At 46.3% G+C, this 144,179-nt stretch overlaps 1 protein-coding gene across 1 annotated transcript; it reads right to left on the bottom strand.

The window, feature by feature from the left end:
- Nucleotides 1–71,522: 71,522 nt before the first annotated feature.
- LOC138287132 (olfactory receptor 5AR1-like) lies at nt 71,523–72,467 on the bottom strand. The gene has a single exon (XM_069227493.1). It carries the CDS (start codon nt 72,465–72,467, stop codon nt 71,523–71,525), a length of 945 nt encoding a protein of 314 aa, XP_069083594.1.
- Nucleotides 72,468–144,179: the final 71,712 nt, after the last annotated feature.

Here is a 144,179-nt window from a genome sequence, read left to right as displayed (position 1 = left end):
CATTTCTTTGAAACTTTAAAAGTTTAAGGTACATACTGAAAGGTGATCTCACTCTTTTGAATTTTTATTTTCAATTTGTGCGCACGCTCACAGATTCACTGAAACCCACTTGCACCCTCTCACAGACCCACACAGAACCTGACGCACCGACTAAGACACTGATGCACCCACTCTTACACCCAGACAAAACAATCTCACACCCAGATACACCCTCTCAGACCTATTCTCACACCCAGAGAGATAAGCAGCGGTCAACTCCTGGGCTGTGTGTGGGGGTGGTTGGATTAACGTATAGTAATGAAAATTACTTTATGTTAAATAAACCATAGCAATTCACTGAAAAAAACCCAAAGTTTACAGGAACATTATAGTCAGGAAATAGAATTAAAAAAACACATAGAAATTCACTTAGAAAACCAAAGGTAACTATAACTCAATCATGATATCTTTTATAACTTAATTGAGAATAGGTGAATTTCTACGGTTTGGTATGTTTAAAATGTGAGCCTAACTATAATGCCACAGTAACGTACATATATACCCCTTCTTTAAGCACTACAATTGCAACCCTTAATATTTAGTCACTGATAGTCTGTTGGTAGCCTTTACATATCCTAACAAAAACTGCGACACAGAGTTGCCATTTAGGGATGTAAACACAACTAAAGATGTGTACAGCATTATAAGTATATATTACAATTGCACTTTTGTACATTCAAATTGTTTACATCCTTCAACTACAACGTTTGTTGCTGCTGGAGATGATGTTGTTTTTCACTTTGTATACATCACATCTGCTACAATGATCAGCTCCCTGAGATGTGTTAAGTGTCACAAGATTTGCTAGGTTTCATTTACAAAACCAATGGTTCCAAATAGGAGGTTTCTCCCACCTCTCTTATAGCTTTGTATACGCAGGATACTTGTGGCATTTAAGAGATCAAACAATTTTCTTTCATAAACTGTATAACCTTTATTATTGAAATAGTCTTTCATCAAAAGCTCTAATGTGATTTTCAAGCTTACCATTGGAGGTAATTCTAACCACAATATTTGGTACTTGTACACGTTCTAATATTAATTAATTATAAGTAACCATGCGTCGACACACAAGTTGGCCATGCACATCCAACTATTACATTGTTGAGTCTCTGGTGGAACAGAACTCTCCAAACAGCTCAGAGTTGCAGGCTATTTCAGCTATTCTTTCTTTAAGCAATACACATATCAATTTTGGAGTATAGTTGTATTCAGAGTTGAACTCAGATTGCACAACAGCGTTTTACGACTTGTCCTAGTAGGTAGGTGTTATGTATAGTTAAAAAACACAATAATATTGTCACGTCATTTTTAGAACAGTTTTTGCAGGTGTGAACAGCCTCCATGTTGTCTTAAATTAAAATAAACATCACAAACTTTCCTATGACTCTTTCACCATACTGCTAACAAATGTCAAATATTGCCTTTGCATGCGCTCAATTTGATTACGTGGGTTACAGGCACATTGGATTTTTCTGAACTTAATTCATAAGAGCAGAATCATAATGGATAGACATTTCCCCCCTATCAAATTATATAGCAGTCTTAACAATTTATGAACTTTGTGTATGTCCAATAAAAATATATGCAACAGTTCTTCAAATGCATGTGGTTTGTAGACCCTTTTATAGACACTTATGCACGTCTTTCTGAGGCTTATCGAATTATTGATTGTAAAGAAACGCATATTGTTCACATTTAAGACAGACATTCACAACTACAGCTGTAAAACCTTTAACACACTATGGGGGTCATTCTAACTCTGGCGGGTGGCGCAGGCCGCCCGCCAGAGTTCCCCCGACAGAACACCGCTCCGCGGTCTGAAGACCGCCGCGGTGATTCTGTGTTTCCTGCTGGGCTGGCGGGCGACCGCCAGAAGGCCGCCCGCCAGCCCAGCGGGAAACCCCTTCCCACGAGGAAGCCGGCTCCGAATGGAGCCGGTGGAGTGGGAAGGTGCGACGGGTGCAGTTGCACCCGTCGCGAATTTCAGTGTCTGCTAAGCAGACACTGAAATTCTTTGTGGGGCCCTCTTACGGGGGCCCCTGCAGTGCCCATGCCATTGGCCCCACGACACCCCATACCGCCATCCTGTTCCTGGCGGGCGAACCGCCAGGAACAGGATGGCGGTATGGGGTGTCGGAATCCCCATAGCGGTGCAGCAAGCTGCGCCGCCATGGAGGATTCCTGAGGGCAGCGGAAAACCGGCAGGAGACCGCCGGTTTTCCTGTTCTGACCGCGGCCAAACCGCCGGGGTCAGAATGCCCTGCAGGGCACCGCCAGCCTGTTGGCGGTGCTCCCGCTGACCCCGGACCGCCGGGGTCGGAATGACCCCCTATATGTGCTTGAAGGGCACACCTGGGGTTCCTTCTCAATATCATCAGTATTATTGATAGAAGCACAGTTCTTACACGTCACTATGTGTTGTGGAACTTTCAGTCTGCTTTGAACAGGATAAGCAGGGAAAAGTAATGGCAGTAACTTCGGCTACATGTCCTCTACCCTGGCTAGTTTCACTGATGCTTTCTGTGGTTCAAACAGGAAAGAAAGACAATCTATTAGGTAAAATTAAATATACAGATATATACCGTATAAATATAATTAAGATAATTACTCACCCCAGCACGCTCAGGGTTTTCGGAGCGGGTTCTAACATCTTGAGAGTTGATCCATTGATGTGTAAATGCCACCAAAGTTTGGGTGTGGCTTTTGTAGGACACCCACACCAGAAGCCTATTAAACAATCCATATTAAATTCTTCTGTATTCTCCATTTCAGCAAAAAAAACGCATTCAGCTTTTGCTTCATAACTGGAGGCTTCGCTGTTGATGGAGCCTTTAAGAGGGAGATTATCACCAGTTGTATATCGCTGAGGCTAATATTTGATAACCTCTGTCAAAGTTCCTCATCAGAACTAGTGACATTGTGGCCTGCATCTTTAGAACTTCCCTTTAGTGAAGCCTCCTCCACCGTCGTAGGTGTCACTCTGTGGTAATGTTTATTGACAATGTTAAAACAGTTTGTAATTGGCCTCTTTTTGGTGATGTAGTTATTTGCATTCATAATGATGGCTGAATCTCACCTCGGAGCTATGGCATCAACTGTGCAGGGGGTGCCTTATGTCTATCCACTGCACGGGGTGGGGTGGGGGTATACATCTCTGCATCACATTCTAGTCTTCCAGAGTCCAAGTTTGTGGGTGGCACCATAACCTACAGTCACATGGCAATCCTAGAATCAGGATTCGTGGGTGACATCATAAGTAGGCCACATGATCATCCTGGTGGGCCAAGGGATGCTGGTTACATCACAATCTCAGGTCACAATTGGCTGGGTTGATCACATGACCAAACATGGTTATGTGAGCATGGAAACATCCCAGCTCCCAGTGACTGTCCTGGGATCAGGGTTCATTGGTAACATTACAACCAGTTCACATGGCCCCCACCCCCAATATGGTCATGCCAACTCTTCTGTGGGTAAATGCAATTTTTTAGACTTATTGATGACTGCAAGTGCATTTCTCAAACAAACAAAAAATACAAATTATGTAATTATTTCTCATTTTAAGACTTCACAGCTACTATGAGACGACATGAAAATATATATTTCTATTACAAAAATCAGCTGACAATCAAGATGAAGTTGCACAAAGGTCTCCTTTCTTTTAGTGATTGTCATCAAAATGTCCCGGAATACCTGCACAGGGTATCATATATTTTCTTTCACGTATGATGATAGGAAGAGCAACCAATTGGTTCTCTCTACTATTTGCATATACCTGAGGATGACCTATTTCAGTGCTGGTAGCCATGCATTGTACTTCACAAAAGTATTTTCAAGTGTGGGCACTAAAGTTTTAGAACATCACCTTTAGCTCCCATTTTTTCATTTAGCAGTTATAAATGCCTTCTTGCATATATTCAGTTGAAAGTAAGATCCTCAAAAAGCGGTGAATACATCACTACCTGATTACGTATCTCCTTCTCGTCGAGCTAAGAGAACTGTGATGCTGGCCACTGGTGGTACTGGCTGAGGTGGGCTCACTGTTTTTCATCGTATTGCACTTGATAGTCTTCAGCATACTTTTCACTCTGTCCTGTTGGGTCATCTAAGGGGACAGCTTGGGTCATAGGTGGGTTGCCAAACTTTCCAATCAGAATCTAAGCTGCTGTCAATGATGATTAATTTCCAATTCTGTTCAAAGGGCCTGCTCCACCAGCTTTTATTTTATATCTTGAAAATAATAAATGACGAGTCATTTTCTAATTTGTTGACAGATTGTTGAGTTGTTGAAGGTATTTCATGCCATGGATGGGGACCTACATTTCGGGGCAAGGTAACTGAGCTATTGCTCAAAACAAAATACTTCCCTCATCCAGAAAAATTATGTTGTTCAACATTTTTTCCTGGGTGGGAGTCACTATTGGAAATTGTTTGACATGGCTCTCTATAGAGAAAAATCCTGCAATGCTTCACTTTTTCCTCCCAGCCTATGCGGTCTCCCCATGCTGGACCTTAGGACTCTGGACACTTCCCCGTTATCTGGCAGCGGGGAAGCGAGCCACCCGTTTACCGAAGATAGGGTAAGGAGGGGAAGGACGTGGCTGGAAGGCCACTCCCAGGTGGTTCCGTGCAATAGGTGCACTAGATACCGGGGGGCAATTATTAGTTGTCAAGGGAAATTCTGGTGCATGTACTACTCCAATTGGCAACACTGTGGGCCACATCCGAGGCCTGATTGAGTAGGCCTGCGTGCACCCACGCTCAGTATAAGAATCCCATGAGGGGGATTAGACCTCCTGAGTCAGCTCTACATCATCTCTGGAGGGCCCAGTAGAGGGGTCAGTGTGGAGCCAGACTGGCACCTCCCGAAGGATGTGTCCAGGTAGGGGTGGAGCCCCCGGGGAGGAACCATTACCATAAGGGAGCCAGCTGAATCCCATGGGCCACGAGCATCAGCCCCCTGTGTGGGCATGGTGGAGATGCAGTCATGAGTACTCTCCAAATGGGGAGACCGTGATGGCTAGCTAATGTGGGGCCAGGCGTAGTTGGACCCAGAATGTGCCTCAGGCCTGGAGGGTTGGGTAAAGTATGGGCCCATTAGAGCTAGCCTTTGCCAGCATTCCCACATGCTGGAGATCCCCCTTGTAATGGGCTGGTGAAGTAGACCAGAAAGTGCCTAACTGCAGATGGGCACCATATGACTTAAAAGCCTAAGGTCTCAGAGCACTTTCCCTCTGCCATTGCAGGGTAAAAGTGCCCACACCATCCATATGGATTAGAAACTGTCACTGTCACCCATGTGCAGGTTTCAGTGGGCATGGATTGGGGTTGGCCTCTCTAACTCGGGAAGCAATGTCTGTGACTGTGTGGGGTGGTTCCTATGTGGATGCGCACATGGCAGAAGTGACAAGTATTTATGCACTAGCATACATGATAGGATCAGAGACTGAGTTCTTAGGGTGACCGTGGTGCACAAGCACCGTGGTGGTGGCTGTAACCAAAGGGTCACCTGCCTTGGCAAGTTGGTGTGTGCGTTAGAGCACAAGTGCCCGGAAAGTGCCAAACACCCATGTGTGTTTGCACTGCCACTGACAGCTGCTACCATTCAGGTATACGGGACACAGAGGCTTATTAAGTCCATTTGCAATAAGGGATTGCAGGGTAGGAGCCTCATTATGTTTGGTATCATTGGACTCCGGATGACAAGCCTTAGCCGTCGGTAACAGTAGCTTTGTCACCCCTGGCCAGGAAATGCCACTTCTGGTAAGTGGGCATTTCCAGGCTTTGGGAGTGGTTCTTGTGCCCTGTAAATTAGGCTTCATTCCAGGGGTCACAGGGTAAGAGCAAATCTGCACATTCCCCAGATGTCCGCTATAAAACTTGGGCATCAGAAATGACAGATCCCCACCATTTGAGGCCTTGTGAGATAAGTGGGTAGAGAGGTTGTGACATTTGTCCTACCGGAGCCGGAGCCTGGCACCCATAAAGATAAAGATCTGCATTCCAGGACCCCAGGGCAGACATGGAGGAAATTTACGGGAAGCAGTTTTCGTTCAAAGGAATACCCTTCAAACCACCCCTCCACTTCAAAGGTTTTACTTCATATGAGTAGGGGTACTTAAAGTCTGCAACTTGGAGTACCGCAACTGATATGTGGGACCATTATGGCTGGACTGTGTCAGCGCACTGTCAGAGGAATCTGGGTGCCCAGGAGGATTATTGTGCAAGGAAGGGGATCCGTGAACCCTTACCAATTAGAGACTGGCCTGAGGCTGATTACCAGCTGCTGTGTGGCGTCCTGAAGTGTCTCTCCAAGGGTGGGTTGGCTGCTCCCTGTTCTCTGCAGAGGTCTCAGGGCTATTAAAGACCTCCTGAGAGGGACCTACATCGTGATCGGTAATATCTAGAGAGATTTGCCCTCTGTTTGCATGTACATCGTTCCGGATTCCACCTCGCAGGAGCAGTGTGCATGTGGACCAGTAACTAAGCCAGGTGTACCAGGTGCAGGGTAACAATGTACTGCTCGCACTACTGGTGCATGGCCCTTCATCATGGGAACCACTGTACCCTGAGACGGATTGTGAGGTGAAGAAATCACTGTTGCAGGACACTGCTTGGGCCTCGTTGAGGATGAGTGGGAGCATTTCCCTTGTGTGACCCTTGGCTGCATGCTCATTGTGTGCTGTGCCCTTTCATAGGTTAGAACCTGCAGAGGTGTGGGTACAACCCTAGGAGTGCTTTATGTGGCCTAATATTGCACGATGGAACTTACATCTAGTGTGTTCGTTTGGAGAGTCCAGTACTGCTAAGGTCATAGCATACTAGGCCACAATGCAGAGGAGTATGGAAACCAAGTCCTGAGTGTAACTGGAAGGTCTGGTGCTGTTGAAGTCATCATATACCAGAGTAGTGCCTCCTGCTGAGGGGGGTACGATGCTTGGAGTTGGTTGAAGAAACCTGGTGCCGTCCGGGAATCACAAGTCATCAGAGGCACATCACTGAGCAATTTCTATGTGGGATCAAACCTGTCTGGGGCCACTGGATGTTCACAGGTACCAGGTAGGTTGTCTCCAATCCAGAGACATGGACCTGGTAGTTTGATGTGTGCAACCTAAAATATCAAGTGGGGGGGCAAGTCAACACGCCCGACCGTGCATCTCCATTCTAGAGGTGCTGAACTTGGTTACTTTTTGGTAACATTGGATTGTCTGGTGGGGCTAGGCACCTCCAAGTCTAATGGTTGGCCCCATTGACCATCTCCATGTGTTTTTGCAGACCTCTGAGTGAACCTCCTATTGAGAGCCTGAACATCTACTCCTTAATTGTTTACTGGTTGTTGTCTTTCTGGTCCCTCACCTTGACCCCGACACATGGAGAGTTTGACTTAGCAGTGAGCGGCTGGAAACCGAGGGGAAGTTACTGTAATCTTTGGGGTTGCAGTGGGGCGAGGTTAACTGGAGGCTGATTGACTGTTGGAAGATGGGTTCGGACCCACAGGGTGTGCAAGCATATGGGCATCCACTTGCCAGTTATAAGGGCATCTCATTCGGGTGTCAGAAGTGAGTGCGTACAAGCAGTGTGCGAGCAAATCAGCAACAACTGATACCCGGGCCCCATGCCTAGACGCGTGGTGGATGTGAGGGAGGAGAACGAGTGAGTGCTGGGGCAGCACTGTCGTGTTGCTGGGTATTCAGGCTCTGCCAGAGAGTTCATAAGGTTGACATTATGTTTTACTAGCATGGGTAAGGCGGTGGGTCTAGGTAGTGGGTGGGCACCTTATTGGGGTGCAGGGAGGGAATGAGTGATTTCCTCAAATCTTTGTACAGTAATCAATGGATAACGTGGTGTGTTGTGTCGTGAGTGATGCAAGGGGACACATATGGCAAAGGTACAGTGTGTGTGTGAGATGTACCTCTATTCCACAGCCACTGCAATTGTACGATGTCCATTGAGTCCCGCAATGTCCTCCCTCCATCAGTGAACTGCCACCAGTACACTGTGTGCAGAGCTGTAACATCTAAATAAGGCAGGCGGAAGGTGGTCGACTTGACGGTCTTCTCTGGTTCACTTTCGAAGCAGCCCTAAGTCTTGCATGCCGTAGAAAAAATCAGGGTCATTCATTTTGAGTGCATAGGTGTTTAGAAGGGTTATGTAGCTCTCATCCAATTGACCCTGTATCAACACATATCGGCCCTCAGCATATGCCTCTAAGTGCATCAGGGTTAATGGCGTACCAAGTGCAATCCAAATCAGAACTCCCCTAGGATATGTAGAGTAAGAGGCATGATAAACCTGCCCCTTCCCTATTTTACCTACTTTCTCACCTTCAGCATCACTCAAATAGGGTCTCCTGGAGACAAGCTACATTAATTCTATGTTGTTTCAAGAAAGAGAGCACCCTATAGCTTTTGATGGAGGAGTCCAACCCCTAGATATTCCATGTCAAGAATGTGTACTGACCTCTCATGTACAAGTATCAGTCCCATGACTCACATTCCAATAACACCAGGAGCAGCTGCAACAACAAGCACCAAAACAACACAACCCCAACCATTAACTACCCCCACTCCCAGACTCCAAAGCCGCACCCAGGGTCCCCCAGGATGTGCCAGCTTTTATATTGAGGCAAGCATCAGCCTAGAGAATCTATGATCGCTCTGTGGCACTCAACAGTGTTTCAGGCACGGGTTTTGCTGCTGTGCCAGGGTCTACAGTTGCAGGGCCAGTCAACAAGAACACAGCTTGCCCCACAATCAAGAGCCAGCATGTTCACTGATTCCATCATCTGCATGGTCCCATCCTCCAGAATAGTAACTTGGTGGGTGGCTGTTTTTTCCAACATCATCAGCCCTGGGTGTGGACGGCTCCTCCCAAGAACCATAACCAGGCCCAGCATAGGACCACCCAAGGCAATGTTCCCTTAGCTGGCCAAGAGAGGATCTGTCCCACCATTCCAGCCAGTCCCAAACCTCATCTGGATGTTCAAAAAAGTGCGCCTTTTCCTGTGATATAACTTTCAGTTTGGAAGGATACAACAGCATATGCTTCAATTGCAAAGCCAGCAGCTTCTGCTTTACAACTATATACCAATTGTGATGCTTCTGTACCTTCTTAGTGTAGTCAGGATGAATTGTAATCTTACTGTTGCCAAACAGTGGAACCTCTTGCTCTCTGGCAGCCCGTGAAATACAATCACTGTCAGAATTTTGACTATGATGGCCCTTAGTGGGCACCAGTCGGGGATGGAGGCTCCAACATTCTGTGCGACTGCTCAACCACAAAGAACTCCAAGAGGCCCAGTGGCCATAGCTGCTGTCTTACCCGGGCTTCCAGGAACCCCACCACAGATGCCCCCTCACCTCACCCTTGGAATTCCAGTATCCACGTTTTACTGCGGTAAGCACAGCCCTCCACATCTTCCACCTCAATTCCAACTCCCAGGTAACAGTAGACATCTTAGCCATTTGTTGCTTAAGCAGACAGACATCCCCATGCAAACTCATCATTGTTTCTCTGTGCCACAGTCTCCTTGTCAGCCACTTTTTGCAGGTAAGATCTAAGCAAGTTGACGTCAATAGAAGCATGCTAAATCTTGTGTTCCAATGCCATGCTGGATCCCTGTATTGCTGCCAGTAGATCTGCAGGTGAGGGGTCCTGCTCCTTTTCAGAGGAGGCACCCCTGAGGTTGCGCTCACTTGCTAGGTAACACTTTGTGATGGCTGTCTGAGAGAGGTGTATTGTGCAATAGGGTTTTTAGAGTGCAAGGTTGCAGGTCTTACCTTCCCCATGGTTCACAAGATCCAAGAGCTGGGGCCCGCTAGCACCAGTAAAAACAGTGTCATTCCAAGGCTGCTCAAAGGCTCTCTCTCAAGCCGCATAACACTGCTGGAGCCCCTGGGGTACAAAACATGCAACAGAACCAGGCTTCTCTGATTACCTAGAGCCTACCATTCCGTCAGCCAGGCCCCATCCAGACAGCATCTCACAATTGCAGACTTCTGCACAACCTCTGGCCCTGGTGGCTCCATTATGGCATAAATGGGGACAGCCCCCAGGCTGTGACACCAGGGAACCCCCTCCGCTCTGCACCTTAAAGCCTTACCTGCTTGGAGCTAGTGTCTCACTGGGACCCTCCACTCTCCTCCTCACGTGCAGGAAGGCCCCTCTGCTCCCGAGCCACCAGCAGCTCCTTGGTGAGTTTCTCCAACTGACCTCAGGGACACACCAGAGCACACTCCTCTATCATGGCCCTTCAATTACTCAGGGGCCCCAGACTGTGCCACTAGCTGGGGCCTATCTCCACCTGTAGGGGCACCAGTTCAGACACCCCAGATATGCCAGGCTCCTACTTCTCTTTAAGGGGGCCTACAACATCACAGGTAGCCACGTCCCTGACCCCCAGGGGCTACTGCCAATGTTGTTTGTGCAAGGTTATGTTCGGGGCCCCCATCTTTCAATAGTGTGGGGCTGAGCCGCCAGGCAGCACACCTACAGGGCCACATGAACGCGCTCGATCACTCGCCCCCTGAATAGTCACTGGGGATTCCGATGCGCCACTTCATATCTGAGGCCTGGCTACAGGGGCCTGACTACTCCAGGTGGTCTCCACTCATCCAGCCGCACTCCGCAGAATGAGCCTGTACAGTGTTTTTGCCACCAAAGAGCCATGCTACACACTCAGCAGGTCCTCATATCACCGCACATCTCCAAGAAGGAGGACTCTTCACAAATCTGCCCGCTGCATTCTCTGGCACGCCTCAGCTTTTGCTAGGCCAAGCTGTAACAGGGCTGGAGGCATCAAGGGCTCTGCCGCACCAGCAGCATCCAGCGATGGGCCCAACCAACTCCCACTCCAATCCCAAATAGCTGCTGCACTCTGTCAAGGGTCGCCGTTCCTTCCCAAGTAGCTTTGCCGGGCCCAGCAAGGGGCCTGCTCCAGTCCCGTATAGCTGCTGCACGCCATCAGGGGTCACCCCTCTGCCTTTCCAAGTTGCTTCGACTGCAGCTCTGCTCACAACGTTAGTTGCTCAAGGTGCTTGCCTGACTCACTTGGGCCGGGAGGGCTGACTCAGTGCTACACGAGGCCTCCGACATCAGAGCGACAAAAAGCCCTCCAACAGATTTAATCTCCCCCTCCGTCGGCTGTCAGTATATTAGGGCACAGGATAACGTTCGCCTATGCTAGATAATAGCAGAGAGACTTTCAGAGGCTGTAGGACAGGGAGCTGAGCTCTGCTTATCTATCATCTTGCCAAGCCATGCCCCAAAAAATTAAATCTCAACATGTGTTGCTTTTTGCTATTGAACCCACAAATGTTTTTCTTTAAATATTTTAAAATGTACTTGTTTTGTGTAGTAATTCTTTGTATTTACAGCAAATAAAATGCAATCTGTTGTGTGCTGCAAAACAAGGACTAAAAAAATGAAACTTAGAAACATATTTCAGGTAATGTATTCGTTTTTAGTCTTAAATTAAAATGTGGTATTTTAACTTTAAAAAGCACAGAGATTTACTATGTAAATTAATCCTCATTAGTGTTGCAATTATCAATTAGTACATCCCTGGAAATAAGTTTAATTTATAACCAGAAATATTTTATTAATGTCATTATTTAAAGTCTTGATTAACCATGCTTGATAGGTAAACATAAAAAATAAAATATTAGGATATGAGTTATTATGTATTAGGTTTCTTATGTGTAAAATGTTTTATAATTTATTAAATATAGGTGTCATATGTTATTTATTGCAAATGGTTGAGAAATACAGAATAACTATTTTAATGTTTTGTGGTTACATTTTTGTTATGTATGGGAGTGACAAAAGTATTGAATGTGTCATAGGGCTGAACAGGAACAACAGAAAGGGGATCAGGTTAAGCCATAGAGATTGTGCTTAAAAAATATAATAAGCAGTAATATAAACAAGATGCTTATAATATACAAATTGTTGCAATCTTTCACAAGGCTGAGTGTTTTGGTAAAAATGGTATGTTGAAGTACAATTCCTTAATGATCCAATGACAATTTACAAATGAAAGAAAATTATTCTTTTCTAATTATGTATATAAATATGTGTGTGTGTATATTATATATTTATGATATATTATATATATGTTTGTATGCATGTATATATAAGGGATAAAGTACCCCCTGCTGTCATTATAAGAATATTGCCCGAGGAGTTCCATATACAGGCACCAGCCTGAAAGCTGAGCTCCTTTACAGGTTAAGGAACCCCTGAGGTGACTTGCAATGTACTTATTATGTATGTCAGGTGGTACTTTATCCCATATAATACATGGTCACACCACAACCTTTCTTACAAACCACTGAAAACCTTGGTATGTAGCTTTTTCATGTGAAAGAGTGAGCATGTTTGCAAACATGAAGGAAAAAAAAAATCCTAGTGCAAAATGAAATGTATCAAAAACCTGTCAAATATTTGTTGCAAACAGACATTAGAAAGAGTTCAACAGAAGTCAGTTTTTTGAAAGGAAAACGCTGCACTAGCTTGGAATGTGTAGAAGCATGTAGAAAGATTATAGCTTTTCTCTATCTAAGAGGTGCAAAAATAACATTCTCTCCCTCCTTATCATTTTAAGCTAAAAAGCAAAGAAGAAGCAAGAAAAGCAATTATCTGTTTTTCTTGCTTTAAACAGATGCTTTTACTATGCTCTGTGACCTGACCTGTCTTTCACCTCGGCTGCTAGGTCTGCCAGCTGGCACTGTGATGTCCTAATTCGACTATAATAACATAACAACTTATAATAACGAGCTCCTGTGTCTTTTTTTTATAATCGATTGGGTATGTCCCAAGTCTCCAATTATAAAGAAATTAGAGACTGACATGTATACAGGGATTACAGAATCCCATGTATTAATTTGTTCTGATTTGACTGATCATGACTCAGAACAACTGGTTAAAAACACAAAGTAACAGTGACTGTTAACTCATTCTCTAAAAATAATACATTCTCTTTGTTGAACCCGGCCCTCTTAGCAGGGTCATCCCCAAACTTTTTGACTTTACTCTCTACTGTTTGCTAATCTCATTTCTGCTGGCCTTAGGACTCTGGTCACTTTATCACTGTTTACCAGTGCTAAAGAGCATGTGCTCACTCCTGCAAACATGGTAAGATTTGCTTATCCCCAGCTGGCATATTTAATTTACCTATGAATCCCTAGTAAAGTGGTACTACATTTACCCAGGACCTGTAAATTAGATGCTACAAGTGGGCCTGCAGCACTTATTGTGCCACCCACTCAAGTAACATTTTAATCCTTTCTCAGGCCTGCCATTGTTGCATGTTTGTGTAGTTTTAACTGCCATTTCAGTCCGGCAAAGTAAACCTTTTGCTAGGCCCAAACCTTCCTTTTTAAAATATATATTACCCTTAGGGTAGGCCCTAAACAGCCTGTAGGGCACAATGCAATGTATTTAAAGAGTACACCCATGTCATTTTAAGCCTTCCATGTCCTGATGGTGAAAAACTCTTACATTCGTTTTTGCTACTGCAAGGCATACCTCTCCCGTAGACTAACATTGGAGTCACCTTATTCCATTTAATGAGCTGTAATTTCCAAACGAAAACAGGTAAACAGTTCATGTATGGTGAAGACAGATTTTAAATTACTGTTTTCCTGCCTTAGCCATTTAGTGCCTGTAGCGTGTACCTGGGTCACATGACTGGGTGTAGCTGACAGCTGAGCTTTGTGTATTCCTCCTAGATAGCCACACACAAGAGGAAGCTTAGTTGTGCCTGAATGGGCCGTCACTGACAGAATGGGAGGGAGGAGCTAGTTACGGCCCCATTTACACTTAAATAGGATGCATACTCCCAGTAGTTAGTCTGGAGCCAGGACAGGGAAGGCAGAATGCCTAGGGACTTTTAAGGAAAACCTCTATAAGTGTTTTCCCTCTTTCAAAAGCACAACTGGACATCTGAAACCACCTCTTCAGTACACTACTGGGCCAGTGAACACTCTATCAGGAAGATAGACTGCTGTGCTGCTGAAAAACTGTCACTCTGCTGGACTGCTGCCCACTTAAACTGCTGCCTTGCTGTGTGACCTGTGGCCTGCTGCACTCTTGCCTGAGTGAAAAGGACTGGGCCTGCCACTCATGAACCCAAAACCTCAGAGTAACTCCAAGGGCTAGTTGTGCGGCCTCCTGTCTTGAGCTCAGAGACAGAAGGCTCTGATAACCTTGCTCCTGCACCTGGACTCTGCCATCTGTGATTCTACCCTACCAAGTGGTGCCATCCTAGTCCTGGACCCTTGGCAATGGGCCTAAGGTGCTCCACCAGCCTGTGTAAATCAAGCAAAACTAAAGTGCCCCCTTGGCTGTGTGGTGCAACCTTGATCAGAACTGACACATCGCCGCTGCTGTGTGGATCCGAACTGCTGCAAGGACCTACATCGTATTGCTGCCTGCCACCACATCAGACTCGCAGCTGTATGATGTATTTTCAGCCCTGTGCAGTGCATGCTTGACTCTGGACTTAAAACCACAAGCCCTTTGACAAGATCATTGACTTCAACACATTAGGACCTTGCATCACAACTTCACCACATCTCAGAACTGATGCATTGTTTTGGCTGCGCAACAAATCTTGTGGATCCTTGTAATGCTCCAAAAAACCAGGATCTAAGGTACTCTGTTCAGAGGACCTAACTGGGTCCCTGTAGCAGGCCTGCACTATATCGTGGTCAGCCTGAATTTGTGACTTTGTCCTGGTCTGGCATAACCAGATATGCACCGCTGGTACTTCATGCCTGTTGGCACTATTTTCACTAAAATGAAATATCTCTGGTTCTACTAATAAGACATTTGTTGTTTTGGTCTTGTTTTATTTCTTAAAAATGACTTTATTGTGCCTAAGTTGGAGTCAAATCCTTTTGTGATGTGTTTTCAATGTGTTTAAAGCCAAATACATAACACATTGGCCCTCATTACAACCCTGGCAATAAATGCCGCCTACCGCCGTGCTGACGGCGCCAACATACCGTGACGCCACAGGTATTATGACCCACACACAGAAATCCGCCACTATACAGACACCCACACAAGTCCGCCAGCCCAAAGGTCATTGATAAACTGGCAATAGCAAAACCCACACCGTTACGCCAACAGGAATACGCCCACAGTATGACAAACCACTGCGGCGGTCTTTCAATCACGGTAAACCATTGGCGGTACATACCGCCGCGCTCAAAATACACACACACTTGCAAAACTACACCACATTGGACAATTCAAACTACACACACCTGACACACATAGACACACCACATCCACACACCCAATCCAATAGAAAACACACACCCACATCACCCACAACCCTTTACAGCAAAAAAAAAAGATGGCAAGCAGAGAGAGACAAGAAAGGAGCACCCACTCAATCAGAGGCACAGGACACCATCACATGTACACCATTCACGCTCATCACAGCATACACCACAACACATCACCCCACACATCACTTGCACCACATCCATGGCACCCCAAAGACACCCCAGGTTTTCTGAGGAGGAGCTAAGGCTAATGGTGGAGGAAATCATCCAGGTATAGCCACAGCTATTTGGATCACAGGTGCAGCAGAAGTCCATTAGAAGGAAGATGGAGCTATGGCGAAGAATCGTGGACAGGGTCAACGCCGTGGGACAGCACCCAAGAACCTGGGATGACATCAGGAAGAGGTGGAACGACCTACGGGGGAAGGTGTGTTCCGTGGTAGCAAGACACCAGATTGCTGTATAGAGGACTGGCGGTGGACCCTCACCTACTCCCCCATAACTAACAACATGGGAGGAGCAAGTCTTGCCGATCATGCATCCTAAGAGCCTCGCAGGAGTAGCAGGAGGACTGGACTCTGGTAAGTCCAATCTGAACTACTTCACCCCCCCCACCCTACCTGCATGCCATCACAAACTCCTAACCCTGTCCTCACCCCCATCACTCCAACACCTCACATATACCCCACAAACACAACCCACCCATCCCAATACCAAGCCCTGCATGCCACACCAATGCATGGACCCCCATCACAGACCTGCATGGACACCCATCACCCCAGCATGTGCAGTAGAGAGACTCACCCAGCCCACAAAAACACCACTCACACAAGGGCAAGCCAACAGGGAAATCACAATCATAGATGGAAACACACCCATGCACAATATGGCCCATGCAGATACATTAAGAATGCATTTGCATCCCAACAGGACCCCTACTCAACGTCACCGGAGAGGAGGTGCCAGCTACATTCAGTTCCCCCGCTCCCCCAAAGAGGCCCACAGTGACGACAGCAGCTCTGCACGCCTGGATCAGGATGACCAACCTGGCCCATCATGGGCCTCTGGACAGTCGGTTCCCCTGCCACAGTCGCAACCCACCACAGAGCCTCCCCCCTCAGGAAACACCTGCACAGCACCCACCCAACGGGCCCATGCCACTGTCCCCAGGACACATCAATCAGCAGTGTGCCCACCACTACAGGGACCCCAGGCAATCCCACAAACCCAGGACGATCAAGGACCTGGGGTCAGTGGCAGTGGGCACACGGTTCAGGGGTCAGAGGCACAGGACAACAGGGAAGCTGGGAGGACTGCTGTGCGACAGGGGAGGACAGGCCCAGGGAACTCACTCTCCACGAGGCACTCTCCAACATCCTGGGAGCATACCACCATTCCCAGGGGACCATGGGCCAGATACTGGCCAAGTTGCAGGAGAGCCAGCGGCTTCAGGAGGGACAGTACCTGGGGATCAGGGATGACCTAACAAAAATATACACCATCCTGGACACCATTGCAGGGGTGCTGGCTGACATGGGCAAGACCATGAGGGAGGCAGTGGCACAACAAAGGGTGCCTGACACTAGCCAAACCGAGGAACAGCCTTCCACCTCCTCCGGCGCGAGTGGACAGGAGGCCCCACCACAGGACCAACAGGCCACCAGCATCCCAGCCCCTGCAGAAGGAGAACCACCCCGCAAACAGTCCCTGCGATCTAGGAAGAAGACAGAGACCATTGCCAAGACCCCTGCCAGGAAATAGGACTCTCCTGATGGTCACCCTTCTGTCCCACTCTGTTACCCTGTCCACCTTGAACTGCCATTGCTTCCCTTCCTATGCCCCCTTGCACAGTTCACCTGTGATACCAAGAGACTGGACTCTACCCTGGACTTTCCTCCACCAACACCCCAGCCCCCTGCACATACCCCTATACTTATTAGTACCTAAATAAACACCCTTGAAACAAATACCAATCTGGAGTCAGTTTAATGATTCACAAATGTCTTAGTACAACATTATCAAAGCATTGCAACTTATATGTACAGTGAAATATACTACAGGATGACCTTTGGTGGGCAGCAGTACATATAGCAGGAGCCAGAATGGGGCACAGAGATCTGAAAATAGAGAATCCTAAGGGATCAGTCAGTGGCCATAGACATAGGATAAGAGGCTGCCTTGTACAATGTCCAACAGATTACTGAAATGTTCAGTGGGGTTACAGTCACTTACCTGTGTGTCACTGGAATTACTGCTGTAGTATATTTGTTCTGTTGTCAACATCTTCTTCCTCTGCCTCCTCTTCCTCACTGTCCACAGGCTCCACCGCTGCCACAAGACCATCTCCAGGCACATCCTCCTGCAGAAAAGGCACCTGGTGTCTCAAGGCCAGGTTTTGCAACATGCAGCGTGCAACGATGATCTGGCATACCTTCTTGGGTGAGTAGTACAGGGTGCCATCTGTCCAATGGAGGCACCGGAACCTGGCCTTCAGGAGGCCAAAGGTTCTTTCTATAATCCTCCTTGTACGCCCATGTGCCTCATTGTAACATTTCTCTGCCCTTGTCCTGGCATTCCTCACTGGGGTCAGTAGCCATGAGAGGTTGGGGTAACCAGAGTCACCTGTAAATATTGGGTGACAACGGTTAGACACACACTAACCCTTAGGGGGAATCCCATACCCAGACATCAACATATACTGGGTGGGGACCTTTGGCTCACCTATTAGCCACGTCCGGTCCCTCTGGAGTTGGCCAATCACATATGGGATACTGCTATTCCTCAATCTAAAGGCGTCATGCACAGAGCCAGGATATTTGGCATTCACATGGGAGATGTACTGGTCCGCCAAACACACCATCTGCACATTCATCGAGTAATAGCTTTTTATATTCAGGTAAACCTGTTTATTTCTCGGGGGGGTGGGAGGACAAATGCTACATGTGTACCATCAATGGCACCAATAATGTTGGTGATATGTCCCAGGGCATAAAAGTCAGCCTTCACAGTGGCCAGATCCTCCACCTGGGGGAATACAATGTAGCTGTGCATGTGTTTCAGCAGGGCAGACAACACTCTGGTCAACACGTTGGAGAACATTGGCTGAGACATCCCTGATGCCATGGCCACTGTTGTTTGGAAGGAACCACTTGCCAGGAAATGGAGCACTGACAGGACCTGCACTAGAGGGGGGATTCCTGTGGGCTGGCGGATAGCTGACATCAGGTCTGGCTCCAATTGGGCACACAGTTCTTGGATTGTGGTACGATCAAGTCTGTATGTGATGATAATGTGTCTGTCCTCCATTGTCGCAAGGTCCACCGGGGGTCTGTACACCGGAGGATGCCGCCATCTCATATTCTGCCTCAGCAGTTGAAGCCTATAGAAGAGAATGGTGAGCAGAGGGTCATATTTCCACATCTATTGCACTAATGTTGATTAATTTACTTTACAGAAGCAGCATGTGAACTGGAGAGTCAGTTGATGTGCCAATGTCTGCTGTGACGCAGTTAGGTGCCACGCCCTGTGCCCTTCTGAAATGGCGGCTGCCTGACTTGTGAGGAGGGACAAGTGGAAATGAGGAAATTGCGCTGGCGTTGTGCGCCGTCGTGGTAGGTGGTCGATGACCGCTGCGCAACTTTGCATTGGTTATTATTGGACCCTATGGGTTCCAGGAGCCAATGGCAATGTACGTCGGCGGTGACCGTACGCACTGCTGCGGATGTGACTGCCATTTTCTATCTGTTCACTCACTTGCTACCTGACCTTCAAGAGGAGAGGACCTACACTGCAAGTGCTGCTGTGACCTGTGTCTGGAAGCGACAATGGCTCATGTGTCTGGGGAAAGGGCCCCTGCCTTTACTGCTGAGGAGTTGGAGAAACTTGTGGATGGGGTCCTAACCCAGTACACATTACTCTACGGTCCTCCAGACAAACAGGTGAGTACACTGTGAGCATGATGCGTGGGCCATTAATGTATTGAGTGCTGTGGATGTAAGACACATGTTGGGGGGGTGCCTAGGCGTCCTGGCCAGAGTGCAACATGTAAGGTGGTCAGTGTATGTGTGTCAGGGCATGGGTGGGTACTGCTGGGCACTGAGTATGACAGTCCGGACGGGTGAGTAATTTCCTTTTCTGCTGTCTTTTCCCACCAGGTCAGTGCCCACCAGAAAAAGGGTATTTGGTGTGCCATTGCCAAGGAGGTGTGGACCCTGGGGGTCTTTCACAGGCAGAGCACTAACTGCCGCAAGAGATGGGAGGATCTGTGCCGCTGGTCAAAGAAGACAGTGGAGGCCCAGCTGGGGCTGGCCTCCCAATGTGCAAGGGGTGACTGTCGCACCATGACCCCCCTGATGTTCCGCATCCTGGCAGGGGTCTATCTGGAGTTGGATGGGTGCTTAAGGGCATCACAGCAGCCACAAGGGGGTGAGTACAGATTCTGAAAGCTGATTTTGCGCACGTTAGGAGGTACCAGTGTGGGGGATGTGGGCTGTGGGTGCCCCTAGGCCTGGGCGATCATTGCAGGGTAGGTCCCTTGTTGGGCAGGCTCTGGAGCACTCCTACCCCAATGGTGTAAGTGGCCATCTACTACTAGGCAGGGTCCTGTGGGTTTCTGGTGTGCAGATTAGGCGTTAGGCACTGTACCCCATGGGCTGGTGACTGTCTCAGTAAATGGTTGGGCATGGCCTAGTGCATAGAGCTGATCCCTGTGTGTAGTGTACACCAACGGTGGTGTTGTTGCTCGATTGACCAAGTGTATCACCTGTCTCCCCCCCTGTAGGAGGCTGGCCTGGCTTGTAGTGGGTACCAAAGGTACTTACACCTTGTGCCAGGTCCAGTTATCCCTTATTAGTAGAATAGAGGTGTTTCTAGCAGCTTAGGCTGATAGAAGGTAGCTATGGCAAAGCAGCTTAGGCTGAACTAGGAGACATGCAAAGCTCCTACTATACCACTTATATCATATGCACAATATCATAAGAAAACACAATACACAGAGTTACTAAAAATAAAGGTACTTTATTTTTATGACAATATGCCACAAGTATCTCAGTGAGTACCCTCAGTAAGAAGGTAAGTAACATACACAAGTTATATGTACACAAACCAAAATCAGGTAAGTAAGAGTCAGAAAAGTAATGCAAACAGTGTAGAATTACAATAGTTTGCAATAAGCATAGGTGCAACACAAACCATATACTCCAAAAGTGGAATGCGAATCACGATTGGACCCCAGACCTATGGGAGCTTGTAGAGGGTCGCTGGGACTGTAAGAAAACAGTCAGGGTGTCCAATATACCCCACCCCAAAACCCTGAAAAGTAGGAGTAAAGTGCACCTACTACCCCCAGAGAGCACAATAGTTGTGATAGGGGGATTCTGCAAGAACAACAAACACCAGCAGTGCACTGACAACGGATTTCCGGACCTGAGGACCTGCAAGGCAAGGGGACCAAGCCCAATAGTCGCGACAGTGTCCGGGGGGGGGCAGGAGCCCAGGAAACCCCGGATGAAGGTGCAAGGAAGCTGCCTCCGTTGGAAGAAGCTTGGAGTTCTGCAAGAAAGAAGAGGACTAGGAACTTCTCCTTTGGAAGACAGATGTCACACGTCGTGATGAAGCTTGCAGAGTTGTTCCCATGCAGAAATACTGCAAAGGTTTTTGGGTGCTGCTGAGGACCAGGAAGGACCAGGATGTCGCCTTTTGGAGGAGGAGACAGAGGGGGCACTCAGCAACTCAGAGAGCCCTCACAGAAGCAGGCGCACCCGCAGAAGTACCCCAACAGGCACTTAGAAGAATAGTGAACCAGAGTCCACGTGAAGTTACAAAAGGGGGTCCCACGACATCAGAGGCCAACTCAGAGGGTTGTGCACTGCAGGATGAAGTGCTGGGGACCCAGGCTAGGCTGTGCACGAAGGAAATCCTGGAAGAATGCACAGGAACTGGAGCAGCTGCAAATCACGCAGTACACAGCTTTGCAGTCTAGCGTGGGGAGGCAAGGACTTACCTCCACCAAACTTGGACTGAAGAGTCACTGGACTGTGGGAGTCACTTGGGCAGAGTTGCTGTGTTCCAGGGACCACGCTCGTCAGGTTGAGAGGGGACCCAGACGACCAGTGATGCAGTCTTTTGGTGCCTGTGTTAGCAGGGGGAAGATTCCGTCGACCCACAGGAGATTTCTTCGGAGCTTCTGGTGCAGGGTGAAGGCAGACTACCCCCAGAGCATGCACCACCTGGAAACAGTCAAGAAAGCCGGCAGGATTAGGCGCTACAATGTTGCTGGTAGTCGTCTTGCTACTTTGTTGCGGTTTTGCAGGCATCCTGGAGCAGTCAGCGGTCGATCCTTGGTAGAAGGTGAAGAAGAAGGAGATGCAGAGGAACTCTGGTGAGCTCATGCATTCGTTATCTGAAGAATTCCCCAAAGCAGTGACCATAAATAGCCAGAAAAGGAGGTTTGGCTACAAAGGAAGGAGGATTGGCTACCAAGAGAGATAAGAGCCTATCAGAAGGAGCCTCTGACGTCACCTGCTGGCACTGGCCACTCAGAGCAGTCCAGTGTGCCCCCAACACCTCTGTTTCCAAGATGGCAGAGGTCTGGGACACACTGGAGCAGCTCTGAGCACCTTTTCCTGGGAGGTACTGGTCAGGGGAGTCACCTTTCCTTTGTCCAGTTTCGCGCCAGAGCAGGGCTGGGGGATCCCTGAACCGGTGTAGACTGTTTTTTGCAGAGATGGGCACCATCTGTGCCCATCAAAGCATTTCCAGAGGCTGGGGAGGCTACTCCTCCCCAGCCCTTCACACCTATTTCCAAAAGGAGAGGGTGTAACACCCTCTCTCAGAGGAAATCCTTTGTTCTACCTTCCTGGGCGAGGTCTGCCTGGACTCCAAGAGGGCAGAAACCTGTCTGAGGGGTTGGCATGAGCAGCAGCTGCAGTGGAAACCACCGGAAAAGCAGTTTGGCAGCACCCAGAATGGTATTGGGGTGACAATTCCATGATCTTAGACATGTTACATGGCCATGTTCGGAGTCACCATTGTGATGCTATACATAGGTAGTGACCTATGTATAGTGCACGCGTGTAATGGTGTCCCCGCTCTCAAAAAGTCCGGGGAATTTGCCCTGAACGATGTGGGGGCACCTTGGTTAGTGCCAGGGTGCCCACACACTAAGTAACTTGCAACCCAACCTTCACCAGGTGAAGGTTAGACATATAGGTGACTTATAAGTTACTTATGTGCAGTGGTAAATGGCTGTGAAATAACGTGGACATTATTTCACGCAGGCTGCAGTGGCAGGCCTGTGTAAGAATTGTCAGAGCTCCCTATTGGTGGCAAACGAAATGCTGCAGCCCACAAGGATCTCCTGGAACCCCAATACCCTGGGTACCTCAGTACCATATACAAGGGAATTATATGGGTGTACCAGTATGCCAATGTGAATTGGTCAATTTAGTCACTAGCCTGTAGTGACAAATTTGGAAAGCAGAGAGAGCATAAACACTGAGGTTCTGGTTAGCAGAGCCTCAGTGATACAGTTAGGCACCACACAAGGAACACATACAGGCCACAAACGTATGAGCACTGGGGTCTTGGCTAGCAGGATCCCAGTGACACATAACAAACACACTGACAACATAGGGTTTTCACTATGAGCACTCGGCCCTGGCTAGCAGGATCCCAGTGAGACAGTGAAAACACCCTGACATATACTCACAAACCGGCCAAAAGTGGGGGTAACAAGGCTAGAAAGAGGCTACCTTCCTACACACCCTTTTTGTTTTGTCACTCTGTCCTTGTGTGCATCAGCATCATCTGGCGGAGGAGCAGAGGCACTGGCGACAGAGAGAGCTGCATCCCACATGGGCCTGGAGGCCGAATCCACCAAGGGTGAAGGCACCAGTGGGACGGAGGGTGTGGGGAGCACCACGACAGGGACAGGAGGGGAGACCACAGACTCCTCCTCCGATGGCAGCTCCCTGGCAGTGGCGGACACCTCTGTGCCCACCGCAAACAACAGGTACAGCCACCACACCCCTGCCAGCACCACCCTCCCAGCAGCCCCTCAGCGTGGGTGGGCATCTCCTTCACCCCAGGCACCTCAGGCCCTGCCCCAGTCATCCCTGCTGGCCTCTATGACTGTTGGGCAGTCAACCATTCTGAATGCCATCCAGGGTGTCGAGAGGCATTTGCAACAAACAAATGCATACCTGGAGGGAATTCGCTCTGGCATGGCAGCCCAAACAGAGAGAATTTCAGGTTCTGGCCTCAGCACTGATGGCCGCCATTGTCCCTGTGTCTAACCTCGCCCCTCCAACTTCCTCTACCCAGTCCCAATCCCCTCAACCTCAGCCTATCCCAAGCACACCTTCAGACCAGCATTCACTCAAATCACCACACAAAAGTGGCTCAGGCAAACATAAGCACCACACTTCATCTCACAGGCACTCACACAAGCACCATGCCCATGCAAACACACCAACATCCACTGCCTCCACTGTGTCACCCTCCTCCTCATCGTCCACCTCCCTCCCAGTAGTGTCTCCACTCACACCTGCATGCACTACATCTTCATCCACTACATCCATCACCAGTCCGCCCATCACAACACAGCCCTCATGAGCAGTCACCACCCCCACAACCATGCACACATCCCCTGTGTCCTCTCCCAGTGTGTCTGTGACCCCTCCTCCCAAAGTACACAAACGCAAGCACCCACCCACCCAACAGGCATCCACCTCACAACAGCATTCAGCCCATGCACCTTCACCCAAACTCAGTAGACAGACACCTCCTACAATCACTCCCTCTTCCTCTTCCTCCACTCCCAAACCCTCTCCATCTTCCTGTCCCAGTGTGTCAAAAAAACTGTTCCTGGCAAACATTGACCTTTTCCCTACACTCCCCCCCCCCCCACCCCCCCATCCATCCCCTCGGGCCAGGGTGTCCAGATCCCAGGCCAGCACCTCAGCCACCAAGTCGGCGTACGCTATGGTACCTGCAACTCCCAGAGGATCAAAGGGGGCACCCGTCAGGGCAGGCAGTGTGCCACAGACCCCTGCAAAGGACCAACCCCTTCCGCCACCTGCCAAGGTGAAGAGGGGGCCAGCATGCAGCACGGTCAAGGAGCATGACCCACCCAGCAAGGCCTCCTCCAAAACCCCAGCTGCCAGTGCAAAGGTCCCAGCGGCATCTGCCAAGGTGAGGAAGTTGCAGAAAGCCAAGGCAAGGCACTTCAGGCCTCGGAGGCTCCAGGTGAGGGCCTGGTGCCCACCATCAGAACCAACAGCCCTGCCACCTGCACCACCACAAGAAACGCCGCAAGCACCGCCACCTGTACCGCCACTGCCACAACAACTTTCAGCAGCAGCATCCCCAGTGGGCAGCCGTCCGAGGCTGCAGGAGATGGGCTGGTGCCTCCCTCCACCACTACCAGAACCTGCACCACGGCCAGCACCGCCAGCATCCCTGCCGCAGGCACCGCCGCAAGTACCGCCACCTGCCCAGCCGCTGCCTCAACAACTGTCACCAGCAGCATCCCCAGTGGGCAGCCGTCCGAGGCTGCTGGAGCCTCCCACCACCACTGGAAGCACCCCCAACAGCGCTGGCACTAACACCAGTTTACAGCCTTAGTCACCGCAGGATGGAGTGTGGCCCTGCCTCCATGGTGTATCATGCTACCTGTTCCCTGAAAATCTCGTGCCTCAGACTCCCAGGTGAAGGAATTTGAACTGCCACACCCCAAGTGCTGCATCACCAGGCACAAATCCCTCTCCAGAACCAGTGGAGAAATGCATCCACTCCCCCTATCTTTGGTAGGACGAAGCAGACTGGGCACAAAGACCCCTCCAGAACCAGTGGAGAAATGCATCCACTCCCCCTATCCTTGGCAGGATGAAGCAGACTGGGCACAAGGCCCCCTCCAGAACCAGTGGAGATGCCACCCCCTTGAGAGGCTGTGGCCTTGCACTCCCCAGGAGCAAGCAGTGGGCGACCCACCCACTTGAGAGACTGTGGCTTTGCACTCCCCAGGACCAAGCAGTGGGCAAACCACCCACTTGAGAAACTGTGGCTTTGCACTCCCCAGGACCAAGCAGTGGGCAACCCACCTACTAGAGAGACTGTGGCTTTGCACTCCCCGGGACCAGGCAGTGGGCAAACCACCCACTAGAGAGACTGTGGCTTTGCACTCCCCAGGACCAAGCAGTGGGCAAACCACCCACTTGAGAAGACTGTGGCTTTGCACTCCCCAGGACATCGCTGTGGGCATGGAGCCCCCTCCAAGAGCAGTGGCGTAGTACCATCTTCCGGCTGAGGTGCCCCCCCCTCCCTATCCCCCTGAGGTGCCTGTGTTTTTTCGACCTGATGCCCCTGCAGTGTTCTCTCCGTATTGAGGCAGGAGTCAAGTGTGGGCTTGGCCCATGATTTTTGGCCCAGTTGGGCCATGGACATTTGCAAAGGACAGTGTACGGCCTTCTGTACATATTGTAAACATTTGTATACACTGTTTTTCTATTCGTTAAGTATATCTGCCTATTTCTATAATATCACTGATTTAACTCAATTCCTTTTGTCCTTGCTTTCTTCCATGGGTAACAGGGTGGAAATGTACTGTTGAGGAATGTGTTTGTGTGTATGGTGTTATGGGTGGGGGTGTTGCGTGTTGTTTGTGTGTGTCACTCTCTTTTTCCTCGCCCCCTCCCCTGTGTGCTAGGCTCAGTACTCATCGTGGTCATCGCCGCCACCTCCTTTGATATTCCTTGTGTATGAGAAGGTAGACGAGCATCGGCAGGACCTGCAGCTCGGGCTCCATGCTGTCCTGGTTCTTCGTTGATTGTCGTAAGGTGAGTGGTTTCCCTTTGAAAGACTGTTTCCTCCGTGCTTTTGATGGCGTTGGTACCACCCTGGAAAAGCTGGCGGATTGGCGGGTTGAAAACAGGGTGGGCGGTACATTGTCTTCCTCCTGTCTGTTGACGGTGACCGCCGCAGTGTTTGTTGCTACCGCTGTGGCGGTCGGAGTGTTAAAGTGGCTGTCTGTGTTGGCAGTTTCCGCCGTGGTCGTGATCCCATTTTTTTTTTATTACCGCCACTTTAACACCGACCACCAGGGTTGTAATGAGGGCCATTGTCTTGGAGCTAAGCCTGACTGCTCTGTGCCAAGCTACCTGAGGGTTGGACATAGTTTTATTTAGGGTTTCCTTGAGACTTCACCCTAAGAAGAATTGTGGTTGCTACTTGAGAAGGGTTTCACATCCCTCAACCAATAACCCAGTTTCTTGCAAGCATAGTGACTTAATACATTTATTTTACTGCTGTTAAATATGGGCAGAGTGTTTCTATAATGCGTAGTTGCTTTAATCAACACTGTACGTGTCTGCCTTTTTTCTTTTTGTATAATTGTTTATGTATTTTGAAAAACTAACAATTTTGTTTGAAAATATTCAAATATTTGTTAAATTAAAACAAAAATATATAATTATAAAACTAATTTGATTTTTAATTATTCCACAGTAAAGATCGTTGTTCAATCAAAATTATTGTTATTCAATTAAACCAGGAGCAGTAAAAGAAAAGAAAAGTAGTACATATTCACAAAATTCTAAAATATAATTCTCAAAGATTGAACCTTTCCAGAAATACACAGTAATGAAGCATATAAAATTATATTTATCCTTTGCAAAATGAAAAAAGTAAAAAAACATAATGGTAGGTTTATTCAATATTGCTTCAAAATATGTTTGTACACACAAACATAATTATATTTTTTCAACTGAAGACAGAGGGCATCATTACTGACCGCCAGACTTGCAGTGGCGGTCAGACCGCCACCAATACGGCTGTCAGAGCACCCCATTATGGCCGTGGGGCACCACCAGCACTGCCAGGATAAGTCATCCCAGCAGTCTGGCAGTCTTGAGGGTCCTAATCTGCCAGGGCAGCACTTGAAGCATCACTGCCCTGGGAATTACAACTTCCTTCCCTGCCAGCAATTTCATGGTGGTAACACTGCCATGAAAAGACTGGGAGAGACTGGGTGCAGGTGGCCCCATGGTCAGTGCACAGGCCCCCCTGGCCAGCACAGTTGCAATGTTCACTGTTTCCTTTGCAGACAGTGAACATTGCGACGGGTGCTGATGCACCCTACGCACTGCACTACAGTATTGCTGCCGGCTCGATTACAAGCCAGACACAATGTTGTAGGCCGTTTCCCACTGGGCCAGCTGGAGGAAACTGAGGTTCTGCCTGCTGACCCAGCAGGAAACTCGTAATGGGCCCGGCTGGGAGGCTGCCACACTGGCGGCAACCTACCAATCAGGATTTGATGGATGGGCTTTTCCATCCCCCAAAGTCATAATCATGCCCAGAGTGTTATTGCCTAATAAATTCAGGTATTTACATTAACTATTTGTTATAAAAATGTATTGAAAGAAAAACATAATAAGTAAACCTAACTTATTAACAACAAATAAAAACATAAACCTATGTAGAAGGTGAAAAATGTGCAAATCTTTACTACAAATTCAAATTGTATTAGTCATCCTCATTTGCTATTAACATATGCATTATTACATCTGGTACTCAGCTGTATACACATCTGACAGGAACACTAACACAAATTAGATACACTAACCTTTAATGAAAAATCACATTTGATTTTGTTGCCCTCTTCTTCCTCACAATCATCATGATGAATTCCTGCTTCAAAGTTATCTTTATCCATTGATTGTATTTGTAAGAGAGTGGTTTATAAGTTGAACTGAGTCCAATTATGTTTCCTTCTAGTAATTTAAACCTGAGCTCAACAATTTGTAATGGTAGGACAGATCAGACAGGTTTAACTTAAGAGAAACAAAGCATTTATCAGTACCAAAACAGTCAATAAGCGGAAAGCACAACACAAAAACCCACTCCAACTCATTCAAAAATAGCAAATTGTCACCAAAACAACAAAAATCAGATGGAGGGAACTGGAGATATAAGTAATTTTTTTGTGCATAATTAATTAACATCGTTGCTCACAATGGCGAGCCGCTGTGAAAAGATCTAAAAATGTAAAATCATTGCATACTGTTCCAGATCAGCATGCTAAAAAGGTTGAAAATGATAAAACATCTGGCATAAATTATGGATAGTATGTTAAAGCTGTTCATGAGAACAGACCTCACAATCTCTTTAATTTTAGCTGAGCCCTTAATAAAAATTTAGGAAATGGGCAGTTCAAGATCATGAATGTAGGGTTAAAACAGGCAAGACAGCTTGTCTGCATGAGCAAATTCTCAGTTGACTTAGGGACACTCTCAGAGTGCTCGCCTATCCTTTAGGAGTTCAGGGCAGATGCAAAGTTAGGGGAAAAGGCCCTTTATAGCAGTTCAACATAAACAGCAGGTGGTTGAGTCTGCATTCTGAATCCATGGCATCTTGTACAAAAGTGAAGGAAGATGACCAATGCCATGCATCAACTGATCTCTAGGTAGCACTGTGGTCTGAGGTTTTCGTAGTTATTTAATAACATCCAGATATGAGACCTGTTTGCTAGAGCCGCCTTGTCCTCAGCTGCTGATTCATTTTTTCAATATGCTACTAACTGCTTTTTTGAAGCCACTCTAAGTGGTTGGTAGCTCCCATAGTGATAGTACACCTAGAGCTTAATTGGTGGAATCTAAGTAAATTATTGCTGGGGTGCTTTGGCTGTTTGCTATTTCTGTCCATAAGGCTGTATTTAAAGGGTTGTCAGATTAGGCTTCAGTCGGTACTAACATTTGATATAGGACCCCTTCCCAGCAATTGTTTTTTTTTACTCCACATTCCAGCTGTATCTGAGCTGTAGATGTGTTGACAGGGAGTTTGAAAAGGTATCTGTAGTTTTTTTTTTAACAATTACATCTAGTACAACTGTATACTGGCCACAAAGAGCTACACTGTCATATGTCAAAATTAGAAGAAATTTGGCTGAAATGACTTTTTATAAAGCTGCTAAGCTGGGTTCTCTCATTGTTCTAAGTAAGTTATGAAATGGCAGGGTTAATGCATTGCCATTCCGTGGTCAATCAGTCAATCAATCACTTTTTATAAAGCGCAACTACTCACCCATGAGGGTCTCAAGGTGCTGGTGGAGGGTCTGGGCATCATTTGAAGAGACATGTCTTGAGGTTCTTCCTGAAGATGGTGAGTGATGGGCTTTGTCTGAGGTGTGTGGGTAGGTTGTTCCAGCTCTTGGCTGCGAGGTAGGTGATTGATCTTCCTCAAGTGTTGGTTTCCGGATGCGTGGGATGGTGACTAGTGCCTGCTGGGCAGATCGGAGGAGTCTGGCGGGTTATGGAAAGAAATGCGATGATTCAGGTAGGCCTGTCCGATGCTGTGAAGGGCCTTGTAGGTGTGGGTCAATAGTTTGAAGTTGATTTGCTTCTCCACCCGAAGCCAATGGAGGCGTCTCAGGTGTTGGGAGATGTGTTCCTGGTGGGTGAGGTTCAGGACGAGTATTGCAGTGGCGTTTTAGATGAGTTGTACTTTCCTGATGTTCTTTGTTGTGGTGCTGGCATAGAGTGCATTGTCGTAGTCAGTGACTATGGCGTCGGTAACTAGGGCGTTGGTGACTATCCTCCGTCAGTCCATTTGAAGATTTTGTGGAGTTGGCGGAGGAAGAGGTGACTGCATTACCTGTTGGGTCATTGTTAGGGAGGAGTCAAAGATGATTCCCAGGTTGGGGACGTGGTCAGTTGGAGTACGTGGGAAGCTGAGCAATGTGGGCACCTAGGAATCATCCCAGGCTGAAGTGGAGTTTCTGAAGATGATGATCTCAGTCTTGTCTGAATTGAGCTTGAGGCAGCTCTCCCTCATCCCGGCGGCGATGGCTTTCATTCCGGTGTGAAAGTTCCTCTTGGCTTTGTCTGGGTCTTCAGGGATGGATATGATGAGTTGTGTGTCATCTGTGTATGACACGATGTTCATTCAGTGACCTCTGACGATGGCTTCAAGCGGGCCATGTAGATGTTGAAGAGTGTTGGGCTCAGGGAGGATCCCTGAGGGACTCCGCAGATGACTTCTGTTGGTTTGGATATGAAGGGTGGGAGCCTGACTCTCTGTCTTGTTCCGGTGAGGAAGGAGTGAATCCATTGCAAGGCTTTCCCGCGGATTCCTATGTCATGGAGTCTGGTGCATAAGGTGCTTTGGGAGAGTGTGTCGAAGGCTGCTGAGAGGTCGAGGAGTATGAGTGCTGCAGTGTGGCCTCGGTCGAGGAATCTGTGGATGTCATTGGTGGCTGCAAGAAGAGTAGTCTGTGTGTTGTGGTTGTTGCAGAAGCCAAACTAGGAGGTATCCAGAGAGTTGTTGTCTTCGATAAACTGTTGCAGCTGTGAGTTTATGGCTTTTTCCAGGACTTTGGTAAATCCTCCTTTTCAGGATGGAAGAATCCTTTTGCGCCAAATAATTTACCAAAGTAGCTATCCTCATGTACACATTCTGGCAATGTATGAATCATCTTTACTTTTTCTTTAATCTATTATTAACTACCATGACCTTGTTATATTCTGGTTGATTGTCATGCAATTTGTCAGTGAGTTGCAGTGGAGTTTTTTTGATAGGACAAAGGAGTCCAACTTCTGTTTGACTGAAAAGTATGACATCATCTGCAACTAGAGTTATGATTTTTCAAAGTTATAGAGGTTTCTAGTTTTAAAAAGTATGAAGTACTAAGTGCAGGTATCTGGTTAGTCAAGTCAAAAGTTAAGGCAGACTGGGATGGATCACAGGTCAGACACAGGGACCTGTCATGTGGAAAGTTCTTCATATGAGAATCTTGTACTTGTGGAGAAATCCTTGTTGATGAGATCACCTGCAGGTTGGGCTGCAGGCTTGATCCAGAACATCATGGTGGGGAACGGGGTGGGGGAGGCATTGTTGATGTGAGGAGCTCTGTTTGGGCAAAGTCCAGAGAATGTATTCGGAAGATCTTGTCGGACATCAGATTTAGGTTCAGTGTTGGCCTCAGTGAAGTCTGATTGCATTTGCAAGGAGACTGAAGTCGGTTGTTCATTCATTCATTCATATTTTATTTTGGCTAAAAGCCATAAAAGCAATACATCATAAAAACACAATAAGATCACTAAAAGTCATACAGTTTTGAATTACTGTAATACATTTTGACAATTTAACATAATTTAATTATCTAATAATGCCCTGTGTTTCAAAACCCTCTATGCATTACAAAGCCTAAGCATTCTCATTATGCCGTAATTTCAGACTGGTCTAAGCTCAATTAACTAAGAGCCTTTAGGATATCCATTCTTGATATAATTTTCCAAGCAGACCGCAAGAACCTAGAAACAGCAAATATAATAACTTCTTGTGTTTCAGTTTTCATAATCTGCAAGACCTCCCAATAGTGCCTCCCACTCATGGATTTACATATGATAAAACCCGTTTCTTCTGAGTTTGCTCGTAAAGGGAACAGAAGAAAAAAAGTGTGCGTCGGTCTGATTATGAAAAAGTGATGGGGACAATGGGCAGGCAAGTAGGACGCTTTATCCCATTTGGCCGTAAGGGATCTTGGAGGCAATACTCCACACCTGAACAAAACATATTGCCACTTTGCCTGGAAGGGAAATATTCTATCAATGTAAGTCTCAAAATGCAGAATGCATTTATGCATTAAAAACTGGGCTGAAATGCTCGCTTCCTTCTGATCATGCCAGCACCTTAATCATACATACTCCCAATATTCTCTCTTCAATTTCGGACTAACGCCTTTTCTAATTGACCCTGGATCATTCCATAATTCGCCCATATTGACTAATTCACTTAGGTGTTTAACATGTTTTAGCTAAGGTGTTCGTGCTTGGGGGCCTAGAGATATTAGTTCTGCAAGAGATTGCCTGTTAGGGGATAGTTCCCCAGATGACCAAACTCTAACCCAGTACAGAACAGGTTTCAAAAAATGACTTGGTGGATACTATTAAGAGCTAGATCGTACCTCAACAGAAGAAGGGGAACACTTTGGGGAAGGTTAAAAAGAGCCCTAATAAACTTATTCTCCATCTGCTGCAATACATGTACAATATTACATACATTTGCATAACCTCAGATTTCAGCCCCATGAATGGAAGGTGTCACAGCTGCAGTGCTATACACTTTTAAAGCAGGTGACACGGGTCCCCCATCTGATACCTTATGCCTCCTTCCTATAGCCATTGATCTGCACTAGAGTATGGCCTTACTTTTTTTCCAACTGGGGCCCCCATTGCATTTTTTCAGACAGCCTTACACCTAGGTAGTCAAAGGTTTTTATGCAACCCCACCAATTTCCAAATTACATCTAAAAGATCAATCTATTTTTATAGCCGTGAACTTGAATGTTATTGGGTTAAGCTCGAGTCCTTTTCAGTACAGAAATCAGAAAAGGAGCCCAGCTCTCGTTGGAGACCTGTTGACGTTCTTGACATAAGGAGCGAGTCGTCGGCAAACATAATGAGTGGAACAGGTAATCCTGTGAGTTTGGGTGCATTGTGCCGACATTGTGATAACCATCTCACTGCTCTGCTTATATAAAGGCTAAACAATATGGGTGCGAGAACGCACACTTATCTAATTCCTTTTTTGATGGGGATCTTGGTCATAAGTCCCCCTCCCCTGTTGCATCTTACCCTAGCATGATTGTCCATATGTAGTATTCTCTATAGGCATAAAAGATCGATACGAATCCCATAAGCTTCTAAGCCCCCCCATAATTTGTCCCTGTGGACCAAATCAAAAACCGCTCAAAGATCTATAGGAGCTATGTATAAATGGTCCCGCTTCAGGGTAATATATTTCCAACATAAAATCATAAAACGAAAAACCCGAACTATGGTACTAACATTAGCCCCCTGAGCATTTGGAAGTATTGAATTATCAATAAGCCACGATTGAAGCCTCTCCAGAACCTGTCTGTAAAATATTTTCTGGCTTGAGTCTATTAGGCTTATAGGCGTATAGTTTGCTGGTTCGTCCCTATTCCGCTTTTTGTCTATGGGGATTATAACTGCTCCTTGCCAGGATGGGGGGGAATACACTCCCCCTTCAGAATAGCAGGGTGTTAATATACGGGGCCCAAACATCAGGCTGGGAGAGATAATGATAGCCAGAAATACCATCTAGCCTGGGTGCCTTTTCTCTTTTGGCTTGCTTAATGGCATTAGGTGTTTCAGGCAAAGTAAACCTTACTACCCTTTTGCCTGTGATCTCCAGTGCACAATCACATTGGGCTAAGTCGCCACTCTTCTTGCCTAGACCTTTATCATTCATTTTGAGGATTGTCCTACTTCCCTTCTCCTTCTCTGTTTAAAGACCCTCAAAATGGGCTACCCATTTCTCAGGGGGTACAGTTAGCGCCAAATGATAATCAATGGTACGAGTGCCTAGTGATATAAGCTTCCAAATGTTTTCACATCCCCTCGCAGATGAACCTCTGCTAATTCTGCTCACTGTTCAGATGCCCAGCATTTTTTCCCCTTTAACAAAACAGCTTTGTAGTGCTTTCTATCATTACTTATTTGTACCTGACGTCCCTCCTTAATGGCATTTAAAAGACTGCTTTTAGCAGACCTACAGTCCTTAATACACCAGCTAGGTGGATGCTATTCCTTCTAATCTACTCTTTTCACTTCTTTCACAAGCAATTTACTTAGCTGTTCCATCAGGTGGGGGTGGAAATTGGGGCAGTTTCTCTTCTGCTCCCTCTCATTGATTGCTTGAGATAGCACTTTCTCAAAAAGACTAGAAATTTGCGTCAAAGCTATTCTATCATTCATTATTACTGACCAGTTAACATTCCTTCTATTGTTAGAGGTCTGAATCATATTGACATTCATTACTGGATTCAAACTCAGGGAGGCTTGATCTTGCCACTGGGGCAAGCAATTGAATCTCCCTTCCTTCCCTTTCCATCTCCATAGTTATTTGTGTATTGCAATCCCCTGCTATTATTTTTAGCAAGTTCCCATGGAACTTATCTATCTTATTCGATAATTGGTCCACCGTAGGGGAAAAGCTAGTTGGTGGTACGGATCTTATACAAATATTCGCAATAGCAATCATTCTAGTTCTAGTTCCAAAATGTGTAGAACTTATTATCTCTAGACCTAGTAGGTCTCTACTCTCAGGGGGAATTACTTCAGGGAATAGATCCAACTGCAACCATACCAGTACCATACCAGTAATCCACCCGAAGCCCTCCCTGCGGGTGAAGGGGTAGCTTTTATTGAAGTCCAGATCTGCAGGAGTATTATGCTGTGCTGATCTATGAAACACCACCATCCTGCGTCTGAGAACTTTGTTCTTATCCTGGCTATGCAATATGCCCTACATCGTTGATGCTCTGGTCTCCCATGATTATTTTACACCCCCCCCGACGCAGTTGGGATTTCAGAGTATAACCCTCAGATTTGTCAGCTGGCCCTTTCGGGATAATCCCTTTTATACTTTTATACAATCCCACTCTTCATCAATACTCACATTATGGGGCCCTGTGTTCTTCCAACTTCCCTTTTTGTCAATCAATCTCATTCAAATCAACTGCTTGGTCCCTGCTGGTGCGACTTAAACCAGAAAGAGTTAGGAGCTCACAGTTCTTCACATTATTTGGAGGTCAGTTCTCATTTGAGTCATGCAATTTAAAACTTATTTAGGAAGATGTTGCAGGCCGAAATCTTAGTTCAAGAGATATTAGGCCTTCCACTAAACGCTTTGACCTTAATTCCAGCCTTATTGTACCACAATGGTTATGATTATTACTAAGACAGTTTGCAGATACAATATCTTCTCTAATGACCGACCTACAGCCTCTCATGTGCCTTATCCAGTGTATCACTTTGTTAATGAGCATATCTTGCAAATCCCTCCTACTGCATAGCAATGTAGGCATATTAACCATAAAAATATCATGCTGCTTCCTATGTATGGTGTTCGGCTCCTTCTTCTAATTATTGTGTCCACACTTGTTGCAGGTTCTGCTCTCTGAGCATACTGATTGTTTCGATAGATCACAGTCCCTAATATAATGCCCTGATCGTGATACAATTTGTCCCTATTAGGCATACTATGAGACGGAAACAGTCCTACTCTTACTTAATTATCAATTGCATGGGTGGCTGCATTCTCATAATGGTGCACTCTTGGGGCAACAGATTGCTTTACACCTCCTGGGCTAGGCCTTTTTTTTAGATTTTCTAGAGCATTATTTACTTCCCCTACCAATGCTGATAACTTGTCCAATTTGATATTCAAATCTTTAGCCAACCGCCCCATACATTCTCGGAGGGTTACAGTTTTGCCCTTACGGGAGTGCAGCTGTTCGTTGAGGGTGTCACTTACACTAGATAGGCAATTAGCTACATCAGGAGTATCCAAAGCAATAGCATCAGACACAGAGGTGCCCTATATTGTATTCTACATTAGGTATTAATGGAGTTGCAGTTATATCTTGCTCGTGGGTAAGACTATTTCAAGGAGATTCAGAGGGTTCAGAGGATGCCAAATTAGATATAGGAGAGGCTGGGTGCTGGTTAGGCCACTTTTGCTAATAAGGGCTGTGACTCGCTCCCTATTGGATTGCTGGAGGAACAGCCTACTACCTTTTTGGGCATGACCATTTGCCTTTCCCGTCCGCGCCAGCCCTTTATCCGACCTATCCAGATGTTTATCGGTATGGTTAAGCAGGCCCTCCACTTCTTCAATTAGCTCATCCTTTTCAGCTAAGGTGTAATTCTCTGCAGAGTGCCTCAGAATCCCAAGGATGATTCCCAAGGATCCATCTATCGTCTTTCGTTTCACCATAATAAGAGCCATTGATAAACAGAGCACTTTTCCTCAATCCAAAGACCATTAATCAGTTGCTGCAAATCTTAATAGGGGCTAACCAATTTCCTCTAGCAGGTGTCACCTAAATATGGTCTATATATTACAGCAATCCTCATTACCTTTTTTTCTGCCAGGGCTTGAGTCAACAGAACATCCATTTCTACGCCCAATAGTACCAAGAAAAAAATGAGTTAAAAATCTTTTTAAAATTAACAGATAGTATTTCATAAAGTTTACCTCTCAGTAGGTGATCATCAGCTCAAACTTACTTATAAAAGTTCAAATACCACTGCAACATATCTCCTGGGGGAATCTTAACAAATTCAATGGGCAGACAACCATGGGGGGTGGCCCAGCCCTACTCTTCCTGGCGCTGATGGGCACAGGGCGGGCCTGCCCTTAGCCCGGGTGTGGCCCGCGCAGCAGGTTGTGAGTGTCAGCCTAAGTGTTAGATGGTGCGAAGCAGAGTGACTGAGGCTCCTGCTTTTAGGCTGCCAGGACCTTGTGGTCCTCCCGACCCCCTTTGAGTCCTGTGCAGCAGGTTGTGAGGGTCAGCCTTAAACTCAGGCTAGAATGAAGCAGAGTGACGACGGCTCCTGCTGCTAAACTGCCTGGGCCTTGTGATCCTCCCGGCCCCCTTTGAAGAAGGTTGTTGTTGATGCAAGGACCTCTGCCTGGGACCTCCAGTCAGGTGAATCTGACCGGCGATGCATAGGCAGCTGGCAGCTTCAGCTGCTTTCCGGTCTGAGCTTCCAGTTCTTCTAGAAAACCTTTGGAAACAAGTTTTTAAAGTCAAGTTGCTGCAATCTTTAAGCTGCAGCAGTACCGTCTGACCATCAACCAACGGTCTAGGACCTTTTAGGCACTGCTTGGGGTTAGGACTCACTCTCCCACAAGCTGACAAGGAGGGAAAAGGGCAAATCCTGTTGGATCTACAGCTGGCCTCAGCAGAATCTTAGACTTCTTTCAGCTTTTGTGTTATTAACACTTAACAGGAGGCTAGCCAAGTAACTTTTGGTGTCCACTCTTCTGTCCTGGGTACAAATTGGAGCAGGTGGGCCCTTGCTTAGGTTACAGTGGGTGCATTCCTCTTTCTGGAGTCTTGGCTGAGCGTGCCCAGGCCTTCTGTTTTCCAATGGTCAAGAGGTGTTCTGAGGAAAGTAGCCATGAGTGCCAATTTTATGCGTCACACTAGCTTGTGGGTGGGGGGATGGGTGACTCCCTAACCAATAGACATCACTTTTTGGTGGTTTGGCTTTAAACGTGTTGTGCTTTGCACAAATCTATTATGTCAGAAACATTGTTTCTGTGGTCAGAGCTCTGGGCACACCCCAGAGGTATGTTTTGGGAAATGAAGAACTCCCCCTGCAAAACTAACTGTAGGACAGGTGTACCCCCATTGCCATTGGTGCTACTTTGGCAGCAAGGACAATGGCAGGGGCAGGCCAAGGTGTGAGTTAAATCTGCCTGTGACTGGAGGTGACCCTTTGGACCTGGTCCATTTGGAGGCCACATCCCTAGGCACTCTTCTTCCAGCCATGGCCCTTGTGTTCCCTTTCCTGGGAGCAATGCACAACTACCAGCAAGCTGCCAGGTGCCCGTTAAGGACTATCTCTGACAGGACTACTAGAGGCTTAAAGGCAAGTAAAATGGCAACTTGCTAAAAGTGGCATTTTGAAAATTAGTAATTTAAAATGTGACTTTACCATCAGCTCAGATTTTAAATTCCCAGTAATTTTAATCCTTGAATTGTGGTCCTAGCTCTTACCAAACTGAAGTTTTACATTTCAATGTGTTATAATATTATGTTGTGCTTTTCTTGCCACATGAAAAATGATTTTTCACTGCCAGGACATGTAAATGTAAGTATGTGTCCTGCTTTTTAAATGCCATGCAGTATGGGTACTTAAGGCCTATCATAGTGGTGACTTATAAGTATTCAAAAGGAAAGTTTAGGCCTGGCAAAGGGTTCATTTTACATGTTTGAATTGGTAATTTTAAAGCTGCCATTGTAGCCTGCAGTGGCTGACCTAGAGTCATATTTTCACTTGTCACTCTAGTGGTGGCACAATAAGTTCTGCAGTCTACTAGTGACATTTAACTTACAGGCTCTGGGTACACAGAGTATTATACACTAGATGCTTACAAGCACGTAAAATATGCCAATCAGGGATTAACCAATTCTAAAAAAAATTTAGGCATCAGAGCACATACAATGGGTGCTAGATGTCAGCACCCCAGTGTACTGAGTCATTAAACCAGCACGAACTCCAGTAAAAATTGGGGCTAAAAGATGGGGTAGTCCTGCAAAAAGGGCATTATTCTCACAGTATTTATCATAATGTTTAAGTGGAATGTTTCTTCTAAGAAAAAAGTTTTGCAGTTTTTTTACAATTATTTTACATACTTTAGCAGGTGAAGGCAGTTGTCACATATTATTAAGGTCCAGCACTGACAGGGCAGCTGCAGGCAGACAAGTGCAAATTAGCCATCTAGGTAATTCCGGCAGGGAAAAGATAACTTCTAAAAGCCCCACTACCTCAATATTTAGGATCAATCCAATCTCAAAATGTAGGAACAATCCAACATTACCATTGAATTGGATTTTAACACACACTAGAAATAGTGGTTGAACAGTTTTTTTTAGCTTGTCCCAAACCTGACATAGCTGAACTAAGATAGAACAGCCAGAGCCTTTCACAAAATAGCTTTTGGTGGCCTGTCAGTGCAAGAACATGTAAACATTAAGGGCCTCATTACTAGTTTGCTGTCTCGTGACCCACATTTTGGCAGTCAGACCGCCAACAGGCTGGAAGAGAAGACCTCCAAATTATGACTCTGGCGCAGTGGATTGAAGCCACCAACAGTCCGGTTCAGCCAAGTTTCCGTCAGACTCATTATGAGGTTTCACACCGTCAACATTTCCACCATGGTCAAACTACCACGGAAACCCAGGCTGAAACAAACTGTATAAAAGGAGAGATTCGCCTCCAGGAAGCCATATTCATCCAGAGCCACCATGGAACCAGAAGTAGATGTCATCCCACTGCTCCTTCTTGCCGAAAGACAACAGAATCATCTCCAACTAGGATGACAACAACCGTAAGTTCACACACTCACCTATTACATTTGTATATTGTGAAATTTTGTATGGTCACATAACATTCCATCCGGAGGGGGGTGCAAGGGCTAAACTCACATGTAACAGTACAGGAAACGCACACTCACATACAACAACAAAGACACCCACACATACACTCCACGAACACTGCAGCCAGCCCTGAGACCACACATTAAGAACACACAGTTATGCACAGCAACACAGCACAGGCCCAACCTCACATAATACCATACAACATACCAACACATCACAACAATACCACAACCACACCATCATAAACACATTGTCAAGCACTCGCAACCGACACTGGCCATGGACTCATCACACATACAACACAATGTGCAACCAACAGGGAACGAACACACACAATTACACCATTATTTAACTTAGAAATCGACATACACATCACACAAACATAGCACATCATACATATCATACAATGCACAATACACGCACACTCACACAGTCAAAGCATGCAAAGCCGCACACCACAACAACAAATACATGTCAACACAATCACGATCCACTACCATAACAACAACATGTCTGCAACATTCACATGCCCATCACACAACACACACCCTATCCCTGGGGGACAAAAGCACTGCACATACCCTCAGATTCAGCTCAAACAATACAGGAAGCACAAGCAATACACACAAAAATACTGGCACACAAACAATGTCAGCCAGGAACAACTTAAACCTAGGAAAGGAAATGCAGGACAAAGATGTAACCAGAAAAGCAACAACTGGTTGAATATAGTACATTAAGATAATAAATAAGATTAAAGTCCAAGGCCATTGGCCAGTCCAGAAGAACAACATTGTGTTGTATCTAAGGCACAAAATGATGCCCTAACTTGACTCTTAGGTATTCCTGTCAAGACCTCCGGATGCAGGATGTCCAAGACCTTCTCCTCCCACGATGTGAATGTAGGGGGAGGAGGTGGGGGCCCACCGCTAGTCTTGAAGACTGCCAGCTGCTGCCTGGCGGCCATGGAACATACCTTCCCCCTTAGGTTGTTCCACCTCTTCCTGATGTCCTCCCTTGTGCATAGATAGGAGTCTACAGCACTTACACTGTCGACCGTTCTTTGCCACTGCTCCATTTTGTTGGCGATAGATGTTTGCTGAAATTGTGCTCCAAATAGGTGCGGCTCTACTCTGATGATTTCGTCCACCTTGACCCTCAATTCATCATTTGTGAAACTGATGTTTTTGTGGGGACATGGTAGTGGTGGACAAGAAGGTGAGGAAGAGAATATTAAATTGGTGATGAAGTGTAGGTGTTGTGATGTGAATGGATGACTAGTGGTATCTAATGTTTGGGGGTACTAATGTATGTGTTGGGTGTTTTGTGCAGGTGTATGATGTGTGCTATGTAAAGTGTGTAGGGGTAATTATTCCATGGTTCATAATTTCTGTGTGCAGCCTCTATCTAGTTTGTGGCATTGTAGATGCAAAGGATTGTGAGGTGTGAAGGGTATGTTTTATAGTGCAGTGCGTAGGTGTGACAGGTGTGTGGATGTGTGTCAGGTGTGGGGTTTTCAAACTATACAATGTGGTGTGGTGTATTACTGTGGTGACCACTGACTGCTGTGGTTCGCACTGCCATTGGTCTTCTGCCATGGAAGAACTGCATTGTTATTTGTGGGTCGTAATAGGTTGTTGGTTTTTTGGTGCACTGGTGGTGGGATCGCCTATTTCCCGCCCTCCAGTGTCCTTATGGTTTCAGAATTTTGCCTGGATTTTTGCTGACTTTGCTGCATGAGTCGTATTACGGCTGTCACATTACCGTCATGGAGGTCTTTTGGCAGCCACAACCACAGCAGTCTTGCCAAAAGTCAACCAAACTTGTAATGAGGCCCTAAATTTCTAAAAGTCCCACTTTTAAAGACCATGCATCCTACCTTGTGGGCTACAAGGCATACATAGAGGTGACATTAATATTTAAAAGGAAGATTTTTCCCCTATCAAAGGTGTTATTTTGACAGGTTGGACTGGAGGTTTAAATTACAACATTCAGGCTACAGTGGTAGACCAGAAGCCATATTAGAGAAGTGGATGGCACAATAAATGCTGCAGTCCACAGTTGACATTTAACTTGCGATCACATGAGTGTGTCTCTGTAGTATTTACTATGGTCTTATTGTAAAGTTAGATATTGTAATCATGGATTAGCCAATTGGTACATGTTCTAGTGATCAGAGCATGTACACTAGGCAATAGACAGTAGTGCCCCAGTTTGTAGTATGTAAAAACAGCAATATAATGCAGAAACAAATGGGGGTGAAGACAAAAAGTGACATTTTCTTCGGGAGGGGGGGACATCTGCTAAATGAATTGCCAGAGGGAACAGTAAGTGGGCAAGGAAGTTGTAAATATCAGCATGCCATTGCCACACAGATTACAACCAAAGTCATTGAAATTGAAAGTTCCACTGTCTTACCTGTGTGTCATTGAAAGTATTGACGGATCAAAGATGTTCTGTTGTCCTCAATCTCATCCTCTGCCTCCTCATCCTCACTGTCCACAGGGTCTACTGCTGCCACAGGGGCATTTCTAGTCACCTCCTCCTGCAGGAAAGGTACATGTCGTCTGAGGGCCAGGTTGTGCAACATACAGCATGCCACTACTCTGTGACAGAACATTTTGGGTGAGTAGCACAGGGAGCCACCTGTTAGATGGAGGCACCGGAAACTGGCCTTCAGGAGGCCAAAGGTTCTCTCAATTATCCTTCTGGTTCGCCCATGTGCCTCATTATAATGTTCTTCTGCCCTTGTCCTGGCATTCCTCACAGGGGTCAGCAGCCATGATAGTTTTGGGTAACCAGAGTCACCTACAAATATTGAGGGACAACATTTAGCCACACACTATCCTATATGGCCCACACCATATGCCTACAACAACATATACTGGGTGGGAACCAGGGCTCACCTATTAGCCACACCCTGTCCTTCTGTAGTTGGCCCATCACATTTGGGATGCTGCTATTCCTTAGGAAAAAGGCATCATGCACCGACCCAGGATACTTAGCGTTGATGTGGGAGATGTAGGGGTCCGCCAAGCACATCATCTGCACATTCATGGAGTGGAAACTCTTACGATTCCTGAACTCCTGTTCATTCGGGAGGGGGGGACAAATGCAATATGTGTTCCATCAAGCTCCCCAATTATATTGGGGATATGTCCCATTGCATAAAACTCTGCCTTCACTGTGTCCAAATCCTCAACCTGGGGGAAAGCAATGTAGCTGCGCATGTGTTTTATCAGGGCAGACAAAACTCTTGTCAGCACTATTGAGAACAATGGCTGTGACGTTTCTGCTGCAAAGCCCACTGTCAGTTGGAAAAAACCAGTTGCCAGGAAATGGAGTACAGATAGCACTTGCAGAAGATGGGGATCCCAGTGGGCTGACAGATAGCAGATATCAGGTCAGGTTCCAATTGAACACACAGCTCTGTGATTGTGTCCCTGTCAATATGTAGGTGAGGATAATGTGCCTATTCTCCAGTGTAGCCAAGTCCACCAGGGGTCTGTACACTGTGGTATGTCTCCATCTCCTACTCATCCGCAGCGGTAGGAATCTATGGGCCAAAAGAGTGAGGAGTGTGTCACAAACTGAACAATGGAGCCACAACAGTAGTTTGCATTCTGTAAACATGTAATGGGTCACTTTGATTTGTCCAGTATGTGCCTATTTTTCCTTTGACGCAGTATTATTCCATAGGGCTGCTCCCCCCCATAATGGTGTCCGCCTGTCCTGTGTTGAGGGACGGGTGGAAGTGAGGTAATTCCGCTGACGTTGTGCGCCGTGGCAGGAGGCGGTCGGGAACCGTCGTGCAATTCCTCATCAGTGGCCAATGGTGATCTACGCCGGTGGTGACAGTATGCACCGCCACGGACGTGACCGTGATTTTCTATCTGATTTCTCACTTGTTTACTTGACCTTCCATAAGAGAGGACCTACACTGTATGTACTGCTGTGTCTGGAATCTACCATGGCCTGTGTGACTGGGGAAAGGGCCCCAGCCTTCACTTCAGAGGAGTCAGAGAGACTGGTGGATAGGGTCCTACCCCAGTACAGACTGCTGTATGGGCCTCCAGACCAACAGGTGAGTACACTGTGTGCATGCAGGTGTGTGTGAAGGCATTGTGTTAGGGGGGATTATCTGTTGGCAGTGTACATGTTGTGAGTTGGACTATGTATGTGCCAATGGTGATGGAAAGGGGTATGGTGGGCCATGTGTGTGACAGGCTGGACTGTTTGTTTAATGGTGTTCTCCTGACTGTATCGCCTCTGCAGGTCAGCACCCATCAAAAGAAGGGTATATGGCGTGCCATTGCAAAGGACATGCAGACCCTGGGGGTCTATGGCAGGTGGAGCACCCACTGTCGGAAACAGTGGGAGGACGTGAGACACTGGGCCGGGAAGACGGCGGAGGCCCAGCTGGGGATGGCCTCCCAACGAGGAAGGGGTGCCCATTGACCTTGACCCCCCCCTAATGGCCCGCGTACTGGTGGTGGCCTATCCAGAACTGGATGGGCGCTTGAGGGCATCACAGCAGCCACAAGGAGGTGAGTACAGTGGCTATCATTACAACTTACGCCTGGTGGAGTGGTATCTGGGTGGTGGTTGTGTGTCCTTGTGTGCCCCTAGGCAAGGCCAGACATAGCAGCGTAGGTCCTCTGGTGGCTAGGGGTCTGAAGGGATAATACTGCCTACCTAGCTTGTTAGCATCCACAACTGGCCAGGTCTGCGTGGGCCCCAGGTGTGCTGCAGTTGAAGGTGTGTGCCCCTCTTCATGCCTTGGTGGCTAGCTATATCAGTGGTGGTGCAATGCATAGTGCAGCGACCTGTTCCCTGTGTTTGAGGGTGCTGTGTACGCCAGCGGTGGTGTTGGTGCAGTCATTAACTAAGTGTATCCTTTGTCTCTCTCCCCCTTTCTTCTTTTGTCATCCTGTCCTTATGTGCATTAGCATCATCTGGTGGAGGAGCAGAGGCACAGGTGGCAGAAGGAGCTGCATCCCACAGGACCCTGGAAGCAGAGTCCACTATCGCTGAGGGCACCAGTGGGATGAGGGCGAGGGGAGCATCACGGCAGAGACTGGAGAGGACAATACAGACTCAGATGCCTCTTCCGATGGAAGCTCCCTGGTGGTGGCGGACACTTCTGTGACCACCCCAGCTACAGCCGCCACCCCCCATACCAGCCCCACCCTCCCTTCAGCCCCTGAGCAAGTTGCCTGTGCTCGCTCACCAAGGAGGGTAAGCATCTCCTTCACCCCAGGCACCTCAGGCCCTGCCCCACTGAGCCCTGCTGCCCTGAGTGAGGAGGCTATTGACCTTCTGAGATCCATCTCTGTAGGGCAGTCAACCATTGTGAATGCCATCTAGGGGCTGGCAGCCCAGATGCAACAATCTAATGCATTCCTGGAGGGCATTCACACTGGATTGGCGGCCCAACAGAGATCAATCCAGGCTCTGGACTCGTCTCTGATGGCAGCCATTGTCCCTGTTTCTACCATCCCCCCTCCAACTTCCACTTCCCAATCCCATTCTCCTCAACCCCAATCCATCCCAAGCACACAGCCAGATGAGCAAGCACACAGGACAACAGCCAAGAGTGTCACAGGCAAACACAAGCACCACACTTCATCCCACAAGTACTCACACAAACACCATCCAGTTGCAGACACAACAACATCCACTATTTCCACTGTCTCCCCGTCTTCCTCCTCCTCCACCTCCCACCTAGTTAAATCCACACTCACACCTGCATGCACTACATCATCCACTACCTGCATCATCACCACACCAAGCAGAACACACACCTCACTGGCAGACACCTCCACAACATCCATGCACACGTTCCCTGTGTCCTCTCCCACTGTGTCTGGCCCCCCTCCTAAAGTACATAAACACAGGCACTCAGACACCCAACAGCCATCCACCTCACAACAGCATACAGCCCCTGCACCTGCACCCAAATCCAGCAGACAAACACCTCCAACAACCACTCCCTCAACCTTCACTCCCATTACTTCTCCCTCTTCCGACCCCAATGTCCCCAAAAAGCTTTTCTTTCCAACATTGACCTTTTCCCTAACCCTCCCAATGCAGCACGTATGGCCAGGGTATCAAGAACCCAGCCAATCACCTCAGCCACACAGTGCATGGGCCCAGTTCCATCCGCACCTACTCGTGGTGGAAAGGATTCCAGGCCACAAATAATGAAGGAGAAGGAGCCTGCACCAGCCAGTCGAAAGGGGAAGGAGCCTGCACCAGAAGGCAAGAAGGGGAAGGAGCCTGCTCCTGTCATCCAAAAGGGGAAGGAGCCTGCATCAGCAGGCAAGAAGGGGTAGGAGCCTGCACCTGCCGGCAAGAAGGGGAAGGAGCCTGCACCAGCAGCTGTCACGGAGCCCCCACCACCAACTGTGGTTGTGCAGACATCGCAGGGTGCAGGGGCTGTGCAGGAGCCTCCCACTACCACCACCATCACCAACACAGTGCAGCCATCAGAGGGTGCAGGGGCTGTGCAGGAGCCTCCCATTACCACCACAGTGCAGCCATCGGAGGGTGCAGGGACTGTGCAGGAGCCACCCACTACCACCACCACCACAACAGTGCAGCCATCGGAGGGTGCAGGGGCTGAGCAGAAGCCTCCCACTACCACCACAGTGCAGCCGTCAACGCCGGCGGACGCAATGTGATCCTGCCTCCATGAGCTGCTGTGCGGCCTGTTCCCTGCAGAACCAGTGGAGAAGACAACCACTCGAGAGACTGTGGCCTATCAGTCCCCAGGACCAAGCACAAGGCATGTTGCCCCCTCCAAAACCAGTAGGGAAGACACCCACTCGATAGACTGTGGCCTATCAGTCCCCAAGACCAAGCACAGGGCATGTTGCCCCCTCCAGAACCAGTGGGGAAGACACCCACTCGAGAGACTGTGGCCTATCAATCCCCAGGACCAAGCACAGGGCATGTTGCCCCCTCCAGAACAAGTGGGGAAGACACCCACTCGAAAGACTGGGGCCTTCACAACCAGTGGGGAAGACACCCACTCGAGAGACTATGGCCTATCAATCCCCGGAACCAAGCACAGGGCATGTTCCTCCCTCCTGGACCAGTCCAAGAGCAGTCTTCTTTCTGCATCTGGCTGAGGTGCCCCCCTCTTCCTCTGAGGTGCCTGTCTATTTGCCAACTGATTCCCTGCAATGTTCTCTCCATATTGATGCAGGTAACAAGTGGGGCCTTGGACTTTGCCCTGTGGCCATGTGGCCCACACGAACTGAGGACTGGGCAGTGTCCCTTTTTTGTACATTTGTACATATCTGTAGCATTGGAAAATTTATTATTTATACTGTGTTGATCTTATTACTATCACTTTAGTAAATTCCTGTTGTCTGTGCATTATTCAGCCGATTTGCGGGGATTAACTTGTTTTCTTGGGCAGCTGGTTGTGTGTATGGTGTGTGTGTCTGGGGTGTATGTGGTGTGTGTGTGTGTCAATCTTGTTTTCCTCCCCCCCTCCCTTGTGTGCTAGGCGGCTGTACTCACCGTCATCGTCTTCGCCAGCGTTGGTGTTCGTGGTGGAGCAGAACATAGAATATCATCAGGAACACTTGCAGCTTTGGTTCCATGGCAGCGTGGTTCTTCCCTGTGTCTCCAATGGTGAGTACTTTCACTTCTGTTCAGTGTTCCTGCCAGGTTTTTGCTGTTGTTGGTACCGCCTCGGAAAAGGTGGCGGATTGTGTAGTCATAATATGGTGGGCGGAACTTTGACTTCCATCTTGCTGCAGGTGGCTACCGCCGTGGTGCCTGTTGTTTCCGCCCTGGCAGTCGGTGTGGTACATTGGCTGTCTTTGAGAGATCTTTCCGCCATGGTCATAATTTGGCGGTAGTTACTGCCAGCCTATTGGCGGTATTACTACCACTTTATCACCGACCGCCAGGGTCGTAATGAGGGCCAAAGTGTACTCTACCATACTCCCCTTAAATATCACTTACCTTGCCAACACTGAATCTAGAACACTCCTCCTTTGCTGCTAAAAGTTGATTCTCCTGAAACCTTAAATGTCTGAGGGTTCAAGTGACAGGGCACTCAGTTTTACTTTAAAGGAGTTCCAAGTACTGGCTAACTACATTCAGTTGTATGGTCCAGTAGACTAACAAGTAAAGTATTTTTACATGTTTTAAACTTTTATGTTAAATCCTTCTTATTGAAGGGGTGTTATAATCATGTATGCTACATTTGTAAATGTAGGAAATGTGACTTTTAGTCACTATAAATAAGTGTTTTTTAATGTTAATGTGGTAAGTCACTCCTCTATCAGGCCTTGCAGCCCTAAGACAGAGTGCACTGTACCACAAGTGAGGGCATAGCTGCATGAGCACTATGACCCTACAGTGTCTAAGTCAATTCTTAGACATTGTAAGTGCCGGGTAGCCATACTGAGTATATGGTCTGGGAGTTCGTCATTACGAACTCCACAGCACCATAATTGCTACACTGAATACTGGGAAGTTTGGTATGAAACTTCTCAGCACAACAAACCCACACTGATGCCAGTGTGGGATTTATTGAAAAATGCACACAGAGGGCATCTTAGAGATGCCCCTTGTATGTCAGCCAGCCTGGTAGTATAGGACTGACCGGTCTCTGGTAGCCTGCCACTTCCAGATGAGTTTCTGACCACATGGGGTGAGTGCCTTTGTGCACTCTGTGGTCAGAAACAAAGCTTGTCCTGGGTGGAGGTGCTTCACACCACCCCCTGCAGGAACTGTAACACCTGGTGGTGAGCCTCAAAGGCTCAAGCCTGATGTTAGAGCACCACAGGGCACCCCAGCTGGAGATGCCGGACCCTCGAACAAGCCCCCACTTTTGGCGGCAAGTCCAGAGAGATAGTGAGAAAAACAAGGAGGAGTCATCCCCTCATCCAGGACCACCCCTAAGGTGTCCAGAGCTGAAGTGACTCCCTCCTTGAGAAATCCTCCATCTTGCTTTGGAGGAGTACGACCAATAGGGATAGGGATATGCCCCCATTCCCAGAGGGAGTGGGCACAAGGAGGGTGTAGCCACCCTCAGTGACAGTAGCCATTGGCTTCTGGCCCCTGACCCTAACCCAGCTCTTCAGATTCCTGATGACCTCAAGAAAAGAAGAAGGACTGCTGAACTGAAAACCCCACAGAGAAGAGAAGGAGACAACAACTGACTACCGGCCTGTCTTCTACTTCAAAGACCTTGCAAAAGAAAAGTAATGTATTCGACAGGACCAGCGACCCCTGAAAAGCCTCCAGAGGACTGCCTGCATCACCGAGGACCAATACACTCCCATAGACGGCAGACCTGTCTAGCTGGAAGAAAAAGAAACCATCTTTAAAGGGACTCCCACCTCACTCCAGAACTACTCTACACCCTAAGCCCCTGGCCCATGTTCAGAGTAACCAACCAGCCAGAGAGGCCCCCCGGTGATTCTGACCAAGTGCCCACCCTGGGCTGACCTCTCCACCCCTCCACGATGACGCCTGCAGAGGGAATCCCGAGGACCCATCTGACCATGACTGACTGGGATGAAGATATCCAATGCGTGGAGAAGCACTGCACCCGCAACCCCCAGACTTGAGAGAAACTGGCCACCAGTGCAGAAGTGACCAGCAGGCGGCCCTCCTCTCTGTCCAGTCGGTGGCTTGCTCGAGGAGCCCCCCTGTGCCTTGCCTGAAGCGCCTGAGTGACTCCCGGATCCGCCCATTGAGTTCCATTGGGAACCCAACACCCTATTTGCACCCTGCACCCGGCCGCCCCAGTGCCGCAGAGGGTGTGTGTTTGGTGCCTACTTTGGGCCCCTCCAGTGCTCCTCTAAAACCCCCGGTCTGCCCTCCGACAACACGGGTACTTACCTGCAAGCAGCCCGGAACCAGAGTACCCCCTGTCTCTACAGTGGCCCACTTTATTTTGGCTCCTGTTTGACCTCTGCACCTAACTGGCCCTGTGTTGCTGGTGCTGGGTGTTTGGGGTTATCTTGAACCCCCAAAGGTGGGCTACCTATACACAGGAGACTGAACCCATACGTTTGTTACTTACCTCAAAAGCTGTACCTACCTCCCCCAGGAACTGTTGAAAATTGCACTGTGTCGACTTTTAAAATAGCTTTTTGCCATTTTAAAGGAAACTGTGTACATTGTTGATTCCGTTCAAAGGCCTAAGTTACTATGCAAAGTACCTTTCATTTAATGTACTTACCTGCTAAATGAATCTTGTGGTTCTAGAAATAAATTAAGAAAGAATATTTTTCTATATAAAAACCTATTGGTCTGGAGTTAAGTCATTGAGTGTGTGTTTTCACTTATTGCTTGCGTGTGTACAACAAATGCTTAACACTACCCTCTGATAAGCCTAACTGCTCGACCACACTACCACAAATAGAACATTAGTATTATCTATTATTGCCTGTGTCAAGCCTCTTGGAGAACCCCTGGACTCTGTGCACACTATATCTCATTTTGATATAGTATATACAGAGCCAGCTTCCTACACTACATTATTTTGCACATTGCTTTTTCATAGACCACTGCCAAGCATTCTAAGACATGTATTTTTATTTTTACCAATGTAGGTAGAGTTATGGACCTACAAGTGCCAGAATGCTTAGTCCTGTAGGTTGCATGCTGAAAGTCACACTTCTAACTAGGGGCCTATTGATAGATCTGCAAAGCAAGTGCATCTTACGCATTCACAAGTGTGCTGTTCCATAGGTCCTACTTGACAGTATTCTAGTAAGGGGACTGTTCAGATGACAAGGGATATCCTTTTCGAGATGCACCCCCCCAAAGTGTTGTGCTTCATCAACGGGTTGTGTTCCTAGTTGGGTGGGCACTGCATTACCCAACAGGCCTAGCAGGGATGCCCGTTTGTGCCAGAGATCCTTTTATCTTTAAGGGCCTGATTACGATCTTGGTGGATTTGGTTATTCTGTCATAAATGTGATGGATATCCCATCAGCCGTATTACAAATTCCATTATATCCTATGGAACTTGTAATACAGCGGATGGGATATACGTCGCATTTGTGACATAGTATCACATCTGCCAGGATCATAATCAGGCCTTAGGTCTAATGCTGGTCAGACTGAAAGATGTAGATTGGGATGGTGGTAAAATTTAAATTAAGTATCGACCACAAAAAATATATTTTCTAATGGTAATCCATGTTAGGTTCAAAAACAACAAGGAGAACACATAGGATAATAATGGTCTTGCAGCACAGTCAGTGGCAGTTCTTAAATATTGAATTATAAATATTGTTGTATATCAACAACAACAGTGTCCTGAGGCGAAATATCTTAGGTAAGTATAGTTGCTGTTTTCCAATAATGTTCTTGTTAAAAATATTGTATACCAATGTTCCTGATATTTAATATAGTTTGCATTGTTATTATATTATAATGTATATATTTATAATGACAGTTTAAGGGGCCAATTATGACCCTGGAGGTCTGGCCACTGCTGGCCACCTTCAGGGCCGCGGTGGAGGCTGTACTGCCACGGGGCTGACGGCCTGGCCATCAGTTTAGGATGCTGGCGGCCAGACTATCAGCAGCCCGCCGCCACCGCCAGGATCAGAGGTGCTGACAGGCTGGTGGCAGACCCATTTCCTAGTCAGCTACTGCATAGCTGAACTCCGCACCGCAGTGCTGATTAGGAAATTGTTTTCCACCAGACTTTCCATGGCTGGTTTTCTGCCATGGAAAGGCTGGAGGAAAACCAAAAAGGGCCCCGGAGCAGACAGTGTGCGTTCTGTGGGTGCTGCACAGTCCCCTTATGCAGCTGAATTGGCCTCGGCTCCATGAGGAGGTGAGACCAGTGTATCTGTGGATGTTCCTGCCACCAGCATGGCAGGAACATCCTATTGGGGTGGGCCGAGACCAATGCGTCTGTGGATGTTCCCACCACCAGCATGGGGGGAATGTCCTAATGGGGTGGGGAGAGTGGCCAGCAGCCTGGCCGCAGCATCTCCTCCACGGCTTTGGAGGGTTGTGTGCGGCCCACCAAAGTCATAACCGGCACTCAGTCTTATGATGTATTTTTTAGTTTTTAATTTTTTGTTGTTGTAAATATCTTATTTTTGGAACTCAATTATTTCCTATTTGTGTGGATTGCAGGTCATTTGAGGGGTTTGGGTGGGTAGTATTTTAATGTAAAATTATTTATTATTTTATTTTAGATTTATTTATTATAAATGGTTTTTTGGTTGATAATAGATTGTTTTGGGTGCATTTTATTTATTAATAATGTGTGATGATTGTATACTGTATATTTTGTGGTTACTATATTTTAGGGGACTCTTTTCTCCTATTATTTTATGGGTTATAGGGTTTATTGTGGTTTGAATGGGTATTCTTTTGATTTTATGATATTTCTGTTTTGCATTTTTGGGAATGATATCTGTTTATATTATTGGGTAAGTTTATTGTGTATTTTGGGATGTATCTTATGTAGAGTTAAGTGGAACTTTTTTATTATTTAATTTTATATGCTATTTATTGATATTGAAATTGTTTGTAGACCGTGCAAATGCCTAAGGGAATCTTGGTACTGGTATCTGGTAGATGTGCACCGATGAAACTAACAGGGCAACATGGACGAGAAAAGCCAAGTTTTAAGTTGTTCCCTAAATGGGTAAGATTAGACTGGGCTTTGAGATACCAAGGCAGCTTCTTCCTGAGCTTACAAGTGGAAAAGACAAAGTTTATAATGTTTATATGTACTACAGGTTGTAAATATTGTGATTCATATGTTTCCTGGTTAAAATGTTTTAATATATATTTTGGAATTTAGTTTATCAATTGAAATTATTAATGTGTAAGGGCTAGGGAAATGTTTGGGGACATGAGTGGTATTTTATTGCTATGAGATTTTAAGCTGGTAAATGTGTTTGAGTGCATTTAATGTAGTTATGAGTTATATTTGTGATTTATTTGTTTATATTTATTAGGTTGTGGGTATTGTTTATTTGAGTGTATTTTTCATTTTGTGGTTCATGCAATCAATATTTTCATAATCTAAATTTATAAATTTTGTATGGTATAGGATAAGGTTGGTTGTAGATATTGATTCTCACGTATTTGTGCTCAGTTTCTTTTCCAATATATTTTAATAGTGTTCTTTTTTATATTTTTGCACAGTGTTTATAGTAAGATTTGTTTTAAAATAGAAACGTTAGCATTAAAAAAATGTAATAGGCCTGTGACACATACTTGGGATTATTGTTGGTAGTCTTTGTTATGGTATGTTATATGTTATGCTATGTTATGTTATATTGTTATGTACAACGGCATGGTGCAGCTTCTCACCTGTGAGAGTACACAGGAGCTGGAGCATAGGTTTGGGAGTGCTGCTAGTTGAACATTCAGGTCTTGAGTTTCTTGCAGATGTTGAGGAGTGGAATGGTGGTCCTGAGATGTAGAGTGAGTTCATTCCAACTTTTGGTTACGATGAAGGAAAAAGTGCTCTCTGCTGTCTGGCTTATGCGGATGCAGTGGATTTGTGTGAAGGAGAGAGAAGTGGAGTGTAGATGTCTAGAGAGTTGGTAGAGCTGGAGTTGGTTGGCTTGTCTGGTGGTGTGGAAGGCTTTTTAGGCATGGATGATAAACTTTAATGTGCTGCATTTCTGGATGGATAGCTGTAGGAGGCTGGCCCTCTATGTAGTGTGCAAAACTTTGTACAATGTGCTGAGAGTCTGGGCAACCACATGTTGGTTTACAGAAGTAAAACTAGACCCAGTGTTCTAATTTTTATGGTAGCTTGGCCAAACAGTTAGGGTAGTCTTAGAGAACTGCAAAACATGTGTTGTACTCACAGTATCAATAAATGAAGGCACACACTCAAAAGAATGACCCCAGATTGATTTACATAAATACTTCAGATGTATATAAAATAAATACATTTGTGTTGTCATTTTTTTATTTTTAAGAATGTCAGTACATTGTGATATAGCAATAGTAAACAAAGATAAACAAAGGGCAGCAGGTTAGAAGTTCCACATATTGTTATCCACAAAGCGTAAGGACTTCGACTCAAAATAATCTGGATAAACAAAACATATTCATGGTCAACAGTGTATTGGAATGATGACAAAAGAGACACAAAGAGAGGATGGTGGGAGTAAGGATAGGTAGCAGTAATAATAATGATGAAACCAAAGCGATGGGGGGAGAGGGGGCAGAGGGAGCGCAGGCTTTGGACCAATATGCCGCTAGAGGGGATATCAACCAACATGGTTGGGTCACAGTCTGAAATGGGCCCGCCGCGCATGGTCATTCAGCTCCTATACGTTGTCTTCCTGCTGGCAAGAATCTACATGGATAGAGGCTCTGCAGAACTTTCGCAAGTGGCAGAGCCTGTCGGATAGGGTGTATTCAAAAGCAAGGGAAAACAGTACTCTGACTCTCGGTTGCCCCTAAAGGGAAATCTATGAAGGTCTACCCAAGGGTAGGTCGCTGCCGCTGCAGCTCCTCCAGCTCCTCCAGGTTCCTGAGTTCCTGAGACCCACCTCACAGTAAGTGCCCCCCACCTCCCAGCCCCTCGCCCTGCCCGCGCTACTCACCCTCTCTCCTGCTCCTGCTTCTTAACTTCTTTTCTTCTTCTCTGTTCTTCCTCCTCGCTCCTCGCCTGTAATCTTCTTCTGTACTCTTCTTCTCCCCGTCTTCTCTCTTCTTCTGTGTGCTTCTCTGCCTCTCTTCTTCTTCATCTTCTTCTGAGGTCTTCTGCCTGTCTTCTGCCTTCTGTTCTTCGTATCTTCATCTGTGATCTTCTGCTCTTCGGTGAACTTCTGCTCTTCTGAGTTCTTCTGGACTCCTGTTCTTCTGTTCTCCTGTTCTCCTGTTCTCCTGTTCTCCTGTTCTTCTGTTCTTCTGTTCTTCTGTTCTTCTGTTCTTCCGGTCTTCTGTTCTTCTGTTCTTCTGTTCTTCTGTTCTTCTGTCTTCTGTTCTTCTGTCTTCTGTTCTTCTGTCTTCTGTCTTCTGTCTTCGGCTCCTCTGCCCCCTCCGTCTTCTTCTCCCCGCGCCTGCCCTCCTGCTCCTGCCTCATCCCCCTCCCTCACTCGCCTCCCCCTCTCTATCACCCCTATCTAATCCATTCGCTATCTACCTCCCTCTCTCCTCCTACCCACCTATCTCTCTATCTCTCTATCTCACTATCTAACTCCCTCACTCTCCACCTCCTCCTATCTACCTATCTCTCTATCTATCTATTTCTCTATCTATCGATTTCTCTATCTATCCATTTTCTCTATCTATTTCTCTATCTCTCCCCCTTCCCACCACCCCCTCTATTACCTATTCTTCCTATCCTCTCACTCTACCTCTCACCCTCACCCACCTCTACAACCCCCCTCCCCTATCTTCACAACCCTACTCCTATCTCTCTTCCTAATCTCCCAAACCTCCTAACACTCTCCCCCCTCCACCCTTAAACCCCCTCCCCCAGCTCTTCTCACTCTACCTGTCCCCCCCTCCCTCGCACTTTCCTGCTGCGACCTCCTGCTCGCCCCCGCCCCCCCAGCTCCCATTTGCCCCCAGCTGACCCCTCCCCCCCTCCTACCTCATATGGCGGCCGCTGCGCGACAGTGGTAGCGACCCTTGACCCACGGGTAGGTCGCTCCCCCTGCCACTGCAGCTCCTCCAGCTCCTCCAGGTTCCTGAGTTCCTGAGACCCACCTCACAGTAAGTACCCCCCACCTCCCAGCCCCTCGCCCTGCCCCGCGCTACTCACCCTCTCTCCTGCTTCTTTTCTTCTTCTCTGTTCTTCCTCCTCGCTCCTCGCCTGTAATCTTCTTCTGTACTCTTCTTCTCCCCGTCTTCTCTCTTCTTCTGTGTGCTTCTCTGCCTCTCCTGTCGCCTCTCTTCTTCTTCATCTTCTTCTGAGGTCTTCTGCCTGTCTTCTGCCTTCTGTTCTTCGTATCTTCATCTGTGATCTTCTGCTCTTCGGTGAACTTCTGCTCTTCTGAGTTCTTCTGGACTCCTGTTCTTCTGTTCTCCTGTTCTTCTGTTCTTCTCTTCTTCTGTTCTTCCGGTCTTCTGTTCTTCTGTTCTTCTGTCTTCTGTTCTTCTGTCTTCTGTTCTTCTGTCTTCTGTTCTTCTGTCTTCTATCTTCTGTCTTCGGCTCCTCTGCCCCCTCCGTCTTCTTCTCCCCGCGCCTGCCCTCCTGCTCCTGCCTCATCCCCCTCCCTCACTCGCCTCCCCCTCTCTATCACCCCTATCTAACCCATTCGCTGTCTACCTCCCTCTCTCCTCCTATCCACCTATCTCTCTATCTCACTATCTAACTCCCTCACTCTCCACCTCCTCCTATCTACCTATCTCTCTATGTATCTATTTCTCTATCTATCGATTTCTCTATCTATCCGTTTTCTCTATCTATTTCTCTATCTCTCCCCCCTTCCCGCCACCCCCTCTATTACCTATTCTTCCTATCCTCTCACTCTACCTCTCACCCTCACCCACCTCTACAACCCCCCTCCCCTATCTTCACAACCCTACTCCTATCTCTCTTCCTAATCTCCCAAACCTCCTAACACTCTCCCCCCTCCACCCTTAAACCCCCCTCCCCAGCTCTTCTCACTCTACCTGTCCCCCCCCCTCGATCTTTCCCGCCGCGACCTCCTGCTCGCCCCCGCCCCCCCAGCTCCCATTCGCCCCCAGCTGACCCCTCCACCCCTCCTACCTCAGGCCGCGCAGCGGGCGCGCCAGAAGCAAACCCGTCTGCGCCCTGCCCTGCGCCTGGCCCGAGCCCAGCGCCACGACCCCTGGTCCCCAGCTCTCCCAAACCCCGCTGATCCGCTACGACCCTACGACCCTCCTCGCCCTCAACCCAGGACGCTCCAACACCTGCTTCCAAGCTCACCCCAAACGCACCCATGGACCCTTCGCCTGCAACTCCATCAAACGCAGCATCCACCACGCAACTACCACAACCACAAGCCCACGCGCCATCAACCACCTCAAGTGCATCCTGGTCAACGCTCGATCCGTCCACAAGCACACCGTTGAACTCTGGGACCTCCTGGACTCCACAGCACCGGACGTCGCCTTCATCACGGAGACCTGGATGAACGCCTCCTCTGCTCCAGACATCGCCACCGCCATCCCCGAAGGCTACAAGATCTCCAGAAAAGACTGCACCAACCAAGTAGGAGGAGGTATCGCCATCGTCTTCAAAGACTCCATCAGCGTCACCACCTCCACCGAAGACACCCCTCTCGCCGCTGAACACCTGCATTTTCAGATTCGCACCGACCCGAGGACCACCCTCAGAGGATCCCTCGTCTACCGTCCTCCCGGACCGCGCGCGCCCCCTTCAGCGACGCCATCACTGACTTCATCTCCCCGCACGCCCTCGCCTCACCGGACTACATCCTCCTAGACGACCTCAACTTTCATCTGGAACAAAACAACGACCCCAACACCACCACCCTGCTCGACAACCTCGCCAACCTCGGCCTCAAACAACTGGTGAACACCGCCACCCACATCGCCGGACACACGCTTGACCCTATCTTCTCCGCCAGCAGACACGTCTTCTTCAGCCACACCTCCGCTCTACACTGGACCGACCACAGCTGTGTCCACTTCACATTCCGACGCGAGACCCGCCACCTCCGCACTCAACCCATCCCTCGTCGACAGTGGAACAAGATCCCCGAAGAGCAACTCTTCTCAGCACTCGCCGTCAACCATCCCACCCTCACCACCGACCCCAACGACGCAGCCCTCAGCCTCACAAACTGGATCTCCAACTGCGCAGACAACCTTGCTCCCCTCAAACGCACGCATCGACAGACCAACACCAAAAAACCTCTCTGGTTCTCTGACACCCTCAAAGAATCAAAGAAAACTTGTTGCGCCCTCGAGAAGGCCTGGCGCAAGGACCACACTGCTGACAACATGACCGCCCTCAAGAACGCTACCCGTGAACACCACCGCCTGATCCGCGCTGCTAAAAAGAACTTTTTCACCAACAGACTGGACAAAACAGCCACAACAGCAAAGAACTCTTCAGCATCGTCAAGGAGTTCTCCAACCCCAACGCCAACGCCGTCACGCCCTCACAGGATTTGTGCAAATCCCTCGCCACTTTTTCCATCGCAAGATCAACGGCCTCCATGACAGCTTCGGACACCAGACCCAACATAACACCACCGAACCCGCACCCCCGGCCATTACCCTCAACAACTGGACCCACATCAACACTGAAGAAACCAAATCCATCATGAACTCTATCCACTCCGGCGCCCCTTCGGACCCCTGCCCTCACTTCATCTTTAACAAAGCCGACGACATCATCGCCCGCACCTCCAGACCGTCATCAACTCTTCTTTTTCTTCTGCTACCTTCCCCGAATGCTGGAAACAAGCCGAAGTCAACGCCCTACTAAAGAAACCTACGGCTGACCCGAGCGACCTGAAAAACTTCCGCCCCATCTCTCTTCTGCCTTTCCCAGCCAAGGTAATAGAGAAGACCGTCAACAAACAGCTGACCACCTTCCTGGAAAACAACAACCTGCTCGACCCTTCACAAACCGGATTCCGAACCAACCACAGCACGGAAACCGCCCTCATCTCACTGACGACATCAGAACCCTGATGGACAACGGTGAAACAGTCGCCCTCATTCTCCTCGACCTCTCGGCTGCCTTCGACACTGTCTGTCACCGCACCCTAATCACCCGCCTCCGCTCCACCGGGATCCAAGGCCAGGCCCTGGACTGGATCGCCTCTTTCCTCTCAAACCGTTCCCAAAGAGTTTACCTCCCTCCGTTTCGCTCAGAACCCACCGAATCATCTGCGGCGTACCTCAAGGCTCATCGCTCAGCCCGACACTCTTCAATGTCTACATGAGCCCCCTCGCCAACATCGTTCGCAAGCACGACATCATCATCACCTCCTACGCCGACGACACCCAACTTATACTCTCCCTCACCAAGGACCCCGCCAGCGCCAAGACCAACCTACAAGAGGGTATGAAGGACGTCGCAGATTGGATGAGGCTCAGCCGCCTAAAGCTGAACTCTGAGAAAACGGAAGTCCTCATCCTCGGCAACACCCCGTCCGCCGGGGACGACTCCTGGTGGCCCACGGCCCTCGGCACCGCACCGACCCCCACAGACCACGCCCGCAACCTCAGCTTCATCTTGGACCCTCTTCTCACCATGACCAAGCAAGTCAACGCCGTGTCCTCCGCCTGCTTCCTCACCCTCCGCATGCTCCGCAAGATCTTCCGCTGGATCCCCGCCGACACTAGAAAAACCGTGACCCACGCCCTCGTCACGAGCCACCTGGACTACGGCAACACCCTCTACGCCGGGACCACAGCCAAACTCCAAAATTGCCTGCAACGCATTCAAAACGCATCGGCACGCCTCATCCTCGACGTACCCCGCAACAGCCACATCTCTGCACACCTGAGACACCTGCATTGGCTCCCAGTCAGCAAAAGGATCACCTTTCGACTTCTCACCCACGCACACAAAGCCCTCCACAACAAGGGACCGGAATACCTCAACCGACGCCTCAGCTTCTACGTCCCCACCCGCCTCCTCCGTTCCTCTGGTCTCGCACTCGCTGCCGTCCCTCGCATCCGCCGCTCCACGGCGGGTGGGAGATCTTTTTCCTTCCTGGCGGCCAAGACCTGGAACTCCCTCCCCACCAGCCTCAGGACCACCCAGGACCACTCCGCTTTCCGGAGACTCCTAAAAACCTGGCTATTCGAGCAGCAGTAACCCCCCCTTTCCCCTAGCGCCTTGAGACCCGCACGGGTGAGTAGCGCGCTTTATAAATGTTAATGATTTGATTTGATTTGCAGGGAGAAGTGAGATATCCCCAGCTTGTTGAGGGGTTGCCGGGAAAAGAAGATAAAGGAAAAAGAGAAGGGGAGGTGGGAAGGGGGGGACTAGAGGCAAGAGAAAGAAACAGGAAGAAAGGAAGAGACGGGGGAGAAGAGGGGGCTGGTGTCGCAGAGACAGAAGAGGGTATGGGTAAAATATGGGGGGGGGAGGAGACCAGGTGAGCAATGACAGCATCCCCAGGGTGAGGAAAAAGTGAAAAAGGGGAGGGGGTATGGAAAAAAGAAGAGAAGGAAGCCGGAGTAGGTGGGGAGGGAGGGAGTGGAAGGTGTGGGGAGTGAACTGAAGATCGGTAATAACGGCGGTGTGTCCAAAACGTCCGAGAGGAAGGGGGCCCTTACTTGGGCAAAGATGGCAGCTTGATCTTGGAGATTATAAATGATTCTTTAGTGCTTAGCTATGCTAGTCATCACCACTATCCATTCCTCAGGCGTAGGAGGGGTGACAGTTCTCCAGTACCATAAAATACATATTTTCACCGTTGCCAGGGCTGTATGTAGTAACCTTTTTTGCAGCCGTGATAAGGCCGGAAGGGAATTCGTGTCATGCAGCATGATAGAGAGTGGGGTAAGGAGTTTGGGAATAACATGGATTCCAGCAGGGTGTGTTCAACAGCTCTCCACAGAAGTTGGACGGACGGGCAGCCACTGAGGACATGAAGCGAATCACTGTGTGTTTCTGTGCAATGCCAGCACATTGCGTGCGGAAGGAGACCAGTCTTGTGTAATTTCACGGGGGTCCAGTACCAATTGTGTAGTATCTTGAAGAGGCAGAATTTTAAGCGTGCTTCGCGTGTGCCTCTGTCCAGTTCGTCCACCATGTCTGCCCAGTCTTCCATGTCAAAGACCCGTTGAAGGCGGGCTTGCCACTGTACTCGCAAGTTTGTCCAGTACAGGGTGTGAGTATAGGTGACTTGTAATGACCTCGTACAGGCCAGCCATTACTCCTTTGTGTTTCCCCCATGTCTTCAGGTAAGCTATTATAGGTGAGGGCTGTAGTCCCCGTCGGATAGTGTCAGTGTGTTGCCGCATACAGTGCTGGAGTTGTAGGTATCTGAACTCTTATTTGGGATGAAGGTGGAATTCCTCCTGCAACCTGGCGAAGGGTTTAAGCTTGCCGTCCTCCAGCACCTGGACTAGACGGTCTATTCCAGCTTCCCTCCATTCTGGCCAGTTGAAAGCTGTTCCACCTATGCGCAGGCTATCATTGTGCCACAAAGGGGCCTGGACGTGGAGGAAGGGGTGGATCCCCAGGAGGCGATGGGCCCTCTGCCATGCCACACGCATCGCCTTCACTATCGGATTCAAATCACTAGAGGATGCGGGGGTCATTTGATGAAGCCCATCAAGACCTCCATTGTGGGAGAGCAGTTCCATCTCTACTGGGACCCACAGCAGCGATTCTGTGTGGCCGGACAGGGTTGCGGCTAGTGGGGACAGGTGGAAGGCTAGGGCATAATGCTCCACCGAGGGGAGCCCCATTCCACCATGGGATCTGCGTGCTATTAGCTTGGCTGGTGCCAGTGGTGGGTGCATAGAAACCCACACAAAGGATCTGATGCAGCGTCAATCGATCTCAACGTGGAGAGAGGTGTCTGAAGGGGCAGAAGACCCAAAACATAGGTGAATTGTGGCACCGTGACCATCCATATCACCTGCAACCTGCCCCACATGGAAAGGCCCAGTTGGGCCCATTTGTCGAAGTTCAGTCGCATGCGTGAAATAAGGGGATCCAGATTGTCTGCCGCCATACGTTCTAGACCACGATTGACTAAGACTTCTATATATTTGAGGCACTTAGGAGTCCATCGGAATGGGAAGTCCAAGAGTGCTGCTTTCATTGTCATCCGCGAAAAGAGGAGGGCCTCGCTTTTGTCCCAATTCATCCGATAACTGGAGAGGGGTGCAAACTCATCTATAATCCCCATTAGGGCAGGCAAGGAGTGCTCAAGGTCGGTTAGTGTTAGCAGGACGTCGTCCGTGTACAGATAGAGTTTGGAGGTGATTCCGGGCAGAGGGAGACCCGCTATCAATGGGGAGGAGCGAATGGCAGCCGCCAGTGGCTCCAATGCCAAGAGGAACAAAAGGGGGCATAGAGGACACCCCTGATGGGTTCTTCTGCAGACGGGAAAGGGATCCGAAAGGAAACCCCCGCAGTTGACCCGTGCCGTAGGGTGCTCATACAGCAATCGGACTTTGGATATAAAGTGGTCACCCAATCCGAATTTCGTCAATGTTGCAATTAAGTACGGCCATTCTATGCGATCAAACACCTTTTCTGCATCTAGGGACAATACCAGCGCAGTCCCCAGCATGTCCTGAGCCCTCCAGAGGGCATGGCAAAGGGTACAAAGATGGTTACATGATTTTTGGCCCGGTACGAAAGCCAACCTGCTTCTGGTGTATAAGAGACGGCATGACCTTATGCAGGCAATTCGCCAGAATGCTGGCCAGAATCTTGATGTCTCCATTAAGAAGGGATATGGGTCGATGGCTACCACAAAGCAATGGGTCTCGGCCGGGTTTTTGTATAACAGCGATGATGGCTGTTTTGGAGATCACACCTAAAGAGTCCTTCTGACACGCCTCAGTTAGCGCTTCTTGTAGGACATCTAGTGCATCTTCCCCTGCCCATTTATAAAATTCTGCAGGGAATCCACCCTCTCCAGGCGACTTGTGATAGGGGAGATCAGAGACAGCCTGCAAGAGCTCCTGCCGGGTGATGTCCCCCTCCAGCAACTTGCGGCCCTCATCGGAGAGCGAGGGGAGAGCAATATTCTTAAGAAAAGCCTCTATCTGGGCAGGAGAGGACTGTGATTCTTGCGCGTAGAGGTGTCGGTGAAAGGTCGCAAATTCATTGACTATCTCTTGTGGGTGCGTGAGAATCTCCCCCGTACATGCCTTAATGGCCGATATAGCTAGGTTGCTACTCTCTGGCAGAGCTGGGCTATCAGCAAATGTCCAGCCTTTTCCCCCTGTTTGTAATGTGGCCCCACTAGGCATTGCAGCGCATATTCGGCCTGAGAAGTAAAGAGTTCATTCAAAGCCATACCGGCTCTCTCCAGTTGTCTATGGATGAAGAAGGAGGGTTGGTCTGTATATTGTCGCATCAAGCTCCTGATATCAGTTTCTAGGGTCGTATGTCGTGCCTTCCTGTCCTTATTCGTCAGTGTGGTGTCATGCATCATGTGGCCTCGTATAGTCACCTTTGCTGCCGCCCACGTCACCCTCTTGGACGTCACTGAGCCGAGATTGTCTTGGATGTAAGTGGATGCGTGCACCTGCAGTTGCGCCTTCCCTTGAGGGGTTCGGTAGCGGTGGACAGCAAATCTCCATGGCTTGCGCCCTGGGGACATCATGCCCACCTGTATGGCTAAAAGGATCGGGGAATGGTCTGACAAACCTCCATCTAATATGCAAGTGTCCTGCGTGTTTGCCACAATGCTATGTGAGAAAAGAAAATAATCCAATCGGGACTGAGTACCGTGGACCGGGGATAATCCCAATACTGCCTCAATATGGAGCTAATCCAATTCTGCCTGAAATATAGCAAAGCCAGTACTGTCAAATTGAAATGATAAACTAAATCAGGCTTTTGTTTGGTCTCGGGATCGAGCACAACAGAGTGTGGACTCGAACTAGCGCTGCCTGGTGAACGTTTCCTGTGATAATATGCCTTCCTGTGTATGGACGTGTTGCCTGGCAGCATGCAGTGTGACGTTGGCTTGATGTTGACTCAAACCAAGTGCTGTCTGTGTCTCCAGAAGCTGCTGCATCTGTTGCTCTGACTGTAACATGCTTCCTGCTGGGCAAGCAAACTTGGATCCAGCTTGCACTGGGCTCGCACTCTACCACCGCGTGGTGAATGACTGTGTTGTGGGCTCTTGGGGAATAACCCCTTTGTAATTTGCCCAATTTAAGGCGATCCTGTATTCTGAAAGCTGCTCTTGTTTGCCTGTTACTCCTATACCAACACCAGAGCTTAGATGGAGCCCCCCGAGTTTGTGCCCAGTACAATGGCACCTGTAGCAGAGCCCGAAAACCTGCACTTTATGTGCCCCACTGCATACATCTATAAATCTTACATCCCATCTCTGTCCTCCTCAGCATCCTCTTTACCTCACTCCTCAATGCACTTCCTCGCAACTACTTCACTTTACTACTCCCCAGACATACACCACACCCACTTACATGTAAGCACTGAATTTTCTTACTTTCGCCTCATCGATATCTTGACAACTGCATGCCTCCTTCACACGCATTTGCCAAGGAATAGATGACATGTATTTTGAATACCTTTTGGACCCACTGGCAGGCACTGTGAGAAGCTTGTACCGCCTTCAGCCTTGATTTGACTTGCTATTAACTCCTGGAGGCAAGTTTGTTGAAAGTATCCATTAAAATAGAGTGACATGCTCCACCAAAAAAAAAAAGAAATACAACATCCTGGGAATGCTAACACTGCAAGATTAAGTAAACATGTGAAATAGAAATAAGATTGAAATAACTAAATTGCCAGGTGTTTTTTGTCCATCAGTGTTTTTGCCAGTAAAGTTAGTGGAAGCCCTCTCTCTGGGAAGGGTGGTTTGCATCACAGTCTGTGTTCCTACTGCTCACAATGGAAGGGCTGCATGGATGAATGACAGGGGAAGTGTGGCTGAAGGGCTAGGGAGTTCAGAGCTGGCATGATCTAAATGGTATGCAATGACAAACTGCCCATGTTTAAGACCTAAACTGTCTCAAGTTTCTGTGCTGTGTTTGACACGCACCACGCATTCTGCAGTCCCCGCACACAAAGCCTGGTTGTCACACATCAAACCTTCACACCCTGCTTGTATGCTTATATTGCAGTAACCATGAGTTTGTATAGAAGGTAGAACTCACTTGAAAGCAGGTCTAGTCACACTTGAGCCCCCTCATCTGACAGCTGCCTCTCTCCTTTCTCCTAACAGTAGGACCCACACTGTCCGGCCTCCCTGTGCAGGTTCAGAGCTGTTTTACAGCATCTTGGGCTCTATGGCTAGTGCCTGGAAGTTTGAAAAGACCTGAAAGGGCTGCTACCTGGTGGGGAATGCTGCTGTGTGCATGGCTCACAACACCCCACTCTGTGGCGACTTGGGAAATGGGGAGAGGGTGAGGTAGATTTACAAATAATTGACAAGCAGCCCTGGGAAATACAGGCTGATGCTTTATGTGCCCGGGGCTTAAAAACTTGATGCTACTTCACCTCAATACTGGGCGGTCTCTAAGGATCCCTAAGTATTACAGCCCAGAACTGGAACCATGTCATCCCATATTCTAGTAGTAACGCATGTGTCTTGGAAAAACTGCCTGGCTGACATCTGTGTTAATGAGCCTCACATCAGGCAGGCAAGGAACTGTTCCAAAAATGTGGATGGTATATGAGTTTCGCAATTATACTACCACACACATGGCTTGCACAATTAGAAGGACAGAGCCCCTCTGTGTGACGTGCTAGCTTACACCTCTCATGCGGTCCACTGGGTGGTATTCAGGAGTTCGTAGTTTCACCAGCTGGGGGGACATCTTGTGCTCTCCTGGGAGATGTGGAGTGTCTTTGAAGATTTGCAGATGAGGATCCTGTTCAGGGAGAGAACTTTGGCAGTGAGGTAAAAGAGAGGCCGCTGTCTTCCACAGGAGACTAACTGTGAATACCATCAGGAAACTGAGTACAAATACATCACAAACATGTGGTCCCAGTAGTCATTCTACCGAAAGACAATGCAGAGAACATTTATACACTTGGGTAAAAATATTTTACATTTATTAGGATATTTGTGTCAACTCTTTAAATCTGTTTTTGAAAATAACATACCAATATACTGTATGCATTCAAACTGAAAATATAAGATACCAATACCCATCACATATGTATGTGTCTGTGGCAGTTCTATAGCAGGAGCCTAGCCAACATGTTGCAGAACACTGTACAAAGACAAGCATAATTTCAATGAGCAAGGGATGAGGATGCTGGTTTGTGAAAGGGTAATGCATGGTCTTGTAGTGTTCACTAGGAAGGTTAGTCTTCAACTCTTTGCTAAATTGAAGCAGCACTGGGGCAATACTAATAGATACAAGTATGTTGTTCTAGATCCTCAGCCTTGTTTTTTCCATTTTTCCACTTTTAGGCTCATATATATATGTACTTTTTTAGCGCCGCATTTGTGTAATTTTTTTACGCAAAAGCGGCGCAAACTTGCAAAATTCAACTGTATTTTGTAGGTTTGCGCCACTTTTGCATAAAAAAGCGGCACTAAAAAAGTATAAATATGGGCCGTAGTCTGCAGCCTGATGGTGTCCTGTGATATAACCAGGGTGCTGGTCCTGATACCTTTGTATATGATGCTACTGGGTTTGAACATGGTGTGAGCCAGCAAGGAAAGGCAATGGAGTTCAATCTGGATAGGGGTTATGAGATCATATTTCTTCAGGTTTTGGATGACACGTGTGACTATAGATCTGACATCCACAACAATGTAGAACACTACACTTCGTCTGAATGAAACATACAAGATGAATGTAATTTCCCAGACATCAGGAAAGACAGTCAAATCACAGACTACTGTATGATAAATGAAAACACTGACCTTAAAGGTTCCAATAATGATTGCTAGTAGAACAGGTTCCCTGGCTTTGTAGAGCACAGAAAGAATAACTCTAAGCTATGCAGACTTAAGATGTGCTCTGGTTATTACATATATGCATTACAGTAGTGCAATCTACACCACCTTTACCAAAAAATTGAGTGCTGGGTTGCAAAGAGGGCCAGATCAGGCAGCCAACTTGTGCTTGAATCTACACAGACATGCCTATGCTAAGCCAGCCCTTCATTGGCTTCTAGTGCTCTTCATTATTTATATGCTTATCCATAAGACACATAAGACATACAGTGCAGTGCCATTGGAATCTCCAGAAAGCTATTAGCACGAACCAAGAACATGCAGTCCTCTTCAGCTCATCTTATCCATCAACGAGCATTCAAGAGACTAATGGGGGAGACCTGCACGTGTGGCCTGGGTCTGAGACTATAGAAAGCCCTAAGACCTCTCCTTAGAATAGAATCTCATTACGTTCAATTCAGCAATTGCTTGAAAACTAAACCAAACTCTTCAAGCTGGTAGTTAACTAGGATCACCATCAGATTGTTTGAAGAATGCCGGACCTAGGGCTAGTCTTTGCATCCATTTGGACTTTCATTCATCTGGACTTCAACTCCTATTCTAGGGCTATGAAGTGGCCTAATTAACGATTAGCACTTTAATAAACCTAAATACATACCCTCTAAATAGGTAAATCATTATATAAATAAATATTAAGGACAGTTGTGCTATTTATGTGTGGAACAGCTATAGCTAAAAAATATAGTGATTAGAACCCATCCTGAACATTTAAGAAGTACTACTCGGATTTCTCCATGCCGCTGAAAGGGCATGTCTGCACACCTTAAAAACTGCAGCATCACAACAGAGAAGCTGCATGCATCTTCTAAGATTACGCTGCTTCATCCTATCTCCTCTGCCCCTATGAACATTGTTGACATGCTGAGGACTTCTAGTGCTTAGTGTTGGTGTTCATTGGCAAACTTGTTTGATAGAATCCAGCTTCTGGTGCAGTATATCTCTCTTCCCCGTTCACCTTCTGTAGAGAGAGATACTCCTTTTTTTAAGGCCAACATAGCAGTGCGCAAGCGCTGCTTTTCCGACATGTTGGTATGTATCTGGGCTTTTAACCACGCCCACCGCACGGCCATCACTATCACTCGTTCATGGGCTTGCCTTTCAAAAATCCTTAATTTTCGTTATCAAATGCTTTACGTTTGTCCCTCCTTGGGCGGTTTAGTTACCGCCTTGGACATTGCCCCTGTTACATGGCTAATTGCACATTTGCCGATACGTTTGACTGTGAGCGAACTTCTTTTTCCTTTTGGGTGCTCCTTCACGTTGATGCCGTAGCACTTTGAATTGGCTCGCTTATGTGAAACTGTTTTACTTTGCATTTTCAATTTATGTGGCAAGAAGAGTCCGGTTAGGAGTTCACAACACTAATAACTCTAACTCGAGCAAATGCGAGACCCATTGCATTGCAAATATGTTAAACTTTTCATTCTTGTTGTGGTCTTCCTTAACTTTTTCCCTCTGTTTCCCAGGTTGTTGATGTATGCTGGACTCTGATTTTGCTGTTTTTGTTACTCTGGGCACTTTACCACTGCTTACCAGTGTTAAAGTGCAAGTGCTCCTATACAAAATGTGTATGTAATTGGCCTATCCATGATTGGCATGTTTTATTTATCAGTAAGTCCCTAGTGCAGTGCACTAGAGGTGCCCAGGGCCTGTAAATCAAATGCTGCTAGTAGGCCTGCAGCTCTGGTTGTGTCACCCACATAAGTAGATCTGTAATCATGTCTCAGACCTGCCACTGCAGTGTCTGTGTGTGCAGTTTTAACTGTAAATTCGCCTTGGCAAGTGTACCCGTTTGCCAGGCCTAAATCTTCCCTTTTTTTTTTTTTTACATGTAAGGCACCCCTAAGGTAGGCCCTAGGTAGCCCCAAGGGCAGGGTGCAGTGTATGGTTATAGTAGGACATATAGTAATGTGTTTTATATGTCCTGACAGTGAAATATTGCTAAATTCGTTTTTCACTGTTGCAAGGCCTGTCCCTCTCATAGGTTAACATAGGGGCTACCTTTAAATCTGATTAAAGTGTAGATTGCCTTTGGGATCGGATGGACATGTGGAGTTTGGGGTCTCCGTGCTCACAATTTAAAAATACATATTTTAGTAAAGTTGATTTTAAGATTGTGTGTTTGAAAATGCCACTTTTATAAAGTGAGCATTTCTTGCTTATACCATTTCTATGACTCTACCTGTTTGTGGATTCTCTGTCTGGGTCAGTTTGACAGTTGGGCTGATTGCACCTCACACTAGACAGTGACACAAAGGGAGCTGGGGTGTAGTCTGCATTTCCTGATGAGCCATCTGTGCTAGGAGGTATGGGAGGAGTGGTCACTCACACCTGAAAGGGTTGTACCTGCCCTCCCACAATGCAGTCTCTAACCCCCTGGTGAGTGTTTGGGGCCTGGCCTGGGCAAGGCAGGATTTCACATTCAAGAGAGACTTTGCTTTGAAGTAGGCCTACTTCAAAGGAGAAATTGGGTATAAGAAGGGCACCCAGAACCACAGACTTTAGAACACCTCTGGAAACCAAGAGCAACCTCTGCCTGGAGAAGAGCTGAATAGCTGAGGAAGAAGAGTTGCCCTGCCTGTGACTGTGCTTTGTGGAGCTATCCTGCAGTTGCTGCTTCTGCCAGAGTAAGAGGGCAAAGAATGTACTTTGTGTGCCTTCCATCTTGTGAAGACCACCAAGGGCTTGATTTAGAGCTTGCCTCCTGTTGTTTGAAGTCTCAGGGACAGCAAAGACTTCTCTTTGCCAGCACCTGGAGTCTCTGGTGAGACTCCTACCCTGCCTTGAGGTGCCCATCCAGTTCCTGGGACCCTGAAAGGAGAAGCTGGCAGCCTAAGAGGAGGAAATCCACGCACAGAGCGCTGTGCAGGGAAAAGATCGACGCAACTCCGATCTGCGGCTGGAAAATCGTTGCACTGCCGGCTTCGCAGCTGAAAATCGACGCTCGTCTGTAACGTGACCGAATAATTGATGCACGGAGCTGGAGAAACGACACGAAGCATCGATGAGGAAGGTTGGGATCGACGTATCCCTCTCTTGCGGCAAAAAGAAACAACGTGCCCCGACCCGACAAAAGGAGAAATGATGCAAGGTCTCCCTCGTGAGTGAAATCGATGCATCGCAAGTCATTTTTGACACACACTCGCCCGCGCAGGGTTATTTTTGATGCACTCAAGGTACGTTTTCATGCTAACAGTGTTAGTGTGTGTTTAAAACTACATGAAGACTCTTTTTGCTTTTGAATTGATAACTTGACTCGTGTATTGTGGATTTTTGTTGTTTTGTTTTTGTTTCTTTAGATAAATATTCTCTGTTTTTCTAAACCTGTGTTGTGTCATTTTGTAGTGTTTTCATTAAGTTGCTGTGTGTGTTGGTACAAATACTTTACACCTAGCACTCTGAAGTCAAGCCTACTGCTCGTGCCAAGCTACCAAGGGGTTAAGCAGGGGTTAGCTGAGGGTGATTCTCCTTTACCCTGAATAGAGTGAAGGTCATTTCATTCTTTATATAGCACGTTTGAGTGTATTGGTGCGTAGCATAAAACACTGCTCGTAGCTGGAGTACAAAGTCTGCATTGGCAGACTCGCAAGTGAGCAATGCGTTGATTTCCAGATGGGGCACCTTGGATCCACGCAGAGTCGGGGCCAATTGGACACCGAGGTATGATGCGTGGAAAATCCTGTTGCACGGTATCAGAAAACTGGGGTTTGCATCGTTATCAGCCTCTGTAAGCGGGTGTAGCATGACATTTCTCCAGCCGTGATGCATCGATCTCCCAGCCGCAATGAGGTTGGAGTGTCAATTTTAGCTCGAGGCTGGTGGCACATCATTTTTCAGCTGCACGGCGTTCTGTGCGTGAATTCTCAGCTCTTGTCTTCCAACTTCACCTTTCAAGGGCCCCACTTGGAAGGGCAGGAGTCTCAGCAGAGAATCCAGATGTTAGCAGAGGAGGTCTTAGACGGTCCTTCAAAACAGGAGGCAAGCTCAGTTCAAGCTCTTTGAGATTCTTCTAAAGCAGGAATGCACAACAAGGTCCAGTCTTTCACAGGCAGAAGCAGCAACTGCAGGATAGCTCAACAAAGCACAGTCACAGGCAGGGGCAGCACTTCTACTCAGCTCTTCAGATCTTCTCCTTAGCAGAGGTTCCTCTTGGATCCAGAAGTGATCTAATTTTCAGGGGGTTTGGGTCCACTACTTATACCCCTTTCTGTCTTTGAATTTGGCAAACTTCAAAGGGAAGTCTCTCTTCTTTGTGAGATCCTGCCTTGCCCAGACACACACCAGGGGGTTGGAGACTGCATTGTGTGAGGGCAGGCACAACCCTTTCAGGTGTGAATGACCACTCCTCCCTCCCCTCCTTGCCCAGATAACTCATCAGGATATGCAGGTAACACCCCATCTCCCTTTGTGTCACTGTCTAAAGGAGATTCACAAACAGCCCAACTGCCAAACTGACCCAGACAGACAATCCACAAACAGACAGGGTCACAAAATGGTTACACTTGCCAAGCCGAACTGGCAGTTTAAAAGTGCACACACAGACACTGAAGTAGCAGGGCTGAGCCATGTTTACAGGGCTACTCATGTGTGATGCACAACCAGTGCTGCAGGCCCACTAATAGCATTTGATTTGCAGGCCTGGGCTCCTCTAGTGCACTGTAATAGGACTTACTAGAAAATCAAATATTCCAGTCATGGAAAGCTAATTACACATACACCTTAAATAGGAGCACTTGCACTTTAGCACTGGATAGCAGTGCTAAAGTGCCCAGAGTATCAAAAACAGCAAAAAAGAGTCCAGCACACCTCAACAACCTGGGAAACAGAAGCAAAAAGTTAGGGGGGACCACACCAAGGATGCCAAGTCTAACAACTCCCATGTAATTGATTGGGCTATTTTTATCCCAGACATACCAAGTCCCATATTGCTTTAGGAAACTTTTTATTTCTGTAGCAAAAAAGGTTAAAGAATCATTAAATGTATTTGGACAAATTTTTGTTTCTAATTTGCATTTTTCGAACGTTAGGGTCATATATTTACATATTTTTGCACATTTCACTACTACTTGGTTTGGAGATTTGAAATGAATTAAATGAATTAAAATTATCTGAAGCTAGTGAAACACCTGTTTGCCTATAGACGTACAGGCACTGGTGAACCAAACTAAAGTAGTCTGCGTTGCGATTGCACTTTGCATCCCTTGCATATATCTGAGTAGTAGCTGTCTGATTGTGTAAACTACCAAATGTGAGCCAAAGGTTACTGATAAGGCCAGGGGCAGAACAGTTTACCGTGAGGGTCTCGCAAATCATATGATGTGGGAACTCAGTCAAACATCAAACCTTGTTTCCCACATAAATGACCTGGTGAAGTCCCTACGTTCCTACTTACAGTTCACATGTCGAACCACACAAGCAGATGTACCCACATGTCAAAATATTTTCTGTTATAATTTACTTATACTGTCAAGTTATGCATTGCAGACAAAGAACATATCATCATGTATACATATTATTAAAGAAACTAACAAAGTAAATCAGAAATACATCATTAATTACTTCATTGACAATAAAAGGAGATGTGGACCTATTGATCAGAGATGTCACAATCGAGGTCCCAGAGACATTGAACAATGATTACATTCTAAGACAACAGTGTTTCCTGGGTACAGCTCTCATTAGGGCCCCTTTGACATCCTTGTTCCTCAAGCTGTATATCAGTGGGTTCAGCATTGGGATCACCATTGTGTAAAACACAGAAGCCACTTTATCCCGGTCCAAGGAGTAATTTGAACTGGGTTTTAGATAGTTGAAGATAATGGTGCCATAGAAGAGTACCACAACAGTGAGGTGGGATGAGCATGTTGAAAATACTCGGTGTCTACCTTCTTCTGAGTGGACTTTTAGGATGGATACCACGATGTACGTGTAGGAGATTATTATGACCAAGAAAGATCCCAATATGGAAAGCCCTCCGACACTGAAGAGTAGCATCTCATTGGTGAATGTGTCTGTGCAAGACAAAGTCAACAGTGGCGGTATATCGCAGTAGTAATGGTTAATTTCATTGTTGTTGCAGAAAGACAGCCTAAACATGAAAGTTGTGTGTATGAGTGAATGAAGAATGGCACAGACGTAGCAGCTGTTCACCAACTGGAGACAAACTTTCTTGGCCATTAAGATGGAATAATGCAGTGGGTGGCAGATTGCTGCATACCGGTCATAGGCCATTGCAGAAAGAAGGAATAACTCTCCACCACCCAGGGTGCTTGCAAAGAACAGCTGCAATGCACACCCAGCAAAAGAGATAGATTTGTCCTCAGTGAGGAGGTCAACCAGAAACTTCGGGGTGATGGTAGAAGAGTACCAAAAGTCCATAAAGGACAGATTGCAGAGGAAGAAATACATAGGGGTATGGAGGCGGTAGTCAACACAAACCAGCAGGATAATGCCCAGATTACATGCCAAAGTAACACAATATATCAGAGCAAAAAGCACAAAGAGTAAACTGCTGATGTTTCCCAGGTCTCTGAATCCCAGAAATACGAATTCCGTAACTTTGCTTTCATTAGCTGTTTTCATTGTTTAACATGGTGCTTCCATTCCTTAGAAGAAAAGGATGAGAGAAAATAAAAAGCACAATAAATAAAGGATCATAAATGTTTATTTCAGATCCTTTGCTTAGGTTACTGAGTTGTTTTTTCTCCATGTTTGGTCGTCTTCTCTTGGATTTTGCTATGTATTTGGAATCTCTTAGTTGTTACATTCACTCTAGAAAAGATATATTAACTTCCCAAGTGAGACAAACATAATTATTTAGTTAGAGAAAGTTGCTGTAAGCTTTCACAGGAGAGGACAAGTTTCATACTCAAAATCAGATTTTTAATTTAGCAGCATATCCCCGTCATCATGCGTGAAGAAATTATTTTATTTTCAAGGTATGTCAATTATTTTGATAAATCTGTTATGCACCATTGGTCTGATAATCTCTTTCTTATTTCATATTGGTGAATATAATTTACGATAAAAGATTTAGAGGCAGATTCAAGAGTACCTAGCGCTTCCTTGCGCCACAGCATTGAAAAAAAATTCTAATGTGGCCCAACAAGGCCAAAATCACAGGGCCAAATTTACAAACTGCTGCAATGCATGCATTGCACCACTTTGTAACCCTTTGTGCTACATTATGCGTGCGCTAGGCATAATGTATGCAAAGGGGGGCGTTCCCCTGTTAGGGGGCTAACAGATTTCTATTCATCATTTTTTTGGCACTTTAACATCTGCTCAGAGCAGGTGTTAAAAGGAAGCACGTCATTGTTTACAATAGGCCTCAATGGACTTTGCAGGATTAGCGTCAAAACGTTTGACGCTAATCCTACAAAGCTCCGAACTAGCATCAAAAATGGCGTTAAGGGAGCGCTAAGGGGTGCAAAAAAAGTGCCGCTGCACTAGGTGCAGCACCACTTTCCTCAAATCGGGCCCTTAGTTTTTTCTCCAAACCAGCTAGATTTGATACTTTGTCACTTTCCCGACAAAGTGATCCAAGGGCTCATGAACATATCCATATCTGACTAACTATGCAACACAAAGTGCTCTGACTACTGCAATCCCAAAACTAAGAATGCTTAACCAGATCACTAGTCTTCATTTGTCAAGACTCGTGCAACTTAGAGCACATGGACCAACCTAAAATGCTAATTAAAAGGACATGGATGGTCATTTAAGTTTGACGTGTGCATGACTCTGTGTTAAAGTGGTAGGTCTCCCTTTCCATCAAACCTGCAGTTCCGCTGTCTCATTTAAAGGTGTGAGAACCATCAGGTGTCTAAGGGTAGAGCCTCAGCTAGCTCTGACATTGGAAACCATTGACCGACAACCCATGTGTCACAAATCCACTAGTGTATGGGTACTTGAAGAGCTACACAATTTAGGGAGGGGGTTTCTGGTGTTTATTTTTCCTGCCCAGGTCTGCAAGGCATTTCATATCTGATCATATTTGCCACTCAGTAGTATTACCTATAGTACTTAAAGATACTGACAATGTGAAAACTTTAAGTTTTACCAAATAGTCAACACATCACTTATAAAGCTGGTCAAACCAGCTTTATAAGCTTATAGGCTGGTCCGACGCCTCCAGCGCATCCAAAACGCCTCCGCCCGGCTGGTCCTCGACGTACTTGGCCGCAGCCACATCTCCCACCACCTGAGAGACCTCCACTGGCTCCCCGTGGACAAGAGAATCACCTTCAAGCTCCTCACCCACACTCACAAGGCACTCCACAACGCCGGACCAGCCTACCTGAACAACAAACTCAACTCCTACGCCCCCACCCGCCAACTCCGCTCTGCCAACCTCGCCCTCGCCATTGTTCCCAGCATCCAGCGCAAGACCTCCGGTGGCAGATCCTTCTCCCACCTTACCGCCAAGACCTGGAACACCCTCCCGACCGCCCTGCGACAGACCCAGAACCTACTCGCCTCCAGGAGACTTCTTAAGACCTGGCTCTTCGACCAGTAGCAGCATCCCCCCCTCCTTCAGCGCCTTGAAACCCTAACGGGTACGTAGTGCGCTCTACAAATGTTGTGATTGATTGATTGATTGATTGAAACCACATAACTTGTGTTCCCTCGCAGTGTTTCAATTTCTGAAATGATTAAACTGCTGCAGTCTTTGTTGCTTCACTGTAAGCCCTCCTGTTAAATGTTGTTTAACTATCCATCATCAACCAAAAGGTCCTTGAACTGGTGTTTAGATGTCTTTTGAGTATTAAAGATCCTATGCTTTGTGACGTTTTTAGTAAAAACTGTACCACATTGCATACTGTGCAAAAGAAAATGTCCAGTGGAGCATGTAATTCAATCCCATTCAGAAAGCACATATACCATGGAAATGAGAACACAAACTACCAAGCTTTTCAAAACCTTCTGATCAGGGAACTAGCAAAAAAAAAAAGATTCCAGCAAAATAAACCATGTACTACTGTTCATCACTACAGAAATCTCCTCAGCTTTATTGAATGACTGAAATAATTTGAATAATCCTTCTAGATACTGATCCAGGTCTGATGTAGGTCCCATGACAAACTAATCAATGCTCTAGGATATCTTACATCTTTGGCCCACTCTGTTAAGCCTCTATAGGTCCTAAAGTCTTTTAGAACATGTCAACAGAAACCTATCAAGGAGCCTACATCAAATATTGCATGGGCACCCTGGACAGAATTACTGAATGCATCAATTCATTGCATCGAAAACAAATGGCCATAAAGCAAAGATGAATAACTTGTCTTTGGAACAAGCAGCATTTAATAGAAATATTAAAACTCTGTGAACTCATGATTCATCATGAGCTGAAGTGGATTCTTACTGCTGCAGATCACTCCATTTAAGACTTTGTTGGTTTGATGAAATTCTGGCTAGCGACAAAGGTATAACCAGGCTACCCATATTTTACAGCTAAACATGAAGCAGCTGTAAAGTGCACTACTCACCCGTGAGGGTCTCAAGGCTCTGATGTGTTGGAGGGGGGTAGGTGGTGCTACTGCTCGAACAGCCAGGTCTTGAGAAGTCTCCTGAAGGTAAGGAGGTCTTTGTTCTCAGCGGCGAGGAGCGAGAATGATCTGCTGCCGGTTGTAGTTCTGCGGATGCGTGGACAGTTGCAGGACGGTTGCTAGGGCGAGATCGGTGGAGCGGAGTTGCCAGGTCAGAGTGTAGAAGGAGAGCCGTCTGTTGAGGTAATCTGGTCCGGTGTTGTGCAGTGCTTTGTGAGCGTGGGTGAGGAGTTTAAAGGTGATTGTCTTGTTGACGGGGAGCCAGGGCAGGTCTCTCAGATGGCCTGTGGTGTGGCAGTGGCGGGGGATGTCGAGGATGAGGCGTGCAGAGGCTTTCTGGATGCGTTGCAGCCTCTTCTGGAGTTTTGCCGTGGTTCCTGCGTAAAGGGCATTGCTGTAGTCCAGTTTGCTGCTTAAGAGGGCTTGGGTGACTGTTCTTCTGGTTTCGGTGGGTATCCATTTGTAGATCTTTTGGAGCATGCGGAGGGTGTTGAAGCAGGAGGAGGAGATGGCGTTGACTAGTTGGGTCATGGATAATGAGGAGTCCAAGACGAATCCTAGGTCGTGTGCGTGGCCGGTGGGAGTCGGAGCTGATTCGAGAGTGGCAGGCAACCAGGAGTCATCCCATGCGGAGGGGGTAGAGCCGAAGATGAGGACTTCGGTCTTGTCGGAATTGAGTTTGAGTCAGCTGTTCTTCATTCCTTCATGGAGCTGGCCTTCATTCCTTCATGGAGGTTGGTCTTGCCTTTGGCGCACCCGCTGTGCGCGGCTGTGCAGCGGCCGCTATTAAGTTGGGAGTAGGGGGGAGGAGAGGACAGCTGGGAGGCGGGAGCGGGGTGAAAATGGTGCAAAAAAAGGGGGCGGGCAGCGGTGGCGGGAGTGCAGCGTGAGAGAGAGGAGGGGGTGGGGCCACAGGGGCAGCAGCGGCCAGGGAGAGAGAGAAGGGGGAGAGCGAGAGTGAGAGAGAGAGAGCAGAGTGGAGGGAAAAAGCAAAGAGAAAAAGTAAAGCAAAAGTCAAAAAGTAAGGAAAGGAGCACTGTGAAAAGTGAACGGCAAAAGTGGCACAGAGGGGGCCGACGGAAGAGCGAGCACACAGGGACTGAAGCAGAGAAAAGGAGGAGATAGGCAGCCTAGTTGGAAAGCAGAGCTCTCCCACTAGACACCAGGGATGAGATGCAGGCAGAAGCTTGCAGGTGGAGGAGGGCCTCGAACTCCTGACAGGGGTCAAGAGTTTTGAGGAGTGAGGGATGAGGGCTCTACTTACCAGGTGGAGCCACGGGAGGCAGAGCAGTTCACTGACCAGGTCAGTGGTAGAGAAGTTTGGTGAGGCGGTAACAGGTCAATGCATGGGATCCAGCCCTTCAAAACAAAGGATAGTTTTGGAGAAAGCTGTTGTATCTTCATATCTGTAAACATACTCTGTACATATTGATTATAGTTACCCCTTTACCTTTTTCCAGGTAGATGCATATTCTTCCATTGGTACAGCCTAACTGCCCCTGCTATTCAGCTCCTTGTATTCTCCCTAAAATGTTGAGGTTCATGAAGTGACAGAGTCAGTTGTTTAAAACTGGCTGAGGAAATTAGGCTTGGATGTTGTTCCTGAAAAAAACTGTTTTACTGATACAGGTTGTTCTCTTTGAATATCGTTATAATTACAACATTGGCAAAGAGAAAGTTGTGCAGGGGACAACTGGAGGACAACATTCCTCCTAAGGCACATTCTGTTGTGGTGCCTTTAGCCTAATATCCAGCACTGCATGCCTTGGTGTTCTGAATCAGAGAAGTGGTGACCATTGTCTGTATTTGTTCTCTGGACTGCATTCCTCAGTGTCCTGTATCGGAAAAGTGGTGGCTATCAGTTGTCTTATTCTCGTTGGGTGAACGAATGCTGTAGTGACTATTAATGTGTCAATTGGAGGTATTGAAAAGTTGCCATCGTCTTCCTCTACTATTGATTCGCAAAGGTCTGCAACCTATTGAATCAGCCATCTATTAATGCTGGATTAGGCACTGTTTTGTCTTCTACAACATCTTAGTGTGGCTGCAGTATACCTCATACTTTATATCTCTGAGGTGTTGATTGTCATACTCACAGTGACCTGACTGAGTTGCTGGGTTGTGAAACAAGAAGTTAGACCTTTGCAGCATGTCTGTCTGTGCCTAACTGGAACTTCTGACACTGAAGAAAGCTTATCTGTCATAGTTGAAGCTGCTAGTGAAGTACTCTTGCCGACTGCTTGCCAGCTTGTGAAGACCACTCTCTGACTGCATGTTTGGAGCTATCCTGCTTATTACTTCGGCCTTCCGTGTTGCTGTCGCATGAAATGTGTTGATCCATCGATACACCCACAATTCAGATAAATAAACCTTCCTCTTGTTTCACATGATTACCTCTCAAATTATTCTTAGCATAGTTTTGTAGGCAGAGACTGCTCTTCTTTTTTTAATAAATTTTGAAAGTCAATTTTGGCTTTTCGTCTCCCTCATCCACTGTTTCTCTATAATCAAACCTTGCATAGTGCCTGATTTAGATCTTGGTGGTGTTACCGCCAAGCCTCGTTGATGGCAGACCCGATAAGACTATCAAGTTGACGGTGTTCTGACCACCGTATTTAGATGTTACAGCACTGCAAGCGGAGGATTAGCGACGGATTGCTGATAGAGTGAGATGGCAGTGGCACCCAATGGACCTCATACAATGGCAGGGGCTATAGAATAAAGGTGGGTGACATACACATACTGTCCCTTAACCATAAGTGTCCCCCTGCACTACACAACACACCACATACCCAATCACAATTCCAGCACAACACAACCCGCAGATGCCGAAAACACACATTTACATACATCCACAACACAACATACACACACCATTGGCACTGCACCCACACATGACACAAACCCAACTAACAACACAACTACTCACTCAGATACACATGCACACTCACACACACGTGCAACTACACACACCACAGCAACGCCCACCACACAACAACACTCACCTGAATGTGTCACACGGAAACGCAACATACACAACAACATTGATCTCTCATGAAAGTGACATGCATGCAGACAGAACCACAACCACATCACCCACTCCTGCTCCCTCCATCTCAAACAGCCAATACACACACACACACAGGCACAGGCACGGACTCACATACACAACAGAAAGAAAAAACCTACCCGTACAGGCCTCTTGCAATGTGCACACATGTACACCATCTTACAGTGTGAGTGTGTCGTTATTGTGGTGCCAGCATTAACCTGGCAATGAATGATGACACCACAATGACAATTGTGGAGGTGTGCAATATGTGTGTTGTGTCGATGTGTCCCCAGTCATGTGTGACACCATTGTGTACTCCACATATGCATGTGACAGAGATTTGACCACCCGTGCAGTGCCTACCTAATGTACCCTGGTAATGCAGCATCCCTACCTTCAAATCAGTCGATGGCGGGGTTGTGCTTTCTCCGTGGGTCAGTGGCATCAGCGCCAGCAGGTGTTGTCAAAGATGGGGTTGGAATCAGGAAAAAAGGTGAGTTTTCACCCCTTTTCCCCCCACAATCTGCCAACTCAGACATGGAGGTCAGACCACCACTTTTTTCTTGGCAGCGAGGCACATCCAAATCTGCACAACGTGGTCTAAAAACAGCATGCTGACCGTCATGGCAGCGGACGGGTTTTCAGTCGAAAATTCAATAGAGGGGCTGTTACCACCAACATCTAAATCTTGCGTTTAGTACTGTATTCAGTATGGCTCTGCATTCCACCAGCTACCTTTTGCCTACTGATAGAAATGATGAGAATTTTTTTTTTATACATTTTAATGTCTTTGTTTTCCTCATTCACTACTTTCTCTGTCGTGTGCATAATTTATGTGCATAGATAATGAGGATATTTTACTTTATTTTACACATTTTATTGCTGAGTTCATTATTCTTGCCTCTATTACTATTAAGCCTGAGATTTCTTTATCTTTCATTAGATAGCAATGCCTTTGGCAAGTGTGAGTCAACCACCTTCTATTCTATCTGTCTCAGAGGAACCATCTTTACCATGAAAAATATGTATAAAAATATTTGAATCATATTTAATTGCCATTGGGTTGAAATGTTTTTGACAATTGTGAAACAGCACGGATCACTACACAATTTAGGAATTAAAGGCATGACAGGTAAGAAAGGAAAGGAATATTATAAAGATATCTACAAAGAGAAACTATATCATGAGAATAAACTTAAATGTTTCAGATATGGTAATGTAGGACATTTGTACAACAGTTCTAATTATATTGCCAAAAATGCTATGTGTAAAAAGTCTAACCATACAGGTCATTTTGCTCATGTTTGCAGAGTTTATGGAAATAAAACCTTCAACAACAAAAAGAGCAGTGAAGAAGACCAGAAACCCTGGTTCCGTTTAAGTGAATGGTGATGGGAGTACGTGTTTACACTCCAATGCAGTGGTGAGTAGGTGAAACCCTGGTCCTATTCAAGTATAGGTTGATGGGAGTATGTGGTTACACCCCAATACAGTTGAGGGTAGGTGAAACCCTGGTTCTGTTTAAGTGAATGGTGATGGGGTGCGTGTTTACACCCCAAATGCAGTGGAGGGTAGGTGAGACCCTGGTTCTGTTTAGGTGTATGGTGATGGGGTACGTGGTTACACCCGAAAGCAGTAGAGGTGGAAGAAAAACTAGTCCTGTTGAGTGGTGAATTGTGGAAGGCAATTGGCTGGTCCTGTTATAGTGTGCGTGATGTGAAGGGGAACAGGTAGTTAGTGTTCTCTGTTGGGTGAGTAGGGAAGTTTTGAGTTATTTGCACACTTGTAGTGTAAATTTGTGAAACATATTGATTAACTGTGTTTTACCATCTTACATCCCATTGGAGTATTTAAGTTATGCAGAGAGAGTGTTTGTTAACCTTTTCAGTTTATTGCAGAGAGTGTTTGTTAATTTGTTCTGTTTATTTCAATGGGGTGGTACTCATAATTTTGGAGGATGGTTGATGGGGGTGTTTTGCCGTTTTCTGTTCTGTTGAATAGTTCATTGTTTTCATAAGGGGTGAGATGAGCTGTGGCCTCTTTCTATCTTATGCATTCTCCCCAGTACCTTAATGTTCCCTGCTGCTCAGCCAGTGAGTGAGGTCATTGTATAGTTGGAATGTTGACAGTGTTTGTGCTTGGATGAGTGGACAGTTGGCGTGAGAAGGGCTGAGCGACAGGATGCTGCTCCTGGTGGGGCTTTAACTGTAACCTACAACTAAACAAATAAACCTACTTCTTCTTTTATAACCTACGAGCATCCATCAGTGATTGCAAGAGTTTATTTTTCAAGTAAATAGTAAAATGGTGAATATAGAATTACCATGTTGTGAAACTGAATTGGAGGGTCAGAAAATAAATGTATTTGCAAACTTGTGTTCACCTTTCACTTTTATTGATAGCAAAACTTTACGTGCTAATTTTGATAAGGAAGTATACTTACTTCAGCAACCTGATGTAATCCCTGCCGGATACAATAAAGATCCTATATCTTTAGAAGGGATGGCGGGAATGCTTTTAAAAATAGGAGTACAGTGGGGAAATTCTATTTGCAAAAAGAGGTTTGAATCTCCTTGGCTGGCGGCATCTCACTTCATATGAGCCTGTTTGTTGGTGGAACGATTAGTATGTGCTAAGAAAATATGCAATGAATTTCCTGAATTGTTTGCAAACAAGGGCATTTAAAAAATGTGAAACATAAGCTAACGCTAAAAGATAATGGTTTACAACTAATACATAAGTAAAGACCTTTACCTCTCATGATGAAAGAACCTTTGATTCAGGAACTAAGGGGCAGATTTAAGAGCCACTTGCACCTTAATATCGCCACATTAGCATAATTGTTTTTACACTAATGTGGCGATATTATGGCAAACCCGCCGCACCAGATTTACAAAGTGGTGCAATGCATGCATTGCGCCACTTTGTAACCCCTTGAGCCAGGCATAATGTATGCCAGGGGGGCATTCCCCCGTTACAGGAGTCGAAAAAATGGCGCGAAGTAGTCTACAAGATTTCTTTACATCATTTTTTTCAGCATTTTTAATGCCTGATCAGAGCAGGTGTTAGAAGGGGGCACACCACATACCTATGTACTGTTCAGAGTTAGCGCCAACATTTTGGCATTGACCCTGAATAGTACATCAATAGCCTAAAAAGTTCTGATGCTATTGCCCCCTACCCTGCACCATGGTGCGCTGTATTTTAAATATGGCGCACACATGGTGGAGGTAGTGGGGCACCAAGAGGCGCAAGAAAATGTTAAGTGTAATGGGTGAGGCTAGTTTTTTCTCTGTAATGGATCTCTCTTCTGCGTACCATCAAGTGGAACTCCATCCTGATAGCAGGTCTCTTCCATTCCATCCTGTGTAACACCCTTTAAAGCGCATAGATTTTGTAGGATGCCTTTTGTTTGGCATCTGATGTAGTAGGGTTTCAGAAGATGATGCAGCAAATCTTGAAGGGCATTGAGAATGTGTTATGCTTCCAATGCCTGTTAATTTACGGAAAAACTGAAGAAAAACATGATGAAGAATGGTGCTAAATTGATTGAAGGAAGCTGGCCTTACTTTAAACCTTACGGAAAAAAGTGTCAAATTGAGGTGGGATCAGTTATGTATCCAGACAATGTATTACCAAAAGACGGTGTTAGCCCAAACATGATCTAGTTGAGGCCAATAAAATGCTCCACCCCCTAACAACAAACAGGAAATGAAATCATTTGGAAAGATTTTAGATGATCTCACCCATTCTCTATTAAAGATGAATGAGAAATTTAATTGGGATACTAATTGTCAAGATTACTTCATCATTTAAGTAAGAAATCATGAATATCTCTTTTCTTGGCAGTACTGACAGCAAAAAACATACTATACTCACTATTGATGCCAGTACTAGAGGCAGGACCATCTTTAGCGCTAGTGGCGCCTGGTGCCACAATCTTTTTTGAACACCGTCCCCGATGACCGCCTCCTCGGATTCTCTAATTACAACCCAGCAAAAGTGCCCTTCATTTCTCCATTTCCCCTCTCTCACATACTTTGCATTTGTTTTAAAGCACTGGTAATGGTTGACTTTACTAGTCCACTCAGCTATCCACATAAAATACAGATCTGCTCTTTGCAGGAAGCATAATAACCCTCTGCGCTACCTTAGGGTGAGTCAAAACTGCCACAAAACTCTGATCACTCTCTCTCTAGCAGGAAATTTAGAAAGTTATCTTGACATTTTTATTGTTGACTGAAAGCTAGACACACAAGGAACTCTGCAATAGGTGCTTTTAAATGTTAAGTCATTGCTAAACACTGTGTGTCCCCCTGAGGTCAGTGCCCCCCCTTCCAGGTCAGCCCCCAGTTCGGCTGCATCGGTCACACTGCCCTAAAACTGGCCCTGGCTAAAGGCATACGAGACTCTGTCAGCCAAATAAAGGAAAGGAAAGAAATAATAGTTGCATTTGCTTCTCATGCATTGTCGAATGCTGAGTCTTGGTATTCTGTGGTGGAGAGAAAATCATTTCAAATTATTCCTTTGTATTAAGGACAAATCACAAACCATTGGTTTCTGCCTTTTACATTTACAATGCCACGCAAGGCCACCTTGTGTAGCCCTGCATTACTTGGTACTTGTGGAGTAATGCAAAGCAGCACGTCACTGCCTTGCATTACTCTACCCAAAGGAGGTGTTCCATGGGTGGATTGTAGGTGTTCCAATGCATCCACCCATAGATTTTGGTTTATTCCCAGATTTACCATTTGTAATAGACCTGGAATGCATCAAAATGCTATGCTGTCTGTTCTTTAAAAATGCAAAACCCAGGTAAACAAATATCTTTGTGTTAAGTGAGCTTTAACATCAGATTTGCAAAATATTACTATTTTATAATCATTGAGGGCACCTACTGCCCTCGTTTTAAGTTTAATGCCCTAATCCCAATGTTAATTACAGAACAACCCTCATCTCTTATTTTTTTGTATCCGCTCAAATCCTCCTCACAATTTGAGAATTTTCCATTGTGCACAACAAGATCCCCCTGCCAACAGCCCATCAAAAGGCAGTGAACACATAGCATGCAGAATAGTGACATCAATAGCATCTGCCCTTTGTTCATAGTAGTTTCACAAACTCTCACCAGACTTTCACAAGGCATTGAAGTATCCCAAAATTTTTAGAGCTCATTTTGGATGTCATCAGTATTGGAACTCTGCAATGTTAATATGCTCCTCTGATCCACAGTGCATCCTAATGAGCTGACGGGTGTTCACACATTGAGGATCTTGTTCCCAGATTACTTACTGATCATCCTTCTAGACCCAGGCGAAGGTTCAGGCACTGGGTTTGTCCCGCTCCACTCAGAATCAGCAGTACCTGAAGAAAAACAGAAAAAAATTATTAAGGTCAGTGGGAAAGCTAAAAGAAGAAACAGCACACAAAGTGAGGCACATGTTCCTTTCAAGGGACTGTATAGCATTTGGGAATGAACAAAAAAACATAAAGTGAAGACTGTATGTAGAGCTTGCACACGGCTTACTGGCAAGAACAGTAGAATATGTGTTGTTTGGGCTACACAAGTACTTTCAGTGAATAAAGGTAAAAACAATGTCCAAAAGTGAAGCATATCATCTTGCAGACAATACTTCCTAGTGGCATTGTGCTCATCTGCTCTCATCAGTAAGACAGAACACTTATTGCTTGTGAGAGAGTGGATTAGTCATTGGATGGATGGTAGTCTAGTCTACCACAAGTAATAATGTCACTTTTCTTGGGAGACCCAGTAAAGCTTTCAGTAATTTAAACCGAAGATCAGTCCCTTTTACCTATGGCACAGAGCAGGCAGGCTTACCTTAAGAAAATGTGTAGGGTACTTAAAGTTCCAAATCAGTTAAACATTAAAGGATACAGCACAATAAAAATCCCACTCAAACTTGCAAAAAAAATTGAATGTTTTAATGAACAAAATGACACTGAAACAACAAAAATCCAATAAGAAGAACCAGAGATATGAAACTGCAACGTTTGAAATAAAGTTAGTGCCCAGTAACTCAAAACATCCTACTGCGGGCAACTGGTTGCGCTAGACCAAGGCAGAGTCAGCGGTTACACTGGCCACAGTCGATTGCCGGTCTGATACATGGATGGGTTTGTCCTGGTTCAAGAGTTACCTTCTTTTCTTATGAACAGTTCTAGATATAGATAGGTCATCAATGGATTTGTTGGCTTCAAAGCAGCATGCAGAAGCCAGACCAGGACTCAACTTCCCCGGGTGTCAGGAGGGTGGGACTCAATGCAGTTGTCGATGATGGTGGGAAAGGTTTGCGGTTCTGTGCCTTTGTTTTCAGCGTTGATCAAGTACTCATCCATGGCAGCATCAAGGAAGCTGCGGGATAGAGTTGAAGTGGCCCCAGCACTGACAAATTTCAATGTCAAGGGGAGAACGTAGCAGGAGCTACGCCAAAGTCAGTCCCACTAGTGATGCATCCACAACAGATCAGCTGGGCAGTTTGTTCCCAGTCTTTTGCTTGTTTAAAAAGTAAAAAATCTGGAAAAAGATGTTCATTCCCCAATTATTAGGGTTAAACAGGAGGAGTACACTCTAAAACCAGTCAAGCATTCCAGTAACACGGGAAAAGCACTGGAAGGTCAAGACTTACTTGAGTGAAGCCACCAGCAGGGTCTAAGGCAGGCCCTGTTGTAATTGGTCAATACTTGCTGCAGGTTTTATGTCCCTGTAGCTGAAAAGGAGGCCAGCCAATTGACCCTTGGAGTTCACCTCTTAGTAATGGGTACAGGTGGGAGTGGGTCAAGCCCTTAGGACTCTCCTCACAGTTCTAAACAGCAGGTGCAGTCCTTCTTCTGTCTTCCACAGGTCCAGTAGTGTTCTGAAGCGAGTGCCCAGGATTCTCACATTTATGATTGGAACTAGCCTTCTAGTATCAGAGACTTCTGGTCCCTTTCTGACCAATAGGAAAAAAGTACAGAGGGGTAACCCTACCCACTTTTGCAGCAGGTCCTGTGTGCCCTTCTGCAAACAATACACAGTGGTCCACTCTATCCAAAACTAAAATGGCAGAACCTTTCTTCCCTTATGCAGAGCTCCTGTCCACACCCAAATGTTTGGCAAGGGAAACGAGATTCCCTCAACCAATGGTCCCTCAAAATCCAGTTCTGGGGACACCTACTTTCTCACTGGGATTGGCGCCTGGCTTGCAAACAGGACAAAAAAGGAGAAGTCCCAGGTGCCAGCTACATGTGCTAGTGGCAGGTTAGGCATCCTTTGAAGATACAAAAGGGGCTTTGTAATAAATATTTCTAAAGCATCCAACAACTAACTTTTTAGCTGCTCCCCAGCCTGGGGATAACTTTGTTTATTTTTTATATGATCTCCCATTGCGTTCATCTGGAACAGCTAACGCTGCAATAGTGAAAACAGCTTTTAGGGCATTGCCACTGTTTGGACCCTGCCTTATGGGAATTCAAGGCCTACTTAGGGGTATCCTTTTCATATTTTAAAGTAGGTAGTAGGCCTGTCAAAAGGGACAATTTAAACATGCACATCCTGGTGGTAGGCCTGCAGTCATTGTCACTTTAGTTGTGACACCATGAGTGCTGCAATCCACTGGTGACATTTAACTTGCAGGTCCTTGGTACACTTTGTGCCTTTTACTAGGGACTTATAGGTTATGGGCCAGAGCACATACACTGGGCACTCAACAGCAGTGTCATGGTGTGCGAAGTCCAAAACACAGCAGAAAAATCTACCAAAATGTTGTATGACCACACAAAAAAGGGAAAATGTCCTACACTGCTAATAAGATGTGTGATCATATGATCGTGTGTGTTAGAAGCCAGGTTCACCAAATTATTGGTGGGCGCCAGGTCATTTGAGCAGTTCCATGGTTACAAAACTCTGAGTGTGTCCCACAGGGTGCCCTTAATCAAACACACCATGGTCCATGGATAAGACCCTGAAAAAAAGAAATCACCCCAAATCAAGAACAAAAAATAAGCTACTTATGTATTAGTTTTCTGTAGGGCCACCCAACCAGTAGTGAACAACTAACTCGCCACCTCTTGAGCCCCGAAAGGGGGACCAAGTCCCAGAAAAATAGATGGGCATCAACGTCATCTAAAAAAAAAGAAGAGATGTCACAACCCTATTGAGCCCTTCCTACAGTCATAAGTCAGTGGAAAATGTAGTAATGCTTGTGAATATACAATTTGTAGAGCACATTTTTGTATATAAACTACATGGAGTTGGCTGAGAGGTTTATGATCATGTTTAATGTTTTTGTTGCCCTGAGAAGGCCTCCTGACTCTTTGAGCAGTACAAAAAGTATATTGTATATTATCCCAAAGGGAAATGTAAAAAGAACATTTAAGTTATTTTACTAATGTCAAACACATATATATTTTCCACGTATTGAGGAATTTACCCTATGAAGGAGTCAATCTAACTTTTTAAAACAAAGAGTACATTTGTTTTGTACATTCTAAAAGGGTAGTTCTTGAAATGTAAATGTTCTTATTTGTATGTTATAATGCTAGGGTGCTAAAGGGTATAAGATGGTTTTGAATTGGAACATTGCATGTCTCTCGACACGCAACCTCAATCTCCTTTAGATATGCTGGTCACTGTTTCACACCTTGACTGTTAGTAAACAATGTGAAAGGTTTTGGCCCACCTCTTAGGTACATATTATTAATTATTGGTGGGACCCAAGCCCCAAGCCCTTATAACATGGCACATATGTGTGGGCTTCCTGCTCCATGTGTATAAACAGCACCCTCATTAAATACTGGGGGATTCTACCTCAATGTGAGGTAAAAGGGAGCATATTATTGCAGAAAAGCACACACACAATATAAATGTTGCCTAGCAAAAACAGAGAGGTCAGATACAGCATCCACCAATTCTGGAGGCATGCACAACACAGAAGGTAGCCTTAGCTGAGACTTGATGAATAATGCACAGGCTAACGTTGTGAATTATAACATTGTTAATTCTCTCCCGCTAGAAATACTCCAGTCACAGTAATAGCAGAAACGAACCCATGAAAGTGTCAACGCTTTTGACTAATAAATTAAAAGGTTGTACATGATTGGGGCCATATGAGTCCCTAAATACTGGACCCCTTGTACAAATAAAGAAAACATTTGCAGGACAAAATTCAATGTCAAAAACGTAAAGGTTTATTCAAAACTTATTTGTAGAAAGCTGTGGGAAAACAGGGCTGATTGCAGAGGCCCCCTGACTTTTTGCCCCCATTTTTCACTTTTTGCTGGTGTTTTTCTGACTCTGATGGTGCCCTAGGTACTGCTTACCAGTCCCAGGGCCTGTGCTCTGTATAAAATGAGTATGCAAATTAGGCTAATTATAATTGGCTAAGTCAACCTACCTATAAGTTCCTAGTATATGGTAGGGCATGTAGGTTTAGCGACCCAAGCATAGGTGATCCTCCCTAGGTGCAATGCTGGGGTGCTCAGTGTCATTTTAAAGGCCGGCCTGCCTTGCTGGCTGCTTTTAAATTAAAGTTACATGGAAATTCAACTTTGGAATTAAAAGTAGTTCCAAAGTCTTAAACTACCTTATTTTTACATATGTCACCCCTAAGGTGTGCCCTATGTGCCCCTAGGGCTGGGTGCCATGTAACCATAAGCAGGGACCTCGTAGAAATAGTTTTATAAGCCCTGGTGAGGTAAAACAGATTTGTTTTTCCCTTATTGTAGTGAATGGCCTCCATAGGAAAATGGGGAAACTTTATTTTAATTTATAAAGTCACCTTAAGTGTCAGATGACATAAGTTTGGTATCAAATTATTTGTTATAATAAATCCCACAACTTACAATTGTTGGATTTAATATAACTTGTTCAGGTAAAGAGTTTTAAACTCTACCTAAAAAGTTGTCAACTTCAGCTCTGTAGTGCTCTGCTCTGATTGGCCAGCCTCTGGCAGCCTGGTCAGACTGCCTTGATGAGGTGTGAACTGGCCTGGGCTGAACACAAAGAGATGTGCCTGGGGGAGGGGATCTTCCCTCAGCAGATTGAAAGGCAGAAATGGGGAGGGCTGCCAAACTGGTCTTCAAAGGCAGGGAAGGACATTTTGAGCAACCCAGCACCTCCCTCACATCTTGCAAACCCAGACAATTAGGTGCCCTCTTGATTAGATTAGGAGAGGGCAGGAGAGGGGTGTGTTTAGGATTTGTAGCCACACCAGTGGGTGGGTTTAGCCAGATGTAACCTTCAAAAATCATTTTCAGCCATGCTGGATTTTTAAGGAATTTTGCTCCCTGGGATTGATTTTTGCCACACTTCCCAGGAAGTGGTCATCACAGGGGGAAGGACCCTGCACCTGATTGGAGAACTAGGATCCCCCTGTTTTTCACTGAGGAACAAGGATAAAAATAGCAGACCTGCACCCACACCTCAGATCCCTACCAGATCCCTACAAGGAACAAGACAAAGAAGAAGCAGGACTGCCCTGCTGGACCCCTGAACTGCACCTGAACACTGCACTCTGAAGGACTGCAGCAGCTACACACTTGGGCTTCACCACTAAAAGGACTTTGCCTGCCTTCTACTGCTTCAAGAAGGGACTCTCTGTTTGCTACAGGTACAAAGGAGCTGCCCAGAGTCCCCTGCATCAAGTCCTGCAAGCAGAGCCCAGCTGACCAGCATCCAGTGGCCATTGGAGGATTCTGACCAGGTGCATTCTGAGAATTGTAATCCCAACTCCCTAGGAACAACTCAGAGCTTCTGGAACCTTGGATCAGGTTGTGGACACTTCAAGAACCCAAAAAGGACCTCTGGAAGAAGATCCAGAAGTTTGGAGATATTTGGATCAACTCCATTAGTTGAATAGGTGCATTGTGGAAGGCTGTAGTTCCAGAACCCAAGAGGCAAACCAGAGCCTCTGAACCCTTGGCTGGTGCTGTGGACCACTTTCCTGAATCAAGAAACACTTCTGAAAGCAAGTGTGACAGTGTTATCTCGTGGGTAGCCTGAACTCTGGACTTTGTTCCTTTCCAGTGTGACCTTTTTTAACCCTTTGAGTGCTAGTTGCTTCTATGCGCTGGAAAGCATTAATTCCTTAACAATTCATATCTCTGGTTCCCCTTATCTGATTTTACTCGTTTTGGTGTCATTGTAAACATTAAAATATAATCTATTTTTATAAATTGGTGTTGGATTTTTATTGTGTTTTGTGTTTTACCTATTTACTGTTTTGTGATTTTTAAATGTTTTACACATATGTCTACTAAGTTAAGCCTTGTCGCTTGTTGCAAGCTACCAAGGGTTGAGCTGGGTTTAATTTATTGAGACCTGGATGGATCTAAGTGAAGGTTAGTGGCTTATTACTAAGTGTAGGTACTGCTGTTACCAATAACCCATTTTCCAACGAAAGCAAAAAATATTTAGTCTGTTTAGCAGTAGCAATAATTCATCTAAATAAAGCCTATTGCGAGAAGTCATAACCTAAAGGAAATAGTTAGAACCAAAATATAGTTCAGCAAATAACTCATATAAATCTACCCAGTTTGAAAGTCAAGGGAGAGTCTAAATTCAAATCAGAAAAAGGACTAACATCAAGTTTGCTGCCAAGGAAGGTGCCAAAAATTCTAATTATAAATCAGCAGACCCTTTGCGGAGGTTGCATGCCACAAGTCTGAGCAGTCTAGCCTTGTTGGAAAACAGCACGGTGTGACTGGCGGTGGCCTTGGGATTCCTGATGTGCCTGATTTCTGGCCTCATTTGGGCAAACTGCCCTGGCCACTCAGTGCTGTCGACACCCGTAGCGATCCTGGGGGGTATGAGTTGGGCCATAGCAGTTGCATGCAGACCTTGGGGGAGGTGACGGATGTTGAGGCCTGTGCAGAGGCCACTGACATCCAGGCCTGAACCTGAGGACCTCCTTTGAAATTTTAGGCCCCCTTCTGAGGAACTAGTTGGAGGAGTGGTGTGAGGTTGGCCCCGCCTCCTTTGGAGGGGCACGTATGGAGCACTTGTGAGGACTGCCGGCGCTGTAGGGAGTCCGCTGAAATGGCTGTGCAGAGGAGCTGTCTCAGTGGATGTGGTGGCACCCCTGTGATGTCAAGGGGCCTGAAACTGCGACTGAACTGCACGGGGCGCAATTAGTGGCTGTTGAGTATACGTTATACAGTTCATTGTGGATGCTGAATATAGTGCTGAACTTCCACCCATATGGCCTGCAGCTGAAACAGCATCTGGTGCCCTATTGGCAGTGGTCCTCTTGCATATCCGGTGATGGTATCTGGTGGGGGTCAGTGGACTGCTGACTTTCCATAGTGAGTCTGATTTTCAATGTAATCCCTTGGGGGGGGTGCAGCCCTGTGATATTCCCCTCCCCCCGAGCTCCTTGGGAGATGCCAGACATGGGCAGGAACTGCCTTACCAAGGATGGGGTGGGTGGACCCAGGAAGGGAGCATAAAGCAGCCACCAGCATGAAGACAGCCCTGAGGTGGCAGCTGTGAAAGATGGGGGGGTAAAGACGAGGCAGGCGCTCCTCCTTTTCTCAAAACTTGACCAAATCCTGGCAGTGCTCAGTTCCACCAGAGATATTCTTGAAGCCAAAACTGTGGTTTTTGGATTATTTAAAGATGATCACAGAAAACTATGAGACAATGTAAAATGCCACAAAGAAACCTTGGAGGAACCACATTGCTTTGTCTTACCGATGAGGCATCGCATGATGACTCTGGTGCACAGGGTGGACCTGTTAGAAAAAGTGCTGAAGCTGCAGAGGGCTGCAATAGGATAATCAACAATCACATTGGAGACCTACCGGAAGGAGCAGAAGTGACTGAGATGACCAGCTTCCTAGACACATGGCTCTCCACGGACATGGCACAAGGTCTCTCTAAATTCTTCACCTAGGAGCACGCTCATAGAGTGCCAGTCAAGTGCCCTCCCTTGGGAGGGCCAGCCCATCCAGTGGTATCCCTACTCCATTACAGAGATCATGACTTGATCCTACAATAGGCCCACACTAGAGAGAAGCTGCAAAACTCCAAAGTGGCAGTTTTCTCGGACTACAACCTAGAAGCAAAGCCCAAAAGAGCGTAATTCCTAGCTCTCAAAAGGAAACTTAGGGAACTTTGGGCCCAGGGTGTTGGTACTACCACAGATGCTTCATCACTTTGCAAATGTTCCCATCTGGATCCCACAGTCCTGGCTTAAAGCAGTTAATATGCTGCTAAGAAACCTGATATGGGATCGAGGCAGACATAAAGTATTGTTGATCACTCTACAGAGCCTTACTGAATTGGGAAGCCTTGGTGCCCCCGATTTTTAGCCATACTACCTAGGTGCCCAGGCAGTGGGAGGGTGCATTAATTGCTCTGATGCTGGGCGTCAAGCTGTCAGAGCCCAAATCCATTGAACTTGTGACCATCGCTCTTCGATACTGACAAGGGCACTGCAAAGGATGGTGCCAAACTTAACATATGCCCCTATGATCCCTTTGGTGGGCCTCTCAACTGTGTGCAGAGGTTATGTAACCACAAGGAGAATGCGGGAATGGACAAACACAGGCCTTATTATGCTGGGCTACTGCTGCACTGAGGGTCACCTATGAGAGTTATGCTTCCTGACTGAAGAAGACGGATTCCCGGAGTCGCAGTTCTTGACCTATAAGGCATTGGCACACTCCCTAAAGGTCTGGTGGAAGGGCAACTGTATGAAACTAGACTCCATGATTTTCTATAGATTCTGCTAACCTTAGGTGGTGGACACAAACTTATATCCTTGTTATATAAGTCACTTCAGATGATGTCCGCCACCCCCCTGAGAGAGAGGACAAAATATAGGGAGGGCACCATAGGCCAGGACCCGGGGGACATGGTAGCTCATACATTCCCATCCACGTAGGATCTAAAGGAACGCTAGATTTCTATAAGCAATTTATTTATCTGCACACTACTTATCTTTTACTACACAGGTTGAACACCATTTTTATGACTGCCGATAAAGTATGTCCACAATGTCACTCGCCTGATTCAGACTTCCTACATATGATGTGGACATGCACTTCTGTTAGTAGGTTTTGGCAGGCGGTCACAGTGGATTTGGGGAGGGTACGGAAGGCACCTTGGCACCTCCTGCATTAACTATAGAGACCTGCCTGTTGAGGCTGTATCCCCGCCCACAGTCCAGGATGGTGCAAGCCTGGTTCATGGACCTAGGTTTGGTCCTGGGTCATCAAGTCATAGTGACGCAATGGAGATCTGTTGATGAACCCCTCACACTCTGCCATTGGAGAGATGAAGTCTGTAGATGGGAGAAACCTGAGGGCACTGACCTCCAAATTGAAGAACACAGAGGAATCTGCAAACACACCCTAGTGGAACTCTGGAGTGACCTCACTGATGCATTTGAAATACAGACTACATGACCCCACGGTATCCTCATTAGCATGGGATTGACACACAGACTTCACCCTAAAATATGCTACTTAAGGCGTTACTCAGAACCACACACCGAGGGGCTGCCCGTATGGACAGTGTCAAATGAGAATGGGGCACACTACACTGTGGGGCCAGGCATACATTATTGTCATGATGTTTCTTCTTTCAATTCACTGTAGACTACTCATTGCTACAACCAATTACTAACCCTACTGAAATTGCAGTAACTGCAAAATTTATTGTCTAGAAAGGGAGTCGAACTGATTTATATGATGTCACACTGCCTATGCAAAACATAAGTGAAATACGCATTGAGGCATTCACGTATGTACTGTGGAATTCCAAAACAGCAATACAGCTATTTAAAAAAAGTATAACTTTGCACTCAGATAAACATGGAGTCTGCCTTTGAGAAAGTAAGCAAAAAGTCTTAGTATATTGTAAGATAAGAGGCCGACATGGAGACTAATGAGTTGAAAGGCAAAGAAAAGTCTGCAATTACAAAATTACAAACAGACTAATGTGGGATCTGCCTTCGATAAAGTAAGCAGAAAGTCTGGCACACATCCCAGATAGGGAACATTTTATAGGATTCAGACAGTGAAAAACAGACTCGAGTCTGGTGTGAAGAGAGCATCATAGGGCTGTACTGATAAAGTTATGTGACATGAAACAGTCAACATTGTGGAAATTGAGCGACATAAAATATGATACTTTTAGAAAACACTACAATATGAATAATTATGGAGCACTTTTTAACATACAACAAGGGAAATTACGTTGCACTATTGAAGCAGCAAAATACAATATGGCATTTAGAAATTAATGCAGTACAGTTGTGGCATGAGCAACCGCAAGCTGAGAAAATGTTACTTATGTGGCACATATCCTGAACACAACTTCCTTATGGAGGAACATATTATTACATTTTATTTGCAACTTCTACAGCATTGTGTAAATTAAATCTATTTTGCTTATTTTCTGAAATGGAAAAACACCAGCAAGAGACATGAATGTGAAATCTCATTCATGGAAAATAAAAACAACACTTTTTCTTTAGCACCTTTTAAATAGATGTCAGTGCAAAAAGGATGACACTCAGTAATCTCAATTTGCAGCCTAGTTATGCTAACCAAACAGAGCTAAATCACCACTATTTTTAAATTTAAGAAACCTCTCTAAAGAATCACAGTTCTTTTTTTCTGTCATCCATTTCTTCTTTCCTAATCAGCCTGGTGGTTTTGACCCTGTCTTTATATGGAAAAGGTTGATTCTAATCTTTGGGGAAAATGGGAGGGTGAGCCCTGGTGTTCCCCTGTGGTGACTAAAATAGCCTAATAGTATCCTGAAAGGTTGAGGAACAATTATAGGGCATGAAGCCAATCACATGACAAAGAAAGTGTTTTCTGGGGCTTTTCCCACACCAAGAACAAAAGCAGTATGAAAGTGTTAGGCTCATATTTACAATAAAATGATGCAGCATGGCGCCGCAAGCCAGCTTGCCCCCTACGCCATTAGGAAAGTGCAGGGATGCATCATATTTACAGAAGTACGACGTATCTCTGTACTTTCCACTGCTCTGGCGCACAATTGGCTGCCTAGCACCAATGCAGGCACCCCTGCACCATGGTGCAAGAGTACCTGTGTTGCAGGGAAGGGGCCGTATTTAAAAGGCCATGAAAAGCCAAACGAGGTGGCTTTATATGGCCTTGTAAATATATGCAGGCACACTGTGCCGCCGGAGTGTCACAAAAGTGATGCTCCAGTGCTATTAGTGTGCCACAGGGTCTCTTAGTCTTCTGATTAATGTGGTAGAAAAGATGTAATATTTGGCAACAATGTGCCAGAGTAGCAGTAGGTTAATGCTATTTCTTCCGAGGTCTCTTTGTCATGCACAGGGGCATAGTGATGTAACGAAAGCTTAGGGGGGCCCGAGCAAGGAATGGTGGGTGGTATCCCTGTGTATGCCACTTCTGGCAGTCGCCATCCACCCTGAAGAGGAACTTCACTTCTGAGGTCCCCATTCACAAAATAAGCAGAAATTTCAGTCATAAAGTTAGCACCACAGACAATAAATTTAACCATGTTGTTTCAATGTGCTCTGTGATCAAAACTGGGTTTTGATGTTTTTAAAAAATGGGAGTTTATGGACTGGCTTTTTGTATCTCTTCACAGACCTCACCACTAAAGTCCATTCAGCTCATTTTCCTGCTCCTCAACTCATTTAGAGGTCAGGGGAACACTGTTTTTTTGATGGCATAGCTTCCCGTGGCTCCCAAAAGGGAAAATACTTCTGCAGGATTGGAAGCTGAAGAATTATGTGAGTTAGGTCGCCCTAAGTAAGGAGGCCATTTCTGTTACCATTTAAACAACATTTGTTTGAGTTGCATTCGACATAAGAACCATGGTGTTCCTGAATAAAAAGAACGCAAAATGTCTCATGTACACAGAGAAAAAAATCTTCCAGCGCATCCTGGATGATTTTCCAAGCCAGGCCCCCACTTGGGTGTTTGTTCAAAGAGGAAATGTATGTGCTGGCAGCCCCACCATGGCATGGTGGACTTGCTGTCACTGTTTTCTTTTTCGCTATGAGGTGGTTGCTGCTTGAGAGGTAAAAGTCTACCAGCTGGACAGCGAAGTCCAGGTTCAGCATAGCTATGGGAGGGGGGGGGGGGGAGGCAGAGCCACCAAAATCCATCCACCAGGTGGTGGGCTTGGCAAAGCCTAAGTTGTACCTTACATGCTCTCCATCACTTGCTTCACTCTTGTGATTAAAATCTGGCTTCACTTTTTTTTTCCTTTGCAGTTACTGCGTTCTTTATTTTATTATGTGTGCAACATGAGCCATATACGTGTCACAGCTGAGCAAACATGGTCTAACTGCAATGAGATATAGCCTAGTATCTAATTTACATATTTCACAACCAAGAACCATCCTGCTGACCATAGACAAGTGTCTGTCTGGCTTTACCTTGACTACGTTTTCTGACCGAATTAGAGATTGCATCCAAGGGTGAATGTTGCACCTCAAGCATCACAATCAGAGAATCAAATGAGCTTGACTTTTTATAGGTGGGTTTGTAAAGGAGGTTACTTCACATTTCCCAAATTATATTACCCAGAAATTCATTGAGAAAGACAAATGACGGAATATTCCTTTACTTTTGTGTCTGCTATGGGACCCAGCAGCAGTATTTGTTTGCAGGGACAAATCTCATATGCATCTTTTAGAAAGTTGCATATCTCATAGACTCTTTAGATTGTCAAAGAGCCACGTTTATGCAACAGGAGAAATACTGGGTCCATCTTTTCATTGTTCCAATGTGATTTATTAACGAGGACGTTCCACTTAGTGCATGTTTTGGGCACTGATTAGCCCACCATAGAAACTCCCATAATCATCCAGTCAGTGTATTTCTTGAAATCTAATTCTACCTTTTATTTCCCACTTAAAGAGCTGACACTTGCCAGTAGCCACTCTTATCACAATTTCCTATTCTCCAGCACATTTGAAGTAGAATTGCCTTGCACAGGAAAACATTATGAAACTCTGTGATTTTGGAAATACACATGGACCGGTATATGTGACAGAGCAGATCCCCAAAGGGCAATGTGGTAAGACATAGAAGTGGATGTGTGGAAAACCAGTGACCAATCAGTCAAGAAACAGCTAAACACATCTTACAGCTTCTATAACATTTATCATCCCAGGTCTTGACGCCAAGATGACCTTGAAAGAGTTAACCTTATGAAATGCAGCAGATGGTACACGACGTCCCAGAACCACTGATACTGGCATCTGTGATTAAACACATGCTGGATGGGTCAGATGCCAGTTCTGGCAATGTACCCCCACAACCTAAAAGCCAGATACATGCGGATCCGTAGGAACTGTGGATTCTAAAAGATTGAACAGCCAGTTTGACATTACCCATTTTTATCGAGTTTGTCCATGGTGGGACAGAGATAAAAGCATGATGGTCAGAATAACACAAGGATGGGCATCAATAAACTTATATCTCACAATCATTCTTCTCTTACATCATCTCCAGACCCTATTGTAACTTCTAATTATCGTAGGACTGCTGGTATTTATAAACTTTGAAGAACTTCTGTTCCATTTAGACTCATAACACCTATAAAGATATTGTGGGAAGCGGATCTTGGTGTTGTGTGGCCAACTTTTTTGTGGGATAGAATATGGTATAAGGTCCATTCCACTGCATGCACTGCAAGCCTCACACAGAACCTATATTTTTTTCTAATAGACTTTTTTACACTCCTGTTCGTTCAAACTTACACAAAATGGCAATTGTTGGCACTACCACACTCAGCAGGGTACTGACTTTCACATGTATTTTTCTTGTCCATCCCTATCTACCTTTTGGTCCTTAATTTGGTTTTGCATTTCAGCAATTACTCAGATCTCCTTACCAATGCCATATGAATTACTGTTTTTGGGATGCATGTATGTAATTTGGAGTTCATTCAAGCCTCTCGGATAACTGATGGAGCTCTTGCTTTCCATTGCAATCTCTATTATTACTTCTAACTGGAAATCTTCAGAGAACATTACTCTCACACAGTGGTGGAATTCTATATGCTATCATCATAGACTTGACAGCTACAAGCTTAATTCAATAGGAACTTTCTTCAAACTTCATCAGCTATGGTTGCCACCAAGTAACTATCTCTCACGCACTGCGAAGGAAATTGACTTTTCCCCTCCTTTTAAAGTGTTAAATATAGTTCCTGTTCCTGTTTTACTTCTTATATAAACTTATTTCCTCTTCTATTCGCTGTAACTGTTGTCTATTACCTTTTCCTCCACATGGCTCTCACTTGATTCACTTTTTCAATCCCTTTAATTCTTCTTCTCCCTTTCTCTTTCATCTTTCTTTATTCAAACTTGAAGTCTTTGATACTATATTGCTGTATATGCCTAATTCATTTACATGTTTGAAATGCAAAGTACAATATTCTTTATTCATATATATCCACAACTGCATATCTCCGCTTAGGCAATGTTAAGTTAATGTTCTTGTATTTGATGCAATAAAAAACATCTAAAAAAAGAATAACAGAAGGATGCTTTAGCAAAAAATGAAATCACTATCACTCTTTTCCATGGCCATAACCTATATTCGGAGTATTCATAAAAAAAGAGACAGCAGTTGTAGCAAAACTCTGAAAAGCAGAAAGGATGAATCATCAGGAGTACCAGATTTTGAGAGAGAGGGTAGACAACCCACCTTTGAATGAATGAATGTGGAAAATACTTTAGCGTTAGCTACAAAGGTAAGAGCAGAACTGTACTTTCTGGATGAGTTTGAAGAAGCTGTAGTCTTGTAGATAAAGAAACTCCTTCCACTGAGGATGTTTTTCTTACTACGTACACAGTTAGAGATCCTGGTCTTCACAGGATTTGTTCAAGACGAATCACCCCCATCGAGGTTCAAACTTATGGGTAACAGTTTTTCTATGTGGATAGAGGGAGACTAAATATGTGAGTTAGTCAAGGTTAGGATTCTTGGGAACATGCCTCAAGGATTCAAAGTGGTCTTCAGAGGTGGCTGCTGTGTCAAGTTTCTTTGAAGAAGGGTCAGCTACCTGGTCAGTGTTAAGTAGGAGCTATTGGTTATGGTTCCCCCCTCAGACAGCAACATGCTGAGTTCAGAGCAGTAGCAAGGCAGTGCGTGCATGCTAAGCAATGCAGACTTACATTTGGGTCAATGAAAGTCTAAAAGGGGAATGAGATAGGTCTCTGTAAGTGGAGTTCAAGGGCCCGATGTAAGACCATTCTAGATTGGGACTCGCAATTTGTATTTTTGTGCAAGTCACAATCTGTAATGTACAACACTGTCAGCTCCATTATTTGTGATTCCTAATGGGGTTGCAAATCACCTACCTCATCAATATTCATGAGGTAGGTCTAAATTTGCGACCTCATTGGGAATGGGCATACTCACAGGGATGGTGGCCTACTGTGGACAGCAGACCACCATGTCTGTGACTGCTTTTTAATATATATATGTTTTTTTAAATGCAGCCCATTTTCCTTAAAAGAAAAGGGATGCATTTCAAACAAAAGATGAAAAATCGTCTTTTCAATTTTGTAGAATAGGCAGTGGTCCGTGGGACCACTATCCACTCTGGAAAAGTATTATTGCTTCCATTCACATAGGTGAAGGGGTCCTGTGGGGACCCCCTCCCCTTTGCAAATGGGTTACCACCAACTTAAATTGGTGGTAACTGCAATTGTTTAACAACCTCAATTGCGTTCACAAAACAATCATACATGCCACTGTGACTCGCAATTAGGAAGGGATGCCCGTGGAACGCCCCTTCCTAATTGTGAGTTGCAATCCCTATTTTGTGAGTCAGTGTTTGCATGCCGGCTCGCAAAATAGGGATGGTATATTGGAAAAGGCCATTTTGTGATCGCAAAATTTGCCTTTTGCAACTGCAAAATTGCGTCGTACATCGGTCCCCAAATTTTTTATAAGAACCTTTGGTGTTCCTTTCCTAATGTCTCATGTTTGTCATGTTTCTTTAGTTAGAGTAGGGCCCCATGTGAACAGGTAAGTGAGGAATTAGTTAAGTACCCCACATCTTTGTGGCCCATCTGCCCATTAATGCCACAATAGGATACAGACGGGATTGCTTTTGGTGCATACGCGCCACAGACGCACTAGTTGCCAGTATATATGCAGACAGGTGGTGATGATAAGCGCTGAAAGAAGTAGATCGGTCAAGCAAGCCCTAGCAGGACTGGGGAAGATCAGGTCAAGTAACCAATGCTTCAAAGGCATGACAGAAACAGAAATAGGAGCGGGCCAACATGAACCAAAAACATAACATGAAGTAACTTCTAATAACAGAACAGAGGAGTACAAGTAAGCAGGAACACATCAAATATTATAGTAAAAGAAACTAAAAGGGTTAGAAGTAAAATACATAGTGATTTCCACACACCATTAGTGGATTCTAATACCTGCCTGACCTCTCAAAGTAAAGCTGCATTGTTTTTTTATTTCTTCTTCTGCTGGATTCCATGCACCTACATCCAGAAATAGGAGTCAATGTAAACATCAAAGTTGGAAGCTCCACAAGTTACAAGAGGCACAGTATGCTGGCAGTGCAGGATCCCCCACACATAGAATAGGCTTAGTACAATAACCAGCAGTACAGTGGTTTAGCCACTGTAAAGCCGAAAGAGGGGCAGCAGCTGTGCAATTCTTTTTCAAACAAAATGAGCAGCACATATCAGTGCAAGTGCTCTCTCACACAGAATAAGCACAGCATGGTCAGTATCAGTAAAAATATTCTTATCTGGCACAGAACTCAAAGCAGCTGTGCAAGCCTCCTTCACACAAAGCTGCTGCTGTGCAAACCTCCCTCACAGCATGTCCAGTTGCTTTGCCTGCCTCCCTCACAATATAGTTGTGCAGTAAAGGCAATAGCGATGTCATACCATAAAAGAGGTATAGAATATGAAGCAGAGCTGCAAGAATTGTTGACAAAACATAGACAACTGGAGAAGCTAGTGTCCCCTTACATCAGACGCATAAAAATACATGGGTCCTCAAGCTAGGCAAAAATGTACTAGCTATTGACTTTCTTACTCTTTCTCCCCATATACACTTTTCCCCATATACAGTCACCCCTTCCCAGCCATTACCACTCCACGTGTCCCTGTAACAGAGAACCGTTTGATTCTGTGCTCCTTCCAGTCACCATTTCCATGATTGGTGCATGCTTTGCGATGATTAGTCGATCTCGGACAGTACACTGTCACTTGCCAACAATCACTATCCAAAAAGAGATGTTTTTAATCAGGTTTCAAAATTATTAACTGGCATAATGATAATGTCACAGCAAATTAAATCATATGGTCTTTGATCGCAGGAGGCCCTCAGCCCTTTTCAAGGGGGCCCCATGCAGTCTAAACCGAAATATTTTCTGTGAGATATTGGGAACCTTTAGGCCCCTCATCACATTCTGCAAAGGGGCCTTCATTATTTTGATGTACGCCACTGATCAAAGAAAGTTACGTCACATGTTACTCAGCTGGGAGAAACCCAGCTTAAACTCCTGATACATGCTGCAGAATGCATTGGCTAATAAAAGGTGTATTTCTAGCAACAGTGCGAGGCACACGTGCCTTGCTGAACACATGTACTCTCCCCTCATTCACCTGCTACTGATCACACACAACCAAGGGGCTCGCCTGTAATTACAATCAGCTCTGTTAATGCACCTCAAGCCTCACCTGCAACCTTATGAGAATTACCAGTGCTTCCATGTCAGCAGGGACAAGCTCCAGTCTTGTAGTTTTACAGACAATTGCCTTCAAGTGTTAATCCAGTTCAAGTGGAGCAAAGCTACAGATGATAGAATTATATTTAAAATGTTACTGATTTGAATGTCAGCACCAAACCTGGTCACCTGCTCTTGTAATAGTGTAGTTGTTAGAACTGAAGTTTCTGGTTGTCAGATTATGCACCCTGTACAAGCAGAAACCAAAACCTCTAGTCAGGGTAAGCTCAATACATACTTGGAGGCAACCTGTGCTCACCCTCTGGTAGCTTGGCACAGAGCAGTCAGGCGTATCTAAAGAGGCAATGTGTAAAGTATTTGTACAAAACACACACACACACAGCCACACACACAGCCACAACAGGTACTCCTCACAGGTTTAGAAAAATAGATAATATTTTATGAGTAAAACAAGACCAAAATGACAAAACTCCAATCAGTAGAAGTTGAGGTATGTTTTTTTAAAGAATAAACCAAAAACAGTGCTTAGAAGTCAATAGCGCTAAAAGGTTACTTGAGATTGTGCTAGACCGAGGTAAATCCAAAGTTCAGGCTGCCCACAATGGAAGGGAGGCCAGCTTCAGGCCTCACAGAGTGCCTGCTGAAAAAGTACTTTGGATGGAGCAAGCGTTGGCTTCAAAGACTCAATGTGTCCGTTCTGATTCATTTAGTTGGGTAGACGCATCATCATCGAGCCTCAGAGCTCGGTTCCACATCTAACTTCGTTGAGATGCAGGTGCTGCATTGAACTCCATTCAGATGCAGACACTGCATCAGCAGTGAGCCATACTGGTTGAAAAAACACTGTCACGGGGTACCTTTGTATCAGCGTCGAAGGGCGATGCATTGACTCTGGTCGGTGCAAAGTCACTGATGTGTCAATGTCGATGTAGGAAAAGCTGCAGAAACCCACTGATGAGGCCCAGGACTGGATTGTCACCTCAGGCAAGGGTAGGACTCACAGATGGCAGAGCCAAGCAGCCACAGCAAGGTTGTAGGAAGTCTATGAGGGCCCTGAGACTTCAGAAACAGAAGGCAAGACAACAAACCAATTGAATCAATCAGTGAAAATGAAATGAAATGAAAATGTCCAGTCCTTCCTCAGTCCTTCATCAGCAGGGCAAAGATCAGCAGGCAGAAGTCCAGCAGTTCAACAGAGTGACACTCCTTTTAACATAGCAGTCCTTACTCCTGGCAGAGTTTTTCACAGGTCCAGTAGCATACTGATCTGGTAGGGGTCAGAGACTCAGTTCTTATACCCAAATCTGCCTTTGTAGTGGGGGTGATTTCCAAGAAAGGTCTTTGAGGTACACAGAGGTCACGTCTTCCCAGCCCTGGCTCCAGACTATCAGTAGGGGGGTAATCAGCCCTTTGTGTGGAGACAGACACTCCCTATTCAGATGTAAATGCCTGCTCCTCTCCACCCTTCCTGCCCAGAAAGTGCCATCAGAATGCAGATGAATGCTGTGAAACACCTAATCTTCCTGTGATTTGGGCTGTCTAGAGAGAATGCACAAAGTGTAGCTGTCACCCACCCCAGATGTGTATTGGAGACAGGCTGCAGGCACCCAGAGCTGTAAGAGCAGAGAAATGCCTGTGTTCTAAAGATTTAGCAGGTAAGAGTGCCAAAAAGGAATATTGCCTAAAGAGTTATTATATTATTTGTCCTTATTAATTGATGTCAATCATTTACATCCAAACTTAGGGGGTCATTATGACCCCGGCAGATGGCTTTAATATGGAGGAAAGTACTGCCAATAAGCTGGCGGTACTTTTCTCCATATTAAGACATCGGCGGTTTGGCTTATGTACCACACCCCGCCATGGCGGTGATGACCATCGGGCTCGAGACTTCAGTCTCCAGCCCGGCGCCCGGCACTAGCCCGCCTGCGGGATTATGACACAGCCTACCACCATGGGTTTTGTGGCAACCGTACCGCCATGAAAACCATGGCGGTAGGCACTATCACTGACAGGGAATTCGTTCCCTGTCACTGATAGGGGTTTTCCCCGCCCCAGGTTCCCCCCTTCTCCAGAATCCCCCTTTATTCATGCACCTTCATTCACACACGCATTCACAAACTCATTCTCACATTCATCCACGCATGCAGACATCCATTCACACATGCATTCACTCAACACAACATACACGCACTCACACATCCATACATGCACACACATACAACATGCAACACACACCCGCAATCACACACGCACAGACATACACACACCCCCACACACACACAGCACCCCTCACTGGCCTCCCCTGTCGGAGCATCTGACGTACCTGTTGTGAGGGGGTCCTCCGGCAGGAGATGGGACAGGGCGCTGCTGCCAGCAGCAGCGTCCGCCAACAGAACACCACCAGGCCGTATCATGGGTCATGAGATTGTCTGCGGCGGTCTACTGGCGTGGCGCTGCTGCTGGCAGCAGTGCCACCTTACCAACATCTGCCGTCATGGCCACAACCGGATTTCCACCACCCAGCTGTGGTCATAATAGGGCAGACGGCTGGTAGCTGCGGCGATGGTCTTTTGACAGCCATCACCGCGGCGGTAGGTGGTTTTTACAACCATGGTCAAAATGACCCCCTTATTAAATGAACATGACATATTTGTGATCTAAAGAAAAAATCATAATGGCAGGTGTATCTATTTATAAATCTGTATATAGAACTAAGTACAAAACCGAGCAAAGAATACAAAATATTAGGGGTTCTATATCAAGTGAATTGACAATGTCTGATCCAATACAATTGTAGCCTGATATTGTTGACATATGTCAAAGTGTTCAAAGCCTACTTTCTAAATGTATCTAGAGGTTGTATGTCTAATGAACATAACGCAAGCTTAATTAGCTATTGCTAATTATTCCAAAGAAAGATGGGTAGTACGTTGACATTTCAGTCTCAATATGTATTCATCACAAAACCATCATCAGGATGGAACTGTTTTGTATGAAAACCAAAATGCCAATGTGGTGGTTAAAATTCTCAAAGCAATGAGTGCTTAAATTGTATAAGGTCCTAAAGCTTTAGATCAAATAGTCATAGTCATCAATGGTTTCACATGAAACCTATGAAAAATCTCCGCTTCACTTGTTTGTAGAAATAGAGACTTCAGCTTGGGACTGTGAAGATTATGTTATGTAAAGATCCGGGTCGACAGTTCGAGTAATCAATAATATCATCAATGAATACCTGGATAAATTAATACTCAGAAAGTAGGTGCTAGACTAATAGGTTCTAAATTACCTAAGTCCCTCATTCCAAAATAACTGAACTTAGTTCTACTGTATGTCAGCATTTCAGTCGTGCAGAGCTTCTATATTTGGGATCAACAAACTGCAATACCCAGCATGCCACCACAGTCCTTCTCACAGTCCTTTTTTGGAGCGGTCCGTATCCTCACCTTCCAAGCAACAGACTGAAGAAATTAACATTAACCCCTCAACTTCTTTCTGTCTGATATTGTAACCAGTGGTTTAACATTAGCCCACGCACCTCTGAAGTACGGGGGAGGGGGAGCTCCGGGGGGGGGGGGCTCTCAGCAGAGTACAATGTGCATGGGCAGAGGACCTCTGGCCTGAAAGTTCCTGACTGGGTACATGAGGGGCCCAGTCCATGTACTTTGCAGGGGGGGGGGAGGGTGGTTCAAATTTTGCTACACCACTGATTGTAACCTTTTGGCTAAAGGCAAAAAAATAAGTGCACCACCTGCTTCTGTACTTTCACTAATCTGAAGACTTCAATCCTATGCTGTAATCCAGACCAACCAAATAGGAAACATCCAGTCCAGCACACTGAACTCACCTGGTTTACAAGTGCCATTAAGAGTCAGCTCAAGCCCATGTAAAATGTATTTGGCTCTTGAAGTGTCTTCTAATCCTAAAGCAAATCCTTAACAGTGAAGAACCTCTCCAGCAGAAATCAGAGATGCAATGCATGCCCCTGCAGCCCTCATGGTGGAGGGGGACCGCCAACCCTACAAGGGACCACAAACCCTTGAGAGGGCCCCATTCATGCACATGAAAATGCGTTTTCATATGTACAAAGCACAAATTGCGATTTGGTAACATGTTACTGAATCATAGTTTGTGTTTAGCAATTCAGTATTTGGAAGGGGTGCATTTAGGGCGTCCCTTCCAAATACCGAATTGCAGCGATATGTATGAAAATTTTCCGACCGAATCACATCATGGACTCTTACCTCTTGGAACCATCATTTTGCGAATAAAACATGGAAGATGTGAGTATTTATGCATCGTTTCTTTGAACTGGATAAACGTGGATTAACATGGTTTAAGATGTTCATAAAAATGTTTAAGTATGGACAAACAAAGATGATTATAAGGACTATCGGATTCTCATTGGCCTGGGGCCTATTCATTGGCTGTGCACCTTGGGACTGTTGCACTAAATGAGGGCACCAGCTTGTGATTAACTTATTAGTGTGGGTTGGACAGAACACGCACCAGGGGTTGCATGCCGAACATTTTTGCCTGGGAGCATAGTAAATATAATAAAGGTCAAACTGTTTGAATTAGGGTGTGCATTCTATAATATATAATTGTTCCTTGGCTCGATTTACCCAGGAAGCATGCATCCATACAGAAACTTCTGGAAACTTCCCAGTCCTGCTCGTTAAAAACACCAGTTGCAGCCTATCCATCTTTTGTGCATGGGCAATTTACCAATGCAGTATTCTGAATTGGAGAAAATCAATATCACTGTTCAACAGCAAATATTTTCATATTCCCCTTTTACTTCTTTGTGAAAACATGTTGCAATGGTCCAGGAATATAAAGTTATAAATATGATGCTACAAACATATTATTGCAAATGTATGGACCTCCTAAATATTGCCAACGTGATTATATATCGCTATGGATTTACTATACTTAACTCCCCATAAATGAACCTTCAGCATATATATCTTCAAGGTAAGTAGATGTAGACTTACAAATGTTAATCCTGTCTACTGATGTAGTCTTGTCTGTGTGATAATTTGCGTATCTTTATTTTTGCTACATTATCCCTGCAAAATATTTTGTGGTCAATAGGCTGACTTATAAACAAAAAAAATTTCCTCATGCATAAACGCCTTCTTCTTCACAAGAATGGCAAACAGGATGGTGTCCAAACCTTAATTGCTTTAATAACAATTTAGTTGAAGTTACAAGTTAAATCAATCAGCAAAATTGAAGAAAATATATTGTGAGAGCATGCATATTTAAATGATCATGGAGTCTGATTTTATATATATATATATATATATATATATATATTGAGGGAAAAGATGCAAAATAGAATCACATGCAGGAAACAAAATATCAAACAAGCAGGTTCCATAAGGGAACATCCCTGTTCTAAATAAAGTTATCAAAAGTGGCAAGAGGAAATTCTTTGAAGAAGGTGTCAGCATCAAATGAACCAAGTTTAAGGCTCCAGGTAAAAAGTGTAAATGACAGTTCAAAACACTGGGAGGGGAAAAGAGATGGAGCTCTAAATTACGCTGCTCCATTACATAACTATATGATAAAGTGAACTTTAAACCCATAGGCCACAGTTCAGGGAACTGTGCAACTCCCTGGGTGAAGAAAACCAGCAATTCTGCCCTGGGGCAGGGAAAAGATGCACTACCTTCTATAGTCGAGATGCTGCCAACAAATTAATACAATTATCCTGGAGGGTTGTTCAAAGAAACGTGATCTATTAATTCAGGAGAGGACAACTACACAATGCAAGTAAGAGAATAAATTGTTTTGTGTCGGTCCAAGTTTCAAAATTCTCTAAAAATTAGGCATGTGTGAGATATACATTGCACCCCGAAGATGATAACGTTTTTCAATTTCGCAGAATTTCAGCTGCTTGAGTAAATTAATGCAAGTAGTGTTTAAACAAAATGTACACACAAAACATTGTTATCACATAAAGCAGCGAGCCTCTTATTTACAGCAAAGTAGCTTTAGTAGAATTATTTTAATGCAAATAAAACCTTGTACCCTTCTCAAAAAATAACTTTCTGAACGTATCTGTTAAAACTGAGAGTGTATTAAAAAGGTTGAACTCAGTATTGTTCACAATATTAAAAATGTCAAGGAAATGTTGTTCAAACAGGAACCAAGAAGCAGAAGTATATAATGAGAACACCTTGAGGCACATTGAGGAGAAATTCATAACAGACAACAATCTTCCTCTTATAAGGAAGGAAGAAATAAAGTACCTGGTAAATAAGAAGAATCTTCCGTCCCGGTGCTTGGTAATGCAGATGTGGAAGCAGAAAGAGTTTATATTGTTTTGATGGCATTTGGGACATAATCCCATAGGTATCGAGGTCCCAAAATGCCACAGTTTCACCGAGACAAGTTATTACAACCTGGAGAATATCCGGGGAGAAACGCCTGTACGCAGGTGTGCCCGGGACCATAACAAGGGCCATAGAGAGAGGCAAATAAATAATCCTTGTGATACAGGAACTGCCTGAAAACACCAAAATGAATGCCTGGAAACGATATTACTTATGGTTAGTACTATTTTGCAAACTATGGTAATTACCTCAATTGGACTCCCATCTCTGTATTCTATCACCTCCAACAGCACTGTCATAAAAGCATAATATAATGATAATAAAAGTACACATAACACTGTCATGTGCGTGCCACGTCATGAGTATAACTGTACATTAAAATCAGATTGCAAGAAATAGCTCTAATATTGTTGCCAGCTGCATATTTTTTGAGTAATTTTTTTGTCTTAGAAGTACAATATTACTCCCACTGTAAGAAATCCTCTGCAAAGTTTAGTGTATGGGATAACGGTATCAAATGTCAGGAAGACTTTACAAAAGCAAGCACAAAGAATTCTTAAACTCTCCTTGGCTAACAGGAAGGAATCTCCAAATCTGGAAGGGTGATGGAGGTCATGACCTCGTCCCCCTGGCCGACTAGAATACCATCTGCTAGGATCTAAATCCATTACCTTTCCCCCCTATAAACCATGAACCTTATGTAGACCATGGAACACAGTCCGCCAGTAACTCAGCAGTGACCTTCTGCTGTATTTAGAGGGCCCCGTCCACATAGTTAGGATCTCTGTGCTGTAAAAGAGAAGCTGCCACAGTGACTCTATTTACAGCACCAAAGGTCAGCCTCATGTGTACTGATAAAAGCAACCACTGAGTGTTAGAAATGGGGTCTTTGGTTGGCAGTCAGGTTACCCCCTGTCTAAGCAAGGACCCTCACTCTAGTCACGGTAAGTCACACACAATCCAAATTATTGTGCCCACTCTCAGATAGTTTGGCACTGAGCAGTCAGGCTTAACTCAGAAGGCAAGATGTAAAGTATGTGTGCAATAAATCAGGCACTAACACAGTATAAACACCACAACAATACACCACATAGGTTTAGAGAAATATAGAGTATTCATCTGGGTAAAATAAGGTCAAAACGATCAAGATTGGATAAGTACACATGGAAATAGCACTCTATATAATGATAAAAACAGTCTTAAATTCTTAAAAGCAATAAGTGTCTCTTGCAAGCACAGAGTACAAGGTTTGCATCTAAATTGTCTGCAAGCGACCGCAGAGGAGGAGAGGCGTGGAAAATGGGGAGGTGTGCGTCGGTTTCTCCGGGCGTAGATATTTGTCACGCAGCCAGGGCTTTGAGTCGATTTCCGGCATGCGGGATCCCCTTCGGGTTGCGGGGTGTTTGGATGCCCCGGGGACGATGCAGAGAAATTCTGGGCATACAGGACAAAGTCACAGAAGCTGCGTCGATCCAGTGGACGATGCAAGGACATTTCTGTCGCATGGCAGGCACTGCATCGATTCTTCTCACATGAAGTTGGGCTGCGTTGTTCCAGGTCGGCAATGCATTGATCCAGTGTACTGTGCGCCGAAGTTCCGGTCACAACGCCAGCGCTGCATCACTCTCCTCTCAGGGAACCAGGCTGCGTCGTTCCGGTTCAGCATACATTGGTTCTGGCAGGCCACACGTCGATTTTTGCCACACAAGGAGTTCTTTACAGAGATAAAGGCCCTCATTATAAACATGGCGGCAATCACTGCCGACCGCCATGGTGATGGTGAACAGAAGACCGCCAGTGGCGGAATACTGGACACCGCCGAATTATGATGCCAAAAAGACAAACCTCCAAAAATCCTGCAACCTCCACCCACCACCAGGGCCTACAACGGCGGAAAGGCAGTACACCCCACCCCGCCACAGTCATGCAGACAAGTCCTCCGCCCACCAAATAATGATGCACAAATCAGCGTGGCAGATAGTGGATGCCGAATGACCATTGGTGGTATGAACCACCACGGTCAGCAATGGGACCCAACAACAAGAAATGCACACATTGGCAACTTTGAAAGCCACACACCTGACACACATCCACACCACTATAAAACACTCACATCCACACCCCACAATCCTTTGCATTGCTAATAGCACGAATGAGACTGACAACACAACACGCATACACTGAACACAACATAACAAAAGTCACACGCACAAATACACCACCAAAATACACACAAACCCCAAACACCCTCATAAGCCACACACATATCCACACGACAGCACCCTCCCCAATAGACCCGCAACGCACACTATGGCACTCCCTAAGCACCCCCGCTTCACAGATAGGGAGCTAAGGACTATGGTGGACGAAATACTCAGGATCGAGCCACAACTATTCGGGGCACAAGTGCAGCAGACACCCATTGGCAGGAAGATGGAGCTATGGCAGATGATTGTCAAGAAGGTCAACACAGTAGGAAACCATCCACGCACAAGGGAGGACATCTGGAAGAGATGGAACGACCTGCGTGGAAAGGTGAGGTCAATGGATTCCAGGCACAACATCGCCGTACAAAAGACTGGGGGCGGACCCCCACCTATACCCCCGACTACACCGACTGGGAAGAGAAGGTACTGCCTATCCTGCACCCGGAGGGCCTCACTGGACTCACTGGAGGACTGGACTCGGGTAAGTCAACTACAGCACCTTAACAGTCACCACACCTATAATGCATGCAGCACCCCACCCCTCTCACTACCACCTGGACCCCATCCCCACCAAGTCCACAACACCCACATCCAGTTACCCTGCATGCCCACAGTCCCACAAACATGCCCCCATCCTGCCCCCTGTGCACAGTCACCTACCCCTGCAAGGATTCACAGTGGCACTACAGCTTCCCCAATGCACCTCCACACCCACAAAAAATGCAAAGATAAGTACACGAAAGGACACTGCATGCCACGACAGGGGAATAAAAGCACAAAATAGGGCAGAGCTGTGCATCAATTTCCGAAATAGTACATGACACATAAATGTCCATTCCCCCCCACAGGCACCACCACCCATGCCACCTGGTCGGAGAGGCCAAGGAGTGCCAGCGTCTCACACGGAGACAGAGGCCGTACTCAGGAGACTGGAGAGGGATGTATGGAAAGTGAGGAATACCCTGGCCCATCACACAGTCCTGGACTGCCACCCTCCAGCAGCCCCACCCAGGATACCACTGACAGCCCTCCACCCAGCCACCAACATCAGCTCTGGCCAAATGACCCCACACCAGTGTCTCCCGGCCACAGACAGGTGGCCCACATGTACAAAGGCCAGAGTCTCCACCCACCAACAGGCAGGATGATGAAGGCCCCAGTGCAAGAGGGACTGCCAGACCTGTGCAGGGGACAGGGGGGCAAGGGCCAGTGGGAGGGCATCAGTGGCCCAGGGGGGAAGCCAAAGGATGGATGCTGCAGTCCAGGAGGGGGTTTCTGAGGTCCTGGGAGCATACCACCATACCCAGGACAGGATGGGCCAGATCCTTGCCACCTTGGAGAAGAATCAAAGGCTGCAGATAGCGCACCACCAAGAGGCCATGGAGCAATGGAAATAGCTCAATGCCACCTTGGCCACCATTGCAGGGGTGCTGCAGCACCACTACCCTAGCCAGCCTGAGACCTCCACCCACCTGCAAGCCCCTACCACTAGCCAGGACACTGCACTGCCATCTACATCTGCAGCAGCTAATGGACTGGTGGCACTGCCAGAGGACACACAGGAGACCAGCACCCCTAGCGCCCCTAGCCCTGCAGCCCAGCTCCAGTCACTCGAACGTGCCCTCAGACCCAGACATGCCACTGGAACACCAGCCAAGACCAAGACCACCACTAAGAAGTGATTGCCCTGAACTGCCTCCCTTGTGTGCCACTGTGCTACCTTGTTGACTTGCCACTACCAACACACCATCTACCAATGGACACATGGAACAAAACCCAGTGCCACTAACAGCTGAGCACATGCACCAGAGTATGGATATGCACCAAGAGCCCACTCCATATCACTGTACAACAATATACCAAATTGGTTTCACTTAATAAAAACACCCATGCACTCAAATCGTATGTCCCTCGAGATAAAAATTGTGAGTGTGTATACATTAGCCAGTCAATTTCATATTCATACCTTTATTGCAGGAGGGGATCCCACACACTGTAGTGTCTGAAGTAAGTGACAATGTACACAATATTGGGTTCCCTGGCACATGCCACTACAGCCTTCAGTTAACAGTGTCAATTACTATAGACACCACATTACCAATTACATGAGGGAGACTGAAACTATGCAGTGGAGACAACAGCATCATTGAACAGTACCTTAGGGTCACTGGAAGTATAGGCGGATCAGCTGGGTCCTGGAGTTAAGATCTTCCTCCTCTTCTTTCTCACTATCACTCTCACCCCCTCTCTGAGGTTGCTTAGCTGGTTGGACAGCAACCTCCTCTTCTAGAAGGGGGATAGCTTTCCTCACAGCCAAGTTGTCCAGCATGCAGCATGCCACTACTATCTTACACACCTTGTCAGGGACATAGCACAGGGATCCCCCAGAGAGATGGAGGCAATGAAATCTAGCCTTCAGGAGACCTATAGTGCGCTCAATCACCCTTCTAGTACGTCCATGGGCCACATTATAATTCCTCTCTGCATCTGTCCTGGGATTCCTCGTTGGTGTCAGGAGCCATTGCAGGTTGGGGTAGCCAGAATCACCTGCAAAAGTGGACATAAATAGGACCATAATGAACTGACTGCACATGCATATTGGCTGGCTGTCACCTATGTACAGAACCATTGTCATACACACTTACTATGAGCCATCCTCTGTCCTCTTGTAAAATAAATATAATGGGGTGTAATAACAGGGGACTAATGGCGCTCAGGATACTAATTGGCCAAGTAAATGATTAAGGGTTGCCTACACAAGGGAAAACACCCATCCCTCGAAGGTTTAAAATAAACCCAACAATACTTTACACAATGTGAGGCCCCCCTCTCCCAAAGTTGCCTATTCCACAAATCAAGTGAGTCAAAGCTCAAGTGAGTAATGTTCAAGAGAACGCAATCTATAAATTTAACGTCAATTGTTGTACTGTCCAGTCCAATCCAGAAGTTTATTGAATCACATCTTCAAATTTTACAGCATCATCCATGGAAATACACTCCGAGCCAACAAGTGTTTCGTCATGGGAAAGTCCTCTAATCCCCAACGACTTCTTCAGGGCTCTTATATACTCCAAATTCCAGATCATTTTAAGTCCCTTCCAATAGTAGGTATTGTTCCTAATATAACTGCTCAGTGTAAATAAATCATACATCAAATTCCTTGTTTACTGCATGCTCGGTAATTGAAAGCCGTTCCCATTCAAAGCTCGTGTAATGCAACCGATCAAGATACGGCGTTCAACTGCTTAGAAACGCCATGTTGCGAGTCCTCTTGTAGTTGTCCCATCAAGTGTGGTACACTGCTGTTTCTCAGGACAAATGAATCATGGACTGAGCCTTTGAACCTGGCATTTACATGTGATATGTACTGGTCCGCAGTACACACCAATTGTATATTCATGGAGTGGAAGTTCTTTCAATTCCTGTACACCTGTTCATTCACTCTTGGGGATATGAGAGCTATGTGAGTTCAATCAATGGCACCTATCACATATGCGATGTTAACAACGTCATAAAATCTAGATTTGATGGAAGGAAGTGCAGCCCTTTGGGGAAAATGGACATATATCTGCAGGTGTTGGATGAATGCATCCAGGAATTTTGACAGGGTGAGGCTAAACATTGGCTGTGAGACCCCTGCACCCGTGCCCACTGTCACCTGAAATGAGCCCTTAGCCAAAAAATTAAGTACAGATAGCACTTGCACTTCAGTAGGGATGGCAAGCTGATTCCGATTAGCCGGTCTCAGTACAGGATCCAGTAAAGCACAGAGGTCATGGATTGTAGCACAATTGAGTCTGTAGGTGACAATGATGTGACGTTCATCCATGGTTTCCAAATCAACCAGAGATCTGTACACAATTGGGGCCCTCCCTCGCCACATGGGTCTGTACCTATGGGGGAGGAAAGAACACATATGAAAGCCAAACATACACCTGCAACACATAATGTTAATGTATCAATTAATGTGCGACACATAGGTTACACACACAGACGCTAAGTATTAAGTACACCGTCAGACAAATGTGTGCAGGGTCAGCTCTGTTGTAATGGCATCCCAGTGTGGACACATTTCCAAAGATGGGTACATGTGAGGATCAGAAACTCATGTCAGCAAGCGACTAAGGTCGGAGTTTAGGGGGCCCTGAATGAGGCCCCTGGCCAGGCTATGATGATGTGGTGGTAGCAAGATGGCAGCCTCCTGCCATCCACGTATGAGGGAGTGGAAGTGACATCATTCGCTGGCGGTAGTCGTCATGGCGGAAGGCGGTGTTCACCGCCATGCACCCAATCATTGGATTACATGGTTGTCAATGGGGAACCTGGGCCTATCATGATCGCCTCCGGTGGTGACGGACCACACTGCCGCAAAACGTACACCATATCGTCAGACCCTTGAAACTTGACTCCCGATTCCCATGCAGGGTAGTACTCCACTGCGTGTGCTGCTGTGTCCTGACTCTGGTCCCTGAGATGGCACGGGTCACAGGGGAATGGGCCCCGGCCTTCACCACGGAGGAAATGGAGAAGCTAGTGAACAGGGTCCTACCCCTGTATGCCAAGTTGTTTGGATGACCAGAGGAGCAGGTGAGTTGGCGGCTGTCATCCTTGGATGTGTGTGATTTTGGAGGATGCATGTATGCATGTGTGTTCGATTTGTGACTGCCCAGCCGTAGACTGTCTGGCATGTACTGTATGTGAGTTGATAACGTGGCCTTCTAAAATGGCCATTCCATAGGGGACGACATGTCATCAGTATTCTGTGCACACATACTTACGTATGTTTCTCGGACAGGAGTGTTCCTGCTGTCCTGCCCCCTCAAAGACCCGGGGATGGTGTGAGGGCATGTTTGGGCGGTCCCAATAGGCCCATGAGGGGGTCCCCTTTCTGTAATCTGGGATGCTTTGTGGGCTCATTGACTAGTGAGTGCATTTGCTGGGCATGGTCTCCCATGTGTGTACTCCACCCAGTTTACCGGGTCCGTGGTTCTTGTGGGTAATGTGGTGTAATCTGGGGTAGTGGCGACTAGTCAGGGGCACAGTCATGACTATTGTTGTAGGTGCTGCGTGTAGGTGTGTGACCTGGGTGGGAGTGTGTGTGAGCCAGGGATGTCCATTCATTCAGGTATTTACAAAGTTCTCCCATGTTTTGTCTCTCCACCCTTGTGCTCTTGTGTACATCAGCATCATCTGGCAAGGGAGCAGTGGCACCTGCGAGTGGGGATGCAGCAGCTCAAGGTTCCAAGGAGGCAGAGTTGGCGGATGCCAAGGGGACCAGTGGGTTGAAGGGTGAAGGGAGTAACACGGGGAGGCAACTACCACTGGTGGTAGTGACTCTGATACCTCCTCCGATGGCAGCTCCCTGGTGGAGATGGACCATAATGGGCACACCCATTCTGTCATCTTCCGCCACCCCCCATGCCATCTCCTCCCTCCCAGTTGCTCCCCACCCAGTGCCCATGCCCGTTCACCCAGGAGGGTGGGCATCTCCTTCGCCCCAGGCACCTCATTCCTTGTCCCAGCCAGCCATGCTGCCCTCATGGAGGAGGCTATTGACCTCCTGAGGACCATCTCTGTAGGGCAGACAACAATTGTGAATGCCATCCAGGGGCTAGCACCCATATGCAGAAATGCAATGCATACCTGGAAGGCATTCACAGCGCTATGTCTGGCCTACAGAGATCTTTTCAGGCTCTGGCCTCCTCTTTGATGGCATCCAGTGTCCCTGGTCTTTCTGTCCCCCCTCCCACCACCTCTACCCCTTCCAGCACCCTACTCCCTTCACCCATCCCAACCACACGTCCAGACAGCCATGCACACAGATCAACACACAAGAAGCACACAGAGAAACACAAGCACCACACTTCCCACCACAAGCATGCACACACCCAACATTCCAAAGCAGAGACAACAACATCCACTTCCCCCACTGTGTCAACCTCCCCTGCCACTCTGCCTGTCACCTCACCATGCACACCCACACGCACTGCACCCTCAGTCACTGCTGCTGCCTCTATTCTTGCAGTCTCCACAACATCTGACATCAAAATATGCACCCCAGACACCACACCAGCACTTACTACAACTACATTGACAGACACTTGCAGCACACTCACCAGATCTGCAGACACCCAGACAACATCCTTGTATACTGGCAGCCTGTCATGTCCCACTGTGTCCACCCCCCTCCCAAAACACTCAAACATTCGCAGACATCCTCACCACACATATCCAGCACACATCAGCATACTTTACAGGCACCTGCATCCACGTCCGGCACACCTACACCTGGTACAAGCACTCCCTCAACCTCTACTCCCAGATCTTTCTCCAAATACCCCTCAATTGCCCCTAAGAAGCTTTTCCTCTTCCATGTTGACCTGTTTGAACCCATTGGCCCACCACGTTTCGTCCCTAAACGTGCCCATCTCCTTCCTCAGTCCACTCCTTCCATGTCCAAGTCCACCCCAGTCCGCCCTTCCCATTCATGTGCCCCTTCCCCAGGGAGGAAGAAGCCCTGTGTTGCCCCAGGTCCCTCTGCCGCCCCGTGGTCCAAGCCCACTCCCCACCTTCCAAGGGCACTCCTTCCAGATGTCAGTTCCCACCCCCTCCACCTCCTGCCCCTCTTCCCTGAGGTGCCTGGCTGCCGCATTGATGTCCCTTTAAAGTGGAGTACCCAGCGCACATGTGGGAGTCAAGTCTGACCTATTTAGGCCCCTCAGGGTATTTACAATGGACTGGCCAATGGCCTTATTTGGACAATACTTTTTTTGTTATAATAAACTTTGAGGGCCTAGTAGTACTTTTGCCACAATATGGTGATGTTGTTCATTGCTTCACTGTGGGGGTGTGGTGTTCACATGTATGTGCTTTGGTGCAGGTCTTTGTTGCCTTGTGTCAGGTAAGTACATCTTCTTCTGGTGTGTATGGTGGGGGATGGTGGGAGGGGTTGGGAGTGTGTTGCATGTGTAATTGTGCCCTTCCTTCCCATGTGTGCTAGGTTGCAGTACTTACCGTTGTCATCTTCGTTGGCGGTCACGGTCGTGGAGGTATATGGCAAGGAGCATCATTGGCATTATTTCCAACTCTCTCTCCACGTCTGTGTTGGCATGTTGTGTGTGCCTCCGGTGAGTGTTTCCTTTTATTTTGCCACGCTTTGTGGTGGTTCCCGCCCCAGAAACTGCCGGCGGTCTTGTGCTTCATTATTTGATGGGTGGGTAGGTCCTTTCCGCCGGCCTGTGGGTGGCCTCCTCTGTCCTCATCAGCACTACAGAGATGGCGGTGTGTGGATGGACCGCTACTTGTTTCTTATGTGCTTCATTATTTGGCAGTCCAAACTGCCAGCTTGTTAGCGGCAGTTACTGCCACCGCCGGTGGGGTCGGCGTTTGCTGCCATGTTCATAATTATCACAAAAGTATTTTTGGCCCTGAGATTTCAGAATACTGGAGGCAAGCTCAATCCAAGCCCTTGGAGAGCACTTATCAGCAGAGCCAGAGGGCAGCAAGGCAGCAGGGCAACAGCAGGGCAGCAGTCCTTTGCAGAAAAGCAGTCAGGTGAGTCCTTTGGGCAGCCAGGCAGTTCCTCTTGACAGGTTGCAGGTTCAGGTCCAGAAGTGTCTGAGTTGGTAGGATCAGGGACCCGGTTTAAATACCCCAATGTGCCTTTGAAGTGGGGGAAACTTCAAAGAGTGGTGTAGAAGTGCACAAGATCCTCTTTCAGTTCAATCCTGTCTGCCAGGGTCCCAGTAGGGGGTTTGGCAGTCCATTGTGTGAGGGCAGGCCACTGTCCTTTCAAATGCAAGTGTCTGGCCCGCCACCCTCCCAGCCCAGGAAGACCCATTCAGTATGCAGATGTGTGCAGGTGTGACTGAGCATCCGGTGTTTGTGGTTGTCTGGGTGAAATGCACAAGGGGACTGTCAACCAGCCCAGTCAAACGTGGATTGGAGGCAGGCTGTAAGGCACAGAAGGATTTCTAAAAGTGGCATTTCTAGAATAGCCATATTAAATCCAAGTTCACCAAAAAGCAGGATTTTCTATTACCATTCTGGCCATACTAAATATGGCCTGTTTACCCCTTTCAGATCAGAATCTACCACTCAAACAGTATATGAGGGTAGCCCTAATGCTATCCTATGAAAGGAGCAGACCTCACAGTAGTGGAAAAAGAATTTAGGAGTTTTACACTACCAGGAAATTAAACCCACACAGATACACGTCCTGCCTTATACCTACATAGCACCCTGCCCTATGAGTTACCTAGGTCCTACCTTAGGGGTAACTTATATGTAGAAAAAGGGGAGTTTAAAGCTTGGCAAGTCCTTTTAAATGCCAAGTTGAAGTAGCAGTGAAACTGCACACACAGGCCTTGCAGTGGCAGGCCTGAGACATGGTTAAGGGCTACTTATGTGGGTGGTACAACCAGTGCTGCAGGCCCACTGGTAGTATTTAATTTACAGGCCCTGGGCACATGTAGTGCACTTTGCTAGGGACTTAAAGGTAAATTGAATATGCCAATTGGGTATAAGCCAGTGTCATCATATTTTAGGGAGAGAGCATATGCACTTTAGCACTGATTAGCAGTGGTAAAGTGCACAGAGTTCTAAAGCCAGCAAAAATGAGGTCAGAAAAAGAGAAGGAGGAAGGCAATACATTTGGGGGTGACCCTGCGGAAAGGCCATTTCCAACACTTAGCAAATGACAGTTTAGAGAAAACAAACTGCTATTTCATGGTTTACTTTCTTAAACAGAAAATAAATGTCTCTGGCAGGCTAGAAGTTTTCTCTCTCTGTGATTGGAGATCATTCTGCAAGTTTATTGCTCAAAACCACTGTGATAATATTATTTGTATTTCACACGCAGTGGTGTCTGCAATGTCAGCACTGTAGAACTCAGGCACGGCTTGGTTCTGAATTAAATTTTAATATTCAAATGGGTGATGACTGGTGCCTGAGTAGGACAGATGGTTGGGATGTCTTTTCCTATACATTATGGTGGTCATTATGCTTTTGGCGTTTGGTCCGCCGTCAGGCTGGTGGTAAAGACCACCATATTCTGACTTCTGTGGTTTGGCCAAAACCAAACCGCCAAAACACTGCTGTACCACCAGGGCGGTTGGACGCAGGACTGGAGGTAACCAGCGGTATAATGACCAGGGAGACCGCCAGGCTTTCCGTGGCGGTCGTACTGCCATGAAAACCCTGGTGGTAACGTACCTGGCAACAGGAATCTCCATTCCTGTCATCGGCACCCTCCCCCCCACATCCACACACATGCACGCACCCTCCCCCATTTCCATGTTCATGCAAACATCCTCACTTCCACGCACATGCATGCACCCTCCCCACCCAACCATACACCACCCCACTTGCAAGCACACATATGTACCCCCTCTGCAATCATGCACACCCCAACCGCATCCATTCATGCACTCCCCCACTGCATCCATTCACGCACTCCAACTCTCCGCATTTATGCACACGCACTCTCCCTCTCCGCATTTATGCACACACCCAGATACCGCATCCATTCATGCACCCAGACACCCCCATTCGCACACATACAGGCACCCAGACCACACACATGCACCCAACACTCCCCATCCCTTATGGATGATCAACTTACCTTTTCCAGCGAAGTGGTCGTCTGGGAGGGGATGGGTCCTGGAGTTTTCCAACGCCAGCACTGCACCGCTAACAGGACTCCCCCACACCGTATTACATATTGTAATACGGTGGGCAGAGTCTTGCTGGTGTAACAGTGCTTGCAGTGGAACGGCCTCTCTTCCTCCGTCAGCAAGGCCGAGGGGGTTGGGTTTCCACCCGTAAATGGGTGGAAATCCTACCGACATCAAAATATGGCGGTCTTCAGACCACCAGCACTGGTGGACTATTGGTGGAAGCGGCTTCAGGGGTTTTGGAAAAAGACCGCCAAAGTCGTAAGGACTACCTATATCTTAATAAAAGAAGTGAAACTGGTGGAACCCTGTCACGGAGTGGTCTTTTACAGGAAGATACCGATTTAACAAACACCATGTAGCATATGGTGGTCATGGGCATGGAAAATATGTGGCAGCCATCCTGCCTCAATAGAGTGGGACAGCTGCGGCTATGAACCAGTGGTCCCACAGCAGATAAACCTTTGGGTCATGGGTTACATGGATGGAGCCAGAAAATACTTGGCTGATGGTAAATCAGCCTTACCCTGTTTCTAAATATTGCTGGGGAACAGCAAATTTGGCAGTAAAAAGGGGCTACCAGTTCATGGCGCTGCTCCCTATACACCATACTCTAAATGAGTCTCCAAGTGCTGCCATTCAATCCTCAGGCTAGTAATAGTCAGAGCCAGAGCAGAATCCAGTACCACTTTGTATGTTTAAGTTTAAATATATGAAAAGCTCATAGTTATGAAAAAAAAGACAGAGAATATTATCAAAACTAAAATAAGAATATACAGTCTACACCTTTTTTCAAAAATAACTTGTTTATTTACCAAAGTGTGCCAACACCGTGTCATACAGTCTATAACTATATTTGGGGCAACCTTACACTAATCAGGCCCTTTGGGAAATTAGGAGGCATATTTATACCAAATTAGCGTCATTTTTAGGGTCGAGGCTCTGCTAGCATGTTTTTGCACATGCGTATTGCTTGCGAGCCGCTTTAGTAGTTAGACAAGGGCTCGGTGTCTTTCATTGGTTTGTGGGCTTGCCTTTTTAAATCTGCTTGCTTTCATTAGTGGAAGGCATGCATATGTCATGCCTTTTCCGGTGGTTAGCCCTCCTCGAGCGCAGTGACCAAGTACTGAAAACATGCGAGGCTTGCTGTTTTCCGTCCAGTTTGTGGACTATTTTTTATCTTTTTTCACAGAGCGATCTCGCTTGGCAGAAGTCGAGCGCTTTGCATGACATTGACCCTGTTACGTAGTTAATTGCACTTTTGCCGTTTACGTAGATAATTGCTCTTTTGCCAATAGGTTTCAGTATGAATGAACTGTGGCAGTGCGATTGCGCTCTTTTTTCCGATTTAATGTGGCAAGAAAAGTCCGGTTGGGAGTTTACAACTGCTAATAGCTATAATTCGGAGAAATGCGAGACGCGTTGCATTGCAAATGTTTGTTTTTTACTCTAATTCGGGGCAAAACTAACTCCATATTTATTCTTTGGCGCTAGACCCATCTAGTGCCAAATTTATGGAGTTAAAGTCATTTTTGGGACGTGGACACCTACCTTGCCTCAATGAGATGCGAGGTAGGCATTCCTGTGCAAAAAATTACTCTATGGCCTTAACGCCATATTTATACTCCTGTGCAAAAATGGTGCACGGGAGGGGTCAAAAAATGGTTCAAAGCTTGCTTTGCCCCTTTTTTTTAACGCCTGGGTCAGGGTAGGCATTAGAGGACCTGTGGGCCTATTTCCATGGTGGAACACCATGGAATAATCCCACAGGTGCCCTCCCCATGCCCCAGGGACACCCCTACCCACACCAGAGGGACAGCGGAGGATGGGGGACCCCATCCCATGTAAGTAGAGGTAAGTATTTTATTTTATTTTTTAAAGTGCCATAGGGGGCCCTGAAATGGGCTGCCATACATGGCACAGGGTACAATGGCCATGCCCAGGGGACCCTGGTCCCCTGAGCTGACAATTGGGGTGGTGGGCATGACTCCTGTCTTTTCTAAGACAGGAGTCATGTGGTACGGATGGTTTTGTGTCTCTAGGCAGGTTAGAGTCATTTTTTTTACTCTAACCTGCCTAACGTCATTTTTTGGTGCAAAACCCCTTTCTTAGATACCGCAAGCCCCACCGACTAACGTCATTTTTTTTTTACACTAGGGTACCCTTTCACCTGGCTTGCACCATTCCATAAATATGGTGCCCGGCTGGTGCACAGAAATGGTGCAAGCCAGTGCTAAACTTTTTGGTGCAAAACTGAATTAGTGCATTTTTGCCTCAAAAAGTATAAATCAGGGCATAGGTGTTGGTTGAAAGGGATGTGAGCCCTTCTCAAGCAACTGCCACAATACTGTCAGGCTAAACCACAAGAAGTCACTAAATTAACTTGCACTAAACCCTATGTTAGTTTGGGAAAAAGCAGTCAGGCTTAGCGGAAATATGAAAAGTATTATACAGGACATAAACAGTAATAAAGCGAAAACAACACAAGAAAATCCCACATGAATTTTAAAAATAGAGCAAAATTTAATACATTGTGTGACTCCAAAAATAACAATCTCCAATCTGTATCACCAGAGTTAGGAATTTTTTAAGTTAATGGAAACCAAAAGATCAAATCGCTAAACACGGACATTGAGTGGCAAGAGACTGGGGCAAAATAGAAAGTTTTATCAGACTACAATGGAATGCTGTTCAGATACACGAATGGATTGGGCCCGGTCTCAGCTTACTTTTGGATGTTGAAAGCATTTTGAAGAAAAAATTCAAAGAAGGTAAAGTTCAGCGGCGCAAGGAAGGTAGTGGTATCAGAAGAGAAGGCACCAGCTTCAGGAAGCCATAGGACAAACTTGTGTGGAGGATTTCTACATTCAGACTTAGGGGGTCATTACGAGTTGGCAGAGGCGGTAATCCGACCTCCGTGTTAAGAATTAAACTGTGAAGTCCTCCCAAAAAACAGGCAAGTATCCAACACCAGCAGGACACTGGAGGACGTAATAGAGCCATCACATTATGATCCACAAATCACAAGAAGGGTTCTTCCATTACGGAAAACCACCAACGATACGAACTGTGGCAGACTCAGCTCACATCAAACTGAACACAGCACCACATTGGATAGTTTGAATATCCCACACCTAACACACATCCACACACTGGACACACCTACACACGCCACTGTATAACGCAACCCTAAATAACCCACAATCATTTGCAACCAGAACGCCACACACATCCACAGAGGAGAAATAACCATCACAGATTTACTACAACTGTTGCTGCCCACACACATTTCAACACACATACATCATACACCTGCACAGCATACACAACACAAAATTAACTTTCACACACAACCGTCACCCACTCACATCACATCACCTACACCTCATCACTTACTTCTGGTACAATTTCCCACTTTTTTTAACACTACCTCACCATCATTACCACCACTACCATGTCCCCACAAAAACACCCACGTTTCACTGATGATGGATTGAGGGTCATGGTGGAAGAAATTGTCAGTATAGAGCCACACCTGTTTGTAGCACATGTCCAGCAAACATTAATAGTCAGGAAAATGGAGTTGTGGCAAAAAATAGTTGACAGGTTCACTGCTGTAATCACCTTTCCATGCACAAAGGAGGACATCAGGAATTGGTGGAACCACCGGGGTAAGGTGTGTTCCATGGTATCCAGGTACCAGCTGGCGGTACTGTAGACTGGCGGTGTGCCCCTACCTCCCCCCCCTACTTTCACATCTTTGGAGGAGAAGGTGTTGGACCTATTACATCCTAAGGGCCTGGCTGGAATACCTGGGGGAGTGTAGTCTGGGAAGTCTCCACAACATTCATGTCACCCAATTGTTTGGTCCTGTATGCTCCCTTACCACCTTACCCCACCTCAATTAACAACCACCCACCACCCCTCTGTCCTAATGCCCCAATATCCCTCCCTGGCATTCCACATGTCCACTAAGCTCACCTGGCTCCATAGCCCTTAGGAATGGCATGTGAAGTACTTGGAACTGATAGCACCACAACTCCCAAAAGGCAATATTCCACCATAATGAAAACTTGAACAATGCACTAAATGTGATATGTCATGCGTGTGAAAATAACCACCAATGTAACCCATCAAGATTGTTCCACTGTGAAACAGTATATGGCAATTACAGCAATGCAATGGCTCACTCCCACCATCATTACAAGCAAAACACAGCTGCAGCTGAGTGCCCCATCAAACCGCCCTAAACAATACAAAGAATGGAATTGACTCACCAGTACATTCACATAGAGGTCAGTGTCAATTGCTTACTACCATACTGTGCCCCTACTCTGAAACTATTGTGCATTTTGCTGCTTTTGTGCCATGTATCATGCCAGACACTTCACTAGGCAACAAAGGTTAACACCCATTTCAATAGTCAGACAACATAAGAGGGTATCAGCAGTCTGATAACTACCAATATAGTTTAATATCTTTGAGCATGGTGAATGGTATTTCAGAGTCTCATGTTGTACTAAGTGAGATTTGCCAGCAGTTGTCACTGTCATTTCAGGGGATCACGCTAAGGCAATGTGTGCATCTCACACAACTTCACTAATACTCAAATTGAAACATCACTTGTTTTATCCCTCTACAGCAATACTGTGTTCCACTTCTCCCACAGGTAACCTTGTCATTGTCACCATGGAGAGGGTACCAGAAACAGCCACTACCCCTCTGGATAAAGGCCCCAGTGAGGACAACACCTCTGGATGTTTAGACACTGATGACAAAGCTGGCTCTTCAGGGACACCTGGTCAGTCACAACTGTCAGCCTCACCCTGCCCACATCCACTCTTCCCAGTCCTGTTGCATCCACATCACAGGAAACCATTCACCCCCAAACCTTTGTCCCAAAGACTGTTTCTAACATTGTGGGGCCCCCAGTACTGGTACCTGAGTCTCCTCTTGTCACTTCTGACAATGATGGTCATGCCACCAGTGGGAGTGGGCACACTGTGCCAGGGGCACAGGCATGTGAGGGTAGGGTGGATGGGAGGGATAGTCTGGGCCAGAGGAGTCACCATGATGGGGGAAATCCAACAGCTGCAGAGGGACAACCACCAGGATGTCTTTGCATGTGCAGTGGCATCTCAGGACACTGTATACCACAATGTACTGTACACAATACTAACTTACACATCTGCATGCATACCTGACTCATTGGAACCAACTAGGATCTCCAGATGACGGTAAGTAGGAAGTGACGTGGCAGCCAGCATTTGTAGTTTAAAACATGAACTCTCAATATTAAGGAGACATCACATACCTTTAGTCAGTTGAAGTACTGATTGAGTAGATCTGCCCTGAAGTTTCCAGCTTCATCTTCATCAGGCTCGTCATCGTTTGGCAAATCTGCATTTCCACCCACAGGTTCTGTTGGCTCCCCCTCACTTGGTATGAATGGAATCTGACGTCTCAAGGCAAGGTTGTGGAGTATGCAGCAAGCAACAATTATATGACATACCATGTTTGGTGAGTAGAGGAGGGCTCTTCCAGATATGTCCAGGCAGAGAAATCTTGCCTTCAGGAGCCCAAAAGTCCGCTCCATGACACGCCTTGTCCTTCCGTGGGCCTCTTTGTAGCGGACTTCCTCTGGCGTGGTTGGGTACCTCACTGGTGTCAACAACCAGGGATGGTTTAGGTAGCCAGAGTTCCCTGTAAGGAATAGTTACAACAACACAAACATACATCTTGGACATGCACATTTGTGATAGCACAAGATAAACTTTGCAAACACATGTCAAATGTGACTCACCAACCAGCCAGGCTCTATCTCTGTGTAGAGTTATGTCATCAGCAGTGGGATATTGCTGTTCCGCATGATGAAGGAATCATGGACTGATACTAGAAACTTTAAACAGACTTGTGAAATGTACTGGTCTGCCAAACACACCACTTGGAAGTTAATTGACTGGTAGTTTTTCCTGTTCCTGTATACCTGTTTGTTGGCACTAGCAGTCAATCAAGGCTACATGGGTGCCATCTATGGCTCCAAAGACATGTGAATTGTGTCCCAAAGCATAACACTTTGCCTTTACGTAGGCCAATTCCACACGCTGGGGAAACCTGATGTAGCTGTCCAGGTGTTTCAACAATGCACACAGTACATCCTTCAAAACCAGACTGAACATGGGCTGACACATCCTTGCAGTTAGGGCCAGGTATTTTGAACAAGGATAGGAGGGACGCTATTGGGACAGCGAATGGCTCCAACTGATCATGGAGATCCATGACTGTATGCCTACTCAGGCAATAGATCTGTATTATGTGTCTTTCCTCCATGGTGTCCAGGTCTACTAGTGGGCAGCTCCTCATGCCAGGGTAAATATGTGGAAAAAATTAGATTGTAGGTGACTTTGACAATGTACACATAATGGATATCTTCAAATATGTCACACATATGTCCATATGATGTGAGATACAACATATGACATCGCAGTATCTTGCTATGCATTATATGACAGTCCCCTTGGTTCAAATTCCATGAATCCTCTGATGTACTATACATGCATATTTATTTGTGACTGTCAGTGTTTGATAGTGCAACCTAGTTTACATGTGACACATATTTGTTGCACCTATACTCCATTGTTGTTGTACATAGGATGTTGACAATAGGTTTTCATTTCCATTACCACCAATTCCTCTGTTACCCAGCTTTTACTACACACATGCACAATTAGACTACTAAACATGAAGGCAGCACTTAATAATAGTTTGCACAATATGGAGATGTGTCAATGACACAGATACCATGACATTTCCATACATATACAGTAATTGCCTCAAAATGGCAGCTTCCTGACCTACTGTACTGAACAGGAGGAAGTGACCTAACTCTGCAGGCGGATGTCGTCATGGAGGTAGGTGGCCACAACTGCGGTGCACTTTGCCATTGGAACAAATTACTGCCTTTGGCTGGCCTGGGACACTGACGATGTCTGCCGGCCTTGACAGTGATGTACGTGGCGGACTTGACTACCATTTTCTGCTGTAATGGTCGCTTGACTCCTGACACTGCTGCCATCGTGACCTCCACTACCTGAGCTGCTGTGTACTGCCTCTGCGAGCTATCATGCCACTTCCTGCAGGTGATAGGGCCCTGGCCTTCACTCCAGAAGAGCTGGAGAAGCTCTTAGAGAAGGTCCTACCCCTGAATGAACAGATATATGTGGCACCAGAGGAGCAGGTGAGTCCAATAGTATACCAGTGTGTGAGAGGTGGAATGTATGATGGTGTACATAAAATGTGAGGTAGTGAGGGATTGGGCAATAATGTCTGGGCGTATATGAATGTGTACATGTGCAGAAGCAGACATCCAGCACTGATACATGGTAGCTAGTGTGTAATCTAACTTCCTTTATACACAACATACATTGCAGCATGTACAACAATAATAGTGTGAGAAATGTTCATAGAGACATACCGTGTTATGGATACTAATGTGGCCTGGTCATATGTGTTTAGTCAATATCAGGGACTGTAGCAGTGACATATGTGTACCACTATGCTGCTCTATATAAAGCATGCTGGTCATCTGTACCACCTACTGCTCCATACTCCAGGAATCCTGTTGTTAAGTTGTCCTGTTGTTAAGTTGTCCAGGTCTTTAGTCTCTGTCCATTCCTGTTCCACTGGATCTAGCTCTGTGTGGAACATAGGGTCTGACAAGTGAGAAACAGGCCAATTAATCATGAGATGTGACCTAGATGTAAAGTTCATGTGAGGGTGTGATCTCAATCTGAAAATTCAAATGCCATACCTGCTACACTTACTCTGAGGTATGAGGCGGTGTCCTCATAGTTAAATGAGGACTGCACAATGGAAAACTGTGATGTATAATGAGGGTGGACATCCTACATGATGAATAGCATGGTGGTATTTCTACATTCCCAGTGCAAGACGTCATAGAAAAGTGAGTTTTGTCCCATGTATATGGTAATGTGATAGTAAGTGGTCAGCCAGCTATTTCCTTAGCCAATATATTGTGGGCATGCTACATGGGGGAGGACATCCCCTAAATGGTACAATATATACTGTGTTTAGCCAGCATCTTGTGTTCATTGGTAAAAAGTATGGCATACTTACTGTAGCTATTCGGAATCTGTTTAGATGGATGTTAGTATGGCTAAGTTCAATTTGCACTGCCTTCATTGTTTTGCTGAATTTGTTGTTGACATTCACATGTTGGAATGGTATATGTTATCAGTCAATGTGCTGCACTCTAGGTGTATGTCTCAATCATGGTCACTTATGAGCTTGTTTCTCTCAGTGTAACTTTACTCCAAAGATGTTAGGGTTACACATGTCTGAAGTGCTGATAGTCCTGTGATTTGGATAATGTTGATGTGAGTTTGATGATCATCAGTATTATTAGTACTGTATGCGGCCTTCATGAACATAACAGGTGACCATTGTATTGAAGGTGTTGGTATGGTTCCTGGGGTTGTCTGTGGGTAAAGCTTGTGTGCTGGGTAGGCCCCTATTGCTGTACTTGACTTTGTTTATTATTTGATAATTGCTAAGATGAGTAGGTCCACTGCGTGTTTATGAGCCCTAGTAAAAACACTATTGTTGTTGAAATCTTTATACTCCAACTTTGGATATGCCAAATGGAGTAGGTTCATCTTTGGTTTCTGCATTTGTGAAAGTAATAGACACAGTTACAAGTTATGAATATGATTGCTAAGCAACATGCTGTGTTATAATTGTAATGTGATGAGGTAACTTTCATGGGACATGATGTCTGTTAATGGACTGAGCAAGTGTAGATTTGGAGTATGTATGAATGTGATATCACAGTCACCACTAATTCCCATTGATGGATTATAGTTTCACAGTGATGTTTTGTATAGGGCACAGTTGTAATGTTGGAAATTCATCTTGTGCTGGTATAGGGTTTGGTATAGCTGTACTGATAGGATGGTGATGTAGTGTTCAGAAAGTTGGCTTGTGTTCTGTGTGACATTCTTGTCATATAAGATAGTGAGATTATGTTGTTGTGACATGATGTTGGCTTAGAATGGTTCCCTCCTGGGGTGTTTTACACATAGATGTGATGTTACTGTTATGTATGGTGTAATGTATGTGTATGTAAAGAATGTGATGACCCTACCTCTCTTTCTGTGTCTCAGCATCAGCAGGCGAAGGAGATGGGGCACAGCTAAGTGGGGAATCTGCTGGCCACGGGGCCCAAAGTCATGATACCACAGACACCGAGGGACCCAGTGGCCCAGAGGGCAAGGGGAGTGCCATGGAGGAGACAGGATCCCGTTCTTCATCTTCAGAATCTTCCTCCAGTGGACACTCCCTGGTGGTGGCAGACCCATCTGGGACCACCCCAGCACCATCTCTGTCTGCCACCCCCCTTTCTATCCCTGCCCTCCCTATAGCTTCCGAACCGGTTGGCTGTGCCAGCTTACCCAAGAGAGTGGGTGTCTCCTTTGCCGTAGGCACCTCTGCCCTTTCCCCTGTCAGCTCTGCTGCCCTCAGTGAGGAGGCTATTGACCTTCTGCGGTCCAACTCTGTGGGTCAGTCGACCATTGTGTTTGCCATCTAGGGACTGGCAACTCAGATACAACAGAGTAATGCATTCCTGGAGGGCACTCACAGTGTACTGGCTGGCCTACAGAGATTCTTTCAGGCTCTGGACTCCACACTGACAGCAGCCAGTCACCCTATGTCTACCGCCTCCCCTACTCCTTCCTCTTCCCAAGACCTAACCCCTCTTCCCTGACTCAGCCAAAGCACACAGACAGATAGGCATGCATCCACCTCAACATCTAAGGGTAGCTCAGACAAACACCAAGCACCACAAGACACATCACCAGCATGCACACAAGCAACATACACCTGCACACACAGCAACAGTCACTACCTGCCCTGACACCCCCACCGCCCACAGCATCACTGACAGCACACCTGACACACCTGCAGACACTACACCAATATTCACAGATCCAGCCAGCACACCAATCCGACCCATAGACAGCACCACAGCAGACCCTCAGACATCTACCCCAGTCACCACACCCACAGACATCACAGCTACTGTGGCTCCTACATGCAGCACATCCACCAAACTTGCAGTCACCACCCCAACAGACACTCACCCACCCACCACAACATCCCCCAGAACCTCCAGCCCTCTCAGTCCTGTACACATAAATGCCCTCACTCACCCACCCAACAGACACCCACCAACCACAAGCATACCTCCCACAAACACGCACCCACAACACCACACCAACACTCCCTCACCGTCCACTCCCAAACACCCTACTGATGACCGTCCTAGTGTTTCTAAAAAGTGTTCCTTTCCCCTACTCCTCTTCCCTCCGTGAGACCGCTGGATGCTTCATTTCCCTCCCAAGGCCCATCCCTTCCACCTCCAAGGCCTTCCATACCCCCTTGCAGGTACCCATGTCCCTCCCCGCAAAGAAGTCTATCCCTCCCAAGAGAAGCCAACCCTCCCCCTAAGCTCAAACCTAAACCCCTCCTAGCCCAATCCAAAGGACCACTTTCAAAGCCTAAGCCCAAACCCCCCTCCACCTGCCACCCCGATAATCCCTGAGGTGCCTGTCTGCCCTCTTGATGTCCCTAACTGTGGAGGTTACATGGCAGTCAGGAGTCAAGTTCGGGGCAAACAGATGTGCATCAAGTGCATGTTGCTCTAGTTCGCTTTGGGCTGGGCCATGGCCTTGGACATTTTCATATGTATTATCACTTTTAATAAATAATTGAACCAACCAGTTGATGGTTTCAACCTTACATATTTGGCCTGCATTTGTTTTCTTGGGCATATTTGTGAATGGCTTACATTGTTTGTGTGTGAGTATTCGTGTGTAAGTGGTGCTTCCTGTTTTGTCTGAGCAGCATGTGAGGTTGTGTGCAGTGCATTTGTCCCCTAGTGATGGGTGTGTGTTGTGCGATGGGCATGTGTATGTTGGGGACATGTTGTTGTCATGGTATAGAGTGGTGTTTGTGTTGACATGTGTTTGTTGCAGTATTGTGTGGCTTTGTTTGCTTAGACTGTGTGCGTGTTTGGTGCATGGTATGTCAGAAATGTTGTGATGTGTGTTTGCTGTGTATGTCGAATGATGCATTGTATGGTTGTGTGATTGTGTGTGTTCGTTCCATGTTGGTGGTATCTTTTGTTGTATGTGTGATTTGTAACTGGGTAGTGTCTATTGTGGGTGCTTGCCAATTCATTAATGGTGTTGCGGTTGAAATGACATTTTGTGGTGTTGTGTGTTGTTGTGTTTAACTGTGCCGGTGCTGTGTTTCCGGGAGTAGGTGTGTGTTTTTGACATGTGTGTGTGAGACGGCCATTGGGTGTGTACTGTGTATGTGCGTGTGTGTATGTGGCTATCTGTGAGTGTGTGTGTCAGTATCAGGTTACATGTGTGTGTTCACCCTTGGTGCCCCTTCCCGATTGGTATGTTGTGTGAGCGTAGAAACTTTGACAATTTACAACAGTGACATGTAAGTGTGTATACTCACCGTTGCTGTTGTCTTCGGCATTGATTCTGATGTCTCTGGGTGAGTGGAAGCAGCAGGATGACATGGTTCTGGTTCCATGGCGGCTCCGGACGAGTATGTCTTCCTGAAGGGGAGTGTCCCCTTTTATGCAGTTCATTCCCACCTGCGTTTTTGTGGTGGTGTGAAAGCGGTATGTAACCTTGTAATCTGTCTGGCAGTATCATGGTCACCGGCAGCCTGCAGGTGGCTACCATTGTCCATGGCAGCCAGAATGGTGGCAGCAGTGCTTTGGCTGTATTCTGTACTGAATACTGCCAATGTAATAATTTGATGGTTTTCTCCACCAACATGGCAGTCCTGAGAGCGCCAAACTCATAATGAGGCCTTAGTCTCTTTTTTGGAAGTCGAAATCTCCAACAGGGCAAAGATGCAGCCTGTAGCTGATGAGGGCTCCACAATGTGGATGCCCCTTCTGTGAGGAACCACTGGACCAGATTTTGTTGCTGTGGAAAAGAATGTAAGGGAAGCTTCCTGTGAGATAGTAGCCTCTTTCTAGCCTTGTTACCCCCACTTTTGGCCTGTTTGTGTGTGTATGTCAGGGTGTTTTCACTGTCTCACTGGGATCCTGCTAGCCAGGGCCCAGTGCTCATAGTGAAAACCCTATGTTTTCAGTATGTTTGTTATGTGTCACTGGGACCCTGCTAGCCAGGACCCCAGTGCTCATAAGTTTGTGACCTATATGTATGTGTTCCCTGTGTGATGCCTAACTGTCTCACGGAGGCCCTGCTAACCAGAACCTCAGTGGTTATGCTCTCTCTTTACAAATTGTCACTAACAGGCTAGTGACCAATTTCACCAATTCACATTGGCATACTGGAACACCCTTATAATTCCCTAGTATATGGTACTGAGGTACCCAGGGTATTGGGGTTCCAGGAGATCCCTATGGGCTGCAGCATTTCTTTTGCCACCCATAGGGAGCTCTGACAATTCTTACCCAGGCCTGCCACTGCAGCCTGAGTGAAATAACGTCCACGTTATTTCACAGCCATTTACCACTGCACTTAAGTAACTTATAAGTCACCTATATGTCTAACCTTTACCTGGCAAAGGTTGGGTGCTAAGTTACTTAGTGTGTGGGCACCCTGGCACTAGCCAAAGTGCCCCCACATTGTTCAGGACAAATTCCCCGGACTTTGTGAGTGCGGGGACACCATTACACGCGTGCACTGTACATAGGTCACTACCTATGTACAGCGTCACAATGGTAACTCCGAACAGGGCCATGTAACATGTCTAAGATCATGGAATTGTAACCCCAATGCCTGGCATTGGGGAGACAATTCCATGATCCTCTAAGTCTCTACCAGAGACTCGGGTACTGCCAAGCTACCTTTCCCGGGGTTTCACTGCAGCTGTTGCTGCTGCCAACCCCTCAGACAGGTTTCTGCCTTCCTGGGGTCCAGCCAGGCTTGGCCCAGGAAGGCAGAACAAAGGACTTCCTCAGAGAGAGGGTGTTACACCCTCTCCCTTTGGAAAAAGGTGTCAGGGCTGAGGAGGAGTAGCCTCCCTCAGCCTCTGGAAATGCTTTGATGGGCACAGATGGTGCCCATCTCTGCATAAGCCAGTCTACACCGGTTCAGGGATCCCCCAGCCCTACTCTGGCGTGAAACTGGACAAAGGAAAGGGGAGTGACCACTCCCCTGACCTGCACCTCCCCTGGGAGGTGCCCAGAGCTCCTCCAGTGTGCTCCAGACCTCTGCAATCTTGGAAACAGAGGTGCTGCTGGCACACTGGACTGCTCTGAGTGGCCAGTGCCAGCAGGTGACGTCAGAGACTCCTTCTGATAGGCTCTTACCTGTGTTGCTAGCCTATCCTCCTTCCTAGGTAGCCAAACCTCCTTTTCTGGCTATTTAGGGTCTCTGCTTTGGGGAATTCTTTAGGTAACGAATGCAAGAGTTCATCAGAGTTCCTCTGCATCTCTCTCTTCACCTTCTGCCAAGGAATCGACCGCTGACTGCTCTGGACGCCTGCAAAACCGCAACAAAGTAGCAAAGACGACTACTGCAACCTTGTATCGCTGATCCGGCCGCCTTCTCGACTGTTTTCCTGGTGGTGCATGCTGTGGGGGTAGCCTGCCTCCTCTCTGCACTAGAAGCTCCGAAGAAATCTCCCGTGGGTCGACGGAATCTTCCCCCCTGCAACTGCAGGCACCAAAAGACTGCATCATCGGTCCTCTGGGTCCCCTCTCAGCACGACGAGCATGGTCCCTGGAACTCAGCAACTCTGTCCAAGTGACTCCCACAGTCCAGTGACTCTTCAGTCCAAGTTTGGTGGAGGTAAGTCCTTGCCTCACCACGCTAGACTGCATTGCTGGGTACCGCGTGATTTGCAGCTGCTCCGGCTCCTGTGCACTCTTCCAGGATTTCCTTTGTGCACAGCCAAGCCTGGGTCCCTGACACTATAACCTGCAGTGCACAACCTCCTGAGTTGTCCTCCGGCGTCGTGGGATCTTCTTTTGTGACTTCGGGTGAGCTCCGGTTCACTCCTCCTCGTAGTGCCTGTTCCGGCACTTCTGCGGGTGCTGCCTGCTTCTGTAATGGCTCCTTGTCTTGCTGGGCGCCCCCTCTGTCTCCTCACGCAATTGGCGACATCCTGGTCCCTCCTGGGCCACAGCAGCATCCAAAAACCCTTGCAGCTAGCAAGGCTTGTTTGCGGTCTTTCTGCGTGGGAACACCTCTGCAAGCTTCTTCACAACGTGGGACATCTATCCTCCAAAGGGGAAGTTCCTAGTCCTCTTCGTTCTTGCAGAATCCACAGCTTCTACCATCCGGTGGCAGCTTCTTTGCACCCTCAGCTGGCATTTCGTGGGCATCTGCCCAATCTCGACTTTGTCGCGACTCTTGGACTTGGTCCCCTTGTTCCACAGGTTCTCTCGTCCGGAAATTCATCGTTGTTGCATTGCTGGTGTTGGTCTTCCTTGCAGAATTCCCCTATCACAACTTCTGTGCTCTCTGGGGAACTTAGGTGCACTTTACACCTACTTTTCAGGGTCTTGGGGTGGGCTATTTTTCTAACCCTCACTGTTTTCTTACAGTTCCAGCGACCCTCTACCAGCTCACATAGGTTTGGCGTCCATTTGTGGTTCGCATTCCACTTCTAGAGTATATGGTTTGGGTTGCCCCTATACCTATATGCTCTCATTGCAATCTATTGTGAGTGTACATTGCTTGCATTGCTTTCTATTTGCTATTACTGCATATTTTTAGTATTGTGTACATATATCTTCTGTATATTTGCTATCCTCATACTGAGGGTACTCACTGAGATACTTTTGGCATATTTCATAACAATGAAGTACCTTTATTTTTAGTATATCTGTGTATTGTGTTTTCTTATGATATTGTGCATATGACACCAGTGGTATAGTGGGAGCTTTGTATGTCTCCTAGTTCAGCCTAAGCTGCTCTGCTAAGCTACCCTTTTCTATCAGCCTAAGCTGCTAGACACCTCTTCTACACTAATAAGGGATACCTGGACCTGGTGCAGAGTGTAAGTACCCCTTGGTACCCACTACAAACCAGGCCAGCCTCCTACACTTCCACAAAGTCAGGCTGACCAGTGATGTACCAAAGGTGGATCAGCGAGCAGGTAGGTCCTGGTTTCTTATCAGTTCTCTATGTCCCAAGTTTTAGATTTGGGCACCTTTAGCAGGGATTCAAGACTGGAAGGGCACTATGTGGAAGGCCATGACTCACTTTGGCTGGGTCCAGGTGCAGGTTCAAGATGGTTGGAGACTTTTCTGTCTCTAAATCTCTGATCAGGAAGCCAGCCAACTAGTTCTTGGAGTCACTCTGGTAGTCCTGGGTTAAAGCAGAGAAGCAGGTATCACGCATGGGCAGTACTTTGAGGGTGCAAGGCAGGCAGCATGGCGGAATTACACAGCCAGCCACAGGTAGCAGGGCCATGCTCTGAGAGTCCTCGGCAGGTCCAGAAGTGAACTGAAGAGTGGATCTGAAGGTCCTAATTTGCTACCTGGTGCTATCTTTGAAATGAAAAAACCCTCTAGAGTTCTCCTTCCGCAGAAGTGTCTGGAATATTCTACTTCCCTGCCCTGGTTCAAAGATCTCTGGGTACACAAAAGGCTAATGTGAAGTTCTATGTGCGTGGGCTCAGGCAGCTGCTTAGAAGTGCAAGTGGGCCTGTCTGTCGCCCCCTCATCCTGCCAGGATGGCCCATCATGCCAATACCCAGCCTTTCGATTGTGTGGCTATCTGGGAGAAAAACCCAAAGGCCACCTGCAAACTAAACATAATTATGTGACCTAGGATCAGACTGCAGAAACCAATTGGTTAGCACAAGAAAATGTCAACTTTCTTAAAGTGGCATTTTTAGAATTAATTTACCATTAATGAGGACTTTAAATTACAATTTCAAAGGACCAAAACATGACATTTCTAACTGTTTCCAAGCAAATGTTATCACATAATAAAAATAATAATGTAACCCAATGTTATCCTGCTGAGAGGTAGACCTCACAGTAGTGAAACACAAACTTGTGAGTTTTTTACTGTCCAGACATGTAAAACGTAAAGGTGTATGCCCAACTTTATAAGTAAACTGCACCCTGCCCTATGGCCTATTTAGGGCATACCTTGGTGGCTTATATGTATTAAAAGAGGGAGTTTTAGGCCTGGCAAGGGAGTTTATTTTGACTGTTCGACTTGGCAATTTAAAACTGTACACAGGCTGCAATTGCAGGCCTGAGACATGTTTTAAAGGGTTGTACAAGTTGGTGGCAGAATAAGTGCTGCAGGACCACTAGTAGCATTTAATTTACGAGCCTTGGGTATATGTTAAATCAATGGTAGGTACTTTAAAGTAAATGAACTATCCCTGTTCCAAGGACAGTTTCGTTGACATAATGTGCCTGCTCAGAGCAGATGGGCAATTTTAGTGGTAAGACCATTGTGTGTAAGATAATGGGTGTCTGGGGGTCCAGACAGTGCTGTGTACTGTGGGGGAATATTGCCTGCTCCCCCTTTCATGTTGCTATGGGTGTGGGAGGAGGAGGCAGCACACCGCCCTGGGCTCCGACAACGGTCCAATGCTATCCTTCCCTTAGGGGAAGGGAGTGTGACAAGAGGGAAATTGAACACAACCTCAGTCTCTGATTTTGGCTTAAGGCAATCCATCATTAAGGAGGTGGGTGAAATGGGATGGGATGGGATATAACTCACACCCTTGCCATGTGCTGCTTATTACTCCACAAATTACAGCCCTTATGACATCTTTGATAACATAATTGATAATATCAATCTAATATTTGCAGTAAACGTTTTGATGAAAAAACTGAACATGGTGAGGGTGCGAATTACAGTTACCTTATGGCACGAGTTGGTCAAAATGGCTGACAACACTTCAACAGTGTTGAAAAGGGTGTATAGGATCTTCCCTTTTTCTCAGCCCCCGCTTGAAGGATCACCCTCAAACTTTCCAGACAGCAACTGAGGTGACGTCCTTTGTTTTTTCTGGACAATTTCATGTAGATTCATCAAAAAGCGTTAAGGTTATTAGCAAAACAAAAAACACTTTTTCTATAGAAACTAGGTCATTGGTAACATATATATATATATATATATATATATATATATATATATACACACACACACACACACCTTTTAACCAACAACCCCTGAACCGTAAAAAAATCCTTCCCACCCATCAATTCCCTTTAGACCCAAAAACCCATGCCCACCCTAAAGATTCCCTTACCACCCAAAAACCCATATCTACCCTAAAACCTGAAAATTTCCTTACTACCCAAAAACCTAAAAGATATGTGAAATACCCAATGGAAATGTACATATAATGCACATGGTAGACAGTAAAATAAGGGGATCATCACCCTGGAAAAAACATGTAGGGATAATTCAGTGATTGGTAATGCCATGGGACAAAAAGCAATAGTTTTCTAACTCTATTGCAGACACACGCCTAGGGCCTGATTACAAGTATGGCGGTCCTGGGACTGTTTTGCTGTTTGTGGTGGTCCAACCACCGCTTCCTTGCAGTCTGACCACCAGATTAGGAAGCTGGCAGTCAGACAGCCACAAGACTGCACCAACCACCAGGATTTTGGATCCCTTGTTGTTGGTGGTTGGGGAAGGAGTGATCCATTCCGGTGGTGGCAATGCTGGCACCGCCGTGCTGAACATGACCTGCCTTTATACCAAGCTTTTCATGGTGGAGACCACGCCATGAAAATCTCTGCAGAAAGGATGGGCCCCAAACAGGGTCTCAGAGCAACTTTGCCAATTTGGGCAGTGTGGGGGGGAGCACATGTTGTGCCCCCCTATGCCTGCACTGTTGGTGCACACTGTGTGCCATGCACAACATTGTGCATCACACAATGAGCCTGAGGTCCATGTGGTGCTGCACTGTGGCAGCAAATGCTTCATAATCACTTTATGAGCTGAAGCATGCCGTTGCAGTGCCACGGCTTCAGACATACCACCAGCCCCGCGGTTTTGCCATAATACATCATTTGAGATGGTGCCATTTCGGCTTATTTCTCCTGACCGCCACTGTTCGAAGTGGGGTCTTTGGTTGGCAGTCAGGTTACCCCCTGTCCAAGCATGGACCCTCACTCTAGTCAGGGTAAAGGAGAATCACCCTCAGTAAACCCCCGCTCACCCTCTTCGTAGCTTGGCACGAGCAGGCAGGCTTAACTTCAGATGCAATGTGTAAAGTATTTGGATGAACCCACACAGTAACTCAGTGAAAATACTACAAAATGACACAACACAAGTTTAGAAAAATAGGGAATATTTATCTAAACAAAGCAAGACCAAAATGACAAAAATCCAACATACACCAGTCAAGTTACGAGTTTAACCAGAAAAAGAGTCCTAAATCCTTTAGAAAACAGTGAGAATGTTGTTAGCGTACAAAAGTACCTGGGTAGTGTCAAAATAAAGCCACACAGGCGAGTGTGCATCGAAAAAGGCCAGCGATGCATCGATTTCTCACATGCAAGCGAGAACCTGCGTCGTTCCTTCTCCGGTCGGGTTGGCGTGTGTTGTTTCTTTTCTCCTGCAGGAGAGCAATGCATCGATCTGGACGGGCACCACGGGCAGGCTTTGCATTGATTTTCCACACCCAGCGATGTTGCATCAAAATCCAGGCGCACGGTGTCAAGAAACCGCGCTGCTTGGGGGCTTGCGTCATTAACAGCAACCTCTGTGGGTGTTGCGCGTCATTTCTCCAGCTGCATTGCATCGATCTCCCAGCTGTGATGCAAGTGGAGCGTCGATTTTAGCTGTGAGGCTGGCGGCACATCGTTTATCAGCCGCGAGGAGGATGGTGCATCAAAAGTTTCCCCGCTCGGTCGGTCTTTTGTGGATTTCTATTATTTTCCACCAGCTTCACCTTTCCAGGGCCCAGAGACAGGTTGCGCACCACTTGGCAGGCAGGACTCTCAGCAGGAAGCCCAGGTGCTGGCAGAGAGTCTTTGATGTCCCTGCGAATTCAACAACTGGAGGAAAGCTCAGTTAAAGTCCTTGGAAATTCTTCCCCAGTGGGAAGTCACACAAAAGTCAGTCTTTGTCCTCTCTCAGGCAGAAGCAGCTACTGCAGGCCAACCCAGCAAAGCACAGTCACAGGCAAAGGGGCAGTACTCCTCCTCCAGCTTCCAGCTCTTCTCCTTGGCAGAGGTTCCTCTTGGTTCCAGAACTAATCTGATTTTTGTGGATTTTGGGTGCTCTTCTTATACCCCTTTCTGCCTTTGAAGTAGGCCTACTTGAAGGAGAAGTCTCTGTTGTTTTCAAGATCCTGCCTTGTCCAGGTCAAGCCCCAGACACACACCAGGGGGTTGGCTCATCAGGAAATGCAGGTGCACTGTACTAGGGACTTACTAGTAATTCACATATACCAATCATGGAAAGCCAATTACACATACATTTTACATAGAAGCACTTTAGCACTGGATAGCAGTGGAAAAGTGTCCAGAGTATCACAAAAAACAGCAAAAACAGAGTCCAGCACACATCAACAACCTGCCATGCACTGCCCCTGCACTTTTTCTTTGCCATGCTTTTCATGATGGGGAACCGCCATGAAAAGGCTGGCGGAGAAAAAGGTTGTAATCAGCATGGCGGAGCTGAGTTCAGCGCTGACATGGCTGACTACAACCATGACTGCTATCAGTCCGTCAGGATCTTTGATCTTTGAGGGGACGGCGGTCTGTAGGCGCGTCCGCTTGCCTACCTTGTAATGTGGCAGTCGGATTACCACTGGTCCGACCACCACCGCAGGGCTGGCAGTCCTTGGACTGCCAGCCTCATAATGAGCAATGCAGCAAAATAAAGCAAAATATGTCCATTTCAAAAGGGCTTGTACAGTTATTATTTAATTAGGGAAAGTAGGTGTAAATCAGACAGCAGACCAAGAAGTGTTAAAAAAAAGATAAAATGAGGCAGCTGGCCTTTTGCATCTATGCATCCAGGATCTGCAACAAGATCTTCATATCCATCAGAACTGCCCCAACGCTACCCCAATTTTGGAAAGAGTTGAGGATGCAGCTCCTAAAGAACACCATATCACAATTCATTAACCGTCTACTTCTTTTCCCGGAATTACTTGTTGACTTTCTTCCTTTCGTTGACCCTGTATAGTGCCTTGCTGCCTTTTGGCTAGGTTTGAACTATAGTAATACCACATGTATATATGCATACATACATAACTAAATACATACATACATACATACAGTATTTTATGGGATCTCAAAAATACGGTTGGTGAAATTGGGGAGTTAGGTTGTGAAGCACGCACTGCCATCAGAATTAAACATCATAAAGTCAGATCTAAAGTTTGTCTTGTGTACTTCCTGATCCTCTTGGGAGTACCCTGGTCTATGACTGTATTGTGCTTGCCTTGCCCCTGCATGCTCCAGGTGCATATTTATTCACTACAAAGATTGTTAAGTGTCTGAGTGAGTTAACAAATCACAAAATAGCCCACAGGACTAAAACCTGTCAATCAATCAATGCAAATTACCCACACTCAACTGCCAATATATATAACAAATATTAACATGCATGTTCTAAAACCACTTAGATTTATGTCTAAAGAAAACGAAATAGCAATGTGGCTCATGCTCTATTCTCATTCAAAGGGTTGTGAACCTTTGTCCAGCATTGCCTGCTGTGCTCTTTAGAAGAAACTTCTACGGGACTTCAAATGAAAGGGAAAACATATTTTTTGACCAGTTCTTAATCTGTAAAAAATATAAGGGCTGGGGCCCAAATGCTTGCTCAGAAGTTGCTTCTAGTGCTGCAGAAGAGAGGGTTACCAACTACCCAGGCTGCATAGTCTTAATTCCACCTCATGCCTCTCCAGTCCACCACTGTGCCCGATAGCCATCACGTTTGAAAAATAAGTATCATTTAGGCTCTTTGCTGATTGCGTAAAGAGTGGAGACTACACCTTTCAAAATGTACCACGGTCCTTCCAGCTGATTTAAATAAACAGGTTCCCTGGTGACATAGCGCTTGATGCTACTCATTTGGACACAGACCACACCGTGGCCCATAGTTATGGGCTTTGTGGCATGGGGCAGGGGAGCAAGTCACCTTGCTGTGCTGCCTTGTGTCAAAGGGAAAGGGCAGGACTGTGCATTATAGCGCATTCCTATCCTTTATCCCTATGTGTGCACCCTTTTGCCAGCCTAGTGGCAATGTAGGCACCCTTGCGCCATGGTGCAAGCGTGCCTATGTTGCATCCAGAATTATTCTGTGCAAGAAAGGACACCTTCCTGCACAAAGCAATCATGAGAGGATTTTTCCTCTTTCTATGTGTGCTGTTAAAAGAGTGAAAAACGAGGAGAAATAGACATATTTCCCCTCCTTATGCCTCTCCTGGGGCGGCATATCTTTTTGTCACATTCACAGGTTTAGAAGTTCTTGTAAATCTGGAAACGTGTTAAAATACATGGATACTGTATGGGAACATCCATGCAATACCCATGGAATCACCTTCCTGCCGTAGAGTACTGTAATGTAGTGATTTGCGCTGCATAACATTACTCAAGGGGGCATATTTACAAGGAGCTTGCATTAAGTGCTCCATAGCATTAGGCTTAATGTGTCACTATTCTCTGTCCTGCAATGCTTTTTGCCGGCGCTATAACTGGCTGCATTAGGTAATGTTAATCATATGCAAGGTGGGCGTTCGCACTTAAAACTCCATGCAGAACTGATGCATCCATATTTACAAGTTTTTAAGAGAGTGACATATTGTTGGCAAATGACACTCAGAGTACAAAACGCATCAAAATTCCTACACCTCCTTAACCCAGGCATAAAAATGATGCAGTGGCTTTTTTAATGGGAATGTGACCAGCTGCACTCACTTTACACACTGGAATGTGTCTTTATTTCACTTCCCCTCTACTAGTAGAAGGCCTACACATATGATTTCATCATTCCCTGCAACAAGGCAATGTGACGTTGTGTACGTGTAAGGGACAGGCTAGGATTGTCACTTCTCCCTGGAGGAAGGGGTACCCAAGTCCAGGCCTGCATACTGCAAAGGACAACAGGTAAGTATACACATAAGGCAGTTAGAACATGTATTGTCACTTTATATTCCAACATATACTTGTATTCACTTACACTATGCTCACTGTAACGTAACACATAGACATACTGCATACTTAATATCCTCCATCCAGGACCAATGTAAAAGTGTAGAAGGTGATATTTCAGCATTTTACAGTCTTTTATATTGGTTCAAAAACAGGCTACTTGTGTGAAATAAAACTGACGCAGCACCTCTAAATTTTGATGCATCACTAAAGTTGCATCAGTTCTGAGGCCAACTTCAGCAATGCGCCACATCTCGGGCAAAGTTCCCTCAAACGCTGCAGAATTTCTGATGCACCTTGGGTCCTTGCACCTGTATTGTAAATACAGTGCATCCATGGCGTCAGAAGTGATTCTTGTGCTTGTCACTGATTTTATTGCATCGCTGCTGCAACGCAGCAATGCATCTTTTCTTGTAAATATGGCTTGTGATTTATTCAGCCATGCCGTACCACGCAAGGTGGCCTTGCATGGCTTCATAAATCTCATTAATGTTTGCGCCACTCTTGCACCAGGTTGCGTAGTGCAAGAGCAACACAAACCAGGCCAGAAATATTGCCCGCTGTGTTGAGTTCTCATTGAGAATAGATACCACAATAGATGCAGCTATGCCCAGAGGGAACTTGTCAGAAAGCATGTCTTTTGGTTGCTCCATCCACCCAGTCACTCTACACCTAGTTGTCCAAACATGATCTTGTCCATAACCAGGGGCCACTACCTTCAGGGCATGGCCTGGATGTTACCTGTGGAATGCCCTGTCTGATCATGGTTCTTGGGTCATGGTTTTTGCATCCCAACAGACTGCAGCTGGCTTTCAATTCTACACCACCAGTGTGCCCTGGATTCTGGCCCTATACCAGGCATGCTTCCCCACCAGTAGTACTCACTGGAAAATACCTTTAGCCATGCCGTTCTTTACGGCAGTGTTCCCAACCTCAACATGACTGCTGGTTTGCACATTAGTTGACGCAGTCCACTGTACAGAGTTTTAGGCCATGCCCAGTATCCTGTTTTTCCATCCAGTGTCCAATGGGCACTGGTCTTAGGGTACAGTTCTCTTTGTACTTCTTCACGTTCCGGATTGACTAGACATGACTTTTGAGCAATGATTTTCTACTATAGCTTAGCATTAATTATTATGTGAATTTGTATGAGAGGTGTATCATTTAGATCCTTAATATTACTCCCTCTCCCTTTGACTAATGTCCACACACCCTTCAAGCTCAAACCCAAGTGGGACTAGCTTTTTTCTGCTGATTTGTGATTCAGAGTCCAAGTTACAGGCAATCTTAAGAGTATTTTTTTCTATGGCTACAAACAATGCCAGCATGTGCCAATAACAAATTGAGATGAAGATCCAGCAGAACTATTTGCGCAATACATCCTGTTACCACTACAGAGTTTAGGACAGGGGATGAGCTTAGCATTAGGGTTCTAGGACAGATACATATTCATCTAATTTCACCATGGATGTGCTATGAAAGAAACATGCAGAACATATATGGCTAAATGTATACTTTGTTTCTGAACATGAAGGTATTTTACAGCTCATCAGGGGTTGTCCCAGCTAGCCCGTCATGAGTCATTGGGAGTAGTGACCACAGGAACACTGTTTTCAACTATATGGCTCAGATTTATTAAGCTGTCACAGGATGCAGCACAGCACCCAAAGTTGCTGCAATGCATTGGGTGACAGGGCAAGAGCAGGAAGTACCTTATCTACAGAGATATGGTACTATCCTGATCTCTTCCTAGCGCTGGTGCACAAGTAGGCTGCCTAGTGCCATGCAGCACATTTGGAATGTCTAGTGCCACACATACCTTTACGCCATAGTGCAAGCGTGGTTGCTTAAGTCCAGCATATGTTTTACACTCTAAAGGTACCCTTCCAATCCAAAATACTATGCCTAGGTAACCTTTAAAACGTTTCCCACTTCAGATGTGTGCTGTACAGCGCAGCACACATGCACAATGGGAAACGTTGGGAGAAATAAAAACATTTCTCGTTTCAACACCTGCTTCACAGTGGCATTATTTTTTGGCACAAAACCCTGTCTATTATTGTGAGTAGATAGGTTTTCGCATTGGAAATCATAAGTGGTTGCATGGGAATACACATGCACCATCCCCTTTACGTAGAGTAATGCAAAGCAGCACTTAGGGCTTCTCTGTGTTACTTTCAAGCAACTAAAAGTAAATTTAATAGAAAACATGTTGTGCTGGTTTGCATCACTCTCTATTTTCTGTAAAGGATTCCTTTTGTTCATTATGGCCCATATTTATACTTTTTTAGTGCCGTATTTGTGTAATTTTTTGGCGCAAAAGCAGTGCAAACTTGCAAAATACAGTTGTATTTTGCAAGTTTGCGCTGTTTTTGCGTCAAAAAGCAGTGTAAATGCGGCGCTTAAAAAGTATAAATATGGGCCTATATTTCTTAATGGGTTAGTGTCAATTCTCTGGATTGTTGTTGGACCTTGCATCCTTGGCGTAATTTCCCCTTTCATTTTGCCTTTAGACCTTCTGTTTTTGATGACTTCGTTTTTGCTGCCCTTGGATTCTGCACCTTTTACCTCTGCTAACCAATGGTAAAGT

This window comes from Pleurodeles waltl, chromosome 4_1, assembly GCF_031143425.1.
Source record: "Pleurodeles waltl isolate 20211129_DDA chromosome 4_1, aPleWal1.hap1.20221129, whole genome shotgun sequence".
NCBI lineage: Eukaryota > Metazoa > Chordata > Amphibia > Caudata > Salamandridae > Pleurodeles > Pleurodeles waltl.
This window is presented reverse-complemented; position numbering and strand designations above follow the sequence as displayed.

Coding starts and splice junctions, on each gene's coding strand:
- LOC138287132 (XM_069227493.1), bottom strand. CDS start 72,467: ATGAAAACAGCTAATGAAAGCAAAGTTACGGAATTCGTATTTCTGGGA.